The sequence below is a fragment of the Microchirus variegatus genome (genome assembly GCF_963457635.1).
Source record: "Microchirus variegatus genome assembly, chromosome: 17".
In the NCBI taxonomy this organism is placed as follows: Eukaryota; Metazoa; Chordata; class Actinopteri; order Pleuronectiformes; family Soleidae; genus Microchirus; species Microchirus variegatus.
In genome coordinates, this window is record NC_139818.1 from 8,091,652 (window position 1) to 8,235,830 (window position 144,179).

General features: G+C 40.4%; 2 protein-coding genes across 2 annotated transcripts in view; both read right to left on the bottom strand.

Moving 5' to 3' along the window:
- Positions 1–52,464: 52,464 nt before the first annotated feature.
- On the bottom strand, positions 52,465–106,060 carry LOC310939417 (supervillin-like; the record flags this gene model as incomplete). Its single annotated transcript, XM_083904164.1, has 28 exons — positions 52,465–54,032; positions 55,669–55,824; positions 56,442–56,554; positions 57,586–57,729; positions 59,160–59,315; positions 59,408–59,547; positions 59,622–59,829; positions 60,111–60,213; positions 61,060–61,214; positions 62,782–63,082; positions 63,833–63,968; positions 64,101–64,276; positions 64,430–64,575; positions 65,320–65,467; positions 65,636–65,772; positions 66,410–66,565; positions 67,959–68,131; positions 68,281–68,464; positions 68,988–69,074; positions 69,223–69,306; positions 69,995–70,142; positions 79,866–80,001; positions 80,590–81,116; positions 83,329–83,431; positions 86,591–86,688; positions 91,005–91,066; positions 96,516–96,550; positions 105,702–106,060. The coding sequence occupies 28 exons, from the start codon at positions 106,058–106,060 to the stop codon at positions 53,946–53,948; spliced, it is 4,458 nt and encodes a 1,485-aa protein (XP_083760290.1). The 3' UTR covers positions 52,465–53,945.
- Positions 106,061–142,524: 36,464 nt separating this feature from the next.
- LOC310938857 (glycylpeptide N-tetradecanoyltransferase 2-like) overlaps positions 142,525–144,179 on the bottom strand; it is a gene marked incomplete at both ends in the record, with an annotated part of 10,882 nt that continues 9,227 nt past the window's right edge. The window contains 2 exons of the mRNA XM_083903484.1: positions 142,525–142,548; positions 143,858–143,995. Coding sequence (XP_083759610.1) covers positions 142,525–142,548; positions 143,858–143,995 — 162 coding nt within the window. The remainder of the gene's footprint in view (positions 142,549–143,857; positions 143,996–144,179) is intronic.

The following is a 144,179-nucleotide window of genomic DNA, read 5'->3' on the forward strand; positions in this document are numbered from 1 at the left end:
CATTTAAAGTTAAAGGTGAAGTAAGTAGTTTATAGTGACATAGAGGAGAGGCTGAAATTCACAAAGAACTGCTCCTCTGCTCACCCCCTCCCTTCCCTGAGCGCTACGGTATCCTCAGCCGGTCAAATGTCGTCCTCGTTGTCTTTCTCCATGTCAGCAGATGAGGTTCTAGTATTTATTCAGACAACGAGAAAGAGGGCGAGAGGACGAGGACGAGGACGAGGGACAGCTCTTCATGGCCGCGGTAGAGCTGTTTATACCTCAGACTTCCTGCTCCGTCAGTGGAGGCGGGACTTCCGCTACAAGTAAAGGGACACTTGATTTGTTCTCTCGCGTTTGTCTATTCAGGCTCCAGTAGAAACATGGCGTCTCGCTGCTAACAGTGGGAATGCAACAGCGGCCCGTGACCATGTTATTTTACATGACTTTTTGAAACACTACGAAAATGAAACAACAACTATTATACAGCGACTAGACAATGCAGGAGCACATTATATGTATAAAAAAGTGGATTTTGGGTCATATAAACCCATAAATACTATGCAGTGTCCCTTTAAATCTCCAAACTTGAGAGGGATAAGACATTATGATATTTATGACAATATGAAAAAAAGCCACTAAAACTAAACAATGCTTGTGCAAACTCAATTGCACATGTGTTTTCCAATGAACTGACAGCTATAGGCACGTTGATTTTGAACGTTTTGATGCACCCTTATAACAGGGAAAAAGAAAGCAGTAGAAACCTTAGGGAGAACCACAGGTGAGTTGATCTGCTCCCTGGATGGACAGACGTGCAGTAGATGTTACCCAAAACATGGATGTGTAAAACCACTCAGACTGCAGCAGTATGTCGTAGTACAAGCTCGAGTGAGTAATTTTTCTCAACCGGAAATAAAAGTATCCTTCTTCTTTTGTCATTTTCTGTTATAGTCTTAGTTCCCCGCACTGGTGGTGGCCACAACTACATTCAGTTAAACAAAAGCAACTGAAAACAACTGTCTATGCTGGATGAAGTATAGGTGCAACAGCTGCAGACCCAGAAGTCAGGGTTAATCACAAATAATCACCCATTATCTTTGACTGTGCCACAACGAGCAAACAATAGCCTGCAGGTACCTTTTAGACCCTTAATGAAAGTCCCCCTCGAACTTAAGGTACACTGGTACAATAACTGGTACAATCAGTACAGGAATGGTAGTAGATGTTCTTTCTTTGCAGTTATTTGCTTAGTTTCAGAAAGTACTACCAATGAGGAGCAATGGATATCAGAAAATGCAGCTAAATCATTAATTGGAGATGAAACTGAAAGGAAGTGTTTACATTGCCTTTTGATCTCAGCTGATAATCGAGTTGCCACAGACAAGAATCAATCAGAAATTGACGGTGGGAACTTGTGTGTGGGTGTATCATTGTTTCCAAACCTCTCCTTTCCTGCCTGTCCAGACCAAGGCCCACTCCTATGTTTCATTTTTACCTGTTGGCACTTAAAACTGAGTTACAAGGGGTAGTGGTTAGAATGGGACACCCTTTCAAGACCATAATACATCACGTAAGCCATCGCAAAATGTTATTTGTCAGAGATTTAACACGCTATTGTAAAAGAAAAATGTGTGTAGCAAAGTTGTGGTTAGCTTTATGTCTGCAGTTTCCCTTGGAATATGATAATCCAAGAGAAAAAGTAAAATATCTCATAATCTTCCATTTGAAGTCCGTGCTTCAAGGGCTATTAGCTCTTACACTTTACCCTGGCCTTCTGTCTCAGCAAGCATTATGACACACTATGCCTACACAGGCAAAACGAAAGGGTAACGCTAAGTGGTAGGGGCAATGGGTGAAATGGGATTTAGCCCGAAACACCTCCCCAAGGTAGTAAAACTAAAACGAACCTTAACAGCATTTTCAAACTTGTTTCTCTGTTTAAGGTTCACCAAAATCACCAGAGTAGTGTGAGCAGTAAGTGAAACCGATGGGAGCACATCACTACATTTGATGTCGCTCCGATGATGTTTTCACGCTCCGACAGTTGATAACGGTGTCTTTAAAAGCCCCTGCTACAGACAGGCATTGCAAACTACAAGCAGTCGTAAATGCTGTCATGCATTAGACTGGATAATTGCACATGAACACTGCATGTGTCCCAATCAAGTAAGCATTTAATAGAAAGATTTGTCCCAGATGCATGTGTCAGTAGTTAATTAGTCTGTGCCTTCCTTGAGCTGGGCTGTCTGAGGGCTTATTGGTGCTCTTCTACACCAAGGGCCTTGGGAAAACAGCAAGGTAAACACACACACACCCACATTCTTGTACTTGCTGCATATTGAGGACCTGGAATAAGTGCTAACAAAGTGAGGACCAGCATTTCCACTTTATAAATCAACACAATTACAAATATCTACTCCATGAATGACATCTATAAAGAACTACTGGGTGCAGTACCATAAAATGTCTGCAGGTGGAGCCCCAGAGCAAAAAGTGTGTGAAACACCAGGGCTGAAAAACAGGTTTTTGTACCAAATTTGAGGAGCTGTGTTAAAAACAGAGTATAGCATGTTTACAACCTAAGGAAGTGATTTGGATGAAAACAAAGTGAGGACCGGCACAAAATGTCCTCACTTTGTAAAAATAACCTCACTCTGTTGGTTAAAAACCCTCACTGGTCCTCAGTATGCTGCAAGTACAAGAACGCACACACACACACACACACACACACACACACACACATATGGATGGACACAGACTCAAATGTGCACTCATGCAAAACACATACATGCGCACAAGACTTTTCCTCGTGGGTCTTAGCTCCCATCAACCACTGCTCATTCATGCACATGTGAAAACATGCTTTTCTCTGGGGCACCGTGCACATGCACTAACTGTCACTACAAACACACACATTTTTGTACAGCTATCTCAGTGAGGACATAATGCATCCCCCGAGCCCTGCTCCCTGACCTATTAACCTAAAGCTGACATACACCTTAAGCTGTGTTTCCATCATGGTACAGTTCGGCTTGGTACAGTATGGTACCGTTTGGAATGGTAAAGCCCTGCGTCAGGTTTCGACTGAGAAAACAGTATGTTTACTTGGTAGGCAGGGTGTGGGCTGTGCCAAACGTCACATATCTGCGAGATGTGACGTTTGACAACAATGAACGATGACATTGAATGCGACAACAGTGGAGGACATCCAGCAGCTCTTTCTTTCCTGCTCGATTTGTCGCTGTTTGTGTTAACAAGACGTCAAGTTTCGTATATAAAAATAGATTGTGGGTGTTGAAGAGAAAGACAGCTGATTCAGCTCAATCAGTTGACTGTCGTTGGTGGAGCCGGTCCAACTCCGCCCTAGCTCTGTACAGATCAATTTTCATCTGCGTCCGTTGGTCACACACACTCTTGCGGGAGTGGGAGGTGACTACACCCTTTCCAGACTCATACTCAAACTAAATTGAGATGCAATCTGGTGTTAAGCCAGGCTACCAAAATGTCCTCGCTTCGTGTTTTTGATCGGGCAAAATGGAATATAAGTATACACACGTACACTTCTACAGCCTAACAAATACATGCTGAACCTCAGCCACCTTCCCTCGTTCGCCCTCATTCAGGGAAGCTGTCGTTTTCCCCAATCTCTCTCTCACACACACACACACCTGCAGGGGGGGGTAAACAGCCCAGTGGAGGTGAAGTAGTAGGATTCTAGCTGACCTTCAGAGCTGAGCATCTTGTTAAAGTTTGGATAAAAGGGGAGGGGGAGGCGGATTGTGGTGGTGGTGAGACACTCGAGGAGACCTGTGCTTCAATCGCTTTTATCTTTGTCTTACACACTCACACACACACACACACACGTACCTACAGCTTGTTAATATTGCAGCAGGTGTACAGTGCACCATACATACTGATTAGCACAGAGCTATAACCGTTATAACATATACAGCATTATGAGTGAAGGGCCACACACGCGAGTAAACAGCGGAAGCACAGAAGCATGTAAAAAAGCATGCACATGGATCCACAGCTCGTGTTTGCTGCCTGAAAACAAATGCACATGGCCAGGAGCGGAGAAAGAAGAGGGGAGTGTCAGTGGTGTGTGTACTCCGAGGAGCTCCATAGAGGTAAAGCGACCACGCTCGAAGAGTTCTGCTTTTAGCAAATATTGGGAGTTAGTTCACCAAGATCAGCATTAGTTGGTACAAAAGAAGGATTGGGAGCAATTTCAAGGTGAAAACAAAAGAGCAGCAGTAGCTGTTAAAACGTTGTTGTGATTCATTGTTGTGTAGTGCAGGAAAATCCACAAGTTAGACTCACATTTCTGTCATGTTATCTCTAACCTGCATCCTTCATTTGGTGAATCTGTTTCCATTGCACTCATTGACGACTGAGAAATTACACACTTTTGTTATTCCCAACAGGAAATATAGTTGAAATATTTAGAGCTTCGGTGTGGAATCTCTGGGAAATTACCACAACACCGAGGTCCTGATCTGACCTAGTTTTTCTCCAGTACTTCTGTATATAGATATTTTGTATCGTTTATCTGTCTCTTCCCATAATGTTATTTGTTCTGACTGCAATGAGGAAACTTATAGCTGTGAGGTGCAGATAGAGGCAGACTGGCTCAGGCAAATAGTCAGGCAGCTGTTCAAGTAGAACATGATTGCAAGGGCAGAGCACACAGTCTCAATATTGGCTGACAATTGTATTTTTAATCACAATTTTGATTGTATCATCTTGTTACCCTAAAGTCATACTGAAAGTTGAGGTTTATTTTTAGCAGTAGAATCAACTGCTGAAACTTATAGTGGGAGCTTCTGTTTTCAGCCGTAGTGCTGCTGTATGACTTTACTTGCACGGTGTGTTTCTTCCCCCTCACTGGCACAGTTGTGATGTAAAATGCGTCACCTCGTGTGCCGTGCAGAAATGCCAACAAAGACACAAAGGTACAAAAATACATACATTACACACATACACTTGTTTTTATGAAAAAAAAAACTCCTAGTTGCTGGAAACAAGCAGATAGAAATCGCTCCTCACTGAAGCTCTCCTCAGCCGCGGTGTTTCAGACTGAAATCTCACACACTAAAAGACAGACTGTGTTGTGATTGGCCAGCCAGCGAGATCTTTCCCAACTGTCTTGTGATTGGCCAATACCTGGAAGAAACAGAATAATAAGCCCACCAGCTCTCAGAATCACAGCATTATCAAAACATGGTTTTAATAATGTTTAAAAAGGGCTTCGTCACGACTCTCCACCGCAGTCCCTTTTTTACGACTTTGACCCAGACTGACCCAGAGTCAGAAGACACTGTCGCAAGTGAGACCCCTCTACAATGGACGTTCTTCTTCTGCGGTAGAATATACACAACCGGATGTACCCGGACTAGTTCCTGGACCAGGAGCATCCGCTCTTCAGGATAAATGCTGTTTACCTAACCAGAACAGGTTTTGTCAGAGATCTCGTTGAGCCCGAGATTATAATACAACACACAGCGTTCTCAGCAGTGGCTGAACTGTTTGTTTCGATCCTTCCGGACTTCATAAACGAGGTAATGGATGCAGATACACACACCAATATCTGTCCGCTTTAAAGTTACAAACTACTGCTTTAAAATACATCAATATATCTTCAAGATTATTATGTATACAAAAGTTTGGCAAAAAAAATACTGTATGTGGATAATTTCTTCTCCAAGATCAGAAACATTAGAACCTGATGGCACATTTCAAAATGTAGGTCTCTCCTACGTGACACATAATATGTGTTATTTGCCCTCAATAAAGTTTCATTTCACATTTACTTTACCAATAATCCCACTTCTCCACCTCCCTCAATCTTAGAAACCTTTTTCGCGATATTTTCATGCTTTCAAACAACCCTTAGGAGCCATGAAATGCTCAATGCAGGCATGCTCAAATGACAAATGCTTAAGTCCAATTCAACATTAAAATGCTTTAATCCAGAAGGCAGACAAGGACTTGTGCTCTTGTGCACCATTGTTTTTGGACAGTTGACCCCAGGTATTTAAACTTGTCCACTTTCTCTACCTCTACTCCTTGTATCTTCACATATTCTTCTGTGTTCCTTCTTCCATAATGGCGACAACATATGGTATTTGTATGTACAGTAAGTGTATTGTATGTAAAATGATTTCTGAATTATAATAAAATAGAGAGGCTGAAATTTACAACAAAGTCCTGCTGCTCTGCTCACCCCCTCCCTTCCCTGAGCGCTACGGTATCCGCAGCTGGTCAAATGTCGTCCTCGTCGTCTTTCTCCGTGTCAGCAGATGAGGTTCATGAGGCGAGGGAGAGGGCGAGCTACCGCGGCCGTAGCAGACGAAGCGGAGAGAGTGGAGGCGGGACTTCCGCTACAAGTAAAGAGACGCTTTTTGTTCTCTCGCGTTTGTCCTTACAGGCTCCGGTAGAAACATGGCGTCTCGCTGCTAACAGTGGCAATGCAACCACGGCCTACAAAAATGAAACAAAGAATATTATACAGCGACTAGACAATGGAGGAGCACATAATATGTATAAAAAAGTGGATTTTGGGTCATATAAACCCATAAATACTACATATTGTCCCTTTAAAGGAGTCATATTATATACCCAGTTTCTCCAAGTTCCCTGGTGTCCTAATGAACATGCAACAAGAACATGCTTTGGTCAAAATACCATAAGGATGAAGCACCACAGCAGTTCAATCACTCGGCCAAATCTGTTCAGAACTCTCTGTTTAGTGGTATCTCTTTAGGTCCAAAAACATTTAAAAAAGCGTAAAACAAAACTAAAGGGACAGGAAATGACATCGCCACAGAGGATACTGGGAAAAGTGATGCAGGCTCTAGCAGCCGTCATATACAGTATAACATTTATCCACTGGAACGATTAATCCTCTGAAGCTGGAAGTTTGTGTAGTACTCTGTGCTGCACTGTGGATCCAGGAATATAACTTTTCACGGACTTCCGGTTTTCGGATACCGTTGCCCTCGCCAGCACTCTCACGTGTTTTACGGACAAAGCTGAGCTCTGCGAGACAACAATTCCAGGAGTTTAGCGCATTGTGACGTCCCAGTGAGTGCGGAAGTCAATATTGCATGTTTTATCTTCTGTACTTAGACTGAGGAGGACCACAAAAACATGAGTGAGTCATCTTTTTTCACACTGTGCCTCCTCATAGGGCCTCCAGAGTCCCAAATATAAGGATTTAAATGATTAAAAAGTTGATTTTGCATAATATGTCCCATTTAACAAGATAGCTTAAAACAAGAGAAGCTTCCTTTCTCAGTCTTGCTGTGGTCTACGACAGGAAACTGTCTTCCATCACATCTCCGTGATAGCAGAGTCTGGCTGTTCCTCACTTAGTTTGAAGCCTACGCAGCTCTTTCTGTTTCAGCTAATGAACGTGTTTCAACCTACACATGAACAATTATGATCATTAGCACTTGTTTGGTATAATTGGTAAATCATACACTTCAATATAATCCTACAAAATCCCTGACTGTGTGCATGTGTACATAGAGGAATGGATGCTGTTTTGAAGGCACATTTAGATTCTTCTTCTGGTAGCTCATTCTCCATTGTGTAAAATAAACTATTCAAATTTATATTTCTGAAAGTATAGTGTTTTGTCACTGCCTAACACAGCAACTGTATAGACAGTTTCTGACTACAAGACCTTTCACCAGGAGAAAACTCCAATGAGTCAGTCCAGTGAACAGTGAATTCAAGTATGGACTGGAAGTGTATTTAACTTGAAAATGAAAAAAAAGCAAAGGACAGAAAAAAAAAAGAAAATAAACAAAGTACTAAATGACTTAGTTTTCGTGTTCAAAAAGGACTGGGAAGATGAACTAGTACTTATTATTACCACACCTTCTCCTTAAGTCATTCCAAAAATCGTTAATCATATATATACGTAACATATGTGAAAGTCATGCCTTTGTGCTTTATTTTAAACTGGTTTAAGTTTGGACATTACTTTATAACTTTATAGCTCCACATTAGACCACAGACTAAGATTAAGACTAAGATCCATAGTTTCACTCCACAAATGGACACATAAAACTTTAAGTTTCATTTGAAAAAAAAAAAAAAAAAAACATTACTTTGTGTTGTTTATTATGACTCCAAATGTATTATGCTAATGCTGCGCTCATATCCATCCATTTTCAACTACTTTTTCCTCCACATGAGGGTGACATGGCCAGTTGGAAAGTTGGACAGGTGTAGTATGGACCCAAATGCAGCACAATACAGTGCAGGACAGTTAGTAAGAGAGTACACAGACATGAGACAGGGAATCAGCAGGTATGTGAAGGCACTAGTTGACAGAGGCAGAGATGCATGCAGTTTTTTGAGGGGGAACAGCAAGCAGGCAGGTAGATGGAGAGTTGAACCAAACGAAAAGTTCACCAGGCAGTGCGAGGGCAGACAGAAACCGTGGACGCTGAGGCAGGCAGGTCAAGGTCAGGCAGGGTCGGCAATCGAAAGTCAGTCTGGAACAAAACACTGGCGTGTCCTGCATGAGGGCTAAGAACAATCTGGCGAGTGAGAGGAGCTGGAGATGAGGAGCAGCTGTGATCACAGGTGAGTAGTGTTGGCTGATGAGGTGTCTTGGCAGGTAGAGTGGGGTGGAGTCAGGTGAGTGGAAAACTGCCGCATGAACTGTGACAGTTGATAATAAAGTCTATAATAAAAATAATAATAGTAATAATAATACATTCAAATAAAGTTAGTAAAAAGTTAATAAAAAAGTGATGATGATTTCATTGTCAACCTCAGAAATGATAATGCAACAGCATTTGTACTTTGCAGCCGCCTTCTCTGTTACATACAGGCTATGTATTTGTGTTGGACAGATTCATGATGTCATCATCCCTGGGCGATGACATTCTCCTTCACCCTGCCTCAAAGATGCAAAATATATCATCATTTTTCTCTTTCTATCGATCTCTTCTGCTGCATTTCTAAACCCAGGCTGCAGCATTAACATATTCAAACAGTCTAACACTGTACTAAATCTGCAGTTTGGTTCTTTTATTCCGCTTACTGACTAACCCTGGATTTCCACTGGACACGCGTTACAGCCGTTGCAAATAGCTTCCATTCTAATCAGTGAGAGCCTTTCCACTGGGCGTGCTGCGGAACGTCTCAGCAGCGGCCCAGAAGCGGCTCGCCGCGCCGCAGCGCTATCGATAGGTAGCAGTTCTATTTTTGCCGTTGCTGCTGCTGAACCGCGTAAATTTCAACAGAGCAGATCGCACCAGACAGGAAGTGCAACACAGACTCAAAGTAAAACAATTTTGGCCCCCTTTCAAAATAAAACACAATACACAGGTCATATAGCCTGTCACAACTTCACATCAACATTACGTCGTGACCGCTGCTGCCAGGTCAATTAATCAGAGCGTCTCGGAGACGAGAGACTGATTGTTGAAGTGGAGAAACATAAAGTCATTTATGACACCAGATCAACAGTTCTTCCACGTCAGAGAATAAAAAGAAGTTGTGTTGTTGTTGTTTCCTTTATAAACACAGTCTATCGCGGGATCTCGCGAACTCGCACCTGTTCGAGATTATCGCGTGATCTTCCGTGAATACCGCTGGCATATCCCAAGGCACCGCGCCCGCTGCTGTAACGCGCCCGGTGGAAATCCGGGGTAAGTGATTGATCTGCAGTCTTTTCCCAAAGTCATTTTGTATGAGTCGCATATGCCACACAATGATCATCAGCTGTTTTTTTTTTTTACTGTGACAATGACCAACAAACTCTCTCTGTCTCTCACGCTTGACAATTGCAGCAGACACAGGACAAGAACATGTCTGTACCTGAAGGTACACATTTGGAGAATGCTCCTTTCAAAAGTGCAGTATTGTCAAAAATGTACCTTTTAATGACCAAAAAGAAAATGGTCCTTAGTTATTTCCATTACCACTGCACACAAAATGTAACTATTGTGTGTTATTTTTTGTTTTTTACATTTCTATACCATAGTGATATGACAACTTTTAGGGTACTGAATTCTACTTAAACAACCCCAGTGACAAGCATTTGTACCGTTTGTTACGGCAATTAAAAAATAACGTGTGATGTTGCCGACAGCCGTACTTTTGTTTTGTAAATTAAGAGTTCAAATTAACCAATTCAACCATCTTGGCCTCAGATAATGTAGTCTTTATGGCACTGGGGGTGGTTTTAGTGGATCTCCACAGACTTTTTTTTGAATTTTTCACGCTTAACAACTGCCAACTGTCAATCAGGTGTGAAATAGGGGCAAAAAGTCTCAAACTCATTAGCTGCAAACTCATCAGTGACCAGATTATCAGGCTGAAAGTCATTTAGAAGGATCACTCACTAGGGCTGTCACATTTTCCAAAAGGTACACTTCCAGTGAACTAAACTTATTTTATGTCATGCTTTTTCATGTAAGATATTCAAACTTTGCAGTTTGAACCCCAAGTACTTCCATGTGCTGCTTTTCAAATGGTCATATAATACCACTGTCTTTCTGATGGGCCAATAGTAAATGGTCTGTATCTATAGCCTACAGCACTTCTCTACTGAAAGCTGCCTGACACTACAGTTTTGCCATTCACCCACACATTCATACAGTGTGTCTATGTGCACATCACACATCTTGCATACCCAGTCACATGCTGCTGGCACAGCTGTCAGGAGCAACATGAGGTTGTGTCTCGTCCAGATGTGTCCCTGAACGGAGCCCTGAATCGGACCCTCCACCTTCCACAAGAACAATGACTCGCTTGACCACTAGCTATGTTTACATGTGCAAAAGTTCTTCATTCTGAAAAGATTCGGTCCAATTGGAATTTGCAATTCCATGATTTACGTGAATGCAAAATTAAATGATCTTATTGCAGTGTGCGTACACATGCATCAAGTTTTTTTAACAGGAGCCGCTTTGTTTAATTTTCTGAAAGTAGAAGCAGAAGAAGAAGCTTCACTTCCGGTTCTTTAGCAAACAAATGCTGCACGTGTCTGATTCTCCCCTCACTCTCCAAAATCCACCATCTTATATTCCTCCTCTTCTGTGCATGTGATTCAAATGACGATTGGTATATAACAGTCTGCCTGTTTGGAATGAAATTTGTTTCTGAATGGGCTGAGTTTTCTCGAATTGGCATGTTGACATGACATTTTGATGCAGCCCTGGGGAGGCGTTTCGGACATGCCCAACTGGAACGAGGCCTTGGGGCAGAGCTACGATATACATTATCTCTCAACTGGGAATGCCTCAGTGTCCCAGTGTGAGAACTGGTTGCGGTGGCTGGGGAGAGGAGTGTCTGGGCCTCGCCGCTGAGACTGCTGCCCCCCCCAGACCTGGATAAGTGCTAACGACCTGACATTTTTTATTCCGATCAGGTTTTATTGGAATTACTTTTATTTTAATTATCCATATTGACATTGCTAGTGAGCCACCATCACCAGGGAAGGCAATCAGAATGGATCTCAGGCAATTTTTTTTTTTAAGTTTGAAGGGATCTTCAACTTGAACGTTAAAAGTGACAGCCCTAATGCACACCAATGATATTATAACAGCATTTATAAATAACCTATTTACATCAAAGTAAATGAGTAACAGTGAATGCTTTAGCTGGAGGTGGAAACCTTAAAATAATGTAGAATTCATATGATGGGCATAGGATGAATGAACACACACACACATGCACACAGCTAATTTTCTCTCATCCCACTATACTTGTTGACATGCAATTAAATAAGGCCGTGTTGGACAACGCACTTGGCTCCCACACGCTTCCATTTCAGAGTGGCTTTCATAACCGTGCAGCTCAACTCCATTAGCTCACTTTGACCAAAACTGTCTCCCTCTCTCTCTTCGACACTGAGAGTCACATCCCACCCGCCCACTCCAAATCCACTCCTCCCACTCTACCCTGTTTTCAGAAAGCCTCGCTCTCCCGCCACGCAACCATCTCCAGCGCCATACCATTAAATATGATTTGCCCACTCTCATTCAAAGCTGAGCTGTTATGGAACAGTTAAAAAAAATGCCCCCAAAAAAACCCCAATTGTCTTTTCTGTAACGAGTGTAAAAAGTCAATATTGATGACATTGATTGGATTCTTAATGCCGCGAGATAAATTAAAAAAAAAAAATCAAAGGGATTTGTTTAGTTGAGTGGTGATCCCGGAAAAAAGATCAGTAGTCAGTAACTGCAGGGAACTTGTCTCAGGGCCTGAAGAACAAAGGCTCTGTCTTCAGTGGTTTTCACCCTGTACTTTGGAAAAGAGAGACATTTCCATTTCCCCATGGATCATATTGTGATACATCTGCACATATTATTTCGATAAGGGGGTTAAAAGGTTTGAAATATAATCTGGAGTCAGGACATGGAGTGTAACGAGAATGTAAAAAGAGGTGGAACCAAAGGCAGTTTAAAAGAAATTACAAAAATAAAGTAAAAATGCAAAGAGTAAAACCTAAACCAAAAATCCCCAACTGACAGAACTGAAAACATGGCATGAAACTAACAAACCCAACGAACCAAAATGAACCAACACATGAGCACAGAGACTAAATACACTTGTGAGGCAGGGACAATCAACACAGGTGAAACACATTAGCAGGGTAGACAATCAACACCAAATATTATTTTTAAATAGCTATTTCCAAGAGATACTAATCACAGCTTCAATTTATGCATGTTTATTGAATAATTGTTTTTTTTGGGGGGAGGGGAGCTTTTTGCCTTTATTAGATAGGATAGAGTCATGTGAAGGGCCAACTTTGCAAAATGAGCTATAAGTGCCCCATTTAATTATTCTGAAGTAAAAGGCTGGAAAAAATGTATTCAAATGTATTTTTAAAAAATAACAAAATCCATTATCTAGGTCCTGACCCAGTCTTTAGGCAGTGACAGTTTTGGATTTCCTATGAGGACAGTTCTTAGTTATGGTCACATCTGAAGAAATATGCAGAAAACAGTAAAAGCTCGGAGAGACTAATGTTTTGTTGAGAGAGGCTGCCATGTTGGCAATTATGCAGGTTGACTTCTAATGTTTGTTGCAACAAAGTGGATTCAGTTCAAAATAAATTATTTGATCATCACTTGCAAGCGTCACAAACCCCCATCAACTTTTCATGGGTGCTTCTTGGAAAGCTTTCAGCCAAGGAGGTATAGATAGATACATATTCCATTTGTTCACTGCTGTCTTGCTTTACTAGCATAGCTGTTAGGCTTCTCTTCTGGCTTATCTCCTAAGTCGCATCAAACTCATCACTCTGTGTGCAATGAATGTTGGATTGTCACGACAGACAGGAAAATGAAACACTGCTATACTGAGGAACACACAGAGTCAGGTGGCGCTGATACATTTAATTAGCATTGTGTGAACTAATTTGACAATCATTTAAATGCAATGGGTATTAGTTAAGTTACAGCTTTAAGTTATACTATTTCTTATAAAGGAGTAGTAATATGTAGTAAGTGGGCCACAGCAAAAAGACCTGGGTTTCGCAACCGTGTCTGATACAGGGTATTTGTGTGTGAACTTTGAATGTTCTCCCCGTGTGTGTGGGTTACTCCGGTTTCCTTTCGCAGTCCAAAAACATGTAGAGGTTAAGTGGACACCATAAGTATGAATGTGAGGGTGAGTGGTTGACCAGGCTTAGCCAGCATGTCCATGTGGTGCCCGTAAGGGGTATATTCGGGCTGACAATATGGGCCCCAAGCAGGTTTTGTTCATGGTTTCTATGGTGGCTCTTCCCGTGTGTCTGATGTTACTGAAACCATATGGGACCAAACATAATTTGCCCACTACAAACCCATGCCGACTTTACTCTTTCCAGGCGACCTGGGTACTAAGAGGGTACATGGACAAGACCACAAACCCACTTGGGACCCATATTGTCAGCACAAATATAAGCCTTTTTGGGCCCACATTGATAGGCTAGGTGGGCAGGTGTGACCCAACTCTGGCCCTGTGTCAGGTGGGATTGGCTCCAACGGCCCTGCGACACACATATGGAGGATAAAGTAATAGACTCAGGCTGAATCAATGAACATGTAATAAATAACTAATTACTCTACATCATTAAATCATGTGACAAAATACAATATCAATATCAATGTGTGAATCTGAGTGGGGGACTAAGCCAATGTCCGGCCAACTCCCATCGGTGGGCCAGACGGAGGGGAGTCCATGGCAGATCCCCCAGGCATAGGTAGGGGCCAGGGGTCCAAGGTCTTACCAGGTCTGATCCTGCAATGCCCTGTCACAGGGCCCCACACCTGGGCACCCTACGAGCAGTACCAGAGCGAAGGACTGGATCCACCCCCACCCGAGGTAGGTAGAGGTAGGTAAGTAGATGCAGGTCCCACAGATGAGGCAGGACCTGTGTTTGTGACAAAATACTAATACTTGACATTTCAAATATGCTGTTCACAATCCTAGGGTTATTTTAGGGTTAGGGTTACCCTAACCCCAGATTGCTATAATTTGTGTGTGTGTGTCAGTTTATTTATGGGTATCTTTATGGGAAAGTCAGAATTAGCATTGGGTATAGACTAGGTTATGGTTTAATTGTAATGAAATTAGGGTAAAGTGCCATGGAATGCATTATGTCCATGTGTGCCACACAAAATGTGTGTGTGTGTGTGTTGGTGGGGATAGCATTGAAATGATGTCACTCAGTCCTCTTCCTGTCTCTCTCTAATTGAATAAACTCTCTTTTCCTCTCTCTACCCGTCTCTCTCTCTCTCTCTTTCCCTCGACCTCACTGTCTCACGATATCTCTCACTAACTCCATCAGATCCGGCTCCTCTTGTGCACACTGCGGGGACAGGTGTGTGTGTGTGTGTGTGTGTGTGTGTGTGTGTGTGTGTGTGTGTGTGTGTGTGTGTGTGTGTGTGTGTGTGTGTGTGTGTGTGTGTGTGATGGGACTACAGGGGGTTAAACATGCGGATAAGACAGCACGTAGAGTAAATTCATGGCCTTACCCAGTTGACAAATGACTCTGTCAGCGTTTGGAAGGGCATCGGCCTCTCCACCGACCCTGAAGGTGCCCTTCCCCACACATCCAACTGCAGCTGCAAAGGAGCCAAAGCACAGAGCAATGAACTTAATGAACAATTATGCAGTTGGTGCCTCTGGGGAGAACATTAAACACATTTTATTGTGTCCCTCAGCACAGTGCTTATGTTTTTTTTTTCTTGCTAGGTTGGCTGTAGGAGGAATCAAACCTTTATCAGTTAATGCTTATTTACTGCATATTTTTATTACATTGGTGACTGAGTCTGAAATGATGTAAACCTCAAATGTATGCAAAGTAGAGAGTTATGGGTAACATACAGTAGGTCACAGAGGTTTTCAAATGAGACCATACACACACACATGCCCTGCAGACTGACTCACTCATTCCGAGACAGTAATATACCACCGCTCTGTCACTGTCCCTCAGCATCACCTTACAGACTAAGCCAAACCTGTATATTTAACCTAACCCTGACCTCAGTCCTTTTCTTGGCTCTAACCTTAACCAATTGGTCAGAAATGAGCTTCTTCCTCATTAGGACAAGGTTTTGGTCTCCATGACGACTATTCATCACTGACAGGGTCAGTGTTTATGCCAGAAATGGTCCTTAAAAGGTGACAAATACAAGAACTCATGCATATGGACATGCAAAACATGCCCTCTTACTGAGTCAGACCAACAAAAAAAAAAATCCTCCGTTTCACACGTCCGGGTTATCAGTCATCTCCTTCATTGCAGCCATATGGCTCCGACACTCTGTCCATGCAGGGATCATACATCTGACACATGACACTCAACCACTGAACCACATGTGCCTAATAGGGCTGTAAAGTCAAAGTCGACTGGTCAACTAATTGGTCGACACGCTCTAGCTCGACCAAAATTGTGATTGGTCGACTCATTTTTTTTTTATTATTATTATTTTTTTATGGTGAATTTCATTAGGAGGAAAGTACCAAGTCTAATAGGGGTGTTTCAGAGCACCAGCGTTTCACAGGTAACAGCGTGTCTTCAGAGAACACCCCCTTGTTTTCCACTATTTTGGTTTAGTCCAGCCCAGTGGGTTGTTGTCGCTCCGTGGCTCATGAGCGACAGACAGATTAGCGTTGCCATTAATTAGATGTGAATTTTGAGCTTTTCATTTTAGGCTACAGTCAGTCCTCCTGTCACATCCATGTCAAAGACATCAGCAGTGTGGCAGCATTTTTCAAAAGTAGATGACAGTAAAAAAGTGGAATTGCTTTTCACAGCTCTACTACAAACATGGCATATCATTTCAAAACGGTAAGCTAAGGTTGCTCGGTGCGTTTTGAGTATGAACATATCAGAATTATTAGCATATTTCAATGTTTTAGTCTAATAATCGTTGAGTGGTTTTATAACTGCAGACGCACCTGCCCGCAACAGCGGCAGCGTCCCGCGGTCTATCTGTGTCTCAGCCGTGAAGCTGCGCTCCTATGTTCACTCTCGCTCTGTATTCCTCAACAGTTATTGTGCTGATATTACTAGTTGACATAGTACATTATTTTTGGATACCACGGGCTATGATATTGCGCAGATGAACGTAATGCAAAACGCTGTCGGAGCCGTCAGACTCTGTTGAACTCCAGCCACGGCTGCAGGTCTTTTCAAATTAAAATAGCCGCACCCGCAAAGCACCGCCACCCCACCCCTCCCGATTAGCCGATTTTTAGTCTAAATTTCAGAGCTTTGGTCAACCAAGAGTTTCTTTGGTTGATTACAGCCCTAGTGCCTAACAACAAATCTGCATTAAATTAATGTTATTGAAATGAATATGAAAGTGCACATTTCATTTCATTATGTTGAATTCTAATGTGGGAGCACACATACATGCACAGGTTTTGTCCATTCAGCTCGGGATAATATGTCCTGATAAAAGTCATGATAAACATGGACACAGGCACCAATCAACCATCATCTGTGCACATGTAGGCATTTTACACACTCAGCAAGCAAAGATAAAACATGTATTCATACACAAGATGAATAACCTTTTTAATATTAAACATATGCATGAGTGTGTGTGTGTGTTCTTATATGCATATCTTTGCGAGGACCAAAACACTTGCGGTCTCTCGTGTTCTGTCACCACTTAAAATAACTTGTGGCTTGGAGTGTTGAGGCTTGGTTTTTAGGGTTAGGATTCAAATTGGGTTCAGGTTAGGGTCAGGGTTAGGCATTTAGTTGGGATGGTTAAGGATAGGATAAAGGAATACATCATGTCCTTACTACAAATGTGTGCGTACATCACAGCATGGAGTGGATAGAAGGAGCCTAAGGAAAAGGGTGAAGAGGTTCAGTGAAGTGTGTGTGTGTTGCATGGATTGTGGAAGGTTGCTGGACCTGTAGTGAACCATAGGGGACGAGGTGTCCACAGGAGCCGTCAGTGAGATCAGACATCACTGTGTTTTACGCATGAGCAGGTAGCATGTTAATGCATCAGCTCTGTTTGCATTCGACCTCTTTGATAATAAAAAAAACAATACTCTTTTATTGCATGGATAAATTATATTTTCCCTTAAAGGCACATTTGATCAGCATTACATGAAAAGATCAATACCACTCAAGTAACTGTCATTTGCCTGCAGCCTCTTTGCTCAGCTCACACAGTTCCAAAGTAGCTTTACTCTGTACAAAACCCACCGAGCAACGATTACACTTCAAATTGAATCATGTCTTTATGTGTCTATTACTCCATATGCATATATTTTTACTGCAAGCGAGGACATTTCAGCATTCAGACATCCTAAAACATCAGAAATACTAGACACTAGCACTCATTTATTATGTAGGTCACTTCTTGACACGTGCTGGCAATCATGACAATTAACCTCCATCTGCTGGGAGGGAGCTCTCGATCAATTATTTGGCAGTTTAACATGCATAGAAACAGAATATATCATTCATAATTAATAACATAAATGCCGATTTCCTGTGCCTGTGGGATGTTTGAAACTGTAAGCATAATTACAAGATATTAATCAAACTCTCTGATAAACTATAAATCCTGAAAACTGATGCTTTTGAGGTCATAATCCCAATCCAATCCAAATGTATTAGTAAATCATATAAAACAATATAGATGACCAAAGCGCTGTACATCCCCAAAATACTTAAAATAGACAGGAAATGAAACAATGTAAACTTTAAAAAAAAGCAACAGAATATAAAACACACAGTGAAAAGATTAGAAATATATTAAACATATCATCGACAGCTCAAAAGCAATAACATTTGTCAGTTGCAGTTTACTCAGATTATTTTATATAACATGAATGAGGTGTGACACCATTGGTTTAAAGGTGTCGTGTGACGTTTTCATTAAAGTATTTAAAATTTAGCTTCACTTGACTTTTTCTGTTTGTTATAGAAGTGTTTTGTTCCCATATCTGTGGAGACAGAGTGATGCGTTTTACATCACAGCTGATGGAGGGAAGGTGGAAGCAAAACAGCTATGCTGGTAAACTGAACACTAAACTGAGCACACTTCAGATTAAATAATTAACTTCAGTTCTCTGAAACATGAGTGAGATCCTGAAAAGTAATTATTTCATTCAGTATTTACGATCTGAAGTAATTATCATTGCCTTTATGCTTTTTCATGTGAACTTTGCCATAAACAAAACAATGACGTTATTGAAGATAGAGAAAACTTTAATTCATATAAATCAAGGGAAAATTATCATCTGCTTCATGTGTTGCTGAGATACATTTATTCTAACTTTTCATGTCTTTGAAATTACTGTTGAATTTACATGGTCTGTAATAATGTTGTTTTTCTTACTTTAGGATAAACCTCACCTGGTTAATAACTCTCTTTTACTTTGCACATGCACAATTTTACCTCTCACATACATTTCTTTTTACCTCTCACATACTCTCTTTTACGTATTTTACCTCTATTATGTGAGAGGTTAAAAAAATTGATTTAAGAGGTAAAAAAAAAATTGTGAGAGGTAAAAAATGTGTATGTGAGAGGTAAAAAATTGTATGTGAGAGATAAAAAAAAATGGATTGTGAGAAGTAAAAAAAATTGTATTGAGAGGTAAAATTGTGTATGTGCAAAGTGAAAGAGAGTATGTGGGAGGTTAAAAAAATGTATGTGAGAGGTAAAATTGTGTATGTGCAAAGTAAAAAAGAGTATGTGGGAGGTTAAAAAAATGTATGTGAGAGGTAAAATTGTGTATGTGCAAAGTAAAAGAGAGTATGTGAGAGGTAAAATAGTGAATGAGAGGCAAAAATGTGTATGTGAGAGGTACAACTGTGCATATGAGAGGTAAAAAAGGAATTATGGCCTACACGGCCCCCCATACATTTTACTGTGCAAAACAATAACATTATAAGTGTACATATAAAATACAAGACGAGCTAAGAAATATATATATATATATCTTCCTAAAAATCTTTTTTACATTTTGAGTTGTTACTGATAATGATAAAAACACAATACATTATGTTGATAATAAATAATATATTTATTTCAAGACTAGATTTGTTGAGAGAGACATGCCTCCAGTTTGGCCAATAGGAACGCTCTCAGTAGCTGACCAATCACAACACAGAAAACAGCATGGAGCTGGCTCCAGCTGAATAAAGAAGGAGTAATCAGACATTAAATGGGAGAACAAGGAGGTTTTTGGCCTTGAAACAAGTTAAAGCGGACCTCGACCAGAAGTTCCAATTAACACAGTTTTTTAGTGTGTATCTGCGTCATTACCTTGTTTACGAAGCCCTGAAGGTTCAAAACAAACAGTTCAGCAACTAGAAGCTTTTTGACCATAAAAACAGTAAGTAGACCTCGATAACTAACATATATGTGCAACAGGACCACTCTATGTGAGCTTTAATGTTAGAAAGCAGACACATATTGTGCGATGGGAACACTCTGTGGGATCTTTAAAGAAAATGGTATGAAAACGAGCTGTGTTTAGGCGACAAAAGTTACACACTGAAGCTTTAATATTTAATGACTAGATTGGCTTTTACACTTCTATACAAGCACAGGAGCCTCATAGAGCCTCTTTGAATGACCATCAGGTGATTGCGATAATTGTTGTTTCACAAATCAAGGTTTTATGAACTTTTTTTTTTTTTGAACAGTGTCAAAGCTCAGGTTGAGAGACGTTCGCTCTAGAGTGAAGGACAAACAAGAAGGAATGTTCAAATTGGCTAAATAAATTAACTCCTTTAATCTCTTAAAAGAGCTTATAGTTGTGCAACAGTATAGGGCACAGACTGCAATAAAACAAATAAAAATACTTTGGTTGTCATGGAAGGAATCTCTCAGACTTGGGCTATGAGCAATGGTGTCCGAGAGACTGTTGTTCTTGCACCTGAATAACATTGAAACACAGATACTATTGATACAAGACGTGAAAGACTGAGGAGACATGTCCGGAGGTGGTATGTACGTCCAAATGTACGTTCAAATGTACAGAGACTGATGGCAGGCGAATTTAACAGTCTTATTGGACCGATGAGGGACATGGATGAAGAAACCCACCACAGGTATGTCCGAATGTCGGCTGGCAAATATGATGAACTTCTACGCCATGTGCTACCTCATATTAATCATCAGGGCACCCACCGCATGCCTGATGATGCCACCCAGAGACTGGCTGAGGACCAATCGCAGCCTTTGCCGTCTCCATTGTCCCTTGACAGAGTGATGGACACTTAGATGGACACGAGATGATGGAGAGGCTCTCTGACAGGCTCTCCGGTGACGTACAGTGTTGTTTTTGACAACCATCTTAGATTTAGTCTTAGTTTTAGTCTTTTGGACGAAAATGCTTATTAGTTTTAGTCACATTTTAGTCACTTCTATATGTGATAGTTTTAGTCCAGTTTTAGTCGACGAAAACTTAAAAAAGGGTTTTAGTCTAGTTTTCGTCGACGAAAACTCAAAAAGGATTTAGTCTAGTTTTAGTCGAAAAAAGAAGTATAGTCTTTTAACAAATTCATTTAGGTCAATAAGTATTGGAGATTGTTGTTGGGCAGTGTCGCACATAAGTTGTAAAAATAGCAGCAGATCTATAACAACACACTGCAACACATTGTGATCTTGCAGATTGGCTATTATAACACACAAAGAGATGACCACACCCCCACTGAATGTAAACATGGCTAAACATGCTGCTAAAGAAACACACACATAATGAATTGACGTTAGCGTAACAAAAGCTAACTTTAGCCACTACTACTAACTACTGTGTCCAGTTATTGTCATGTCCTGCTTTCTTTCTGCCGCTAAATAATCCATCTGTTTGTTGTTTGCTAACACGTTAGCATAAAGATCGCTAGCTTAAAATGCTAACGAGTCCACTTACATACGTGTCGGGTTAGAAGAAGAAGTACAGTCGCAGTTCAGTCCCTCTGTGGGATTCCTTATCCATCGTCATTCAACGGTGAACACACACAAACACACACTGCAGAAGCAGTAGCGGGGTACGTGCATATTAAGTAGCCATGTGCTTTCTCCGTGACCGTCAGGTGATTGGCCGAAAAAACGAAATGTCATGCGTTTCAAGGCAAGGCAAGGCAAGTTTATTTGTATAGCACCATTCTTACACAAGGCAATTCATAGTGCTTTACAGGCAGGAAATACATTTGAAATTAAAACACAATCAATTAAAAAATCAAGTAAAGAAATTAAAACCATTTAAAACATCAAACAATTTAAAATCAAGCAGAAATGAGTGTAATATAAAATCATTTGAAATTTAAGCACAATAAATTCAAAAATCAATTATGAAATTAAAACAATTTAAAACATTAAACAATTTAAGATCAACAATTTAAAACATTTAACAACTTAAAGTCATGCACAAAAAATGCAATTTAAAATCATTATTTTAAAATTATTAAAATCATTAAAAAGGAAAGTGGTTAAAATTGGTAATATTAGAAAGCTGCAGTAAACAATAATGTTTTTAACCCTGATTTAAATAAGCTGACAGTTTGTGCACACCTCAGGTGTTCAGGGAGCTTGTTCCACAGGTGAGGACCATAGAAGCTAAATGCAGCTTCGCCCTGCTTGGTTCTGACCCTGGGGACTCTGAGTAAACCTGTCCCTGATGACCTGAGGGATCTGGACGCCTCATAATCAATGAGCAGCTCTGACATGTATTTAGGCCCAAGACCATTTAGCGACTTGTAGACTAGTAGCAGGATTTTAAACTCGATCCTTTGACTTTGATCCTTTCAAACGTCTTACAGACCACCCACTGACATTTTTCGTCCATTCTCGTCTCGTCAACGAAAACCCACACAAGTCTCGTCATGTTTTCGTCATCAAAGAGTCATGTTTATCTCGTCACCGTCTCGTTATCGTCATGAAAAAAAGTGGCGTCAACGAAAAGATTTTGTCATCGTCATCGTTGACGAAAACAACACTGGTGACGTAGAGGGCTCTCCGTAACTGAAGAGAGCACGTTACGCAGGAGTATACATTGGGCTTAAGATATGCCCGTCAAGACATCAGGGTGGATAACATAGCTCTATAAAGACATCAAATAATAACCCATATTATATGATTGAGGGGCCCCATTAAGATATATCACATAACATAACCAGTGTTATTTGGCTTCAAGGCCCAATTGAAATAGTGGGATGAATAACATGGCAGCAAAGGTATCAGGACAGTAGCACATATGCTTGGGCTTCAGGGCTCCCTGAAGTCTTGGGCCCCTGGGCCTAGGCCTGGTAGGCCGGTTCAGTAATCCATTCTTGTGACCCTGCAGCCCAGCCATTAAAGTAACCTGTGATAAAAAACACCCAGATTAGTCGTCTTTTCAGTACCAGGTAAATGCCTGCGAGGCATTGAAGCACTGAGACGGCTCTTGAACACACAACAAATGCACCAGGGTCAGCAAGAGCAGGGTCACCCAGGAGGCTGTGAAATTATTTTGCTCATAACCATTATGTCAGGTAGGGTTCAGAGCACAGATCATATTACAAACCTTTGAGGTGCACATAGGTGTCATTAGAGGAAAGACACATGAGTAGAGTTTCACCTAATAAACTCCCCAGATAGCAAATGCTTGTAATGGACAGAGGTGAGATGTGAAGGGGAAAACACAGGAGGAACTGCAACTATCGTGTCAGCACCTTCTAGTGCTGCCAAGTTTCATATAGAAAATTGCTTATATTGTGTCACTTCTGCCAAGAAGAATCTCCCTGAGAAACACATAAATAAATAAAATTACATCTAAAAAACACTTAGTAATATTTCACAATTTTACTTCCCACATGATGGAAATAAAACCATATGGATAAACAGAAGGTTTGGGAGTGAGAGGGTGTGACTGAGAGTGAGTATTTAACATGTCACATCTCCTCTCATGTGATCATTCTCCGCTGCTGCTTTAAAGTAACCACACTTTCATTCTCAATCTCTGTCTGTTGTTGACCTGCTGAAATTAACCAAATAGGTTCCATGTCCATAAATTATAAAAGAGATGGTAGAGTTATGTATGTGTTTATGTGTATGTGCATGTGCATGAACACAGTGGAACATCAGGTTTAAGTATGCGAGGTCGTTTGAGAAATAATTCAGTCTTGCGCTCACATTTTACATCATAGGGCCAATTCCAATTCCTATCTTAACCCTCAATCTTAACCCTCAAGCTCAACCCTTAATCTTAACTGCCCCTCAAAACCAAGTGTTGAGGGTTATTTTGTCACTTAGAAATGGGACACCCCTTAAATGCAGATACGTCTTCAGACTGTGGGGGGCAGAATAATGCGAAATCTGCGCCCAGTTTGACAGTCAAGTTATTAGGTTGTCAGTTAGTTATAAGATGATACTCATACAAATACCACAACCACGGACATATTCAGCTGACAGTTACCACACACCACGGCTTATTGAAAAGTAAACAATAGCAAACGATCACTTGTCCCCACCGGCCGGCTATTGACAAAAGATCGTAAAATAAAAATAAATGTTACGCAACAATGACGTCAGTAATCCATAATATGGGCCTAAAATAAGATAATACAATGGCATTCATAATTTTTATATCTCTATCAACAAAGAAAATACTTAATTTGTAGCGTACTCGTTTCGCTGTTTTCGACGTTATGTGAAAACACGCAAAGCATTCTGGGTAGCCCTTGCTCCCAAGGGTGGTCTCGGAAAATCTCAATATTGAGGGCGATACAGCCCTTAAACTCGCCCCTCAACTTAATTTTTCTGAGAATCGGGACAGCACTTGCACTAGAGGGAGCGCGCATTTTGGAGATTGAGGGTTAAGATTGAGGGTTAAGCAAAGAATTTGAATTCACCCATTGTCTCTCACAAACACTAGTATAGTCACGCACACTTACTATTATACTCTCTCACAAACACTAATATAGTCTCTCACAAATGCTATCATAGTCTCTCACAAATGCTATCATAGTCTCTCACAAACACTACTACAGTCATGTACATTTACTATCATACTCTCTTTCATGCTATTATGGATGCAACAACATGATAGTGAATGTATGAGAGAATGATATGCAGTGTATGCGAGTATACTAGTATGTGTGAGAGAGTTTGATTGAAACGGAAGTCAACTTGAATTTACAGTTTCTAATTGGCTTATCAGGATGTCTCTCCAGCCGGATCTCAAGGACAATGTCCCGCCTCCTCTGGACCGCGGTCGATGAGGAAATGCGGCGGATCTTCAGACCTGGAGCAACAGGTGTATCAGGCCGGAGCAGATCCTCTCCTGAGGCTGCTGTAGCCTACATCTGACAGCCGTCAGCCACAACTACCAGAAGGCCGATCAATGTGCCATCACTTCAATCCTCCATTCAGAGAAAAGAGCTAAATTAAGTACAGGACAGGTTGACCCGTGTGTTTCCATCGTTTGTCAAGCTACAAAAGTGCTATATAAACGCAGACCATTTACTTAAAGCAACACTGCAGTTTCTGACATTCACACATTCACTCACACATTCATATAGAGCCACTCATCATGACTTGCACATCTTTTATACCCATTCACACGCTGTCGGCACAGCTGTTAGGAGCAACGTGGGGTTAAGTGTGTCATCCACACCAGCACTGAGCCACTGTCTACAGACATGCAGGTCTATATGTTAGCATGATAATAGTTATGATTTTGACGAGTTTTGGGATCTGGGAGACCCATGCCATATCCTTTAATGTTTAGAGTTAGCTAGTCTAAAAAGCAGCAGAAGCCTTTAGTTTAGTTCATTCCTGTCAAGTGCCTGCTTTTGTCAATCCTGTTCTTAGGCCCCTGTTTTCAAGCACAGGCCTGTAGTTAGTTTTCATTCGCGAAAAAATAATAATAAAACATTTTCTCATATAAAGCACAGACTATTTGTCAAAGTAACATTCCCAGCACACATACCAGCCACAAGGGCATCCGTGTTACACCCTCACAATGAAGACCCAAAAGCAGACTCAGACAGGATGATACAAAAGCCAATCTCTTTTCTCTGTGAAAATCCATGGTCGGCACACAGTAAAACAGTCCGTAAAGCAAAAGCGCTCTCAAAAAACTGCTGGCAGGGATGAAATACTAAGAGTGTGGGGATAACAAGAAATAGGTGTAAGCAATAAAGCCCATTTCCACCTATGGTCACAGCTCGCCTTGGCATGGCATGGCACAGGTTGGTTTTCCACTACAAAAATATTACCTACTCGACGTGGGCGGAGTCATGACACTGCCATGACTTAATTTTACATGCGACACACACAAACGAGTGACTAATGACTTGGAAAGCAGTTGTTTTCAGTATAACTCAATCATTAGAATTAGTAAATTAAAAATATTTGTTTTTGGGATTGTTAAGATTTTTTAACTGATCTACAGTTCTGCATTGTTTGGCATGGTTCTTGTGTCGGTCGTCTCTTCCTGTAACGGCATTCTGACCAATCAGTGGATGGCAGTCTGGCGACGTCACACATCGTATCGCCTCAGCTTGCTTGGAACTTTGCCAGAGCAGGTACTAAAAAAGCACTAGGTATCAGGTAATATGCTAGTGGAAACTTAATTGTTCCGTGCAGTGTCGAGTCGAGCCAGTGGAAACGCGCCATTAGTGTGGGGTTAGCAATCAAAGCACGGGAAGTAAATGATATGAAACAAGAAAACAGTCATTACCAAAATAAAGTTGTTTCAGGTTTAGTCTGAGTTTATTTTTTCATATTTTAATCTCCTGTTCATTTTAATTTCTATGTGTGTTTTGAAAATCCAGGTGTCTGTAAACAGGGAAAACAAGCAGTAACCATGGTAACAGTTGAATGTCATGGACAGGGTCACACTAAACAGGAACTGCTTCAGGCTCAAGGTTAAGTTCAAGAAGAAAAGTGCCGCCTGTTTGGTGCTTTAGTGCTATTTGCATTTTTTTTTCTAATGCTTTGCAGAAAATGATAAATAGCCCTGTTTTTTTCTGGGAGACCAGGCTGTGATAACAGGCTGCTGCATATTTACGCTCATTCAGACAGAAATCCTATATGACAGCACATGCTACGTGTGTGCACTGACACATACTGGGAAGTGAGTCACTTAATTAACTTCTTGGGTCCCAAAGGAAAAGGGTTAGCCGGTCAGTTAGCTCAGAGGCTAGTGTTTCTATCAGCACCGCAACTCACTGACACACAGCATTCATCACAATTACACAGTTGCCATCATTTTTAATAGCGCCGGACTGTCATGTGGATTGCAACAGAAGGCAGCAATTAAACTGCAGGATTTCTCTGCAGTTTTTTTTATAGCCTGTGAGACTGAAGACAGATTTTACACATGAAAGGAGAAGTGACGGCCCAATCCTTTATGAGACCTGGAGCAGAATTTGATTTGAGGGGGCCCCTCCCACCATCTCAGAGTCACCTGTTTTTGACTATTATTGATACAAATGTAACACTGTCAATTGCAGATATGTGTTATCTACACTAAACCACTTTTTTTGCCTTAGAAGCTAGTGAAAATCACAAAAGTGCCCTATTGTTAATTTGGACTTTCTTAACTTACAGAAAATTAGTTGAAAAACCGCAAAAAACAACAGCGTAATTATACAGAAATAAATAAATAAATTAGGTTGAACAATGAAAATCATTTTCAAAAACTGGGTACAAGGTCCGGATGTATCCTACAAAGATAAACCATAACCTACAGATATTTGACCGAAAAATGTTTGGCCAAGACAGTCAACAGCATACGGAACAGGTACAACCACTCAAATGTACAACATATACAAACAAAATAACATATAGCTAAAAAAAACAATTATAAAGAATAAAATCACGTAATCGCAAATTATTCAATACAATCAATAAAGTGCATTTAGGGCAAAACATCTGTAGCCAAATGTTTCTGCCTCACTTGTGCCTCGGGTCAGCTGCGGGCTAATGGCTATGCTAACAACTACAATAAGGATGTGTGTGTTTGTGTGGTGCGCACATACGATGCAAGACTCTGCATCATGAAAAGGAGCAGATGAAGTCATTTGCATGCCAATCAGAGGAGTTGATGCTGATAACTCACATGACCTGGGTTTAAATGCCAATGAAAACACATTTTCACGAGTCAAAAACCTGTTCAAACCCTGGATTAAACTGGCTTTTTTGGACTATTTTAAATTGGGAAACACATCCATCCATCCATCCATCCATCCATTGTCTACCGCTTTATCCTCCACCGGAGGATTGCAGGGGGTGCTGTGCCTATCTCAGCTGACATTGGGCAATCGACGACACAAACAAAAAATGTCTTTGACCATATCAAATGCTGGTGCTGATAAAGAGAGGGGAAATACACTCTCCCCTGCCACTATTTGTTGAAAAATTATATGAATGAAGATGAAGAAGTGGAGCAAGATGGAGGGGAGGAGGGGAGAAACAATAGAGGCCGACAGATTGAATGAGGATGAAAGTAAAGGTAAACACAGAGGGAAACAAATGGAACAAGAGCTTGGGGAAAATGAGGATGAGAAGGAAAAAAATCAAACGAGAGATACACAAGTGAGCTGGTTCACTATAAGGAGCGCCTGCAGCGACACTGAAAGCCAGCTAGCTCAGATTGACTGAAAATTAATATTCTGAGGTCAAATATAACGTGTGTGCATAAACTCCAGCTGCATGTGTGTGTGTGCAATGAGCATTACAGGCAAAGGTAAACACAAGTATGAAAGCAATTTCACAGCATCTGCGTAGCAGAATGAGTTTGTATAAAACCACAGGAGACACGTGGAGTGTTGGAATAAATGATTTCCCATACAAAATAAACTGGAAAAACTCATCAGAAACGTGTAATCGAGAGGAAAAAATATCAAGGTGCTGGAGTAAAAAAGAAAAACACAACCATACAAGTCCAAACCCTTTGTCTTGATAGGCACACACTGACACACTGTAACAAGCCCTTAGCCACAGTCTAATTACACATCCAACAGAAAGAGACTTGTAAGCACTCAACAGTGGAGACTGTTACACGCCGCCATCTGTGAAAAGATTGATGAGGTTTCCCTTCAATTGAATTGCAAAATAGTAAACAACAATGTGACAGCCCCTGTTAATCCTCAGTTCCTCTGTCTATTAGCTGGAGCTTGATGCAGCGGTTAATTAAATGCTGTAATCCAACCCAGACGCCATGGGATATAACAGGTGTGTTGCCATTGATTGTTTCTGCAAACCACAGAGTCTAGGTCAGTTTCTGACCTAGAATAATGTGACTTATTTACTGTACATGTCAAATGACGTGCACATTTAGGTCAGTGGTATGAGTATTCATGGTACCGTTTTCGGTTTGGTACAGTACGACGTAAGCCCTGGGTGAGACTTGTGTTTCGACTGAGAACAGCAACTTTAATTGGTAAGCGGGGGGTAGGCTGGGCATCAGTGTGGTACTTAGCTGTCGTACCGGTGTGACAACAAACAACAACACAACAGACAGCAATGGAGGAAATCCAGCAGCTCTCTTTGTCCTGTCTGGTTTGTGGCTCAACATGATGTCAAGCTTTTTGAATGAGAATAGACTGAAGTTTTTCTATCGCCAATCAGCTGACCGTCTTGGGTAGAGCTTGTCTCACTCCACCCTGACCATACTGTACCATTTTAATCTAGTACCCTAAGAAAAGGGTGCCAAAGGATGGCACGGTTGGGGCTGGTTATTTTAGTACTATTTTTAATGGAAACAATAAAATATGTACCATACTGTACCAAACCTTACCATTTCACTCAGTGGAAACATGGCATTAAAGGCTTTTGCACACCAGATCAAAACTGCATCCAATCAATGTGAGGTAATTTTGCTGAGCAATTATCATTTCAGACCAAGGTCGAATTGTTCATTGTTTCCCTTCTGATGAACTGACATGAAAAAAAAACCCCATTAAATTAAACAAATGTGTACAGCTGGGACTTGAGCTTCCTTCTGCAGACAGTCTGACAGATCGTTCTTAATGTCCATCCTGAAGAAGTGAAGAGGTAAAGTTTAAGCACCTGAAACAAACAAGCCCTCTCTTCTTTAGTGCCGATCGAGCACCAGCTCAGCACTAAATGTCTTCTCAACCTGCTTTTATTCGTTGATCCTTATAATTTATCTGCTTAATTGTGTCGCACTTCATGTGACTAAAGTGGGTGCTTTGCTCAAATTATTAGCTAAATCACATTGCAGTCCATTTGCAAAGGCCTAAAGTCATACAACAATCAAGGAGCATCCACCAGTGCTTATCTCTGGTTTCCAGTGACTTCAAGTACTTCTCACTGGATGGGATGACAGTCAATGTCAGAGTATCTCCCCCTGCAACCCCCTGTATGCTGAGGGATATGTAGAGAGGCTGTAAGTAACGTTTCTCCTGTTTAGGGTATGACACGGACAGGGACTTGGATTGAACAGATTGATCGGAAAAATGATAGGGCTTTTTAACAGCTTTTAGTTTAAATTATGGCTATTGTGGACCACACAGTTGGTGTAGTGTTAGCACTCTTGCCTTTGCAGAAAGAACACCCGGGTTCAAGACTCTGTCAGAACAAGGCTCTTTGTGCATGGAGTTTGCATGTTCTCCACATGTGTGCATGGGTTTTCTCCAGGTTCTCTGGTTTCCTCCCACAGTCGAAAAACAGCCAGATAGGTAAATTAGGTCAATTGGTCACTCTAAATTGACCTTAGGTGTGACAGAGAGAGTGGATGGTTGTCTCTATATGTGGCCCAGTGATGGATTGGCGATCTGTCCAGGGTGTGACCCCGCCTATTGCCCTATGTCAGCTGATAATGGCCTGGCACCCCCGCAACCCTCATGTGGAGGATAAAGTGGCAGAAAATGTATGGATGGATAGGGCTATCATCATCCTGGCAACAGCTGACTCTCGTGGTCGAGTGTTGCAGTGTTACAATTGTACCAACAAGTGATATCCAACCACACGGCACACACATCTCACAGCATCTCAGCTGCAAGTTACTATAGCAGCCTATAATGTGATTCTGTTTTCGCTCAAACGTGCGTCCGCGCATCCTCAACAGCTGCGCTGGCCCGGCCCGCCACACCCGTAGAGCTGAAGTCTCTCCACCCGCAGGTGCCAGGGAGAAGATGTCAGTCAACACTCACTGCAAACAGGATATAACCGCGGTGTGCAACAGAGTCAATGGCCCATTAGTGGGAAGTTTGAGGTTTATATTTTCGTTATGATATGATATTTTAATATACCGCCACACCGGTGTATTGGATTACAACGTTCGGAGCAATGTGCCGCGCTACGGCTGTCTTCTTTGCCAGTGGGCGCGCGCTCTGCGTATAAATGTTTCGTTATGTTTATATATTTGTTTCAATCACTGAACTAAGCCTGTCATATTTGGGACAAGAGTCAAGAGGACCATAAATCACTTGCACAAAACTTTTCATCAACACTCAGCATTTGTTTGTTGTTCATTTAAACCAGTGTGCGCAGAGAGAGAGAGGAGCAGGCGAGAGAGAGAGTGAGTGAGAGACATACGCTCTTGGTCATTAGTTAATTTACTTATTATGTTGTAAAATATGTTCAAACTTAAATGAACTACATATACAGGTAATTATGTCTCGTTGTATTAGTTTGTCCTGTTGTTGACGTCATGCTGTCATCACCCGACAGTCTGGCTGATTGAAAGCCCCCAGATGCAGCGGATGAAACGCACCCCAGATGCGCAATGTTTTTTTTCTGTGTATTCATGACAGTAAAATAGACCATAGTTAATCTACTGCAGTAATTATTTTCGCTGTGAACACCTGACATACCGTGACATATTTTTGGTAATAATACCGCCCAGCACTAACGCCCGATCTGTACTGCACTGAAAATAATAAGAAATTAGACGCCCTACTTTTAGGCAGGACGCCCTATAGACGCCCTATTTTTTCTTCCGTTTTCCCCCGGTAACCACCGAAACGATGTTGTGATGAAGCATGCAAAAACTGCGGCCAGCACCTATTAAATACTGGAAAGACTAATGCACCATACAGGTGCATTAGCCTTAAGTAGCTGCTCACCAATTTATGGATGGCTAGACTATTTACTGTGCGCTTCTCCGCGTGCAAGGGGGCTCTCCGTATCCAACGCAGCCTGGATCATTTCTCAACGCACGTAATGATGTATGCAGTGTTAAGTCAGAAGACCTGCTCTTTCACCTCGGATTAGCTTGTTACAGACAACACATTAAACCACGGGACTTCCGCTGCGTTGAAGAACGGCTCTTTATTCTGTGGGGTGATACACAGCCTCTCTTATTATTGTGTGGCTCTCACAATAAGAGGAATAACTCAAAATATGCAGAGTGACAGAGATATTCACCTGCGGCTCACTAATGTAAACACACAGAACACATTATTTATTATTATAGACGTCTCGTACCTCCTACAGCACACACACACACACAGCTCCTAACACACACACACACACACACACACACACACACACACACACACACACACACACACACACACACACACACACACACCTGCCTCTCACACATACTAACATGTCATACACACCAGGTTTAGCCTGTAACATAGTAGAGACTAGGATTAGTTTGTGTCTGACAGGGTGGTTCAGTCTGTAGAATAAGATGTGTAATAATAATAAAATATATAATAAGAATTATATTTTGGCCTGAACAATTATTGCTTCCTGAAATTGCAGTAAGCTGTATTGCGATTTAGATACATTTCTATTACAGTTTTTCTCGATTGTTTACACACATTTTTTGAAAGCATGCCTCATGCTCTCAGAACTCAAAACACACACAATGGGCAAAACCCCTCAATTCTCCTGCAAAATTAAACTTTACATTCAAAACAATGTTATTTCTTCTCAAAATGGTATTTTGTTTTCGAATGACACACAAACATAGACAAACATATGTCAAACATAATAGGAATTTATAAGAACCAGTTGAACACTGATGTGCTCAATGAAAAACACTATGATGAATGGAAAACACTTATTCTCCATTGATCATAATGTCAGGCCTTTTTTAGTGTTTAGTGTTACACTTACTACAGACACATACATAAGTGTGTAAAAAACAAAAAAACTGAATTCTTTATTTAAATCTAGCAACCAGAGGAAACAAGAAACAATGGCTCCTTCCATCAGTCTTTACAGGGCAGAGGGACACTTGTGTCACAAACGCGAAATTGTCATTTTGAAGTGAATTGATTCATATAGTGTACAAAAAACAGGCCTATTATATGGGAGCTGGAGGTGACACAGCAAGGACATACAGTGCCAAATCAGTGGCAGGACAGAGACCACGCTCCTGGCAGAACTAATTCAGTTTCCACACAGAAGGTCACTTCATATCAAGAAGTGAACAACCCCATTTAGCTGCAGTCAAACACCCCAATGAGCTTAGAAAGTATTAGACTGTACAAAGAAAGAGGAAAAACCACCATCACTGCCTGTGATTAATGCAGACAGTATAGAAAAGCTGAGCCCAATCATGAAGAAATGGCGGCTCAATTACAAAACCCATCAACTCTGGCTAAGACCTATAGAAAACACAGTGTTGAGGCCTATTAAAGATCTTTTTCAACAACAGAAAGCAAATGAGTCAGAGATCAGGCTAAATATACAGCAAACCTACAACATCATAAAATAACTGAAGCTTCTATGATTATTGAAAATATATGAACTGTGATCCTATTTTTAATGCTTTTGTACACACTGCCAAAGAGGTTCTCTTTTCATCAGAGTGTGTTTATCTGTATGTTTGTCCTCCTGTTAGAAACTTCCTGTCTACAGTTTTTGATGGGTCAATGTGAATGTTTTTGAGATGGGTAGGTGATAAGTATGTTTCCATTCAATTTTGGTAAGAATCCACTCACTGATGACATCACAAAAAGCAAGCTATCACTTTGCAGGATCAGACACTCCGAAGTACTGATGGACTGTTGTTACTCTTTACTTGCTTGAGGGGTTCTTGCCATAATATGGATTAGAACAGTAGTCAAATAGTGCTATTCACTGAATACTGTAGACCTGTGTACCAACCCTACCTCTGTGCAACACAACTGATGGCCTCAAACATAATGGGAACCTCTGGGAACTCCTTTAAGACTGTTGGAATGATTGAGAGAATGCCAAGAGTGTCTCTGCAAAGCTGGTTTCTTTAAAACTTTTTTGTTTACTAAAAAAATCCATATGTGTTCTTTTATAGTTTGGGTGTCTTCAGTATTAATCTACAAGAGGGGTCTCAATTTGACCCTGGGGGCTGCACGAGTTAAGGCCACATTATACTTCTCCGACTGCGTATGCGTTATCCGTCTGCGTCACCACGGAGACGCCTCGAGCATTTATACTTCTGCGTCGTGGTGACGGACACTCGCTGCAATTTCCCGCCCGATCAGTAGGGGTCGCTGCGCAAGGTTGTTGTGCTTCTGGCTACAGTGAGCAATGGCGTCCGAGAAAGAAAGAGAGCGAAAGACTGTTGTTGTTGAAACAGTGGCCGTTTCTCACTTTTCTGTGTCACGGAACGCAGTTTTAAGATAATTTGAGGCGAGAAATTGGCCATTTAGAGTCTAAACATGTGCTGTGTGTGTTAAGATATGACGTATTTATAGTTCGGCAGTGGCGTTATCGGCGGGGATCAGCTCCGCCTCTGTCAGGACGCCTGGAGCGCACTGAGAGCCGGCACAGAGCAGCTTAGCTCAGCCTGTCCTGAGGACCAATCGCAGCTCTTGCCGTCTCCGTTGTCCCTTGACGGAGTGACGGACACTTAAAAAATATTTTGTGCACCCGGAGACGACGCAGAGGCTCTTCGACAGTCTCTGCGTCGACGCAGAGTCTCTACGTAGCCTACGCAGAGCACTTTACGCAGAAGTATAAATTGGGCTTAAGAGTCTGGGTGAGGCTGGGCCGCATCAATTACTCAAAACAAAAAGTACTGTCCAGTCTTCTCAATCTTTATTAATGACGGTTCAGAACATGAATATTTCTTCAGAACATTGGCTGAGTCTTGACGCATTTTATGACACTTGGCCAGGCTTTTAGCTAGGATTTCTTTTAGAGGGTGTTCCCCCCTTTGCATGCATCATCACAACATCATTTCGGTGGTTACCGGGGGAGACAGGAGGAAAAAATAGGGCGTCCTGCCTAAAAGTAAGGCATCTAATTTATTTTTTATTTTCAGTACAGGACGTCCTGGGGACACTGGACACCAGGACGCCTTGCTGGCTAAAAGCCTGCGCTTGGCTCCTGTCTTCGTCATATTACCGAAATCCCTCAGTCAGTCTTATCTTATCTTCTCCCTGGCACCTGCGGGTGTAGAGACTGCAGCTCTACGGGCGTGGCGGGCCAGTGCAGCCGATAAGGTTGCATGGACGCTTGCGTTTGTTGCTCGGCGTCAGTGCGGTGTGATCTGGGTCTGCTGCTTTTATTCTCTCCCTCTTGCGCCGCTCTTCGTTATCGCCACTGCGGGCCACACATACATTAAACTTTGATATTAAGTGGGGGGGCCACAAAATATCGTCCCGCGGGCTGCAATTGGCCTGCGGGGCGCGTGTCTGAGACTACTGATCTACAATGTAGAAAATATAAACAAAGAAATTAAAGCCATTGCATGAGAAGGTGTGTCCAAACTTTTCACTGGTAATGTAAATACTGCCCGGCACAGAGGGGGCCCCCATACCCATTACACACACTTGCCAGCCCTGTACTCACTAACAGCAATTTGTATGAGGAAAAAGGGAAATTTGACAATGACTTAATTGTGAGTGACGTTGTTATTAACTAGTACCCCTTGTTGAAAAATCCATACTCATTAGTCCAACTGTACCTTCAGTAAGCTAACACACTAGCCTAACTCCAATTAACTTGCCCTCAATCAATTAACTGATTGAGGGTCCCCTCAATCAGTGGTAATAGTGAAAATATTGGCATATTAGTGCAGAGGCTCGGGCTTCAGTAATCCACTCGTATATAATATGTATGTATAATATATCAGAGCAAATAATACACAACAGGCTGCTATTTGTTTCTAGACTTCACTCGCAAAATCGCACCAAAGTGTCGGTGTTGTGTATTTTTCCACACTTCTGTCAATCAAAAAGTGGTTCTGCCTTTCAGACGGTTCTTCTAATGATCATGCAGCATCTGCACCCACCCACTGTTCCACTGACTCCCAGAGACAATTCTCCCTACATGATTTAAAGGTCCAGTGTGTGAGATATAGTGACATCCAATGGTGAGACTGCAGAGTGCAACAAACTCAAGACTCCTCTGCTCACTCCTCTCTTTCCCGAGGGAACTACGGTGGCCTTTGCATACTAGAAATGATGTTGCCCTACTACTGTGAGGTCAACTAGGAAACGAGAATACATTGAACAGCTAGTAAAGGGGCAACTGCTGATTGCAAAAACACCTCTGATTTGAATGGAAGTCTATTGTAAAACTTTTTTTTAATAAATCACTTCATCTATAACCTCAGTTAAACATTTCCCTGAATTAATGGTCTCAATCACGAGTGTCAGCTCGGGTACAACATGATGTCAATTTTGTAAATTATGTTCCGATTTAGTGGAAAATAGATGAAATGCTTTTGTCTGGCAGTTGGTATTGCCCAGTCGGAGCCTGGTTGCAGGTGACACCTCATGTTTGTGGAGGCTTCAGAACAGGTTCAGATTATTATGGAGGGTGTCACTTCTGGTTGACACTTATGTGAGATGCACTCTCTGGGTGGTTTTGTCAGTTCAGGCTGCTGCAAAAACATGTCGGTGAAAGATGGCGACAACCTTCCTAAAGCAAGGCCATTCCATAAAGAGCATATAAAAGTCTTATTCTAAGGGTAAAGAATATACTAATGGGTATAGTATATTACATTTTTGCTTATAAAACGACCTATATTGTTACACAGTGGACAACAAGCAGGACAGGAAGTAAAACTATCAGAAACGACAAAACACATACAGGAGGTCAAGAAAATATGCAGGTAGAAATACTAAAAATTAAGACAGGAATACAAATAAAAAAAACAAGATATCAATGCCACGATAAGTAGATTGTGAGGGTATGATACTCAAAATATCCTGGTGTCATTGTATTGTGTATACATATAAAATAATGCTCCAGTCTCCATTTAAGGAGAGAGGCAGAGAGATTATTATTATTTTAATTGTATTTTTTAATCGTCTAAAGCAGTGTTTTTCAACCTTTTTTGAGCCAAGGTACATTTTTTTCATTGAAAAAATCACGAGGCACACCACCAAACAAAAATATTTTAAAAATGATACTGTAGCCTATATTAACAATTTAGTCATTGTTATCAAAGTGTCTTGAATATTTATATCCATATTATTTGCAGATGATTAATTATTTGTTTTAAAAAAAAAATTTTTTTAGACCAATTAGGTGAAAATGGATAATTTCCCATAATACACCTGACGATCTCTCACGGCACACTGGTTGAAAAACACTGGTCTAAGGGGTCATGCTATAAGAATAAAAATATTATTTTATTCATAAAGATATTATTTTATTCATCAAGATATTATTTCATTCATAAAGATATTATTTTATTCATAAAGATTTTTATGGTGTTTTGTTTGTGTCTGTTGATGATCATTTTCTGAAGAAATCGAATACAGCTCCATTCATTATTTATTTTGTTGTATTCACACCTAATAAAAAGGTTTAATTGTGCGACAAGTGGTTCAAGAAAGTATATAATGTAAGGAATCACAATTTATAAACTATTGAATAAAAAGATAATAAAGAAGAAATAAAATAAAATAAAAGAGAGTCAAACACAATAAACAACACACAGACGAGTATATGAAACAAGTGCAACTGTCCTTGCTCATTTCATTAAAGGAACTGAGGACAGAGAGTCTCAAAATGTCATGAAACTCAACAATCAGCTATTTTTTCAGAGACTTTTCCTGTTACACTCTGTGCCTCAGCCTGCCAACCCCAGCAAAATGTTCTAGTCCTGTTCTTGTCTGTGATAGAACTCCATGACTCAGTTTGTTTATGCCACCATGCTGGCATGAAAAACTTTTGCAAAAATGAATGCTGCCAGTGTCCGTATTCAAAAAGATAAAACAGTGTATCACAGAACTTGGAGTTTGGGTTCTCCTGGAACCCCAGCTTCCTTCCTCAAAGCAAAAAAATGCATTAAAGCAGAAGTATGCAGGGTTTTTACCCCAATTTAACAGAAGAGTCATTGTGATAGTTCAATGGCTTGTTTCTGGGAGACTGGGGTTCTGTCTCCACTCCCTCTACTGTCTGTTTGCAGAAAACCAGCCCTGCAAGGTCAGGTCAACCGACCCTCAGAATCAGGAGGTCTCACAAAGTCCGTTGAAAACAACTGCACATGGCCAGTAGATGGGGAAGAGAGAGGGTAGATAGACAACAGATGGATGTTTACCGTGGTGTCGTAAAAATATGTATATGAAACTGTAGGGGGAGCTCTATAGAGAAAAAGGGCGAAAGAGTGACCAGACTTGTTAAGTCCCACTTTATTTGAAAGTGGATGGTTGCTCTTGTATGTCAGTCCTGTGCATTATATTTGCTTGTAACTGCAAAGTACATTAGTGGGATATAAATAGATTTTAAAACCAGCATGGACACAGCATCAGCTGAGACAAATGTCTCTCAAGGGAGCTTAGGCTACATTGCACATTCATTACAGATCAGAATTGAGGGTTTATAACCACAAGTGTCCTGCATTTGACTTTCACGTAAAGACCACTGTCTTTCACCATTCTCATGTCATATAGCCACATATCAGATACGGCGTATGGCAGTGTTTCTATGGAGTGGAATGGTTCTGTTTGGTACAATACATACAGTATGTTTTTTTGTGTGTGTGTTTCCATTAGGAATAGTTCTGAAATTGGCACCCTTCCCTTTGTACCAGAGTAATGGTGACTCTCTAAATACACCATGGACCTCAAGGCAGTTTTTGATAGCATTTTACCACTAAGAAGAAGAAAAACAGAAGATGTCAGCAAACGGCAGCCAGCCATGTTGTGTGGCGTTCGTTGTCGTCACACTGGTATGACTTCACGCTACATGGCCCATCGGGCACAGCCCACACCCCGCCTTTAACAGGTAAAGGTAACTTGGTCAAAGCACAATCCTGACACAGGGCTTTGCCATTCCAAACCATACCATACTGTGAACCGGACTATAGTGGAAACACTGCTTCAAATGAAGTGACAAAACCATTTCTGAAATCATATAATCTGGGAAAAGAAATTAGATACAGTTCAACCTGGTAATCTGAATATAGAAATCTTACCATCCTCATGCCATCAGACTAAATGTAAGATTCCCTCTGATCTCACTCCAGATAAAGAGCCTTGGCATATACTTGTCAAGCTGCTCAACCATCACAGGCCTAATAACATTCAGTCTTCATCACCTCCGGTGCTCTGCTATCTTTATATTCATTAAGACGAGCTCCAGAAAGTGGAACTGGAACAAATTCAAACCAAATAAATTGTATTCCTCTTGCTCTTTGTAGGGTAAAAAGCCTCAGGTGTGTGACGTCAAAATCGGGGTCCGGATGGCTTGACGGTCACGGCTGGCCTGAATGGGTTTCTCTCTCTGTGTCGCTCCCTCTCTTTGTAGCCAATTGATCGAAAAGCAAGGAGATGGAAAAATAGTCTGAAATGACGGATGAGAGAGGAAGGAGGATCTTTCAATCAATCTGTCATCCGCAGTTTTCCTCTCATCCACGGGAAACAGGACTGATGTCGTGGTCAATACATGATGCCTTTCATCACTGACAAGTGTGTGAGACAGAGAGAGACAGTAGATGGTGTTTTGTGTACCGGCCAGCAACTGGCCCGCCAGAATGAATATCTGGCCCGACAGATGCAGCCCAAATCGTATTTGTAAGCATAACCGGTCAGAATCTGATCTTCTTGACCATCTGTTCACATTATATATCACAGGTGGTAAGAACTGATCTGTGTGTGTTCATATTGACATTGTCTAGTCTAGACTTCCACAGTTACTGACCAACACACAAGATAAACAAATAGTCAAACAAAATGGACGACAGAAATCTGTGCCTTTCTGTCAACTATTGTCTTCCACTGTGTCGATTGTTTAACACTAGTGATGGGATCGGCAGTTCATTTGAGTGTACTGAATCACTTGAATCAGTTCATTAAAATGATGAGTTCAAAAGATTCGTTCACCGAATCGTTCAGTGCTAAGCAGGAGCCCAGTGCCCTGCTACGTGACTCAGCTCCTCCCTGAGTGCAGTACGTTCGCGCCGCGGGTCATAGAGTGAGTGACAGCGCGGACGAGATTCATGTCCACAGCCACAGTTCTCCAGCTCTCTGTGTGTCAGTTCGTTTGCGAGATTCACTACCACAGCTACAGTTCACCAACTCTCTGTGTGTCAGTTCGTTTGCGAATCATGTGTCGGCGAACAACTTCACGAGTGATTCACAGAACGCGGCAGTTCCACTCCCGGCCGCCACGATCGCTGCTGAGCTCAACTGAACTAAGAAAGGAATGAATCAGTTCATGAAGTGATCCCAGTCAGTTCGTTCACTCAAATGATTCGTATTTTCGAACGAATCACTCCTGACCGACACAACACTATTTAACGCGCCCCCAATCAACTTCCGGTCATCTTCACCGGTGTTGTTGTTGTTGTTGTTGTTGTTGTTGTTGTTTTTGTTGCTGTCACCCGAGTCGTGCTGCGAGACATCGAAATCTTATATGAGCGTCCAACACATTCACATTGAAACAGATCTGTAAAAATCAGTATCAGAACTGCATTTGAAACCACTTCCGTATGTGATTTGAATCACAATTGGAAAAATCAAATTCAAGTTGCTTTTGAAAAATGTATGCATCTCTTAAATTATTCTTTTGTACATTGGATAGTTTCAAAGTTTAGTTTGAAACTATTAAACTAAAAGATAAACTTTAGATTCAAAGTTTAGTTTCGCAGTACAATTTGGTTTTATCTGATGGAGACATGATGTTTTGACCCAATATTCAGTTGCTTGAGGGAAAATGTACTTTGTCATGGTGGTATTTGTTTTCTCTCTGTGTGGGTTTTGAGTTTGTAGTTGAGATTTGTGATTATGCATGTGTGTGTGTGTCCCTGTGTGTGTGGGTTTGAATGTGTTGTGCTGAACTTAAGCAGGCAAACTGTCACCATCTGTTGCCTGGAAATACCCACTGACATAACAATATAAATGCTCACTTCAGCAGTGGGATCAGCTCTGCTCATCCACAACATGTGTGAGATTGCAAGTGTTTGTGCTTGTTTCATCTTATTTTCCCTCTATTTAAATTCTCTGTCGGAAAACTTGCTTTCTTAGATGCTGCGTCGTGTCCTGAGACTGTAATTTGTTCCTGAAACAAGGGTAAAGCAGGGTCGGGATGACACATTCATCAGGGGAAACTAAACTTTTATTTTAATCTAAACCCATGGTTCTCAAACTGTGGTGTGCAAGCTTCCTCTGGTACTAAACTACAAACTACTACTACTACTGATAATAATGGTAAAAGAAACAGTGGTTGTGTGATGGCAGCCATCTTAGAATCAGGGTACAAGAACGCCCCATTACCTCGGAGTTCCGACTACAAAATGGAACACCCCATTATGGTGAATAAAGTGAAACGTTGGCTCATTTACTCATAGACTTACACGCTGATGAGAAGAGTTGCCACCTGCTGGCCATTTAAGAGAATTCAACTCTCAAACGTCAGCATTGGCTTCACTTTCCAGGGAATTTTGAGAATATGTAATTATTTTTAAAACACGTTACGTCTTTAACACATCAACATGGACTCAACATGGAAGAATAAAGCATATTACAGAATATGACAGAGACTTTTGCATTATAGCCCCCCTGCTGGACTGGAGTAGAAATTAATCATTTTCCTGAGTCTTAGAAAACACACAGTGAGGGAAGTGTCAATTGTATTATTAAAGCAGTCTTTTTCACCCAGGAGTTCCCCCTACAGTTTCAGAGAACATTTTTGTGCGTGTTTTACGAAAAAGTCACCACTGACGCTCCTCCCTTCCTTCCCCTCTCCTGACCATTTGCATTTGTTTTTAGTGTTGTGTCGGTCAGGAGTGATTCGTTCGAAAGTACGAATCATTTGAGTGAACGAACTGACTGGGATCACTTCATGAACTGATTCGTTCCATTTTTAGTTCAGTTGAGCTCAGCAGCGAGCGTGGTGGCCGGGAGTGGAACTGCCGGGTCCTGTGAATCACTCGCAAAGTCATTCGTTGACGCCGTCGCCAACTCGTGAATCTTCGGCAAACGACGCCAGCCAACGTGCGTTGAGCGCCGAGCGGGGAGGGAGAGGGAGTGACTGTGAACTGTGTCTGCCCGGCCGTGCTGCTGTGATTCGTACACTGTCAGTACACTGACTCACTCATGATTCGCGCGTACGAACGAACTGACACACAGAGAGCTGGTGTACTGTCGCTGAGGTACGAACTGACACACAGAGAACTGGTGAACTGTCGCTGAGGACATGAATCTCGTCCGCGCTGTCACTCACTCACTCTATGACCCGCGGCGTGAACGTACTGCACTCAGGGAGGAGGTGAGTCACGTAGCGGGGCACTGGGCTCCTGCTTAGAACTGAACGATTCGGTGAACAAATCTTTTGAACGAATCATTTTAATGAACTGATTCAAGTGATTCAGTACACTCAAATGAACTGCCGTTCCCATCACTATTTGTTTTCAACAGAGCTGGCGAACATAAGCTGTAGAGCCATGTCCATGCCGGTCGGTATCCAATTTTGCATGCTTCTTTATTTTTCCAATCTCGTCCACAGTTGTTTCCTCTTCCTCGTTTCCTCCAACAGTTTTCTCTGCTTCTTTTTAGCCGGCTCTGCCATGATGAACGTCTTGAAATAACCTTATCATTGCCTTGTTCTTATAGCTGGTACCTGGCTAATATGACTGCAAGACCACTTGATCCTGAGGCCTCGATCTTGCAAGGCTGGTTTTCCGCGAACATACAACATTTATGTCTGGGGGTAATTAGGGTATAAATTCTGCATAGGTCTGCTATAATAAAGCATAATTACATACACAGCATTCCTTCATTCTCAAAAGTATGAACGAAATGTGCTTAAAGGATCCACAGTAATATCAGAGAGTTAATCGAAATGCATTTCATCTCAGCAGCAGGAATCCAGCTCCAGAGCGCCGCTGGGAGGGAAGCCAGAGAGGAACATTGATTAGCAACATCATCACCTTTATTACACACACACACACACACACACACACACACACACACACACACACACACACACACACACACACACACACACACACACACACACACACACACACACACACACAGGTTATTGCAGGTTTGTTTGTTAGTGCAGTGTCTGCTCCTGCACAATGACTTTTTCAAGGCCTTGGATTTCCAAGGGAAAAAAATCAAACACTTTTGCTGTTTACTTTATTTTCCTCCTTTTCTTCTCTTCACAGGAACCAGGCTCTATTGCTTTGTGAGTTCTCTGCATCTGAAGGCCTCCCCCTCCTCCTCAAGCCCGTGCTCATCACTGCTTACAGAGAAAGAAAAAAAATACTTCAAAAAGAAATAGAAAAGGGGGGGAGGGAGGGGATAATTCACAGTTTCATATTGATTGGCTCTTTTTGAGGCAATTACAATGTCTCTGTGGAACATCACAGCTATTTTGATTGTTGTTGGTAAGCACAGACACACAGGGTCAGACAGCTATCCTTATAAGGACGTTAACTTTCACTCATTTGGACAGTCTAACCAAAGACTTATCGCTAACCCTAACCATAGCTAGATGCCTAACCTAACCACAATGGGTAGAGCAAGTCATCTTTCAACTCAAAGGTTGTAGGTTTGATTCCAGGCTCCACTAGCCTACATGCCAATGTGTCCTTGGGCAAGACACTTAACCCCATGTTGCTCCTATGAAAGTGTGAGTGAATGGGAGTCAATTCCGATCCGAGTCCTAAACTTAACCAGTTCTTTACAAGGGAGGCGCTGTCTCATTAGGTCCCATGAGGACAATAGGTCCTGAGAAGGCCAGTGTGTGTGCCAGAAATCCTAAAGAGAGAACAAATACAAGTGTACAAACACACACACACACACACACACACACACACACACACACACACACTAGTGCTGTATTTTGACACAAACTCACTGTGAGCTCTGAATCACTGAATAGGTTGGCAAGGACAGTTCTGACAAAGTGAAATAAACCAGTGACGTAAACACAGCACATATTTGTGTGTTGTCATGGTTATCTCCACCACAGCTTTTCAACATTTTCAGGAACAAAGTCTGTTTCTCTTTTTATTTTTTCAAAGAACCCAGAAGAAGAAATGTATATATTTATATAGATGTGTGTATATATATATATATATAATTTACAGAGGTGGAAAAAGTAACGAAATACATTTACTCAAGTTACTGTATTGAATACTTTTTTGTGTATTTTGTATTTTTTAAGTACAATTTAAAATCAGGATTTTGTATTTTACTTGAGTACGTATTGACTCAAGTATTGTACTTAGTTACTTTATAACGCCTATCCGTTACTGAGTAAAAATAAAAATTCAGCACAATAAAGACCTACAGGGGGAAAAGATACACCAGAACCAGACGAATGATGATGTGATTAGCACCAGCACTTGAGTACAATATTTTAGTACTTTTTCCACCTCTGCTAATATATGGTAATCTGCGCACTACACACATACCACTGCTTAATCCCTGAATATACCAGGGATGTATATTATTCCTTAATTCATTCATTCACCGTCTACCGCTTTATCCTCCACATGAGGCTGCTGTTGCCAATCCTGTTATTGGGCACACCCTGGACAGATCGCCTGTCCATCACAGGGCACTGGAAACTGAAGAGCCCGAAGAAAACCAGACAGGGACAACGAACCAGCAACCTCCTTGCTGTGAGGCAACAGTGCTAACCATATGCTCCGCTGGGTGGCCAGGGTTGTATGTATCACATATAATTATTTCGGCACATTTCCGCACCTATTTCACACAAAAGCACACAATGCCGGCACAGGAATGTCAAGAGCAATATGGGGCTAAGGGTGTTGCCCAAGGACACATCAGGAACATAGACTAGCGAATCCCAGGAATTGAACCCACAACTTTCCAGCTGAAAGATGACTCGCCCCATTAAAGCGCGGGGTATTGTTGAGATGAAGGACCCAGCATACAAATGATGCTACATCATTTCATCAGACAGAATAATAACAACAAAAATCTAACAGGGTTGGCAGTGGTAGGTCAACGGTCGAGCTGTCGGGTTGTCTTTCAACTGGTTGTGGGTTTGATTCCCAGCTCTGCTAGTCTACATGCTGACGTGTCCTTGTGCCCTTATCCCACGTTGCCCGTGACTTTTCTGTGCCAGCAGAATGTGAATGGATATGAAAGATGAGTGATAGAAAATGTGCGGCACATAGATGAGTTAAAGTGTGAATGGCAAAGACTGCAGCGTAAAGCAGCTTTGACTAGAAAAATGCATAGGACAACTTTTCCATCAGTCAGTATAAGCACTGGTACGAATTGACATTTCTATTTGTGCATATACATATATATGTACAGTATATATATAACCTGTAATCGCTTATGTGCTGTCACTGCATCAATGCAGAACTGTCACATGTCTGCATTGCAGGTGCGTCGTGAATGCTGTTGTATTAAAACATCAGCAGCAGGACGTCAGGCTGCACTGATGAAGCCAGGACAGGATCACACACTCATACATTCAGTGTTCTTCACGCTGCTCCTGCAGGATGGCAGCAGCAGCAGGAGGGGATGAAATATGGCTTCATCTCAGGTTCAGGCTGAGTTCAGGATCTCTTCAGGCTCATGTTCTGAGGCAAAACACACACGTGTGTGTTGTGGTCGAGCCTCAATCGTCTCACACACACACACACACACACACACACACCGGCACCCGGCCTGTTATTACCCAGACTAATCTGCCTTGTATCAGCTGCTTCGCTGTCATTTCGCTGCCGTAGCACCTGAGCCAGGAGACAGAGCCGTGCGGGTGATTAATAACACTCACTTGATAATAAATAAGCGACGCAGACGCACTGCTGCTGGTGGAGGAGGCAGCGGTGGATCCATCCTGCCACATGCTGTGGGATTAACTGGAGTTTGTTGGCATCAGTGAGATGAGAAAAGATCGAAAACACGCACACAGACTCGGGTTTCCTAGATTCAGCGGGACACTGAATTGAGCTTAGGTGTGAGAGTGGACGGCTGTGATGGACTGATGATGTGTCCAGGGTGTGACCCCACTTTATCACCCTCTGTCAGCTGAGATACACACACGGCACAGCGTCCCCTGTGACCCTCATGTGGAGGACATTATATTGAATTTCATTCATTTCCTGGAGACTTACTCCAACCTTGACCACAATTAATACTGGCCTAACCTTAACCCAGACATACATCACGTATTCACCTTAAAATGTAATCATTTACATCATTGAGATATCCCCATAATGTGAACACGCACACACACACACACGCACACACGCACACACACACACACACACACACACACACACACACACACACACACACACACACACACACACACACACACACACACACACACGCACACACACACACACAGTGCTGACAAAATGAGGACCAGCATTTCCACTTTGTAAATCAACACAATTACAAATATCTTTGGTTTGAGAGTGACAATACACTGTAAATACACTATAAAATAGACTGAAAATACACTGAAAATACACAGTAAATAAACTGTAAAATACACAGTAAATAAACTGTGGAAAAAACTGTAAATACACTGTAAAATACACAGTAAATACATTTCATGAATGACATCTATAAAGAACTACTAACTGCTGTACAATAAAATGTCTGCAGGTGGAGCCCCAGAGCAAAAAGTGTGTGAAACACCAGGGCTGGAAAACGGGTTTTTGCACCAAATTGAGGATCTCTGTTAAAAACAGAGTATAGCATGTTTACAACCTGAGGAAGTGATTTGAATGAAAACAAAGTGAGGACCGGCCAAAATGTCCTCACTTCGTAAAAATGACCTCACTTTGTTGGTTAAAAACCCTCAATGGTCCTCAGTATGCCGCAAGTACAACAACACACACACACACACACACACACACAAATTTTATATCTTAGTGAGGACATAATTCACTCCCCTAACCTTAACCATCACAACTGCATGCCATTTCCACTGGAGCCGTTGCAAATCGCTTCCATTCTAATCAGTGAGAGCCTTTCCACCAGACGCACTGCGGAGCGTCTCAGCAGCGGCCCAGAAGCGGCCTGATGCGCCGCAGTGCTATCGATAGAAATCAGTTCTATTTTTTCCGTTGCCGCTGCTGAACCTCATGAATTTCAACGAAGCAGATCGCACAAGACAGGAAGTCCGACACAGAATCAAAGTAAAACACTTCCGCCCCCCTTTCAAAATAAAACACAATACGCAGGTTATATAGCCTGTCACAACTTCACATCAATATTACGTCGTGACCGGTGCTGCCAGGTCAACAGTCAATTAATCAGAGCGTCTCGGAGAGTCATAATGTACGACGAGAGACTGATTGTTGAAGTGGAGAAACATAAAATCATTTATGACACCAGATCAACAGTTCTTCCACGTCGGAGAATGAAAAGAAGCTGTGTTGTTGTTGTTCTCTATACACACAGTCTATCGAACTCGCGTCCGTTCAAGATTATCGCGCGATCTTCTGTAAATACCGCTGGCTCCCAAGGCACCGCGCCGCTGCTGTAAGGCGTGCCCGGTGGGGATTGACGCCGGGCAGAGGACGAAGCAGAACCGCCCCGCTGACGTTCCGCGTCCAGCAGAAATCCGGGGTAACTAACCCTAAAACTAAGTCCTGAAAAAGCCCTTTAAAGTTACAGGGACCAGACAAAATGAGAACAAAAAAGACCCGATTACTGCAATACACGATATGTTGGCGTCTCACAGTCGTCTCTTAGCTGCCTTCAGCTAGTGCAAAAATGCAGCAGGACGTCTTTTATCTAACACAACCAGACAAGAGCACATTACGCCTGTCCTCTTTTCTCTCCACCGGCCTCCAGTCCATTTTAGAATTGATTTAATGTTTGTTTTTAAAGCTCTTAATGGCCTTGGCCCATCTTATTTATTTGAGATTTTAAATGTTGGTGAGCACAGCAGGGCTTTGAGGTCAAGATTTCAAATCAAAACCGCTTTTATTCAGGATGGCTTTTAATACCCGGTAGTGTGGTGACAGTTTTCATACTTTGAATAAGTTGTTCTTATTTTTGCTTTTATCTCTGTTCATGTACTTGTGTTTTTGTAAAGCACCTGTTTGTTATAAAGTGCTGTAGAAATGAAGTACATTGCGTTACAAGGTCAAAATGCTGATACACAATGAAACACACATGCTTAGTTGTCAGCCAAACAGATGCCGTTTAAAAATCATAGTGTTTTCATGCAGCCCTCCACTTAAAATAAAGTCAGAATTATTATTATTTCTGTCAGTTTTTTAATTTACAGACTAATTTTGCATCATCATGTTTTTGTGTCATTGTAGTATTGTATCATTCCATATTAAAGCAAACACTTTTATTTAGAAGTTCTACAAAATAGCATCATTCTATATCATATTGCTGTACATTATGTTGTTTGTGTTAATTGTCTTTGTTTAAGTTGGTCTTTTGTTTCCTACTTCATGAAGTCTTCTAGTTTCTCCAGAGGTTAATCAGGAAGCAGTCACCAGGGGGCGACTATGCTGGTTTGCACAAAAAGAAGAATGTTGTTTAAATGCAAGTGTACATCACCTCTCATGTGATTTATGACATCGTTAACATTTTCCTGAGGAGATCACAGATTTGTCTAATGGTGATTTCAGGTCTTATATAATGTCCATATCATAAATGATGTTCTAATATCAAGGAAAAATCGTCATTTACTTATATATACCGTCCATGTTTAAACAGTCAGTACAGGAGTGGAACTGGAACTCTAAAATCAGTTTCCTTTTTTTGTTTCTCTTCAATGCACTATTTTAAAGGCGCCATATGTAAGAATGTGGCCAAAAACGGTTACTACACTCAAATTCAAAAATCCCGAGGTCTTTTAGGTTTCGTTTTTCTCCGCCATTGTAGCACAGTCGTAACTGGCAACCCGTGGTTGCTCGGCAGCTGAGACTCTACTGACTGCAATGGTTGGTAGATGGCGGTAGGTGGCGCCACATGCCAAAATATGATTTCAAAACATAAACATGATTTGCGGTCTGCAAAAGATTTTTTTAATGGCATTATTTTGGCTGTACTTTTGTTGTTGGTGAGTTCAGTTTGTTATACGAACATTATTCCTGAGTCTCTGTGACATATTAGGAGGATTTTACGGCCACCTTTAACATGCAGTAAACTGCCAGATATTCAAAGCTTTTCTGGAAAAATTGTAAAAAAATAAAATGACTTATTCATTCGTATTCTTTTTGAGGCTTAGGTGTTAAAGGGTTAATATTTGAAACTTACACATTACAGCTTTATAATGGAGCAGGATGAAAATAGGCTACAATAATTTAGTCATATATTTGTTTTCTGATATATTCCTGATATTCTAGAATAACTCTGGTTTTTGTAAAGGAGAACATAAGCCTTAGGACGGAATGACGTCTTATTTTTGAATATTACTGAAATTGCTTTTATACCAAAATTATGAATAAATAAAATATATCAGTGATATGATCCTCAACCATCCACTGTGCCTTACAAGTTTGCGTAAAAACTTTCTCCTTCAGAGGAATGCACAGATCCAGAGCTCAGAGGGTTGAACCAACACTGCCCTCTAGCGGTGGCATGACTGTAACGTGGTTTCCACAGGTGCAGCAGTGAACTGAGGAACGTGAGCCACAGTCATGACCAAAAAAATTCTAAAAACAACATTTATTTAGCACAATTTCCAAGTGAATAGATAATAATAATAACACAATACCATGAATACCATATATGAATATCTTGGAACATTTGGAACATACATTTATCATAATTGACACATAGTTTTATCTGTCATCTGAGATGTGTGAAATTCCTCCTTTGTTAACAAAGTTCATGGTGTTCCCACCTTACTCTCCTTTCCTCAATCCTATTGAGGATTTTTTTTCTCTGCTTGGCGATAGAAAGTGTATGAGCATCAAAAATCAGAGGTCCCTGCTCCATGTGATGATCTTACAGGAGATCAGTGCAGGGGATGGTTGCGACATGCACGACGTTTCTTCCCTCATTGCATCACAAGGGAGAATATACTCTGTGATGTGAATGAGAATCTGTGGCCAGACAGACAGGAGTGTGTGGATGGGCAGGAGGGGGAGGGTGAGAACAGAAATGTCCTCAAGAAATGTTAGTTTTGAATCTCCAGCTTTATTTACAGCACTGTAGGCTACATATGCATTTCCTTGTTTTTTGTTTATGTGTTTATATTAGTTACTACACCAACCGTGTGGCCTTGTCTTCTCGACATAAGTACCTTCATTAATTAACCAAGCAACAGCTTCAGACACAAGTCATGTCTGTATCTTCTCCGATGGGGAATGATCTCCATCTCTGGTTGTAACTTCTTTTGAGTTCCCACACTCGGGTTGACATCAAATTCAAGACTTTCCAAGACCAACTCTCTCATATACAAAGACAGAATGTGCTCACACAGTTTAAGATGGGAGCGCAAACCTTTAAGAGCCAGTTCGCCCATGACCACATGTCCACATGTCCACATTTATTGATTTGCAGCTCTCTCTGCATCTGGACAAGTGATTGTCCTCGGGATCTTGGTCAAAGTCAGTCTTTGTCATTTGTCTTTGGTGAAAAGTTTGGGGAAAAACTGCAGTGTGTGGTGCATCTTCTGGCTCTGCTTCTGTGGTACATCGTGGAAAAAGCTCTGAAAGTAAACGCAGTTGTGATTAGTTCCACCTGTGCTTTGATTACCCAGAATGCCCGCTGTGTGAGAAAGGCCTATGAAGGTGTTTTCAAAGCATTTACTCTGTAATGTTTCACAGACTGTACAGGACCTGAGCGTGCGCTGACATCACAGTGGTTACCTGCACACGATCTGCTCCAGATGCTTTCGCTGGCACCTCGTCTGCAGCTGGAAGAGCACGAGCAGCTGTCCCATACAAAAACACAGGCTGGGAAACACATTAGCGAGTTCTCAGGAGTGAAGATACAAGCAACTGGAGAAGTTAGCACATATTTCCTCTGAGGTCAGACGGTTTATGGAAAAAGGTAGAGAAATCACAACACACGGAAGGCAAGGAATGACACATATGCTAGTCATGACTCAGGAATCAAGTCCAGTTGTCTAAACCTACTCTCCTGAGGAAAACAATTTTTTAAAAAACATTTCAGACCAGAGCTTCAAAAGTGAATCTATCAACCAAACCAGTGTTTTCGCATCTTGAAGTGGAGGCTTACGGAGCCTTAGAGGTGAACATGTTGTTGTGACAAAATGGTGGATCTTTGCCTTCCAAAGTAAAACAGATGATCAAAAACTAACTGTTTTTTTTCTACTTGAGCTGTCTTCTATGAACATCACTGTCATCTATAAACTGCAAATGTACCAAATCCCAAACATAACCGTGTGAGTGAGTCTTTAACCCTTTAATACCAAACTCTTTTGCTTATTTTAACCAAAGAAGGGACAGCAAAATTTTCTGTGACTAAGTTTTCCCAGTTTTGCCAAGATCTGGCAGTTATTTACAATCTACTGCATGTTAAAATAGTGTATTAAGAATGTAAAAAAACAGATTTTGCATGTTAAATGACAATTTTGAATAGTATAAAACATACTTACTGTGTTTGTCTCAATGTGTAAAAACAGGTCAAAAACAATGCATAGACACTTTTCCATTGCTCTCCACTCTTGCGACAAAAATTTCTGATTCTCCGGCAGTGTGAGTGAAATTTAACTTGCAACTTCTCAACTTTCAGAAACGGTTGGAATTTTTCGAATAGCACAAACTGCCGTCCTGCAAGTCCTGCAACGCAAAGCGCACTTGCACAAACGTACGGCAGTATTCAAATGTGACACGAGTTGAAGGGTTAACGTGGCAACACACTTGATTCATCTCCTGTCCATGGTACAACACCTATTTGGAAAGTCTATCTTTAAATTTATAGTGACTCTATAGGCACCGCAATGTACTATGGTGATGATATTAACTAATATGCTGAATAAATTATAGACCGTCCCCAGTGTTCCTACACCTCTTTCCAAGGTCAAAGTTAAGCACTTTTCAAGGTCTATTTGCACATTTTTTCAAGCACCTGTCCAGTTGTGGTAAATTAAACATTTACCATGTATTCAAAATTATTTTTTTTAAACGTATACTAAAACAACCAAAATCATGTTTATATAAGTCACAGTCGCCCATGCAAGGACCAGTGTTTATTTAGAAAGGTATTATATTCCTCCATCTAATAAGCAAAATATTATTATTAATAATAATAATAATAATAATAATAATAATAATAATAATAATTATTATTATTATTATTATTATGAAGTCCGACAGCTATTGTGAGAGAAATACAGTCACCATAACATTTATTATCAAGTACTTTATTCAAAATCTGATCATTTGTCAAACCTTTGTCAAATGTGACTATTTAGCGGTTTCTTTGCTCGTTTTGCAGACAAAACATGAGAGGACATTGCCATTTTGTATTTTTAGCACTTTTTTATTTTATTTTATGGACCAATGAAACTAATTTCTTAAGCGACAGATTAATGACAAATGAGAAGAATTAGTTGAAGACACACATTTTTACCCTTAGTAAAAATAAAAGGATGTGATTTCCTCCAGTCATGCGTCAGAATGTCTGATGTGAGATAAAGACATTTTGTGTACGGAACACCAACGTTAGGAGATGAAAACCCACACTTGATTGTGTTAAATATTTTATTTAAAAATGCAATTTTGAGTGTGTGTCTATTTTCCCTGCCACCATCCATGTGCCATGAAATAAAAAGCTAACCTGATCACCGTCTCCATGATAAATGATGCATACTGACAATAACTAATAACATGAGATCGTTAAGGAAAAGAAAATGCAAAGAACTCTCTTATTTGCAACAGTAGCTGTATATGACACATCTGTAAATATAACACCGTTGTTATAAGGAGCACAGATTCCTCTATGAAAGGCAGCAACGTTTCTTACACACGCACACACACACACGTAATACTTTTTGGTTGTACATTCACACACACACACACAGACGCTCGCATGCACAGAGACAACAGTAGCAACGATACAAAACGATTACATTTGGTCCCAAACAACCAGATATCAAAGGCAGTTTCACATGAGAACCAGGAAATATCTAGTACCAAACTTGCATCATCATCAACAACAACAACAAAAAGATTATTGGTCAATTTCAGTAATGCTGAATGTTCACGCTTCTGTTCTTAATCATTTCTGCCTCGATTAAAGGGACAGCTCGTGTGTGGTTTTACGAGGTACAGTCAGCAGAGATGCAAAGAAACACAGAATTTAGCCGCGAAGCAAAGGATTCTAACTGAAAAAAAACATCACATGCTCAAGTCTATGATATCTTAAACATCTGCTAATTTAAATCACCATTAGACAACATTTTCTTACTGGAAGTTTATGTCGCGTTATACAACCAATCACCTCCCTGCACCAAAAAAGACACACAAAGCTGTTAAATGGTGTAATTAATTTGCAAAATGACTATTGTACATTTAAACAGGTGCATATTTTATTAGGTGAGCCTCTTGCCAAGTGGCTAAAATCTGCTTCAGCAGTGACTGTGTCAGTACCTCCATTTAATACAGAAATCTGGGAGTTTTTAACTTTCTATATGATGAATACAGAAACAAAAAAGATTTTAAACAACCAGTAAAGACTGTTATAAATGATTTTATAACAGTCTTAGTGTGACACCGTGATTATTTCATCTCATCGATTTACCGCAGCTACACAGGAATGGGTTGTTTTTTTAATGAAATGTAAAAATGGATAGATTTCAAATCACAGGTAATTGCCATAGCAAACATATTGTCACGTGAAAAGCCCACCAGTCTGGAGTAAACACACAAAAAACACATTCATTTATAGTATAATACATATTTATAATATGGGGTAACTTTTTTTTTGGACCATACAAGGAAAACGTCTTACCATCGAAGCAGATTAACAATTGCACATAATTGTTGAGTAAAAGTATTTAATTGACATGGATAATATATATATTAAAAAAAAAATGGAATTGTTTCTTTAAAAATAGGTCAACATTTGAACAAAACTGTACATTTGCTTGTCTTTTACCTTTACAAAACGAGGACATTATTCATTTACTTTTCCTTGGAATAAAAAGCTGCAGAGAACACAAAGGACAGCCAGGTTTGTTTGTTTGTTTGTTTGTTGTTGTTTTTTTGCAGATTTAAAAAAGACCCTTGCTTTTCTTCAGATTCTTCTGCTTCCAGTTTGGCAGAGCGTTGAACTCAACTCGACTCATCTCCAGAAGTGTCTGTGGAGAACAAAAATAAATAACATAAAAAGGTCAAGGAAACGGGTTTGTATTTCATATTGAAAGCACAGAATGTCTGTGAAGGATTTAAGAGGCCGATCGCACAATCAACGATCGCATCACCACATATGTGGCCATTTCAAAAATACAACAGAAAGCCTTGGACATAAAACATGAGAAGCAGCTGTGGACGATCAGATGAAAATGGAAGCAATTTTGATTTAAGCAGACGTCCATCTCTTGCCTTTGTCATGGAAATTAGAAGTGGTTTTAAAAGCAGTCTTTAATTTCTTCTGCTCGAGGTCTCACAATGAAAAAACAACGACAAAATGAACTATACTTACAATGTTGGGAAGTTAGTGTGGGATCATGGAAACTGTTGTCTTGTTTGTAACAAATAGTAACAAATAAATACTTAATAAAATAGATAAGTGGATATTTATCCATCTATTGTTAACTGTTTATCAGAGATTGGGCCACAGGGGGTTAGCAGCTCTAGCAGAGAGCCCCCGACTTCCTTTCCCTTTGCCACATCATCCAACTCTCTGTCTGGGGGATTCCCAAGTGCTCCCAGACCAGTGAGGACATATAATCTCTCCACCTCGTCTTTGATTTCCCTCAAGGTCTCTGTCCAGTTGGACCAAACCACCTGAACTGACACTTTTCCACGCGAAAAGTCAAGTGGCTCTCCCAGATGACTGAGCTTCTCAACCGAGCTCTAGTGGCACTTTCCCATATACAGTTCCAGCTCAAATCAACTCTACTCGGTTTGTGTATGAGGACGTTGTCTTCCATTACTTCACAGTACTCAACGCGCATGGGGTCGCCATGATGCATCCCGTAATAAAACGTCATCACGGCAGTGTCCTCTGCGTCGACACAGAACCTGTCGAAGAGCCTCTGCGTCGTCTCCGGGTGCACGGAATATTTTTTAAGTGTCCGTCACTCCGTCAAGGGACAACGGAGACGGCAAGAGCTGCGATTGGACCACAGAAGGCGGAGCTAAACACCGCCGACTTCGTCGCTGCCAAACTATAAATACGTCATATCTTAACACACACAGCACATGTTTAGACTCTAAATGGCCAATTTCTCGCCTCAAATTATCTTAAAACTGCGTTCCGGGACACAATTTAGTATATCAGCTCAGCTCACTTAAGAGCCTCGCCAGAGCAGGTACCAAAATAAGCAAAATTAAGCAAAAAAAAAAAAAATGCATAGCCCACATCTCGTCTACCATGTAAAGGTAGTGTTCTCAGTCGAAATGCAAGGCTGACCCAGGACACCAATCCAAACCGTACCATACCACAATAGAAACACGGCATGGTTAAGAATTAATGGTCTCAGTTTTCTTCTTGAATGAAATTTACAGTAAATATTATGTCCCTTAAGGAAAAGAGAGAAAGTAATTGAGTTGACACCAGAGTGACTGACAGCTGGTTTCATCCAATAGGAGCATGTGTACTCAACAAAGCAGATACATGATGGTGTGTTTCCACTGGCGCTTCTCAACTCGCCATGGCAGGGTTATTTTGCTTTTCCATTAGTGATAGTAAGTGATAAGTGGTACTTTTTTTTTTTTGTTTTCGGCAAACATTGAAGCAGCCATGAATGCATCTTCCTCTCAGCGTCTTACCTTGAAGTCCTCGTCGGACAAGTAATCCTCCAGGCGCAGAGGATCCACTCCTTCTGGCAGTGGTTTGCGGGTGAGCTCCTCGGTGGAGTACTGCTGCTTACTGAGCTTAGACAGCACATCCTTCACCAACATCACTTTGTTCTTGGAGCTCTCCGCCTGCAGACGCACACAGATTACAGATCACAGGAATCACAGGTTTTTCTCCACGCACACAACACAATAACATCATCAGCAGACACAACCAACCCTAACATTCCATCTTAAGGCATATCTGAATTGAAACACTAACATTTTGTTGCAGAGCAGCTGAACATTCTAATTTTTGGAGCTACAGACCTTTTTAATCTAGTTTTGTAAAAAGAAAAGCAACAGTAACGTCTTCCACGTGGGAACATTTCAAATCAGGAGGCAGAAGGACATTTCTCATCACCCCACAGTCATTCCTGCCCAAACATGCGACACTGTATGTATTTACATTTCATAGTATTAATGTAAAGCCAAACGGTTTACACACTCTTTTCCTGTGCTCCAGCTCACCGTACCGTGGAAGCTAAACAAATGGTCCTTTATATATAACCTGAAACGATACTTGTTGAAAAACAGATTGAAATTTGTAACAGGAACATTCTGTACCACATTAACTTTAATGAGGCTGATGGGAAAAGAAAAGGCTGCTGGTTTCAATTATAGACAGAAACCTAAGCCTCTGTTGCTGAGACCGAATCTTTTCATTTTTTTTGGTAAAAGATCAGTAAAACAGCCGAGTCTCCCACCTTTGAAGTGATGGTGGTATCCTTCTCCCAGTATGGAAAGATATTGGTGAACGTGAGGGGTTCAAAGCCTGCTATGACCAGATAAGCCAAAGGGGGGCGCCGGGGGTTCTTTTCTGTTAATTGCACAAAGAACAGCATTGAAGAAGACATCAAAACTGAAAGTGCAAATCATTGAAATTGAGCTCAAGCTTCAGCTGACCATGTTATATAAAAACAATAACAAATATTTAAAGCTGCAGTGCGTAACTTTTGGTGACTGTTATTATTCTGCCTCTGTTTGGCCTTAGTGGACAGAAAGGATGGAAAATGATTTGAATGCCGTGTCCTTTGTGTCTGAAAACAGGCTCTGTCAAGCAATATGATCAGACCTGACTGACCGTGTGTATACAGCAGCAGATGGGGAAGCACTAACACATCAACTAGCTAAATAATGTTTTTTGAGCAGTATACTTAGCGTCTAAAATGGTCCGTGGGTACTTCTTTGTGTTTCCGGTCATACTTGGACGACACAAATCTAAACTCTGGTATACTTAGAAACACAGAACGTTGTGTGGACGTGCTTCATCAGCACTATGTGACCTCATTTCATGATGGTTTAACGACCAATTTTTAGCAATTGTAGTGGAAAGAACGTGTTTCACAATAAAAGCACAATACAGCCTCAAGAAAGTCACTTTGTCTTTTAATTAGTTAGTTTATTTCAGTGTGTGCCTGTTCTTGGTGAAATGTTGGTTTAAACGGTCACTGTTACTATTACATAACAAAAGTCCAGTTAATTTTGATTATATTTATTTTTTTTATTTTTTAGTCCAGTTAATTTTTATTTTAACAACATCAAACGTAAATACATAATAATAAGAATGACAATGGTGAGAGATTGAAATAATAATAATAGGTGTGTGCTGCGTAAATAGGGCAGAAGCGGCTCATTTTGTGATATATCTGTCGCATTTCTCTTGCACTTCTAATCCAAAGACTGACAAAGTTTTCACTGCACACACCGGTGCTCTTATTAAGTCATCTACCAAGTTTGAAACCTGTCAACTAAACTGTTGGGCACTTAAATGCAAATAATAAACAGACAGACGCTCCTTGCATGGAGAAAGAAAATCAATTAAAAAACTCCCCGCCTGTGCCCTCTGACCTTTGCAGTACTGCAGCACAGTGTCCATGGCACATTTCCTCTCATTGTCCCAGCGCATCTTTGCAGAGCCAGTGCACTGTGTGTCGTCAGGCTGCCAGCCCTGCCACAGGTAGACCTCCATACGGTTATCCAGCATGAACAGAGCTGCGGGGACATTAAACAGGAGATTTACTGTACAAGAGCATCCAGTAAACAGACAGACATATAGCCCACTGTGGATAGATGGTTGCCAAGTGATGCCAATAAATCATCCGAGTGTGACAGAGTGTTTAGAAACACCAGCACCTATTTCATCATTCCCAAACATTTATTTTTGCTTAAATGACATAAAAAACAAACCATTGTTTTTTTCAAGATTTATCTCGTATGACAATGTTGAAGATGACTCAGAGGAATGAAAATGTTACAAATACAGGATAGTGGGGTTGGTTAGTAATAATAATACATTTTATTTGTCATGCACTTTTCATCATAGATGTGAAGTGCTACAGTTTAAAATCAAAAATAAGGATGAGGAGTTTTAATTAAAAAGATAAAGAAAAGAACAGAGAAAAGAAAAGTAAAAAAAAAATCTTCTGGAATTATTGATCCATTACGTCTTCTCCTTCTTCCTTAATATGTTCTCCTAAGTATCCATAAATCAGAGCCGTGCAGGCACAGAGGTGATTACAGTCGATGCATCAACATGAAACCATGCGCTCCAAACCACAAGGTGTTGTGTAAAGAATACTAATCTTTGGATAAACAGGAGGTCAATGTCAACATCTGCTTTCGATACATTAAACGTATCGAAACAGCAGAAATAAAGCTTATTAAGCACTGCTGTGTTGATCGTATTTGTCACAGAGAAGATGAGGACGCAATTTAGAGTGGAATTTTAGTTAAAGCTGCTTCAGAAAAACCAGTGACATGTTTGTTTTTAAAACATTTGACCCCTTTTATTTCCACATTTCATTTTTGGTTTAGTTATGATGCACCTCACATATCTAATAGGTCATGTAAAATGGTAAACGAGACATGGGAAGTCTCTATGTGTCAAAGGGTTTGTTAACATAGCTACTTCTGACTTCTCTCCTGTGTGACTAGGGTAATTCTCCATCATTATGTGATTAGTCTCTCTGACTTATAAAGACAAGTCTGCTGAAACGTCACCCTGGCTATGTTTACATGGACAAAAGTCATCAGAAAAAAGGCCTGATGGGAATAAAAATTTAAATCAGTGTTCATATCAACAGTCAAGAAAACGTGACCTACTGAACTGATGAATAGTTTGAAGAACAAAGTTTATTTCCATTCCCAAAGAAGAATAATGAACAGACACAGAAGATGAGAAAAAAGAGACGGATAGTGGACAGCGAGAGGACGATCAGACACGTGCAACAATTGTTTATTACAAAAGTGAAGCTTCTTCTTCTGGAGAATTAGACAATGCATGTCAAAATAGTCCATTCTGATGCTTGACGCATGTTTACGCACACTACAATTGAATAATTTACTGTGTCCATGTAAACGATTGTTTATAGTTAATTCCAATCAGAATTGTAAACATAGCTTTTGTAAAAGGTGTGGGCTACCTGGCTGTTGTGTGGCGTAGAGGTTCTCCTGGAGGAAAGGCATAGCCATGACACCCTCTGCCACCCGCGCAGGATACAGCTTCTCCTCCCCTTCAAAAATCCCGGAGCTGGCACTGAGGCGGAACAGCCGGGGTGTATAGTTGTATTTCCCTGGATCTGGAGACAACATGTCATTAGTGAGCTCTCTTTTTGATAATGTGGGAGGTCGTTTGACTGACTCCAATAAGCGTGCGAATGTGAGTGCGCACCTTGTAGCATACAGTCGTAGGCCTTCTTATCCTGCGCACCCAGAGCCTTCACCAACTCTGGAGGTTCAGCTCCTTCTTCCACCTCCTTAACATTCATACTGCTGCTGCTGCTGCTGCTGAGACCTAACTCTGAGGGACACCTGAGCACAAACACACAGTCGTTAGCTTTAGCCCTGTCCATCATACACATGCACACAGAAGACGCCCGTCTTACCTCTGGGTCAGTTTGTCCACAGCTCTTTTAGCCACTTGCCTGGCACCGACGTGTGCTTTACAGCCATGCCACAAGTATAGCTGAGCTTTCTGAGGATTTAGCAGCACCAGGCTGGCACGCGAGCGCAGACTGGCACGCTGGCACTCCACCTCCACCAGCAAGGCCTCCGCCTGTGCCTCACCACGGACACAGAACAACCTCCAGCCTCCTGGACAGAAGTGATTAGATACTCAATATTATCTCTTACTTTATGATGTGGTTATTTACTATTAAATATAATCTTCTCAATGATGCACCATTCATATACAGAGTGCAAGTGCTTAACAGGATAAACTAAATATTACAGGTATCAAAACAGCCTGAAATTATTCCAGTTTTTACTATTACCATATGAATAATTGATTTTTCTGTCCATTAATAGTATCAGTGATGCTCTGAACCACAGAGTTTCTACTGAAAACTGAGATGTTTCTTGTTTTTTGTCGTTACCTTTGTTGTTGGCACCATCCTCTCTGTTGCCCCTGTGAATGACCAAACCTCCCTGGAATAGCTGGAGGAAACATGGAGGCTCTTTCCCCTGACTCACCAACACCTGGACACGCACACAAAAACATCCATAATTATCAAATCCAAAAAGTCACACTAACCTGTACTGGGTTTTGCCAAATCAATGAGATTACAACTATACAACACAAAATTGCATATAATTCAGAGGGGAATTTCAACCCTCCTTACCTATTAACATCAAGCAGTAGCACAGAGCTCTGACTTGCTTTGTATTGCAAAGAAAGCACTAATGAACTGCATGAAACTACAAAATACTATTCTCATCAAAGATCCGGCCCCATAATACAGGAAGTTGTTGTCAGAATTCAAACTGTTAATTTTTGCTGTGATTTCTCTGCCACTTCTCCATGACTATGGACTCTCTGGCTCTTCTGCTTCTCCAATTCTCGGTCAGGCTCCAGGGACACTATTGGTGTAGTTTCTGGCTTTTTCAGCCATTTGTGAATGCCCATAGTGAATGAAAATATAGCTGGTAGCTTACACTTGAAACGACATAACATAAGACGTGTGATGGGTTCAAGGACAACTGGAAACTTGGAATTTGAATTTGCACAACTGTTCATTTTGGTTTTAACAAGTTTTGGGTTGTTTCGAACACATCATAGACAAGAATAAAAAAAAAAAGAAAATACTACATTTTGACGCCCCCTCGTGCCCCCTCTTGACGTCTAACCCTTGAATAATTGAAAAAAACCAAAAACATCCCCCACTTCTGTTTTTTTGACAAATCGCACCCTGGGTACACCAACCAATTATTGCATGTGATAAGAGTTAAAGTTTTTTAATAACTTTATTTCAACAAATCCATCAAGTATTTCAGAAGCACATTACAAAACCAAGCTTTAAGTGTTTAAAGAATGGTGAAACTCACTTGTGACCCCCTGTGGCTGCCCAGCTCCACTGTCATGAGGGCTGAGGTTCCTTTCTCACTGATGCTGGAGTGACGGCCCTGCCAGAAAAAACAAGCTGTCCTCTCTCTTCCAGACGTTGCAGCACTCAGCTCCCCAGGTTTCTGACGCTTGCCCACTGACAAAACACATCCACAGTCCGTGACCACATGACTTTTTGCTTCCACTTCATTATAATAAAAAAAAAAAAGTGTTTTTCTGATAAAACAGGTCATATAAATCCACTATTAAAGGTATGGATTATGTGAGAAAAGTAATGTATGACGTCATAAAATAAATATATAGAGAGTCAATAGAGAATCAGGAAATGTTAAATTGAAAAACTGGTTTTACTGATAACAATGGTATTAACAACATTATTCACAATAAAATGTATTATATACAGTATATGGCCCACAGCACACCCAATAATGCAGCTCATAGCAGTTTGTCACTACAGCTACGAGTCAGTAATGCTTTATGTTCCTGAACTTAACAAAACTCAATACCCCTCTTAAAAAAAAAGTGGAGATACAATAGAAAAGTGGAGATAATATTCTCCTGGTCATGTTCTATCTTAATATATATAAGGGACGAGCAGGTATTATGCTCAGTATTGGTATATCGAATGCTTCACAATTGCGGGCTGTTTATTTCTTCTTTATGGGAGAAAAACATTTGTTACACTCGTTTAAATGTATGGAAATAGCCAGCACAATAATGTGTTGTTAACTGCTACATAGTGTAAAAGGTCTACAATGTCTGTATTAGAAACAAGTTTGTGATGTGCTTGGAGCCTTCCACTCTCCACCTGCAGATGACAGATGAAAACTGATCATATATAATGTTACCGAAATTAACAGACATCGGGAAAGTTTTGTAATGCGTAACACCAGATATACTGTAAGTGCAGCTCCTAACAACCAACACTCCAACATAAAGGTGGGTCAAATTATCAATTTGGTGATATATCGTCATTCTTACTTGTGTAGCACTGTTATCGATATTTTAATTAACAAATTAAGGAGCTCTAAAGTTAACAGTCCCTGCCAGTTTCACTCACTGGGCATAACTTTTTTCTCTATGTTGTGAAAAAATAGAGAAATCCTGCAGTTTTAAAGGTGCATTATGTAATAAATCTAAAGCAACTGGCCGTAAAATATGTCACAGAGACTCAGGAATAATATTCACATAACATACTGAACTCACCAACAACAGTACAGCCAAAATATTCACATTAAAAAAAGTGTTTTGCAGACTGCAAATCATGTTTATGTTTTGAAATCATGTTTTGGCATGTGGCGCCACCTACCGCCGTCTACCAATCACTGCAGTCAGTAGAGTCTCAGCTGCCGAACAACCATGGGTTGCCAGTTACGTCTGAGCTACAATGGTGGAGAAAACGAAACCTAAAAGACCTGTGTAGTTACCGTTTTTGTCCACATTCTTACATATGGTGCCTTTAACTTTTCACAGACATTTTGTTTTCTTCAGTTAGACAGATATTGTGATGCATCACTATACAATTGCCTTGCAATTAATTGATTATTACAGAATCGTTGTATCATGATATTATTGGTATTGTGGACCATGTATCGCATATCATATTGTTCCATTCATTTTCTCATACATTTTTCTCGTATTTAATTAAAACCTCCCGTTTCACGACTGTAGCTATTAATTCTCGCTGCAAATGTCCAACTCACCGAGTGTGGTGACTGAATACTTCCAGCGGATGATGTAAGCGTCGCCCTCGTGCAGTTGGCCCAGGCTCTCCGTTGGGAGCTCCTCCTCAATGTGCTCCTTGATGTGCCACACGTCTACAGCCACGGTAGCTAACTCCGCCTGTCGACCGTCCTCTGTCCTCACCAGGCCGTAGCCCCGCTGGACATTGACTCCCTCTAGAACGGTCTTCACGGGATCAGGCTCATTGTCCAGCAGGGCTCTGGCATCACACGGCTGTAGTTCCAGTTCGAGTGGGGAGCGGACAGTAGAATGGACTGGACTCTGAGCAGGTGAGAACGTTTTTTACTCTGTTACTTCACTCACTACAATCATTATTTTGTGTATTTTGTGCAGTCAAATGTTTGGCAACAGATAACTTGAGAAAGCACTCAATCAATTTAATCAATTTGCCTTGTTGTTGGGTTGTTTTATTTCATTCATTTAAAGTCTACCTTTAGGGAACTTAAAGACTAAGGGGCTTTGTCAGTTAAGGCCCAGACTGCTTGTAACCAATCCTCCTTTTGAAACCAATTGTAATAATCTATTGTCCTTTTACTAGGGTAAGTTTTGCATTTTATTGATCAAGAATTATATTAATTTCAGGTCATTTTTAACTTTTTATTCAGCCTTTTTTATATATTTTTTTTTTCTTATTTCTTCTTCATATTTTTCTTATTATGGATAATAGGAATTCATAAAAAAATATATATATTTAATTTTATTTTAAAAAAATGCAGTTGAGTTACTGGAGAGTAGGGTCGCTGAGGATATATTAGTTTGGGTCACACTGAATAGGTAATCATTAATGTATTATATGAATGATTACCTTTTAGAGAGCTTCAAGTCATTATATCATAATGTCCAGGCCATTTTTACATCTTAACAACAGCACAGTTATCTGCTATCACCAGTTGTAGGGGTGAATATACACAGTTGGATATGTTTTACATGTACAGCTAAACCCCTCTAAATTATTGCTAATTTTTAATTTTTTTACAAATACAAACATGCCAAAGTGAGTGTAATCTCGACCTTGATTTCCTCATCCTGAGCAGCTTCCTCCTTTTTCTTCTCAGCCCAGTCCAGGAACTTCTCCCTGAACAGTGCCGTCTCATTGTGCTCTGACAGCCGGCCAAACAGAGCCCAGCTAGGACGACCCTCCCCCTGCCTGGATCACACACAAATAAACACAGCTACACATGTTAAATATTTAAAAAAATAGCATAGCTGTACTGGCACCATAAAACCACTAGGGGCTACAATAACACAACCAATAATCTCTCAATGGTGTCATACTCACTGAGGCACCTCCTCATTCGTGCATGAGGCATCTAAAGGGTTGACTCTGCAGTTGCTGTAGTCGTAACTGCCAGCGTAGAGCTGTTTGCCCAGTTTCACCGCCACTTTTCTGTCTCCTAAGGGCACATCTTTCCCATGCCACACGTACACTTCACCACCAAAGTCAAACACTAAGACCTGGCCAAAGAGCAAGTGAGAAGAGACAATGTGTGTAAGTTTGTGAGTGGACAATGCCCTTCTGGATGATTTATTAACATCTCTTTCATAATTTGTCAGACTTTCTATGCAAGCCTTGACCCTTTTTGGGGTCATTACTCTCAGTAGTTGTACCTCCTTAGAGTTGAGCAAGGTGACACTCGGGATGGATGCCCAGGCATCTTCATGAGGCACCAGTTTGTCTCCCTGCAATCTGTACACCCCAATAGAGTCCAGCACCCCACTCTCATACAGTTCATCCTCCTCTGGCTCCCCTGCCCCTATAACACACACATACACAGCATGAAGACCAGGGTAAGCATATGTGTCTCACAGCAGGAGGGCAGAGCGGCTGGACAGATAATCCAAGTGATAAACCAAGCTTTAGGTCAGAGTGAGGGGAAAAAGCAACAACACAGCTGATGTGATCTTAAGAAAAATAAGAGAAACACAATTTGTATGAGACAAAATTGTATACAGATCCATTACAAAACAAGTGCTGTAGATTTGTTTGACTCAAACATTGAACAATTAAAGTTATGTTGGCTTTACACCGCAATCAATGGATAGAAAGCAAATGATGAATTTATGACCAACAGCATGTTATTTCCAAAGGCTTTCATTAGAGACTGGACATTTTCCTCATTAATCATCTCTCCCACCTGCAACCCACTCGCTTTTAATGTGAAATATTAATTTTCAGGGCACACTTTGTGGGTTTACTGCATATCTGCAAGTATGGTTCCCAAAGACTGGGTCGGGACTTACAGATGGGTTGCGTGATGATTTATTTTGGGTCGCTAAACAAACTTTTTTCCAACCTTTTACTTAAGATTTGTTTTAATTCTTTAACCAAACAAAATGAGAGCAAATTATTTAAATTCACATGATTGTGTGTATTATCTGTATTTAGTGTGTTCACATTTGACTTGAAGATGATTGGGGTATCAGGTTTTGGTCTAGTACAGATCTTTTTCAGGTGAAGGTTTTTCCTTCAGTATACTGTGCTTCATTAATGTGTGCACCTCTGTATTTAGTCTTTCCTCCCAGCAGGGTCCAGAACTCTTTGGCCCATCTGCTGTCAGTGTTGATGCCCTCCTCCAGCACCGTCACCTGGGGGGCCTTACAGCCAAGGTCCCTCTTGGCCTGGACAAATGACGCCATCTCTGATGCCTTTATCACACAAAATATGAAGCACAGGTTTCAACAGAGTTTTCTTGTGCAATATATTTTTTAGTTCCAACTTCATCAAGCCATAGCAGTGCCTGTCTGAACATGATAATGTCAATTCTGAGGCATTTTTTTTTTTTTGCAATATCAAGAATATGTGAGGTTCACCACCTTAGCTTTCTCAATAACGTTGGCAAACTCTCCGCTCCACATGAAGCAGTGCTTTGGTGTTATGAGAAGGAAGCAGTCGCCACTGTTTAGAGAGTGAGCTGTGGGTTCAACCAGGCGCACCTGAACATGCCTCCGACCTACACACAGAGACAGAGAAGTACTTATCTTTAATTTAACTTAATCTTTGATGACAACATGTTTGCATATTTGAGGTGATGTTGCATGAGGTAATAAAGGTTTGTATCAGAAAACAAAAGACTCTCACTTCCTGCACAGAAATCCATAGAACAAAATCCTGAATTATCCCTATATGATTCTACCAAACAAATTTGAATAAAATCTACTTCCATATGCATATTTACAGCACAGATTTTTCATTCAATATTAAACAATTAAACAAAATTTGACACTGTCACCAATAGGTGGCTGGCTCGACGACACGTATGGAAAATAATAAATAAATGAGAATCGCAGTCAGTAACAGTAACTCGACACCATTCTACAGCCAGCTTGATTAGTTTCATATCATCTACAGGTAGGCTATTTTGCATTAGTAACTTCTTTTGATTTATATATATTCATATATTGAATTTTAGAAAGTAAGATAATAGTCTGGAAACAACGCTAACAATTGTACATAATTTTTCCCCAGTTCCATACTTTTCCATGCTGCGTAGGAACCCTGACAGTATGAGGATCACCATACATCACAGCATCATATCAAACATGCTGTATTTACAGAAAACAAACAGCACATTCTTGTGCATTTCTGACCTTTGACGCGGATGAGCATGAGCTTGTTGAAAGGCAGCGTGCTGTTGTTGGTCACAACATCGGTGGACTTGACGCTGCGCAGGCTGACCTTGCGGAAGTTCTCCTTGCTGGCGAGGCCTGCCAAGGCCACATCGGCCAGGTTGGAGTGTTTTGCCACTGAGGCGACAAACAAACAAGACAAGCGATGACCCAGTTTATCATAGATTAACTCATTGGCTGCCAGCGCAGAGCTGCCAAGCATTATAGCATTTTAACTGATTTCCAAGTCTGAATAGGGTCAACATACAGCATTAGCATAATGTATAGGGAGAGAAAAAATCTGCCAACTTCCTCTTTCATGTGAACTCCACTACACATCAAATACTGCATGTTGTCACCTTAGTTTCCTCTTAGTTTATTGAGGTCAGCCACAGTCAGAGGAACTGAATGTACACATCGAGTAGACAAGCAGATGACAGCTGCTTACCAGACACAACAAGTTTTTTTGTTTGTGTCCTGTGTTGAAAAGAGATCATGGGAAGCTGTAGCTACAGGTACGATCCCTTGCTAAATGTCAATGATGTGACTTGTGTTGTAAAGCATTTAGAGTGGTCATTAAGACTATATGAATACATAACACATGAATCCATTCAACATCAATTTGAATATGAATCAGTGTATCTGGTAGTTAACAAATAGCAAAGCACAATAATTGCAAAACAATTGAAATCACAAAAGGACAAATATCCAGTTTGACAGACACTGCAATTATATGACAAAGATTAAATGTGTGACATTGGGTGCTGTTCAATGTAGCTGCTTTTGTGTGCACAAATATTTGTTTTCATGCACCAGACATGTGCACAAACAACAGCGTTTCATTGCGTTGCATCCATTCAAACTTGCCTGTGTTTTGGGCACATCTGAGTCACACCAAGATAAAATATCACAACATTATGTAACGCAGCATGCACTTTCAACCATTTCTTTTGATAGTTTGGCCAAAGAAGTAGGTCAAACTGCTCTTTATTAAGTTTAAAAATAAGTTGTCATAACTCGTCATCCAGAAGAAGCTGCTCCTGAATCAGGAAAGGAGATGATAAACCTGTTTAAGATTGTTTTCTATTCCCCCAAACAGGTTGTCTTTATTTTGACTATTTCTCAGCAGCTCCCAGGTTTTGGTTGCTTACTTACTGAACAGAAGCTGAACACCACAAGTGCCTCTTCTAATAAACACCCGACTATTTCAATTTGTTAAATGCATATTTAGATGCTTATACTAAAGTATTGCAGTGCTGTAGAGATCCCACAGCCCTAAAATCCTGCTATTCAGATAAGAAAGCATGTTTGATTGTTTTCAGCATTGAAAAATCATCAACATTTTTATATACAAATTGTTCCAGTGAAACAATTAAGAGATAACAATTATCATTACTAGCACTTAGGATTCATAATGTGAGCACAGCCAACTTCTTTTTATCATTTGCCTGGGACTAAAATAATGAAAGTGAACTGTAGCTACGTTAAGAGTCACAACAGTGCCAGAATAAGTGAGTGCAAGTGCTCTTACTCCTCTCCACTTGGATTCTCTTGGTTTCCACTTTGGCTACATTCAATCTCTGTTCGGTGTAAACCTGCCGCAGGTCGTTGCGAGCAGCCAGAGCGCGAAGGGGGTTCCTGGAGCCCTGGTTTCTCCGGGCTGGCCGCACTGCACGCTTGTGTTGTGCTACGGTTGAGGTGAGCCTTCAAACGGTGATAGACAAAAACATGCAACTCAGAACCTGATGTTTTTTATATATTTTAAGTAAAAAAAAAAGTTTTAAAGATTTTAAAAATACATTTGATAATGAGGTCAGAGTGTGGACAAAATGACCATTGGTGAATTTACTAACTTTGGTGTATCGGCCTGAATCTGACTGAAAGACTCCTTAGTAACGACCACACTGGACTCCCGCAGTGCCGAGGGCGAGACTGATCTGTAGAAGTTGCCAAACGTCTCTTCATCATCCAAGGTCATCACCTCTTTCTCCGTCTCTGCAGTGACTTCGATGGTGGACGTTTTGTTTTTGCTCACACCTGACACGCCCACCACAACGGAATGAAACAGGAAGCATTAGAACCTTTGTTAATACTAATTAAGTGTATAAAATTGTTTGCTACAAGGCAGTAAAAGAGATGTGAAGAGTGAAAGCAAACAAAAGTGAAATAACAATCCTTCACAGCATGAATAGGAGACATGAGCCTGACGAGAGCCAACAGGATGGGCGAGGTTAGGACAAATATTTTGAAATTGCTATTGGCTTCAGGTCAAATTCAGTCACGTAGCCTGAATACACGTTTACCACCAAATCTGATATATTTTAATTCTGCATCTATGTGCATGCAAGCAGTCCTATACGCTGCACGTATATACACAAGAAAGACAAGCAGTAACCATGGTAACAGCTACATGTCAAAGACAGGGTAACACAAACTCAAAGCAGCTCTGATAAACTGCATCAGACTTGAGAAACATCACTCTATCTGCCAGCACATGTTTTGAACTAAAAGTAGAAATAAATAGAACATTATGTGGAAAACAATAACAGGAGGATTGTACCTTTATTGTGGAGTTTATCCAAGAAGGACTCGAGCTTGTCCAGCCTTTTATCTCCTTCCACCTTGACGTCAGTTCTGCAGGAGATTTCTGTGCGGCAGAAATTAATGCAAGTCTCACAAAGTGTGGCTTAGCTTTACAGAATTTTTTTTTCCATTAACCTGGTTTTAATTTAAATTTGATATGAATATTCTCAATTTAATTTGACTAAAAAACAGGGGGAAAAAAGAGACCACACCTTCATGCGGCTTCACAGGTGTGGCATTAGACTTCTTGAGGGATTGAAGAGGTGACTCCTCCTTTCCTGTGTCTGACACGAGACCTGTTAAAAACACAGCAGGATAGTTAGGGCTAATATAACAGATGAATCGATGAAGAAAATAATCGTTAGTTACAGCTGTTTCAGTAATAATAACATTTTAAAACCAAGGTTTACAAAATGCGAGGGACAAACTAAAAAAACAAAAAACAGGAAAACCAGGAAAGAAACAAGGCAAAGTAACACAGCTCGATGACGATTGATTATTAAACGAATTGGCAAATGTGTGGACAATAGTTTTCTTTGTTTTCAGAGGATCTGAAAGCTTCTGATATGTGAATATATGCTGGTTTCTTTATTTCACAATGACAGTAAAAAAAATTATTTGGGAAATAACTTTTTTTTTCAAATTTTTGAAAATGTTATTCCCTGAATAACTAATCAAATAATGAAGAAAATAATCAGCCCTAGTTGGACAATTTGGTTACAGGTTAATCATAAAAGTCCTCTTCTTGATTAATCAATGAGATTGTTTTTTGAAAGTAAATACACTTCTACATTTTAAGAATAAAATATGACATAGTAAATTGTCTTGTTTATCCAACCAACAAACCGTATTCATCAACAAAAACTAATTTTAACACAATACATTTCTTTTTTTTTTGACATAGAAGAATAACTGAAAGTAAAAACAAAAATACTGCAGCTGATGTAGGACTTTCAGGAGTAGCAGCGATCAGATTTAACCCACCTCTCTTAGCCATGCGTCCAGCTACGGTGAACTGGACTGAGTCATTGGCTGCTCCTTTGCCTCTGCTCTTCCACTGCTCCTCCTTCTCCTTCAAAGTCTTCATCCTGTCCATCAGCGACATCTTTGGCTCCATATTGACACTGGATTTCTGTTGGAAATAGTAGTCAAATGTAGATTAGTCACACGACAGTAGCACTGTGATACAATCATTAGAGAGCAGAAAGGTTGCATGGGGACAAGACAGAGGCACTAGAAGTTATCGGAGAATCATCAAAGAGGCCATTATTTATTCATTATTTATGGATTGAAGTGACATTTCCACTGACAACTGTTTCCAGAAAAGCTTTTATTTATTAATTTTTTTATTTAAAACAAAAAAGCATTATGAAGTCCTATCAATGCATCCCTGTGTATCTACCCAGGCCATCCATCAACTAGCATTTAGTAGCGCCATCCTTGTGTGTTTTACTGCTACTGTCATTTCTGCACCTGAGCTCTTCCATCAAAAATTAATTAGCAGAGGTTTACTGCCCCTCTGCTCCCACTGGACTTCAGGGGCTGTGTTACAGTAATTAATGATATTCCACTTCTAAATATGTGAAGCATTTTACAGCCCTGTCTGGGTTTTTACTGCCTGCCTCCCCTCATTCCTCCTCTGATAATGAGCATGGCACTGCGTGATATGTACCACGAGTGGTGACTTTCTTTATTTCTTTCTGCGGAGGGTAACACACAGCTTAGTCATGCAAACAAAGATCTTTCAGCATTTCTGCGCTACAGTTGCACAAGATAAACTCGCACACAGGAAATGAATCATGTTCAGATAAACAGCATATTGCATACAGACCAAGTAAAGCGTGTCCTTGATGAAGCCAACCTTAGAAGTAGAAGTATACTGAACAACCACTAGGAGGTGATTCTGCTGGTTACAAAATGTATATGATCCTATTTCAACATGATTTACAATGTCAGGAAATGTCAACATGATCTTGGTCAAATTGCAATTTTGGAGGCTTCTAAATGGAACCAATAGAAAGAGGGAATAAACTCATTTCTATTTAAACCCCAAATTAAACTCAAGTTCTGCATGCACTTACTCTGTATGTATATTAAAAAAAAGAAGAAAATTATAATTAGCAAATTGCACAGCACAATTGCAGAGTTTATACCTAACTCTGTCCTTTTCGAAAAATTCATGATGTCGTCCTAATGTGTTATTCCTGCTCTAGGGTGAGCCATACACTATGTGAGTGAATACTTATTTCAATGTCAAATACAGAAATGTTTTATCTTATTATAGATTTTTTATTTTTTTGCAGTTTGTTAAAGGTCACATAGAGTGGTCCTGTTGCACATAATGTTATTTATGGAGGTCTAGTTACATACATTAACTTGTTTTTATGGTCAAAAACCTATAGATAGAAATCTCTCCTTACTGACGCTCTCCTCAGGAGCAGTGTTTCAGACTTAAATCTCACACCCAGAAGACATAGTGTGTTGTGATTGGGCAGCCAGCGTAGAGCCTTCCCAACTGTCTTGTGATTGGCCTATACCCGGAAGTGACATAATTAGCACACCAGCTCTTAGAAGCGCAGCTCCCTCTTCTGGAACGGTGGATGCACTGCTACTCATTATCAAAACATTGTTTTAACAATGTTTAAAAATAGTTTTGTCACAACTCCCCGCCGCAGTCCCTTTTATAACTTTGACCTGGAGTCTGACCCAGAGTCAGAAGACACTGTCGCTCGTGAAACACCTCCACAACGGACATTATTCTTCTTCTGTGGTACAATGTATGCAACCGGATGTGCCCGGACTAGTGCCCGGACCAGGAGGATCTGCTGTTCAGGAGAAAAGCTGGTTACATAACCAGAAGGGTTTTTTTCAGAGATCTCGCTGAGCATGAGATTACAATACATCAAAGCGTTCTCAGCAGTGGCTGAACTGTTTGTTTCGAAACCTTCAGGGCTTCATAACCGAGGTAATGTCGCAGATACACAACAAAAAAACAGCGTTAATTGGAACCAATTTTAATTGTTCTATGCCAATTGAAAATGTAAAACAAGCAGTTCTCAAGTCTCTCGTATCTATAGCGTTTGTTAATACGCAATGTAAATAAAGTGAATTATTATTATTATTATTACTGTTAAATACTGTATTGGGAACAATTTATACAAGTAGAGCTACTGAATTTCTCATACTTGCTCTGCGTCAGCTCTGTTACATACATCATTTATTCATCAGGGCAACAGCAGGGAAGTCTGCACACAACATTAAAGTCAATGATAAACAAATGTTTGGGATTCCCAAAGGCAAAAAACTTGTCACTGTCGGAGGACTTTTTTGTGTGTAGATGAAAGATGTGCTGACTGACCGTCGAACTGGAACTTATAACATCATATTTATTCTAACAGTATGTTGTGAACAACCAGCAAAAGCAGACACATATGTCAGAGTCCTTTAAGAGTCGACATTTGGTTTGCGTGTCTGACTGATGTCGGTGTGGCATTAGATCAGGAAAATTCTCCCCCGAATCCCCTGATTAAATGCATCTCAATATAAAAATATAGCCTGCATGCGTACGATAACCTAAAATCACGATAATCATTAAGTCTTTCTTGGTCAACTTAGTGGTTTTAAGCATTTTTGGTTTTAATAATTTAATCATTTTCATTTGTTTATTAACTGTTTTCAAAGGTGGGCTTATGTGAGACACATAAGTTAGAAGTTACACGCAGTAGGCAGCACTGTCGGTTTAGAGAGGAAGGTTGGAGAACCATTATGTGATTTATGCACCATTTTGCTGTGAATGAGAAGAGGAAATTAAATAAATATGCTTTTAAGTGTCTCCAGGGGCCTTTGTCATCGACGGTTGTTTATACAGACTCTGACATGCGAGACCAAATCAACCAGAATTCACAGAATTTGCCACAATGTGACGTAGATTATCAAGCTTTCAGTTACTGTGTTTTTTGTTTTATAAATAATTGTTGCATTCTCATAAAACAAACTGATTTGAAATTGTACTTTAGTATCGGTTTGAGAATGGAATGTTTTTTCTCTACAACAGCAGGTAAAAACTAATGTTAAGTGAAATTGTAACTTCAATGTTTATGATTGAAACACCAAAATTCAGTATCTCTTCTTAATGAAAAGTGAATTTCTTATGAACAGAATAGTTAAAGGGACTGCTTGTAAGAAATGTATTGTGTTACTTCATAAAAAGAACATAATACATGGATTATGGGAAATTTCAATTTCAATTTACAGCCTGCAAATTCTGTTGGTTTATGTTTGTGTTGTGGAAAAGGGTTATGTAGCTTCTCGTAGATGGCACTCTACAAGGCACTGGGTAGAGCGTTGTTATCGACTGGTATTGATGACAATGTTTTTCCAACATTGTAACTGGAATTATAGTTGTGTACCTTACATATAGCCCTTTTAAAGCTGCCTTCTTTGGAGAGCACCCTCCTCTCCCTCCTCTCCAGGGTGGGGTGCGTGGGGCTCTCTTTGGGGTTCTGGTTCCTGATTAGATAAAGTGCTGAGGGATAGTGGAAAAAATGTTGCATCCAGATTTACGCACAGAACCCAGAGGAAAGAGATGTGTTACACGCGTCATATAGAATACATTTGATTTATTGCTAACCTGTCCTGGGTTTACATCTCACACAGTGGAGGCTTGAAGAACAGGACATAACTTATCTATACTGTGATGTTTGAGAAAACCATGCACTTAACTTGACTGCCTTCAAAGCCGTAGCTGTAACTCTAACTCTTAACTCCAGCTTACTGGCCCGATTCCAACAGTTTGAGTCACTCACGGTTTCTCCACTTCTCCCGAGAGATATTATATAGCAGTTATTTTAAAGTTTCAAAAATTGCGTAATGCTGCTTTAAACACTCAACGAGCCATGTATTGAATGAACAGGAACAAACACCAGTTCCTTTCAAACAATCTTACACACACACACACACACACACACCAATTCCACTCCCCCTTTTTTCCCCCCTCATGTCTTTCCTCCACTACAAACAATGGCGAAGGTTCAAGTGGTAACAGATTTTTTTTGGACTATAATGTCAAACATGTTGCGCGATGTGGTCAAATATTAGCGTGACATGAGAGCAAAGTTCAAAGACATACGTTTAATCACACCAGCATGCACACAGAGACAACACACTGGGGCTACACATCAAAGTGAGCTCTTGCTGATTTCATAACATTAGAGAATGTGACACGCAGATGTTTCTGCACATACCACGTCCTGAAAGTAGCCTCAGAATGTGAGCTTTTTAAGGTCATTAAGATACATTGCATCTTTAAACTATTAACACTCTACTAAAAACACCACTTAAAGTTACTTGTGGACCTGTTATTACAATACTTGTGCAGTCAGGCTACAATACAATCAATTAAAGCTGTATCTGTCATCAGACCTGAAGCATTCTCACAGACTAAGGCAGCCCCTCCAGCAAGCAGCACATCTCTGGAGTCAATCAGAGAAGGGAAATACCTCGGCCTGACGGGACCCCAGAGACGGAGGAGGAGAGGAAAGGGTCTGGGCCTCAAACCCTCACAGGAAGCCATTTTTCTCAGCCCTGCTGTACTGTATGGCACGGGCAGCATCCCAGCCAAACCGCTGACACAGATATCACCCAAGTGAGGGCCAGTAAACCACATTCATGTAGTAACAGCAAGTGTGTTGACAGCTCAGATATCTCAGAGGGTGAGAGATTGTCCTTAGCGCAGGTAGAGGAGAATACGGGTGAAATACCAAAAGTGAAGTCGACAGGATCACTGGAAAGTAGCTGAGCTTATCGATTGCAGGCTGTTAAAAATATTAATATTTGGATCTCTGTCGTGAGCTTCTCTCACCACATAAGCACAGACATATGAGATAAAGCAACTTTGTTATTTATAATACTTTTTTTTTTTTTTTTTTTAAAGGTCACTGTCAGTACAATGAAGAATACTCCTTACTGAAATTAAGAGAGTATGCCTCGTGTGTCTCTGCTGCTGCTGCTGTTGTGAGGCTGCAGGTACAGCTGGTAGAGAGAGTGAGAGAAAGGACAGTTTTTTTTTGCGAAAACCAGTGCTGTGTTTGTGCTCAACATGGCTTTAAATTGAGAACGAAGTGGTGAAAATTTTGTTGAAAAAGTGGCTCGACACCAAAACACTCACGTTTCTATTCCGTATAATCAGCGAGTGTTGTGGTTGGACACTGGCCGATTATGTCACCACTGTGAGACTGGAGCGTGTGTATGTGAATGCGTGTGCCGTAGCACTCAGGGTAGAGAGGACAGATCAAGATGAGGCAACGCAAAGCTGGGTAGTATGAAATAAATATCTGTACGAGTCATCGTCTTGGTGTTATATTTTAAAAACAGGTCCAAGAGTGAATGAAAACGCTGGGGTGGTGTTTTCATGTGCAACACCTGTTGCTTGTGGAAAACTCTACACGTTATTGTGTTTATTGTCCAACTTTCGTTTAGACTTGGCCATTTATTTAGATTTTTTTTCTCTTTGTGGTATAGGTGTTGCGTGTGTTGGAGTAAACATTTACATCCGCCAATGAGAGTACCAGCTCTCTCTGAACTGCTCTGTGATAGACCAAAGTCTCCAGTCACTGGCCAGACTGCAAAGCCTGTAAATCGAGCCAAAGTCATATTCTCTCTCTCAGCTCACTTGATTCAAATTATGCTGTAAGGCCATTATGGAATTATTGATCCATAATGAATGCCTAAATCTTACCAGCAGCTGTACCTTTAAGTCATTCAGTCCATGCAGAGTGCTGGTTATGGTGTGCATGTAAAAACACTCACCTGAGGGGACAGGGAAAGGCTGAGAGGTGTCAAAGTCAAAAAAGGGGAAGGGTAGAGTCTGCAGGTGAGGACAGAGGAAACTGGAAAAGAAGGGTCAAAGGTGGAGGAGGAATAGCAGGAAGAGAAGAGGAAATGAAATGTATCAGAGAAGGAAAAAGCATAGCAGGGCAACTTTAGACTGCAGCAGCTGGAGAGGCCAAGGATTTTTGTGTGCGGGGAGGACACGGGTCATTTAAAGCCTGACATAAAGTTTGGGAGAGTGGGAGTCAAAAGGAAAAGGGAAACAGACTGTTTACAACAGTGCGTGAGGAGAAATCAAAACATCATAAACTGAGAGCGATACACATGTGAAAACATCCCCATGTAACGTAAAATAAACTCTCCTAATGGTTTAGTTGGAATGGAGTGAAAATATCTCAGCTCATCGGTGGATTTAACAGTAAAATCTGCCCTTCAGCACACAAACTTTTCATGGATGCTTATTTAGAGTCTTCAACAAACGCATTCACAATGTTCTGGGGAGAATAAACTCATCTTTAACTGATTATCTCAACTGCTTTTTTGTTTTGTTTTTTCTGGAAATCAACATTCAGTCAATATGACCAGCTGAGTGTGAAGCTTTCTGCGGGGGAGCTGAAGTGTAATTGTTTTGACTTGGGCCGAGAAGTCAAGGCTGGTCATCAATGAGTCATCGCTGGAAAGCAACGCTGAGACGTTTAGCAAATCTCTGTGGGATTTTAAGGAAAACTGCAGATTCTCAGCTATTATTTTAATGTTTGTACACATTCTGTGAAAGACACTTTCAATGTAACTTAATTTGGAACATAAACTTGAACTTATATACATATAAGCAGCATTTATTAAAAAGAGGTACTATTAATCATTTATGGGCAAAAAGCACCAATTAATCAATGTAACTTTTTATAAGCATTCATTACATAGACATTTAAACTTAATTTACAACAAGGCCTCACTTTACAACACAACCATGATGTAGTGAACAGCTCAAACAGGAAACACCTGGAGCTGGTTGGAGATGTCCATGGTGTGGATCATGCATGTTACATTCCCTGGTCACCCACATATCAACCAAAGAGCAACAACATGTGCTGCGCCTTGGCAGAGTGTGAGATAACATCGACATGAAAACCAAAGGTCTTTTCAGAAATGTAACCAAAGTTACACTCAAACAGATGTCCCGCAGATAATACAGACGAGGCATGAATGTCAATTATTTGGGGGTTTATTTAGTTTATTAATCTTTTTAAGTGAGTTTGTATGAGATTGTGACCCACAGTCAGCACTGATGGCAGCCTATCCCCCTGTACCCACAACCAGTTTGAGACACAGATCCTGACTTTCACTGAAAACATGGCAGCCAGTGCAGACACACATTATCCATTGTGATTATCCACATCACAAACTTTATGGCCAATTAGGTCTACAATCTTAAGACAGGGCATTTGCTGTCTGTCTTTTCTGCTTTAACTCAAGATTAGACAGTTTGTGTTACTCTGTAAGCTGCTTACTACCTGTTCCATAGAGAAAATCAACAAAGGGGTAGTTCCTCTACTGCTGCCTCGCCAAGCAAGTTTAATGTGTCATTTTGTGAATTTGGTGTTTGAAATCCTTTGTTTGGATTTAACTCGGTGACATAAACTTAGCAAAGAATACTGTAATAGACTGGCAGCTCCCGTGTTTCAATTATGGTGTGTTTCCACCGGCTCGCCTCGGCAAGGTTAAGTTGCGTTTCCACTAGCATAGTACCTATTTTTTTTAGTACCTGATTACCTAACTGATTCTAATGACTCAGTTACACTGAAAACAACTGCTTTACACTAGTGACTAGTGTGTGTGTGTGTTGCGTGTAAAGCTAAGTCATAGCAGTTTCGTGATGTGCATGATGACTCCATCCACGTTGCGTAGGCACTATTTTTGTAGTGGAAAACCAACCGAAACTGTGCCGTGCTATGGCGAGGTGACTCGAGCTGGGACCATAGTGGAAAAGTGCCATCAGATACAAATTCCTATTTTCTTTGGTGAAGGAATGTGTGGAGTTTACAAACTAGTTAAAAAAAGCTGCCTAACAATAAGATAAACCAGACTGACTTAAGCTGGCCTAAATTAAACTAAGTGAGTTTTTCTTTTTGTGTCCTGTCCATGTTTCAAGCTGGTTCTCAGTGGAGTGTGCAGCCAGGATCCTGCTCAGCACTAACGATGTGTCAATACCACATAAAAACAACAAAACTATCACTTTAAGATAAACAACGTGATATCTGTGTCTGCTGTCATTCAGTTTCACACAGCGAGGTCCAACCAATTCACAGGCAATAACCTTGGATTGCATTAAGGGAAGAAAACCGCAGACTTTCTGGAATCCTGTTTGACTGTTGATCATGTGTTGAGGATGCACATTGTTGTGCGAGTAATGAATGGCATGCGATTTTATAGACTGTTGATTTATCATAATGATGACAGCCTGTACTTATAAAGTGGTTTTCCTAGATCAAGAATGGATTTGTTCTTAAAGCTCATCTTTGGATAAAAGATGAACCCAAAACCAGAAACTTGTTTACTGCTCCAGAAAGAGGGGAGTAGTAAACTTGGCATCAAGTCCAGAGACGCTTCATACAAATAAACATGATGTCAGCTTTTTTGGTTGATCTCCACATGGCACATGTGAAGCTTTCCTATGCTGCATTCATCATTTCTTACCTTCAGGGTCATATCAGGAGAATATGCATCTATTAAAACCTCCACATTGTCTGATCTGTGAAAACATGTGTAGGGATACCTAAAACCAATTTGTCATTGTCAGTATCTGAATAAGTATCTGCATAAAAGCTGGAATTGTTCTGCGTATTCTCATGGTGAGGAAGATGCATGTGGCAGGCGATTACTTTGACATTGCACTGTGTTGTTTACTTATGTCATCATGAACAAAAAGTTTACACTCACTTTGCAAAGTTTAGAGTAAAAGCAGTAGCTAGTATATTGTTAAGTAAAGTGAGTAAAGGTGTGATATGCAACTTAATTGAGTCTAAGAAAAAAAATAGAATAGTCTATGAATAGCCTGCTACTCATCAAAGAACTGCAGCACTTGTTGCAGCTTCTTGGCCAATAGATAGTCTGGAGATAAAACTAGATTTTTTGATCTGCATACACACCATTTATGGTTAAATTTAAATGGTTCATTTTTACTCCCCGATAGTGAAAACACACAATCTGGTCACAGGAGCAGTGTGCATGGGAAAGTTGTGTACCTTGTTCAGGGGCACATCGGCCCTCGACTTGTCACAGGATTAGAACCAGCTACCCTCCAGGTACAAGCCCAATTCCCTTCCTTTTGTCCATAGCTACAAACTCTTACTATCACTTTTGAGAACTTCCAACTTTTGCTCAAAAGGAACAATAACAATGTTATTTGCACCAAAATAAAGAGTATTATCCATAAAAGTATCAATACGTTTCAGTACCAGTATTGTTATGATTCTAATGATGCCCATCCCTGAATCGTCTGGATGAACTCTTTTAAACTCTAAGCAGAGGAGGAAAGAAAGACTGTAAAAACCAGTAAAAAAAAAGAGCTGGTAATAGCTTGGAAGGTTTGCAGGTGTTTGGTCATGGTGTAGGGTTTTATTTTTAAAAGGGAAAGAGGGTGTGTCTCCTTTTCTCTCTGTGAGGCTAGCTTAGCCCTGGATATCTGGCTTCTAGCGTCACCACTTCCAAATCTGCTGTAACCCCAAGGCCCTCCTAACCTCACACACTCTTGGCAGCAAGCTAAGTGAAAACGAGCTGATTCAGCAAGGGAAGAAATATGTCTACTGTCAAATGCTTCTTTCCCCGTGAACAAAGCTGAAGGGAAAAGTCAACATATGGCAGAGTTTGCTCATTAAAGCCAATGTCACTGCACCCAACCCCGAAAAACACACCATTAGTTCATGTTGACATGACAAATAAAAGGTTATGATGTTTAAGAAGTCTTGCAGATCTGGTATTCATCAACTCAACCCCATTACAAACAAAAGGAGGCTGCATAAAACCTTACCTTTTTCATCCAGGCATTTTCAGAATCTTGGAGCTGACCGAGGCGATCAGTCAGTGAAGTCTGGATCGTTTCAGATGATTTGGACTTTTTCAGTCGCTCTTTCTTTTCTTCTTCCTTATTAGAGAACTCTGTCAGTCTAAAAAGGACGTAAAAAAACATTTTTTTTTTATGGCTGTTTACCTCATCTATACAAGGAAGGGCACAAGGAAATTATGTAACATTTGTATGCTGCATCTTTCACGTGAAAACAGACTCTGTCATGCAGCACTATCGGACCTGACCGAGGGAGCCTTTGTGCGTATAAAGCTGCAGAGCAGGGGCGGACATGGACAAGAAGCATTTTTCACATCAACGTGCTTAACAACCGTTTTTTTGTTGAGTAGTAGAATTCACTTCCAACGTGTTTTGATGGTGCTTCTTTGTCTTCAATCAAACTCCAAATTGTCTGCAGCCATCTCACTTCACTAGCTCAATATTGCTGTTGTTGCTCTGAGTTTCCGAGTTGGAAAACTTTATAGGAAATTCTGAGTTCTGATTACAAATGGAATGCACCATCACCGATATGTATGTATAGTTTTAAGTTGTTCACTACGGGTATTTTTAAGTGTAACCTGCTGAGATAATTGTTAAGGTTACACCTTAATACAATAAGGCTACACCTTAAAACAATAAGGTTACACCTATTTTACATTTAAGCATGCTGTGTTTGTGTTCATCCATTGACCTGTGTTTGAGTGAAGATCCCTGACTTCCATCCAAACTGCTCTCCAGATCCTCAACATCCTCTGACACTGTGGAGCTCTTCTCCAGGCTCTCGTCAGGTGAAGGACTTAGCATCTCCTCAAAGCTCCCTCTACTGCTGCTGCTGCTGCTGCTGCTGCCGTCCCTCTGCCGTCTGCCCATGCTGAAGCTCCCGCCGTCTGCGACATCGTCAGCTAATGACTCATCCTCCCCATCATTTTCCTCGTAGAGGTCATCGTACATATCCTCCTCCTCCTCTTCATCTGCCTCCTGTGTCTCTTCCTCACTTTCTGCGTGGCTGAGGGTGATGCTGCTTTGTCGGGCTGGCAGGCACTCAGGCGTCGAGCCCTCGCTGTGGTCTGACTCCACACTGGTGGAACGACTTTTCTTTAGGATTCCCTTAATGCCTCGAGGCCCCGAGTCTTGGCGCTGCAGAGAAGCAGGCTGGTAGGAAGGAGAGGGAGGAGGAGAGATGTCTCTGGACTTGATGTCAGAAAGGAGACTGGAAGGCTGGTGTAGAGAGGGTGAAACAGAGAGATTTTTGTTTTACTACCAGCCATTATATTTATAATATCTGGAAAAGACTATTAAACTCTGCAAAACTACTTGGAAGGTCATTCTACTGTGCTTTATAATAGCTCATAACCATCTCTGACCAAGATTTTCCACTCATTTCCCAATAAATGGTAAAAACCTCCACTTTAAGTCCCAGCAACAACCATGTATACAAATAGTTTGACAACATATTAACATGATAATATACTGACATATGATTACTCATACATCAACATCAGATACTGATATTTCAATGAGCAAAAACAAGAGCGCTTTAAACAGATTTCCAGCCAACTTGTGTCACCAGAGTCACTACTTTATCACTTCTTATCACAGGAATGAGTAAAGCATGAATAGAATTTCAAGCTGCTGTCAGCAATATCAGCTTTTGGCCAACTTCCTGTGTGTTGCCGTCATTAGCATCCGCTTCCTTCTCCCACTCACTTCATGAACACAGTTCTGTCAGGTTGGATAAAGTGTTGTGGGACACTGCTGGCTGCAGGTAGCAAAAATACTGGAGCAACAACTTTAGTATACTGAATTTCCTAGAACTCCTTATCTAACTTCTCTGTATCCTTAAAGGTACAGGTCATCTGATGTTATTAGTCAGTGGGTTGGAGCATATCACTACTGATATGATTAATTACTGCATGAAATAACCACCAACTAGTTATAATAGTTTTTTGTTTTGCTTTTACAATTAGAGATAATACATGTAGTTGAATACAAAAATACCCATTAGTTGGAGCCCAAGTTACATTAATCGGATATGATCGAATGTTAAAAAAAAATAATCGTTAAAAAATGGCACTTTTTAGGCTTGATTTAGCACTTCCAAATTATTGTAATCTTGTTTCTTCATTTCCCGGCGATTTCAGCTTGTTTGGGACCTACAAATTGTTTTCTGCGGTTTGTACTTCTAATGTACTGCCCTTTTTTGATAAGAAAAATAATGTTTGGGGATTGGTGACTCAGCATTCCAATTATTGCAGTTAGCAACTAAAAAAGGGTAATTGAGAGCAGGGAAGCAAGCGTTGGTAGAACTCAGTATTCCCAATATTATTGTATTGATATATAATATATATAGAGATATATTCATATTAATAATTAATTAGTGCATGCATTTCTATGGTATCATGACTATATGGTTACCACGCAATTCCCAAAGATACACAAATGTGATTTCAGTGACCTGTTGTTGTTGTCGTTGTTTACGGTGAGTCAGATGAGCAGGGAGAGAGCAGAGAGAGTTAAAAGAGACACAGAAGTATGGGGAAGCAAGTGATAACAGAAAGATTGAGAGGGAGGAACAATGGTGATTAAACAAAAAAAAAAAACACAGCATTAAATGACGAACAGAGATTGAAAGTGAAACAAAAAGGAAAGGAACTGTGTCAAAGAAATACTTTGGCATTTATCTACTGTCAACAAATCTGCAAGACGAGGGGGAAAATAATAACGAAGAACATATGTCCAGTAATGTAATGGAGACCCACAAAAGCTTTTGTAGTTCAAGCTGCCATAAATTAACTGTTCTTATACATGTTTCAAATTACAGTAAACAAGCAGATATCCATGTAGACCCGTTTTTAAGTTTGGTATCACTTCGATGACACAACAGCAGCTGGAGAAACAGCAGACATCCTACAGACAGGTTAAAGGTTATGAGGGAGTACTGATTAAGGAGGAGATGGGGAAAAGAAGGATAGACAGAGGCCAGCTGGGTGTTAAAGTGCAATGCTAACCACATGTTGTGCTTTTAATGAAAAACACTCGGTGCATAACTTGTGGGAGCAGCATGTCAGGTACTTGTCCATATATTCTATTACTTGTGAGGATCGGTTAAAGATCTGAGTGACGTAATACAGTTTTGTACAGATGAGTCAGTGTGTGGGTGTGTGTTTGTTTTGCAACTGCACACAAGTGATATGATTTACAATCAACAAATCAACATCAAAAACACAGACGTGAAGACAACGTGAGCCGAGAAGAGCCCGAGCCAGATCTGAGGTGAGTAAGAGCTGTGGAACTGGCCGGCATGAATGCATTGGTGGGATTTTTCAGCAGTGAGCATCATTGGTCAAAATATGAGCTTTCCAAACTCAGTTCACAGTGAGTTATGAAAAGCAGGTGACATTTTTAAGATACCTTTACAAGGAAAACTCACCTTTTTTTCCTCTGCAGCAACAGTTGCAACAGCAGCACTCCCTGAAAGCTCTTCTGTGGTCACCGTCTCTTCCATTGCCTCCACTTTACCATATTTGTGAAGCCTGAAACACAAAACGCATACCTTTTATTAAGTTAAACGTTGATAAAAACAACTTCTGCAAGTACTTATATGTAATGTAAGTTAAGTAGCAGCAAACCACCATTATGTAAATGTTACAGAATCATTTAAATAGGCCCCTTTTCACATTTTGACAAGTTTGTCTGATCACTTAAACAATGGCCCTTTGTTCAGTTCATGTAAGTCAGAACAATGTGACAGATGGTCAGCATGCATGCTGACACTGAGGATGCTAAATGAAACTCAGTCATTAATCATTTGATTGCTTTCATCTGTGATTTTTCTACTGTCCAAATGTCAGCCATGAGAAAGGCCCATTTTAAACATGTAAACAAGAACACTGGCAGTGAAAATTAACCACTTCTTCACAGTTGCCCCCGGTACCAGGAGCAGCGTCAGACGCATCGACAAAAGCGTCATAAGACCATGTCTAACTTTAACAAACACAGACATGCTGCATACCCACAGAAAGATCAGAAACTCAGCTAAAAGCTCATATAAACCATTCTTATGTTCACGAAACACAGTTAAAACACCGACGGATCAAAACAGCAGGAGGGGAAAAAAAATGTTACCGCGCACACATTGAAAAGTGGCACCAGAGCTAGCGTGATTATGTAAACAAAGAAAACACATGTCGACTGGACAGCAGAGAGCCGACAGATTCCAGCGGTACCATTTTTATCACTCTACAACAATGATTCACGGATCCAGCCCCAAAATAAGCAAAACAACAACAGGCTTTCAAAAAATACAAGCAGAAATGTTGTCTTACCTTTGCTGCTTATCAAAACAAGTTATTTCCACCGTAACGAAACCACTTCTAATGAAGAACTACACTTTCCAGCATGCTTTGGGGACAAGTACGGTCTGATTGATCATTACAGAGCGACATTAGATCGTTCTGATTAGAGAAGGGCAAATGTCCGCACAAATGCGCCATATGCATTTATGTCCATTTGATTGCGAATCAAATTTTCATTCGCGAGTCAAAAGGACATAAATCGCCCTTGTTATACTTTTTTTTTTTTTTTCAAAACAAGTTCCTTTTTAGACCTGTAGTGACAAATAGATACAATTAAATGGGTTTTTAATAATTTGGTACCTAATAAATTTCAAATGGCACAGATGGTGCCAAACTGTGCCAAAAGAGAGAACGCCTAGACATCTCGTTACCAAAACCTCTGTAACTTCACTCTGCTTCACTTCAGCAGCATCAGACTTTGCACAGCTCATGTCCACATGTTGTTACATGACCTCCATGTTTTTTTAAGCTCCTACTGCATATTTTAAAGGTGATATTTGCTTTAAAATGCAATATTTTTTTAGGCGAGAGAAATAAATCCTTTAGATATGCTGTGTTCCTTGTACATTTACTCTGACACAGTGGAATCTACAGTAAAACTTACACCTCTGGTGGAATCTCACAAGTGTTATCTGTATTCGATAGATAATGATAATCCACATAGAGCTGACACAGGAAGTGTGACACTGTTTTGTTTTTACAGAGGGTTTAACCTTTGATAATACCATAAAATACCGCCCTGTAATCAAGACTCTTCAAGTATGAAACTGCTGTGCATCCGTCAACTATTTTACAGCTCACGAATTGATGAAAGAAAATGAAAGGATTTGTGGAACAAAAACAACAGAGTACTTTTACTTTCTGAACTGGACTAGAAGTGCGTGCAGTTCATGTTAAAAATAGATAAGAGCACTAATCTTCAGGACAAAAAGCAATGCGGCTCACTCATTGACTGAGACACACCTGAAAAGCATGTCTCAAGTCTCCCTCAGTGAAAAGTGAGATATTTTGTAATGAAGGTTCTCTACTAGTGCATCCATTGTGGCATGATTATTTTCAGAGGATGTAATGGTCTGAATTTCCAGGACCTCAAGTGGGATCTAATTACTTACATAGTATGTTTGTATGTATTTGTAGCACAACTCCATCTCACTTGAGACTGCATTATTCCATACTTACATTCCATAGTATTTATACCATTACTTACAATATTTTCAGCATGACATATTGCTTTGTGAAACTACTATAAAATCATTTGTTATCCACTCACTGCCATAAAAAATCTGGAAACTATTAGATTTGATTATTTGACTCCTATTAACTCTTATATGATCTGATCACTAGATTTCTGTCTGATTGCAGCATATTAATCAACAGTAACTGGAGAAATGTTTTGCAAATCTACACCTCAATCATAAACTTTTGAATGTCACATTAAACATTTTAATAAGTCATGATGGATTGTATCCATCCATCTGTTTACATTCTGGTGATTCCCAGAGCAATATGGCACCAATTGACGTATCATTTAAACGGGCTGGAGCTGCCACTGTGGCGTCAAGGGTGTACGTTTTTCACCCAGTGTCAACCATGACCCTCAAATATTAGCAGTAGAGAATCACATTTGGTTCATTGCAGAACAGTGGAGCTGTTCTGAAAAGTCAGCTACACGGTTCAGCTGTGCCTGTGATGAGCCAAATATACAGATATCACATCTGAACTGGGCGGAAACTGAGAACAGTTCAAACTCCACGTTGACGGACAAGCACGCACACACTAGCCATAACTACTTAATACCTAACCTTGACCTAACCACAATTTAATACTTAACCCTAAACGTCCACAGAAATAAGATTATGCCTCATTGAGACCAGGTTTTGTCTCCATGAGGACTAAAACTTCAGGCCAGAAACGGTTCTTAAGAGGTAACAAACAAGCGTGCACAAACACAGAGTTTGGCTTTTGTGGTTACAGTGCTAAGTACAGAACGGCTATCATTGATGTGGCTATTAACTTCAAATCTGGTTTCCATCACCATGGCTACGACACAGCACTGAGTGTTTGTGCATATGTTTGTGTGTTTGTGTGTGTGTACGTGTACATGTGTCATTCCAGGCGAGCTCTGCAGGTCTATCTGGTTTATCTGTGCAGCTTTTCACATCAATGGACAAACCTTTTCAAATCCTCTCTAATTACCTCTCTGCTCTTCTCAGTCTGTTTATGTGTTAACTTGTTAAAGGGCTCTATATCTGATATATCACACTGTTCAGTCTACAAAACCTTTAAAAAAAAACTGCTTTGTCAACAGTTTCGATTTTTTTTTTTTAACCTGCTCACCTGTTGGAGACTTCGTCCTCGTCGCTGCTCATTGGCCGACACTTTACTTTGTCCTCCATGTGTAGGCGACTGCTTCCATCCTCTGACCCCTCCAGCTCCTACACTCGAGCGAGAAGAGAGAGACGGTTATGAGCTGCTTTTCCAACAAAACACTGCTGAAGTACTACACCGCCTGTAAAAAATAATCTTGATAAAAGAAGTGAGTGAATGAATGAAGAAGACTCCACCCCCTAACTTGAACAAAGCCATTGGGCTCATAAATGCTGCAGCTAAGCTGTTAGGTGGTCATTGTTGTGCTGGGTTAGCGTCTGTAGAGCGGAGTTTCACTGGACTGTTTGAGGAATCAACACACCTTGAGTACATACAGGGTAAGATAAAACAGTGCTCTCAGTGCAGTATTTTCAGTATTATGTTCAAACATAATACAGTTAAAAACGTGTATTTAAAAAAAAGATTTAGGGATACAGGTTTTTGACTTTCCCATGTGTTCACTGTAATGTACACAAGGAATGGAAGAAGATATATAGAAACAAGAAAACAGTAATTTAACAGGAAGCGAGAGATGAATAGTTGCTATTCATACCTTTTGGAGAAGGGGCAGGATTAAATACTTCTTTTCACCCCTTAACAGATACTATGTGAATTTAATCATTGCATTGTTTTCTTTCTCAGCTTGTCTTTGATTATCCACTTTTGTTGTTGCTTATTTCATTTATATAATATATTTTATTTTATGTTCAAAATAAAATAATCCTAAAAAACTCAAAATTGCTACACTGTGTCCATTGTCTGCCTCACATTCTAATCTTATCTATGACAGTAAAGCAAATTTATTTGGTTTGAGGGCAAGTCAAACTATCAAGTTGACTTATATAGCACATTCAAAACTAAAAGTGAACTAAAGTGCTTTACAGAAGCCAAAGGTTTAGACAAAAACAACAGGACAGATTATAAGACAAAATACAAGTATAACACATTTAAAACAGTGGCAGGACAGGATTAAAATCAAACTCTATACAGACAAGACTTCAGATTGAATCTAAAATATAAATAGCATTAGATGTAGGATGAGGGACTGTTCCAAAGCTTCAAAACATGGGGTTATGTATTGGAAATATACTGGAGAGTGCTTTAAAAACAAACCGTAGGACTTTAAAGAGAGATTTTAAGATTTATATAACACTGACATTTGATGGACCAAACAACTCCTCGATTAATTTAGAAAATAACTGACACATTTATCAACAATGAATAGCTGTAAGCACCAGATATCTACCTATATACCAACATCCAGATACTAACTTCCTGTTTGCCAAAATAGAGAATGTTTGTGACCTATTTAACACAATGTGACACAATCCAGTACATGTTTGAGATGATGAAAGTATGTTACCTGCTTAATTACATGGAAGAGAAACAGATAGGACGAGATGGACAGAATTACAAAGAAGGAATCACTTTAGGTGTACTCATGGACACAAGACATGTTAAAGCCTGCGTACAGTGCGAACCACGCAGGTGTGTGAGAGCGTCGTCAATAAACACTTCAGCACTAGCCTGGGTTAACCGAGTGAGGATAAGTAGATCTGCAGCTGTGAGGAAAGCCGCGGGAATCCAATGCTTTTGTGTAACAAAATTACACACCCAAGCTGACAGAATTAGGGGCCTCTTACTTTCTGATACGCAAAGTGACCACAACTTCCACGCAGCAATTTGAATGCACAGCCTTCCACAAAACAAGGTATTACATTCTCAGGAAATTCAAAACAAATGAATCAGCTGTATATTTCTCCAGAGGTCTCCATGTGCACATTTTATAGCCTCTGTGCTGTTGGAAAAGCACACGTGCTATAAACTCACTCCTACTCGGTGTCTCCTGTCTGAGACTCTGATTCACTGGATTTCAACAAAGGACTGTGGAGGAGAGAGTGAAAGCGAGATAAGCAAAAACTGAGCATCTGTTGTTGCTGATGACTTATAGTGAGAGACCACACAAACAAAAGACTGCTAGTGAGACAAAAGAAAGGATGGAGAGAAAAGAGAAGAGAAAAAAAACAAAACATTTGTGATAGTGAGATAGCTTCTCTGTAGGAGCCTGTTTTTCCCAGCAGGTTTTTTGGTCGAGGCAACTTGCTGCCATCTGGGTTCACTTGGCCAACCTTGGCACGGCTCATGGTCTGTGTGGGCCAAGTCAGAACAACTATTTACATCCAGTACCATGAAACATAGCCACTTCTGTAATCTAAGCAGCCTGGGAAAGCCAAATAACTAGGCTCACTTTTATGCACACTTGTGTCCTTCTCCCATAGGATTGGGGACATTATCAACTTTTTTTTTTTTTTGTCTTTGAAAGCAACCTTTAGCCCTTGAAACTATTCTTTCCCACTGTTGCTCTAAGCCCTCCACAGACTGTGTGTGCTGAAGTCATGACTTTGGCCAAGCATGAATCCAGGTGCAGGACAGCACAGTGTTCTCTCTGAGGAACAGCTCAATTTGTTATTAAAGAGAGGGGGAGGAAGCATACACCATCTGCTCTGGAAAAAGCTTTAAGTAAATCAGTGAGGGAAGTGAAAGGAATTAACCATAGATGACTTATAGAATGTAGATATGGCTTCTCTGACATCACTCAATGCTGAGAAGTGATGAATATGAACTGAAACATTGGTGGGTTGCGTAGACCTATAGTGGAAAGTGCAAGTGCTTGATACACATGTGAAACAGACTAATATGTCTTTAAGTTGAAGTCTGTAACTCATTCCCACTCTTCCGTACCAAAGTAAGCAAAGCAAGAAAATCAGCATTTTTAGCTTGCATGGGCAAGGCAGCTGCTTGTCCACAGCTGCTTTGATTTTTTAAGTTTATGTCACTTAAGGAATTTTGACCAAAGGATTTCAAACACTACTGTCACAAATAATACATTTAAAATTACTGATGAAGGCAGAAGTGGATCAACAACTCCTGTGCAAACTTAAAATTCGAGGTGAAAAATGCTTTCTAAAGCATGACAAAGAAGCAAAACATATCCATATGATATAAAACGGGTTGACATTTAATGGTGAACCTTTGGTAAAAATGGCTCTGCCTTATTTTTTTGGCCGTGATTCTGTCTCAGGCAGAGTGTCAGTATCTCAAATAACAACATTTAAAAATCTGAACTATCCCTTTCAATAATAGACACTCGAGGTTTACACAATTAAAGATAAGTAATGAATCAAGGATCAGAGTGGTCCTATCACACATATGTGAATTATGGAGGACAACTTACATACATTAACTTGTTTTTATGGTCAAATCCTCCTAGTTGCTGCAAACAAGCTGATTGAAATATCTCCTCTGAAGCTCTCGTCAGCCGCGCTGTTTCAGACTGAAATCTCACTCAAAGAAGACAGAACTGTGTTGTGATTGGCCAGGTACCTGGAAGTGACCTGCACTGCTACTCATTATCGAATAAATATCAAAAAATCTAAAGTCACGACTTTGACCTGGAGTTGGACCCAGAGTCAGAAGACACTGTCCACAAAGGACGTTCTTCTTCTTCTGCGGTTCAATGTACGCAACTGGATGCACCCAAACTAGTGCTCGGAGCAGGAGGATCTGCTGTTCAGGAGACGGGATCCTTAGGTAACTATTCCAGGCTTTTTCAGACTGCTTGCAGAGCCCGAGAATACAATAAAACCCAGCGTTTGTTTATGAGACTTTAGGGACTCATAAACGAGGTAATGGCGCAGATATACACCACAAACAGTGTTAATTGGAACTTCCAGGTCTATGGGAGCTGTATTAAATACACACACAGGTTTGCACAAGTGTTCTTCTTGAACACAGCATTGTCAGGTCAGTTATTGCTAATCATAACCTTAATCTAGTCACAATTAAAATTTTAGCCCAAAACATAAGCAGATCCTGAGACATGAGGTTCTGCCTGATTAGGACTAGGGATAGCACAATGCCACTTTGTCCAATAACAATAAAGATATCACAAACTAGAGTATCTGCCAATATCGATATCAGTCATGTTAGACTTTTTAATCTATTAAATTGTTCACATCACATTTGTGCTAGCCATTTCAAAGACATAATTCTCTGACTGTGTTACAAATACTCTTCTCCCATAAAGAAAAAACAAACGGATAATAAATATAACTCTGATGCTGTTGCTAGTGAAGCATGAGATATATAGGATTTCTGGATTGCAGGAGATTGTACATTCGTATCTTGTCGGATAGCCAATCCAGTAATTCTGACCAGTATCAGACTGATACCAATACTGAGTATTGTACTGGCTCATCCCTAATTAGGACCAGCAGTTGGTTTCCATGAGGACTACTTGTCCTGACAAGGTCAGTGTTTATGCCAGAAATGGTGCTAAAGAGGTGTAACACAAAAAAACAAACACACGGCTTAAATACTGTACCTTAAAGAGGGACTTTTTGGATGGAGACGACCTCTTGGATGAGCCCACCGGTATCTCAGCAACTAAAAAGAGGACACAAATTTAAACAAGGTTAACTATGATTTTGATGAACAGTGTGTCTGGTATCCATGACGTAACCCACCGTTGATGATCTGGCTTTTGGCTGCCCACAAACCAGAGGATTTTCACATCATAACAGGTTTCAAAAAAGCGTAGGAGATCACAGTCCCGACAGAAGATGTGATGTATTCTACCATGACAGTGAACATACACACAAGTACAAGGATGATCCATCTGAGACAAAGGGCCACACATACTTGTATTTTAATTTAATTATTTCCAGGGTTGGTTCCAATAACTTGGGATTTCAGAAATGTCCTGTAATTATAGATGACTTCAGAATACAAAAAAAATAGGGGTGGAATGTTGGAATTCATTCACTCGCACAATCGCTGTCCCATTAATACATTTCCACATTTAGATCAGTCGCTCCTGATCCATTATAACAATTTTAAATCAGAGCAGACCAATTCAGTCATTGGCAAAGATTAAAGATGTTTCCAGACACAGAATTAGGTAAGGACTGTGTCCAGACGTCTAGAAACGGTGTAGTCACCTGCAGATGTACATTAAAATGCTTCTGCACATGACTGGATAGACCTACACCCAATCAGGCCAATGATCCAGATGACGTATGCGAATCTAGTAGTGACGTAACTGTGGAGCAAAGTGCTTAAAATGGAAGCAACAGCCGAATTACTCTTCGGTGGCGGGCCGCCATGTTGGACAGATAGGAAAGCTGGTAGATGTCGCTTCTCTGCTATCGTCACGTTAAGCCCACCTGTAGCGTGCCAAAGACTGTTTGTGATTGGCTCCCTCTTTAGGAGATTCCAACAGTGTCCTTGCCAGACACGTCTGCAAAGTGAAATCAAATTGCTGGCGGACTCAGTTGGGTTCATCCAGGCTATGTTCAATCATGACAAACTTGCTGTGATTTATCTGAAGCATCTCCTGCAATGGGACAACTTGGATATTATCCTGAAATTTGTCTAGGGAGCTGGCAAGAAAAGTTCAGGCAAATGTCTGGAGCAACTTGTATGGGCACTGGTGTTATCATCTACACACAGAGCCCCCTCCAGACGACTTACTCATGTCTGGCAGCAGCTCGAATCTGTGGACGCCTCAAACAACAGGATCATTTGGACAAATTATTTGTTCAAAAAGGCCCAATGATTGTCGACAGGGGGAGAACTGACTATATGCACAGTCTCTTTCTGGTTTTCAACAAGCCAGCCCGACTAGCCAGTATCTATAGGAGTTACCAAGAGTATTAAGCGATGAATTCCTGAATTTAAAAAAGGCTGTGCAGAAAACTCAAACTCACAGTCCGCAGGCCACATGTGGCCCGCCAGTTGATGTCCTGAGGCACCTACACTTGAAATTATTAAATTCAACATTTCATTTTATATAAGTGTGTCTTTGTGTGTTTTAATTACAATTAGGGCTTAGGGCTAACAACTTAAACAAAAGAGACGTAAACTTTGTAAATTTGAATCACTGATGATACCCTAAAAGGTTTCCCATTTATGACGACAACTGAAGTAAAGGAGCTGTCTTATATTTTAGTGGAAGTTGTATGTGACGCTCCATGCCCAGAGTCAAGTGATTGTGGCTACAGGCTAGCAATACTTTTTGTAAACAAAATACAATGACATACAAAGGCATGACTGCGCACAGATCGGCAATGGGCTGAACAAACACACACTACTGACTGTCTTTTCAGGTCAAGTGGATGTTATCCTCATTGGGGAAAACAGCTTGAAAAATGAAGGCAGGAAATCTGACTGGATAGAAATTGGCTAAACTAATGTCTCTAATGTGTTTGGGGATTAGAAGAGGAAAGGAAGTGATATGTTCACTGGCCACAGGTGAAGTCTGAGAAGCCACTAATGAGAGTGACGGTGACAAATTTAAAACGGAGAACCACAGCATGGATTTGTGTTCGTTTCACAGAGGAAGAAAATCACTGTGAGCCGTCTAATCAGAACCAGCTTTTTGAATTGTGCAATCCTCTAATCTTAACAAAAGGAAACAATTTCATTTAATTGTGATCCAAAACCAGCACAAATATCTTAAGTCAGCAGAGTAGATCCCATTCTCCCACTCCAGATCCGTTTTTATTGCCTTGACAAAGTTATATTTCCAGCCAAAGAAAACATAAGAAGAAACAAATCCAAATAATCGCCTGCCTCTCACAAATTCCCCTTATCCAATGGAAAAAAAAATACTCAACTGAGGCCTAATACTTTGTTATGATTTATGTTTACAAGCTCCCCTGTTGTCCAGATCTAAGCATGATTTGGTTTAGATGATGAAACGTTGAGCATTGTAGACTGCTGATCCCACTCAGACTGTATTCTTTTGGTTTTGGCTCCAAGCCTTTTACATCATTCATTCATTCATGTGAGTGAGGGATGGAAAAGCTCCACTTAACTTTACTGACTCTCCCATAAGTGTTTTCATCCATCTCACAAGACGACTATGCTTTGACCTCAATGTGGTCAAACTCTATTCAAGGTCCTTGAGGTCCCAAGGAAATGACACTTTTGCCATATCTCAGAAAATAATATTGTTAGAGACATTAAACTACTAAATGATGCATAATGTCCATGTTTATATTCAACTTCAATTGATAATATAGAGCAAAAATTCATAATTTTTATGTTATTGAAGAAAAACTGATTTTTCAGGCCAGATTTAAGGATGGCGCAGGCACTTCACTCCAGAGGCTTAGTGGACCCAGTAGATACTATTCAATCAAGCTAATATTCCACAGATTTTCTTTTATTTGGTATTGTCACATTTTAAAATTGGGTAAAAGTTGAATTTCTAACATTGGGGCAAACGATGCACCCTAACGTACATACTCAAAGTGATTATTTTCACTCTTCTTATCACAATATAAGTGATGGTAGTATGCTATAAACAAACAAAAGCATGTTACAAGTGTTACAAGTATCAAGTTCACAAGCGGCCGTAGCAGCAAGAAGACCCAGGTTTGTGACCCAGTTGGAACAAGGGCCTTTCTGCATGGAGTTTGCATGTTCTCCCTGTGTGTGTGGGGGTTTTCTCCAGGTTCTCTGGTTTCCTACCACAGTCCAAAAACATGCAGATTTGGGGATTAGGTAAATTGGACAGAAACTGACTGTAGGTGTGAGTGTCAGAGTGAATGGTTGTCTGTCTCTATGCGTGTCCCTGTGGCGTAATGGCGACCTGTCCAGGGAGTACCCCACCTATCACCCTATGCCAGCAAAACAAATTAAAAAAATTATAAAAAATAAATAGAATAATTAAATTGTAGTGTGTACAATATGTTTGGTAGAGAATGTGATGAAGTGTAATAAATGTGTGTATTGCTGGCTTGTGGAGTAGCTGGAGGGTCAGGGAAAGCCCTGAGGGGACCATGAGAGGCGTTCTGGCTCAGACCTCTGTCTCCTCCACCAGCTGGTACAGGAAGCGGCATCAGTCCCATTAATGCACCACCAGTGCTCTCATACTATCATGCTCCTGCACACGCACACACAGACAGTGAAGTACTTTGTTCCTCTTGCTGTGCCACTCATCAGTTTTTACTCTTCTCTACCAACCACAGAAATACAGAAGTCATTGACTCAGTGTCGTCATGAAGTGCTTTCTATTGTGATTCATGTTTTTGTCTCAATCAGGGCTTTGACTTAATTCTCACAACACTCATATAAACTCAAAGAGTAAAGACATGGGAAAATGTACAATTTGTGAAGAAAAAAAAAAGTGCAATAAGGTTGGCTTATAATTGGCATAATATTTTTTTTCTTTTGTGCTTTGGGAGGGGGGACCTGCCACTTGTTGAGCACAGTAACTGCAGTGGGATACATGCCTTCACGTGAGAGTCTCCAAACACCACAAAAATCTCAAATAACACCAGCAAAAGTTGCTAGATTTGTCGCTAGTCGCTTTTGACAATAAAAATTGCGAGGATGAGTTGGAAAGTTGGCCAGTTGGCAACGCTGCTACCGCAACAGCAGATGCTTTGTCTTTCCTCACTGTCTCTTTCCCTTCTTGTTACAGACTGGAGGACGTGGAGTCACGTGACAACACACGCTGTACACAGCCGAGCGTCTTAAAAGGGACATGAACGCACCGGTAGCCTGCCTGCCTATCTACACACACAGCCAAAAAGGACTTTTATTATCTTTCTTTTTTTTAAATTATCGAATAGATCATCATGGACAAAATTATGTTGATTGTCGTCGATACATTTTCGATATATCGCCCAGCCCTAGTGCACACGCAGAGTCACAGAGCTGTGTAAAAGGTTTGTTTTCTTCTCTTTATGTCACGATTCAACACTTTTTTTTTTTTTTTTTAAACAGCAATCATGCTTGTTCACAGATGAGCCCCATCTGATGAGAATTCTTTTGTAGACTAAATGCGTACTCAGATACTGATTAAGTATGAAAATAATCACCCCTATCTTTATTTACCTGGATAACAGAGCAGCACAGCACATTTGTTTTTAAATGGTCAGTATCAGTAAAATTAGTAATAGTAGAAAGAAAGATGATAATAATAATTTATTATTATTTTGTTTGCTAAACCAGTGCTGTGTTTCTGTACAGGTCTGTGACCAAACAGATCGTCTGTTGCGTTTGTTTAACATGTGGTTTGATACCGGAGCATTTATGTTTATATTCTACTTTACAGCGATGTTGGTCTCAAAACCAGGGCTTGTTTTAAAGTATGACTAAACATATGAAACTAAGGTAATTTGTAATAAATGCCACTATGAGTCTGCCTCAATTAAAGCTTCTAAGTATTAACAAAGTAGTCGACAGCCGGCGCATGTGGAAAGCACTACAGCTAGATTAAAAGACAGGGGAGAGGTGATCGGGACGATAAACATTATTTCGGTTAAAAAATCCCCACATTAGCTTCGATATTTGAGATTGCAATCGAGACATCCCGATTGCAAAGCTTGTCCTGTGACTCAAATTTTAAGCACAAAACAGACACAATACATATGAAAATCAAGCCATCCAAAGAGTAAATGGGCAGACAGCCAGGTTGATTAAATGACAGACAGTCAGACTCCAAGGCTCAGGTGGCTCCACCGAGTCATAAAAGCTTCCAGAGACCCATTTCTAAACTAAGCCATTTTCCTCCCTTTGTAGCAGCCAACTCCAAATTAACTCATAAACAAGCTTCCAGTGTAAATACATGTGTTCAGTCAAATATTTGCACATGGAGCACATACCTGTGTCATGCACACTCTTTGGACAAGAACTCTAAAGACGTGTGTCAAACATCATTTCTCTCTTTTTGTTGTGTAGAAAAGCATTGGCAGAGCCAGCAAAATTCAGACATTGATGCGTGATCAGTAATGTTCAGTGTTCATTGCTGCTATAAAGCAGAGTATAAGCAGACTGTGGAATAATGGATGAGACTGGAGTGAAAGTGGAGGGTTCATCTTACCCTGTGGCTTCTCGCTGTCATCAGGTTCCAGCAGCCTGCAAGAGGAAACAAATGAGGTCAGTCTCCTACACAGTGGTGATGACAGGATTGTGTGGCTCTTACAACTCGTGCTCACAAAGTATTGAGACAAAAACTTGCACATGCAGTTTAACTTCCATTGATAAAACAAAAAAAAGGCTATATAAAGCACCTAACAGGGCTACAGAGACAATTACTCTTCATTTACTAACGCTACTCTTCCAGTGACACAACAATGACTGGAGGTTCATGTCTGAGTCATGGGCGTTAAATATGGATGGGGACAGCAGCTGCTCATGGGGCAGCAGCAGCGATGATGTAACAGGATAGTGGGGGGAGACGACTGCTTTAAACACAATAGAGAATCCAGGTGGACATCTGGAAGGGGTCAAAGGTCGCAGGCAAATGGGGAGTGAGTGCCCCACGCCAGCCTGCAAGATCGAAATCTGGCCCCATCCGGGCATTAAAAATGGCTTGTAATGCCTTATAAATTTTCAGATTCTTAGTTTATTTCAGTTGGACCCCATTGTACTACTATTAAAAAAAACAATCTGACCACGAGGAGTGACAATTTTGAGTCCATACGATACCAGTGTGAGTTTCTACCAATACGGATCAGTCCAATACAGTCTTATACACCTTTAAAGAACACAGATTGTAATATTACATTTGTGCTGCTAGCTAGCACCTAGCTATAACCAGCCATATCAACAAAATACTGCTCCAACTGTGGCTGACATTTGACCCCACGTCAGATCTTGGCCAATATGAGACCAATATCAATGCTGAGCAGCACATTGGCTCATCACAAAAGAAAGACCAGCAGCGTAAATCCAACTTGACACAATACATAAATATTTCAAGCACTACATTAATTAAGGACTGGGCAATATGACAAAAAACTGTACCACTATTAAAAAACTTAAATAAATCAATGATCATACGAGGGTAACAATTAATGACTATTTTCCAGGGTCTCTGCAGGTTTCCACAAGTCAAATTTAAGACTTTTTAAGACTTTTAAGACCACAATGAATACAATTTAAGACCCATTTCAATACTGGCAAAAACGGTACAAAAGACATGAAGGAAAATTGGAGCCACAAATCATTGAACTTGCAATTCAGATTATTGCAAGTTCTACTAGAAGAACTTGAAGACCTTTCATGAGATTTTAGGAGAATTTAAGACATTTTAAGGCCATAAATTCAAATAATTGGATTTAAGACTTCTTAAGACCCCGTGGACACCCTGTTTTCATAATTGATTCATCTGCCTGTTATTTTCTCAATTAATCGAGTACTTTGGTCCATAACGTGTCAGGATCCATGTTTCCCAAACCTGGAAATTATGATGTTCTCAAATGTCTTGTTTTGTCGACAAATAAAATAGATATTGAGCTTTAATGATTACTTTGTTACATGGAGCAAAGTAAAAAGAAAACATTCCCATTTAAGAAGCTGAATGACAATTAATTAAGTAATCGATAAATAATCAATTAATCGTTGCAGCTCTACTAATTTTGACCACAAACCAAAATAAATCAGCTGGGGAATCAGAAAATATTCCATTTTAGGTTCAGTGAGCTTCTTAAAAAAAAAAAATTACAAAAATGATCAAACTGATTAATCTTCTATCAGTCTTTGATTAATTTAACCGTTGCATCCCTAGAGCGCAACATCTTTCTACTCAAATGACAACCTCATTTGTCAGGCATCTATTACCATAAGGTGGCAGCAGCAACAAGCATTCAGTTCGTAGACTTCATTGCTTGCATAAGTGATGAAATGCCGCTCCTCTAAGCTCAACACACTGTAGAACCCTAACAAGTGATGACATTTACGAGGGTCTTTGAATGCATCTCATTACTTTTACAGAGTTATTGTTCAAATAAACACATTTCACAAATCTCAGGTAAAACATTTAAAATACAATATTGCCCAAGTCTACATAAAATTTTACAGCAAACATAGTTATTCAGCTTCTCAACATTCTATCTTATAAACACTTCTAATTAAATAGATTTAACCAGGAAAAGCACAGGCTTTGTGTCGAAGATGAAGATAAAAACAAAACAAAATGAAGGGAATGAATCCGACTCTTTGTCCGCTAACCTTTTGCTAGGTCAAGTCCAAAAAAAGACATTTCCCCAACAGGATATTATAATGAGACAGATTAGGTTTGGGTTTAGACACCACAGACTTTCTGGTTCTTTTGAGTAGCAATGTGATGATGTGGGAGATGAAAATATATGTCAAACAAAGGTATTTCTGGTCGGTGCGCACGCGTGTATGAGAATAAAGGCGGAGGTGGGGATCAGGAATGAGGAGCGGAGGATTGATTTAAGTTTTGTGAAAACTACATTAGGTTGCACTGGTGCACTTAACATATAGCATGCAGAAAACCTGCTAAGCCCGGTGGTGGGGTTATTGTAAGACATTTATTAACAATACTTAAACTTCATATATAGAGTCTTACAAAAAGACACACTCTTGAAATTAAAATAAATAATATCAGTTTTTTTCCACTTAAGTTATATACTAATTAAGTAATTGGATAGTGAATCTTAAAACAAGTCATGCAATGGTCACATTTAAAAGTAAAATAAATCAACATAAAAAAGTGGTAGTGCCCCCTCATCTGCCTCATCGGGTGCAGACAGACGGCCCTTTTATTTCTGCACACCGCACCTGCGCTGTTCTCTTCTCCCTCTCCGGCACCGTTCGCCGCTACTGTGCTCCAAGCGGGCTCTCCGTATCCAACGCAGCCTGGATTATTTCTCTACGTGTTTTATCCCCAGATCTCCAAATAATGATCTTTATGACGAGGATCTAGTACAGTCGCGATGTGCAGAGGATCCGAGTAGATCTTAGTAAAACATGTTGACAGACTCTTAAGAGCGCACTTTCCATTGTTTTCACTTTGTGGTCTCAATCTTTGTGTAGAAGACGCTTTAGCACTGGAATTAAGGGAAGAATAATCAATGCATCAGATGAGCCGATCTCTTTAGTTAACTGGTCAAAGAGAGAATGTTCTCTGGTGTGAAGTGAATGTCGCAGAGTTCATAATCTGTGCAGTATGCAGCCAAGTTTTCGCTTTTGCGCAGAGAATATTTAATAGATAGGATAATGGGGGTGGGGGGGGGTTCAGGCTTACATGGGGGAAACCCTGGTATGTCTACACCTTGGACTTGCACATAATGTCTATCTGCAAAGCCTGTCCTCTCTATCCCTCTATGACGTCTTGGTCAAAACCAGCCAAAGTCAGATTAGGGGCATTTTGCCTGGATCATGTCTTCATCTCCAATTGGCTCTAATCCAGATACCGCTCCATGTGTGTGCAGCAGTCACAAGAACAGGAAGAGAAATAGGCCTTTAGCAGTGGTGTACTCCACATTCGAGGTGTCAACAGGGTCTCTGCAGGTTTCAACAAGTCAAATTTAAGACCTTTTAAGACTTTTTTAAGACCATAATGAATACAATTTAAGACCCATTTCAAATCCATACTGGCAAAAAAGTACAAAAGACATGAAGGAAAATTGGAGCCACAAATTATTGAACTTGCAATTCGGCTTAGCTGTGGGCTTTCATTAAGTTTTCTCCGCTGCTATGCTAAGCTGTAACACACCGCGGCGCACGCACAGCACACTAGCTCGTGGTGCTCGATAAATTCTCACCGGGCAGCACAGGTGACCTACTTTAGTTCCGTTCTGTAGTTATGTTACCGCATCCTCAAAAATAGAAACATTTCAAAGCGAGACTGAAGTTTATGCATGTTTTAAATTAATAAAGTTAATAGATTTTTAAGACCTTTCAAAATTGTATTTAAGACCTTTTATGAGATTTTAGGAGAATTTAAGACATTTTAAGGCTTTAAATTCAAATTATTGGATTTAAGACTTTTTAAGACTTTTTAAGACTTTTTAAGACCCCGCAGATACCCTGTGTCAAACTGTGACCCCTGTGTGGCTGAAGCACGGCTGTCAATGTGGTGTTAGATTATAGACAATATACTAAATATATCTGCCAGGATTATTGCTGTAACTAGATGAATTCTGTATCATAGATGTTTTCAATGTGAAGTGCACAATTCAAACCTTTACTTAGAAAATCAGTTTTTTCCCCACTTATTTTCTGTAGACCAGCCCTGTCTTGACCAAACTAGACTCCCATTGACCCCCAGGCCAATATACGGGGATAAACCCTTTTCCCACGAGGCAAATGACATATCCTATATGAATGTATATCAGAAAACAACTCTTTTTGCAGTGATACACCTGCAACTGTGTACCCCTGTGACTTCACTTCAACTATATGCACTGAAGCGTGCAATGTCACCCATTTAAAGCTGCTGTAAACCTTGGAAAAATCTTGGTGAGTGATCCCAAACATCCTACAACTGCAGGGCTCAGTGACATTTATCAGCCACACCCACGCATTGACTGAGGGGGGGGGGGGGGGGGGGGGGGTTGGAGGCTGCACACGTGGCTCATACACTCCAATAAAAATAAACCAGATAAGAGTGTAGTGCAGATAGAGGATGAAAAGAAAAAGAAAACAGTGAAGCAGTGTGTGTGGGGTGGGGGGGGCGGGGGTCAAACACTATATAATCAAGACTGGCTGGTTATAAGCATACTTTTTACATTATGTGTCTTCTATTACACTACTTCATGCATTACTAACACAGTGAGACAGAGAAACAAAGGGAGATACGAGTAAGAATTGTTATACCTGGCTGTCTCTAATTTGTTCACTTCACTGCTGGAAACAGCAAAATTTGGCTCTATATCGTTTTTCATTACCAGTACATCCTCAGCCTGGGCGGGGGGAGTCATCATAGCACAGCTACAGAAGGGGTTGTGATTTAGCTCACGATCTCTGGCTTTTGGCAGTGTTGAACAGTTTTTTTTACGGCTCTATAAACTGTTCAACAGTACAGAACATAATAGAGATAGACCGATGTTTTTTTTTTCAGGGCCGATAATCGGTCTATCCCTAGAACATAACATACTGTATATGCTCGAGACAATGCCAAACGTATATATTACAGAGAATACTGAGCTGAAGCTCAACTTAAAAATAATAGATCGCAGATGAAATTGCAAAATACCCATCAGAAAAACATCACGATCAAATATTTTCCTAAAAATGTTCAGCCCTTGTGCAAATATAAAATAATGACATTTTCCTACAGACCTGCTACACATGCTGCATTGTTTTGTACTAAGGTTAAGACATCATTGTCAGGAATCCTTAAGTCGCTGCATTTCCTTGAAATGCGATTGAGCCAAGAAAAACATTCAAGACAACAGACATGCAAGTGGGACAGTGCATATGTCAAAGACACTGTGTTTTGGAATGTCACCCTTCAACTATGTGAGGAGGATTCCTGTCCGTGTCAGATAAAAACGTGTTGACAGTTTTCATTATAGCTGGAACAGCTGAGTTCCAGTTCCCTTCATGGCGCACTATTTCTGGAAGAGACACACGTACACACAGAGACACATGCAGCCTACACGTTCAAAACTATGTTGAACTTAACTCATAAAACACATGCAAATTGACTAAGATTTAAAGATATTAATAATATACTAGGGACATAACTGTTTGATTGCCATTAAAAAATGTAAGAAACAATAACAAATTGTTTTTTATTTTATCTACACATCTCTTTTTCTGCACCACACACACTTTGTAGTTACAATTTACACCAGTAGGGGGCGAACACCACCCAAAACACAAATGTTAATTAGCAGTAACAGTAAAAATGCCTGGAAGGTAAGATAGTTGAAAAGGCCTGTACATGGAAACATTATTGAGCTTCATTGCTGAGCACTCACAAAAATATATTTTGTGCTCTCCATACGTTAGTGTGCCACAGTTCCATCCAATCCCAGACTGACTCAGCAAATTGGCAATATTAAAAGCCTGATTTTAGTGAGACTATGACAATAAATTGGTTTTCTTAATGTCATGTAAACATGTTAGTCCTACTAAAATCAAGCTAATCTAAGTCGGACTAATACTATACCTGGATATTGTGATTCATAGTCCAATTACTCCTGCATACGCTAAGTCGGATTGGAGTCAGACTTGGCATTTTGCGCATGCAACAAAATTTCCTGACCGATCTTTGACCCGGAAGCTTAAAGGCGCCATATGTAAGAATGTGGCCAAAAATGGTTACTACATTCAAATTCAAAATACCGAGGTCTTTTAGGTTTTGTTTTCTCCGCCATTGTAGCTCAGACGTAACTGGCAACCCATGGTTGCTCGGCAGCTGAGACTCTACTGACTGCAATGATTGGTAGATGGCGGTAGGTGGTGCCACATGCCAAAACATGACTTCAAAACATAAACATGACATGAACAAGATGTTTTTGAATGTGAAGATTTTGGCTGTACTGTTGTTGTTAGTGAGTTGTTGTTAGTGAGTCTCTGTGACATTATTAGGAGGATTTTATGGCCAGTTGCTTTAGATGTATTACATAATTCACCTTTAATTAAAGCGGACCTAGAGTGGTCCTGTTGCACATACATTATATGTTTGTCATATATTATATGTATATCATACCCTGTATGTTTTTTTGTGTTATTCCAGTAAGTTTTGATTTTTTTTATCATTTAATATTACTTTTTGATAGCTCAGAGACGTTGGAGCAATAACCAGTTGTTTTTACAATTTAGTCTGCACTGTGAATTTGAAATGTTCCATTTTTGAATAAAGATATGGCAATTACAAATGTTTCTTTTTTTTATCCGATTCATTGATTAATCGAAAAAATAATCGACCGATTAATCGATTATTAAAATAATTGTTAGTTGCAGCCCTACATGTAAATGTAGTGACTGACTGACTTTGTATTATATAATCGGATCACAAGACAGACAGGAGCTGTACCATTTTGACAACAAATTAGTATTTGTTAAATTTTTGAATGAATTATGTAACATAGGTGGCTAACCAACAGCCCTCTTCTTGAATTAGGACTCATTGCATAAAAATTTAGAAAATATGTCTTAATTCGCTAACAATGAACCGAATATCATTTATTAACTTATTCAACTAATGTTTAACATTAACTAATTAATATACAAATCATCAAATACAAGTAAATGTCTTGTAGTGACTTGACTGATAACAGCTTCTATACATTTCTTCTTATGCAATACAGTACCCACTAATGTATGTGCACACAACACTGCACAGCTGGACTTTGACACACGCAGAGAATTTCGAAACAAAGCTGACAGATTAGTAGCCAACATGACAGACGAGCCAGACAAACACGTCAATGTGTCAAAACCCATCTTTGTGCCCTCTGTAATTAAATGTGTGTGTGTTACTAAGATCCCCCTGTATTTTTTACACTTTTTGCCTACAAAGCATAATTAAATCCCTCCTCATTCACAAAGTATATTAGTATATTGTCATACTAAACTATCAAAAACATTATGTTACATTGACCCTGCCCAAGCTAATCCTTAGTCACGATATTGAAAAATAAAAAAACCTGCATTAAACTCTTAAAAGGTTAATAAAACGCGCACAATTTAAACCTTTTGATAAAAACACAAACAAACATGATATATACTCAATGTGGACATGTTTAAGTTAAAACAAGAATCAAAAGGTCCTGTAATGACCTTTGAAAGATGCAGGCTCCCCCTTGTGGCACTTCAAGAATAAATCACTAGGACTGTATGATGACGAGCAAGATAGAATTTTCAAGTCACTCGCATTAAATTTTACAACATACTGATCTGTTGTAGCTTGTCATGCTCCATGTACTTCCTTTGTTTTCAAAAATCTACTGCAACACAAGACACGTCTTTCTCAATCTTATGAAGTAATTGGTCCATAGTTATCTATGAGATCTTGCCTCATTAGTTGCAGGGCAAGAAAACTTGGCAGATTGCTACTGCCCTACCCCCACAGGCCCCAAACAATGAATTTATCTCAAAACTCCATCCAGCTCAATTCTTCACCCATTTTTTTCTCTCCCCCTCGTCATTCCCCCAGGATGTTTTTTTCGCAGAGACAAGTCTGGCTTAGCACGCACACAGCGGAATCCCCAGCTTGATTACAGCTCAAACATCCAAAACCACGACTTGACACGTTTTACTCTGTCCATGTGCAATTCTGAGCAGAGTAGTTTTTTGACACTCCATGAGAGAATGCCACAGGTCCTAAAAGTTATCTTGACTAGAGCTGTTTGTTAATCCGTATGACTGTAAAGTGAACCAAAACAAGCACAGTTCATGTCATCACTGCAAAGCATGCAATGGCTAAATAAATGTGGCACGACATGGCCAATTTTGGAAATGTTAGCAGCTATGTTTACTTCAAACAGAAAATAGCACTATGTGTTCTACAAATGTTCAAACGTGTTGCCTCCTCTTTACTCATTAGGAGCCAGCAAGCCATTTTACAGTGATCTCGCAGCCGGCTAAACAACTCATGGTCTCTAAATCAATAAATATTATCCCAGACAGAAGCAGACTGTACTTACTTCAACTACAATTTGAGGGAATGTGAACATTCTGCTTGAAGATACAGTAAATTCATATGTAAATGGTATGATGAGCTAGTCAGGACTAGTCCATCGAGTCTGCACTATAATCAGAGTTGAAATTCAAGATTATATAAATAATAAATGATGATTCTGCTGCAGTCCATTTTTGAGATGCGAGTCTGGACCACTTATGTGTATCTAGCTACATTGACAGAAACAACTCTGCTATCAATACTAATGCGGTCAATACAACACTAATGTTTCTAGTCATTGAAAATGCTGCTGGATCTTAGTGTTTGCCTGTCAAGATTTAAATGTTAAAAAAAGACCGTTGTGATCACCAACTACATGGATCTTTTCAGTTGCAACCCATCACATTTCTTTGACAGCTAACAATGAACCATACATTGTTGTTTCTCATTAGTCGTACTTGCTTAAAATAAGCAAACATCTGCAGAGGAGTGAATCAGATTCCCGGTCACACCAGCCCATTGTATAGGAGGGTCACGTGATCCATGTCCTCAAATCATGTAGATTACTGCTGGTAAGCATCAGAAACACTTTTAATACCTTTTTTTTTTTTTTTTTTTTTAAATTCAGCAAAAAGATTTTCAGCAAAAGTTGCTGAGTCTTAAGAAAATGAATAAACTCACCTGAAATGGGATGATGTCTTAAAGGAGGAGATGGTCTCCAATTTAGAGGATGAAACTGCATCTGTTTTGAGGTGAGTGGACATCTCTTTATTCTGTGTGGGCTCATCCTCAGTGTGGTCAACTTTATTCCTGAGGCCTCTCCTGCTATATGTTGGCTCCGAGTCATTATCTTTGGTGGCTGAAGACACTGTTTCCGAAGGGTCCCCAATTTTCCTGTCCCTCCGGACATACTTGGAGGTGTATTCCTCTGTGTTGCCGTAGCGCTCTGCAAGCTCCCTTCTCCTTTCTGCTTTGTAGCGGGCAATTCGCTCAGCTTTGGTCTCTGGTGCTGAGCTCTGCAAGGTGTCTACTCCATCCATTATGTGGGTAAAATCCGTTTAGTTGGTAAGACTGAAATTGGCTTCTTCACCTGGTATTATTTTCATCTGTGGAAATCTCTCACTCCATCGAAGACGTCCCAGTGCTGTGAGTAAGAAAGGAAGACATCATTAGCAACTAATGATTATGGAGTAGAATTTCAGAATACTAGCTCTCTAAAACTGTGTTAAACCACATGTGTATACTGGAGCTTTCCGATGAAAGTGGTTTTGCTGCAGAGCTCCGAGCCAAGCCTTTTCCCTGTTCCAACAAACACCACCCCCCCTGTGAGAATGATGTCAGTCTGCTCTGCTCAAAGACAGCCGACCACCGCAGTGAGACTCTCGTATAACCTCTATTCCACTAGCTCACACAGAGCTGGTTGGAAAGAGGGAGGAGGAAGTGAGAGAAAGTCAGAAAGGCACATCAAATCAGTCTTCCTTAGTTGAGGCTTAATGCCTGGTCTAGTCACCTCTCTAACATTATGATCATAAAAAAAAAGTTCTTTACATAGTTTGCTACAAGGTGTGACTGGAACAAAACATTCTACCCATACTGCTTTCTTGTTTGGTTTGATGGACACAGTAGCCATTAGTCACATCCATTGTTCTCTCAACATAAACTTTAAAATGTTTCTATTCATTTCATCAAATATGGAGCTGACAGACGTACACCATTCAGGATGATGAGATGTAAAAGAGCCATAGTGGTGAATAAGTGTTTTCAACAGATAATTGTGAAACTGACACATAACTTGAACATGTTGCACAACTTTGACTACGTTGAGAAATAAATTATTGTTGTATGAAATACTGACACAGTCATAGCTGACCAGGCCTGAACTGCACATATCCCCATTGAGCAACCAGTAAGGTTGATCTCAGTGAAATGGCTGCCAGTGGGGACACTGGAAACTGAGGTTTGTGTAGCTTTGAAAACCACCCACTCTTGTGCACCATAATCCAGTGTTTCATTATTGCAAGGACAACGTTTGTCACTTGTGTAAATCCAAACTAAGGATTTTAAATATTGAAGACACAAAGTACTGATGGAGGCAGCAGTGGATCACCAACTTCTTTTTGCTTTCTCTTGAATTTCCTGCAGGATTGATGACATATCTGTTGATATCGGATTTTCATTATGAACATACAAAGGGATAGAAAAGTTTTTTTTTTGGTTGTATGTACCGACTTCCTTAGGCATGCTCCACTCCTCAGCTGTGTTGTTGATCTACTGCTGCATCCATCAATAAGTGTTGATTTGGCACAGTATGGTATGATTATTATTTTTTTTTTACTTTCCATTAAGTAAAGTTCCAAAACAACCAGCCCCTACAATTGTATTGTTGGCACCCTTCCCTTGGGGCATCAGAAAATGATCAAATTCTACAGTAAGGTAACAACAGTAAGCTGATTGGGCAATAAAACATCACACCCTGTTTTAATCTGGCTGTTTTTCCCCTTCAACACCCGCAGCCTATTCTCATAAAAAGCTTGATGTATTCTTGAGACAAACAGCCACAAACTAAGCAGGAAAAAAAGAGCTGCTGGATGGCCTCCATTGTTGTCTGTTGGGTCGCATTCAATGCCGTTGTTCCCTTCCAGTACATCGTCTCGCTACGTAACTTGCTGATGTGGCCATTGGGAACAGCCCACAACCCATACTGAACTGTACTGGTCTAGCTTTTATTAGCAGCCATGTTTTCACCACTTAGCAGAGTTCTCGGAAAAAAGGAGCTTGGAGGGAGAGCCCACCGTAAGCTTTGCGTCAGTACCTCATTGTTACAGTACATGCACAAAAACCTGAGGTACCCTCCAAACATTTTACATTTACGATAAAATGTGCCTGAGAAACTCTGAGACTTGTGTGCCCCTGATGCAGCCTTCTGGTATCCTGTGCCTATGAACAACATAATCTGTCTTTCCCACGTCTACCTCAGTAAAACCTTCCATTTCAAAAAAAACATTTTAATGTTCAATAGCAAGCAACTTAAATATAGAATGTGAAATTTAGAGGCCGAGTTGAGCTCATGTTGTTCCCGCCGAGTATTCACAGAGCAGAAAACCACATGAGGGTCAGTTAAACCCTAAAAACTGCATCCATATAAATGCATCACCATCTGACAGCAGCAGTGAAACTTGTGAGTGTGCGCAGGTTGTGAACGCTTCACACTAAAATGTTCCTTTTTTCCGTAAATGTTTTTTCTCAGCACGTTCGCTTATGGTACTTTGGGCCATCTGTCTAAGGAAAGCCAAAAGGACATGACTATGATGACTATAAAGGGAGGTATATTTATGCAAGAGGGGGTAGGGGTTTAAGGTAGCCCCATTTACCATTAAATGACAGAGCAGGAGTAGAGTTAGCACTCTGGCCCTCACATTTATAGTCAGGAATGAGGAGGAATACAAAAAAAAAAGGATAGGGTGCCGTTTCTGGACAGCATTAATTATGAGGGAGACGAGAACAAAGAGGGAAAGTGAAGAACGGGTCAAGGTTAGAGGGGAAAAGAGAGGTGAGACTGCCCTGGACGTGAGAGCCCTTTCTGTAATGATGACAAGCTTTAACAAATCTCAAGTGAGGCCCTCCAACCACCTGCTGGGCTGCAGAAACCACCACTGAATTCAAGCTCAACCTCTACTTAAAACATAAAATAAAAAATTAGTGTATATGTCAGGGGACGTGTGTGTGTTTCAGTCTTTCCCTTGACTTTGCCCACCCTCCTTCACCTAAGAGTTTTAGCTATACAATGCAGGGCCACAGTGACTCCCTTCAGGGAATTTAAATCTAGTTTAACCATATATTCTAACTCTGCCAGACAACTAAAATATGTCTGCACTGTGTTCTTAGCATGCAGATGTCCATCACACTCAGTATGCCCAAAACTATGTATATATAAAAAGAAACCATCTAAACTAGATATCGTCGATAACCTAGAAGAGAATTTTGTCAGAAATGCAATGTACTACCAAGTATCTTTGTTTCTAACTGCAGAAAAAATTCAGTTTTCACAGAAGGATTAGGTGATTTTGACCAGCATCATACCAATACTGAGTCAGAACAGTTGATCCACCAAGTCAGAATTCTGTTTCCTTTCCTAAATCAAATTCTAGGAGAGGAAACCATTAAGAGATCATGAGACTAAAGCTTGAAATATGAAATCCTGCACCCTCAAGCCCTTGGGCGTTACACATTCCAATAAGAAAATTGATGTTAAAAGGAGTTGTACTGGTTTAGCATTTTAAAATAAGGGTTGTTTTGCTTGTAAAGTCCATTAAATAGGAGAATGTAGATATAAAAAAAATGATGGCAGTGGAGGTCATGTGGTTTCATTACTTCTCTTTGGCACACAGCCATTCTCCTCTGCAAGAACTAATGCTAATTCAGATTCAAACTGGATGTCACTTCAATGCCTGGGCATTACCTTATGAAGGCAAAAAGATGCCGAGTTTGGATGTTGATTTCAAGACTGTGCGCAAGCTTACATAACTCACCTAGGTCATTACCTATAAAAAGAAAGCTAAACAGTTTGTCAAAGATCCATGGAGACCCAGCACATCGAGGCTGCTTTGTTTGGAAGCTGCCTCTGTTATTTTAAGCAACAAGGGGAACGAAAGGAACATATGTGAGTCATACTTTTAAAAAAGAAAGCATCACCAATATCAACAAACATGCACTCACCCAAGACTGTTTGTTGTACCGAGCAATTAACACATCCAAAGGTGTCATTTCCTATTTATGGTCATTTCTTTCAAAACACGCAAAATTAGTGCTGTTGTTAGTGTGATATTGTTTTATACAACATACAACAGTGTGTAACTGACTGGCACAGCAATATAATTAATTGTCACTGAAAAGCCCAAACAGATACTTACTGTGATGAACCCTTGCACTAGAACACTGCTGTTACCTCCCTTTATTCGATATTGCTTTCTAGTGAAGCAAATACTGTATAGTTTGACTCTGCAGTGATAGTAACAGTATGGTATTGCAATAATGCAACACATTAAAGAATAGTTTTTCCCCTTCAAAGTGATACAATGGAACTGAACAAAACTGCCTTACTTGCATGAAATTTCTTTTACTATATTTATGGGTTTCTGATCTCTCTCCAATCAGTATTTATGTCTTCATTGTGATGTATTTAAACCACAATGGCAACACGCTCTCCTGCGAGTATCAGCCGGAGTTGTTCTCATGCTCCGGGTCCAAGTACGGAAAAGAACAAGTGCATTTTTAAGGGTCTCTGAGAGTCAACCAATTAATTAATTATTAGGGTGATGTCCATTATTTTTTTTTAAAAAGTGTCCCGATGTATCCATCTACCTCTAGAAACATGTATGACCTAACGGACAAGTCCTGAAGCACTACATGATGATGAAGGTGGTTTTCGGAGTGGAAAGCCTAGATTTTTTGTTTGCATTAGAATGAACTGCATTAGTGCATCCGTATGTCGAGGGGCAGAATGCGAGAAAAACAAAAGTGAGTTCTGCTTTGTAATGTCATATCATTCCTGCTGCTCTGGGGCATGTAAACAAACAGTTTAGTCCATGAGTCCATGGTTTCTAATTACTGTGCAAGGGTTCTGTGACCTTGTGTTTTGTTACAGAGGAAGATCTGTCACTTCCTGACCATGCACCATATCCTTCATACAACTCCATTAATCAGGAAGTGTTACTTGACCCTCTTTTGAGACAGGATGGGTAATGGCAGTGGGAAAACCACATCAGACTTCCTGCAAGTGTTCCGTAATGATTACATTTTTAAATTAACAGTGAGTGATTATATAATAAACATTTTGGTTTTAGGTCAACTGAATATACCACAAGATTCACAAGATTTGACAGCTGGCACAGTTCTAAACGTACTTGAGATGCAAGTGGAGGAGAGTTTCTGTCCAAAATGTTAACAGATTTGGTCTTGTGTTTCCCCACATGCCCATCACATTACATTATGAATGCCACCACTAAAACAACCCTTCCGTTTTAATTTCTATTAAAAGGAATAAAGTTACACAAAAAGTGTTGATGTACACGTTGCAGTGTTTACATTGGTGTTACGCCTGCTAAAATACTGCTACTACACTTATTTTTAGATTTATTTTAATCAACTGCATCATGCAGACACATTTGATTAAGATACTAGACATCCCTCTCTTACTTTTTGTTACTTATTCGCCATTTAAACCAACTCTAGATATGATAATACAATACAAAATGATCACTAGACCCAGGATGTACATTAAAACATCAAAGCTACCAAAATCCAGTCTTCAAAGTAATTCAAATAAAAGGTTTTTAACAACAGCAGATTAAGCTGGTTGATTCTAGATAAAATGAAAATTACAAAGTCCGAGGATAGAAATCAGATAATTATCCAATTGTTCTTCCAATAAAGGACGAAACGACAATAAAATGTTGTGTAGAAAAATCTTAAAGCTCACATAGAGTGGTCCTGTTGCACATATATGTTAGTTATGGAGGTCTACTTACATACATTAACTTGTTTTTATAGTCAAAAACCTCCTAGTTGCTGTAAAAGAGCCGATAGAAATCCTTCTTTTCTGACGCTGTGCTAAGCCGCGATATTTCAGACATAAATCTCACAGTGTGTTATGATTGGCCAGCCAGCGTAGAGCCTTCCCAACTGTCTTGTGATTGGCTAATACCCGGAAGTGACATATCCAGCACACCCGCTCTCAGAGGCGCAGCTCCCCCCTCTAGAACTTTTTTCCGAGATCTCGCTGAGCCCGAGATTACAATAAAACACAGCGTTCTCAGCAATGGCTGAACTGTTTGTTTCGAAACTTCAGGGCTTCGTAAACAAGGTAATGACGCATACACACTAAAAAACAGCGTTAATTGGAACTTCCGGTCTAGGTCCACTTTAAAATGTGAACCACGATTGTTAACTAAACACATTTCACTCACCTCTTTTGCTTCTGTAAACTCTCCTTGCACAACCTCTCTCACATCATTCACTTGTGTTTTTTCACTCACCATCACTGGGTTATATTTTCCTTACTGAGAGTTTCTGTGACAAGACTCCAGCTGCAGCTTTGCAGGCCCCTTAAAACACATCATTATCACGTGCAGCGGTCCTTTGTTAAGTGTCAAAACCAAACCTACGTCCAGTCCAAACTCCTGCAATGTTTGGACATTCACTTTTGCCCTTCACTGCCTCAGCTGTATAGTTGATGGATCCTCAAGACATAAAACATGTAAAGAGACCCTGAACTATGCAGCACTGTGACTGGTTTTCATATTTGTGGGGGGGGTTTTTTAGACAGGCACTAGAAGACTTTAGGATCCGTGGTTCTCTGGCTTACAGAGAATAAAAGCTTACAGTTTGCCTTTTTACCGTAATCCTGCAAATTAATCTTCACTGGACGCCAAAAATCACAAAACATCTCTCATTCTTTTAGACGAAAAAATAGTGGGTGATTTTTGGAGAAGTCACACTGATGAAGAGCTCAGGATCACCTTCATCAATCAGTGAACAGTTTATACTAACTTTGAATAGAGTTGTGAGAGAGTGTTGCAAGGCTGTGACTATGAGATTTATTTTTACAACTGTTTACTCTGTTCATGATTAATTGTTCCATAAAATGTCAAAAAAAATGTTAGTTGATATTTCCAAAGCTTCAAAATGATGGTGTTCTCAAATGCCTTGTTTTGTCCACAAACCAAAATGATTCAGGTGAAGTGATTTTTTGTTGTACGGAACAGGGATGCACGATATTGGCTATTGCGGATATCCCATATGCGGATATATCAGGAGTGCCTGGGCCTGATAATCAAAAACATTTTTCCCTGGACCTAATTGCAGGTGACATTTAGTCTCTTCTGTAGTGAAATTAACTTATTATTTTACAAACTTATGTCGCACCAGATGTTGATATGCATTTTCTTCATTGTGCAAATTAAGAACAGTTGTAGAGGGTGCAAGCATAGAAGACTAGCCTACTGTTTTACTGGCATAGCAGGATCTTGGCGTGTTTGCCGATATCCAGTAAATTATATATTATTTTTATGTTGCCTTGCGAATGCCATTTTGCTTCTCTCAGAGCCGACAAGCTGTCAAAGTTCAGCTGCTCAATCCTGCCCCTTACATGCATGTACTACTGCATCTAAAGACGCACTCGAATCTGACAGCATTTTGCTTAACGTTCATCTGCGCAATATCATAGCCCATGATTTCCGAAAATATACCATGTCAACTAGTGATATCAGCACAAGAACTGTTGAGGAATATTTAGATTATTTGGCTCTGTGCAAGTACTCGCACGGAGCAAGACTGCACATAGGAGCTCAGCTTCGCAGCTGAGACACAAATAGACTCTAAACTTAAAGCTTTTATTCTCATTCAAGATGACATGCTGTAGCCCTGAATGTTCTCATATCCATTGGGTTTCCTGTGTGAAACCTGTCAATGGAGCCTTGACGATGTCCAAGGACAACCAAAATCAAAATCACCAACTACAATGGTTAGGTGAGCTTCCAGGACCTTCAGTGAACATGCAGGTCCATGCAGGTCTCAGCAGTGCTTGTGCCTCTCTGTTCACACAATTTAAAAGCCTGTTATACAGTATATTCATGGTGGTTTTGGCTGAGGGGCATATAACACATTTTTCTTTGGTGAGACAAAATCTGCACAACACATTGATAACTGACTGACTCAATGTGCAGCCCTAGCATTAGGCACGGAGTCAGGAAAATCAAAGCAAAGAAAATACATTGTTGTAGCAACAAGAGGTACGATTATTAGGCAATGTTGATCTATAATTAGTAGGTTAGGCAGCATTTATGAGTTAATTGGCATTAGTCAATGCCTGACCTTAAGAAGGTGGGCAGGAATTCTTTGTTTGTTTTGGGTTTTTTGCACGGATCGTGTGTAGAATCTCACACACTGTCCAAGCTGCTCACTCGCAGCTGAAAAATGAGTTAAATGCAGCATCTGAAAGAAAATCCAAGTAAATCCTATATGGCTGAAGAAGCCTCTTCCTCCCTGACCCTCTTTTTGGAGTCCCTGCTCGAAAATGACATGCCCAAACTAAATGGAGTAAATCTCTGCAGTTACAAGCTCTATGTGGATTATCTTGGTATGAAAATAAAGATAACACTTATGAGATTCCACCAGAGGTTTCACTGTAGATGCCACTGTGTCAGAGTAAAATGCACATGGAACACATTTTAAATCCAATATCACCTTTAAAATATGCTGTAGGAGCTTAAAAGCGCATGGAGGTCATGTAACAACATATGGACATGAGCAGTGCAAAGTCAAAGAGGTTTTAGTCAAGAGATGTCTCGGCGTTCTCTCGTTTGGCACCATCTGTGCCATTTGAGATTTCTTAGACCAAATTATTAAAACCCATTGATGTTTATTTACATGTCACTATTGGTCTAAAAAGAACTTGTTTTGGGAAAAAAAAAAAGAAATACGAAAACTCTGCAGCGTCTTAAGTTACGCAGCACCATAGCTCTGGCTTACCTTGGTCAATGTGGGTGATTGACAGCTCGTTTTAAACCTCTAATCCGGTAGAATCAGACCCCAGTCTCCAAATTCGTATGAATCACTTCATTAGCGAGTTAAAAGGACTGTAATGATCAATGAGACCGGGATTTGTCCCCAAAGCATGCTGGGAAGTGTAGTCCTTCATTAGAAGTGGTTTTGTTCCAGTGGGAATAACTTGTTTTGATAAACGGCAAAGGTAAGACAACATTTCTGCTTGCATATCTTCAAAGTCAGTTGTTGTTTTGCTCTTATTTTGGGGCTGGATCCGTGAATCTTGGTCGTAGAGTGATAAAAATCTGTGGATTCTCTGATGTCCAGCGTTTTTTTTTGTTTACATAATCACGCTGACACTCCGGTGCCGCTTTTCAATGTTTGCGCTGTAACGTTTTTTCGCTCCTGCTGGTTTGATCCATTGGTGTTCTAACTGTGTTTCGTGTAGGGATGCACCGATTGCAGCGCGGATGTTGTGTAATCAAATACACCGGTATGGCCGAATATTAAAAGTTAATATCATAACGAAACAAAAACGGTATTCGGTGTGAACCGGTATGCCGCCGAGCCCTACACTCTACTACATGTGCGTGTAGACGCGTGCACGCGTGTTGCTGATGCTGCGCGATGCGGGTGCATTTGATCGGCTTATTAAAATCGGAATATTACTGTCTGATCGGCCGATCGCCGATTGCGGCCGATCACGTGAAAATCGGCCGGTTCCGGTCACTGGCCGATTAATTAGTGCATCCCTAGTTTCGTGAACATAAGAATGGTTTATATGAGCTTTTAGCTGAGTCTGACCGTTCTGTGGGTATGCAGCATGTCTGTGTTTGTTAGTTAGATATGGTTTTATGACGCTTTTGACGCTGCCCCCGGTCATCCACAATGTTTTAAAAAAAATAATATTTAATGTCCACAGATATTTGTCTTACTCAGCCCACTGATATTTACACAAGAGCAGCAGAATTAGACTGCTCTTCAGTATATGACAAAGGAAATGCTTAGTAGAGCCACATGAGGGTTTAACAAGACGAGACAAAGATATGACGGAAAGTTGCCTCAGCTGGCCAAAGGCTGACCTGCAGCCCACAAGAGGACCACTCAGGAATGCTGGATACACCCTGACTCACAAACAGTGGATTTTTGCATCAGTTGAAGAAACGCATAAGTTTCGAGAAAGGAAGATTCAAGATTGTATCCTAATCACAACATTAGCCTTAGAGCAAGCAAAGTGAATGCTAGGGCTGAGCAATTACTCTTTCCTGAATGAAAAATGCAATATTAAACAACACAGTTAGCAAATTGCTAAAGCTGCGATTAAAAGCATGTGTCAAAGAAAAATTCTGTTCGGCCCATGACCTAATACGTTAGTAAAGGAAATAAACAAATTAAATGTGAACTCTGAAAACACAGAACTGGAACCAGAGGGGAATTATAAGGGGCCCCTCATTTGTATTTTTGTCCCCTTTCTTTTATACATCTAGTAAAAGGAGTCTCAGTTGAAAAACAAAAGCCTTAGCCAAGGCTTTACAATTCCAAACTGTACCAATCTACAGGGATGCCCTATCCACAGTCAATACAAAGACTTCATGCACTTAATTTTGACAGATGTTTTTGTTTCGAGTTAGACGGATATTGTGATGTACGTATGTAGCTAAAGGAGTGTCTTGCAATATATTGATTACTACAAAATTGTTGTATCATGTATTGCGAGGTACCACCCCTAACGGAAACACCAGTCTGCCTTCAGTTTAACCACAAACCAACAGCCTTCTACAAAGATTTTTCAGCATCAATTTAGCTGCAGGTTTATTAAAAGTCCCGCACATCTTCATTATATTCATCATCTTACCTTCAAACAGAACAGTGCTTTACAACAGGAACTGACATTTTGACAACTATGCTTAGAACTCACACCTCAGCAAAGCTGTTGAAAATGGCACTACACAGGGTAGCATTTCAGCTGCCACAACTCTGACATCGCTAAAGTAGTGTCTTGCAATATATTGATTACTACAAAATTGTTGTTTCATAAGTGTCCAGCCATGGCAAAACCGGTCACAAGTCTACTTTGGGACATTTGGAGTTATTTACAGATTTTGAAAGTGTGAATTCTACGCTTTCCAACAATGTGAAACACATCTGATCATTTTTGACTGCTTTAGGGAGAATTTTAGCCTCAAAGATTTACACCTTCTGAGAGCCATCACATTTACATAGCACAACCCCCTCCTGGTGTAAGCTGTCAGTGAAACCACACCCTGCTCTGTATAAGCACAGATACTATTGTTGTGAGCTACACTGCTACACAGAACAATACATACACAAAACATGAAAAAACTGGACATAATATCCTCTTAAAACTTGAAATAAAATAACCTAAAAAAAATTATTGGGGGGGGGTGGCTTTTCTGTTATCGTTTGTGTAGTCATACAGTGGTACGCAAAAGTTTGGTCACCCCTGTAAATCTTCATGATTTTCCTTTATAAATCATTGGTTTTTTGAATAAGACATTTCAGTTAAATATATCATATAGGAGACGAACACAGTGATAATTGAGATGTGAAATAAAGTTAATATGATTTACAGAAAGTCTGCAAGAAGTCTGGAGTCTGGAGGAAGGTATTTTGGACCATTCTTCTTTACAAAACATCTCCAGTAGGGATGCACCGATTAATGGGCCAGTGACCGGAAACCGGTCGATTTTCAAGTGATCGGCCGCAATCGGTGACCGGCCGGTCAGACAGAAATATTCGGATTTTAATAAGCCGATCAAATGCACCCACATCGCGCAGCATCAGCAACACGTGCACGTAGCAGAGTGTAGAGCTGGGCGTTATACCAGTTTACACCGAATACCGTATCGTTTTCCGTTATGATATGAATTTTTAATATACGGCCATACGAGTGAGGTCATTTACTTATTTGTGTGTAGGTACTATGTTGTCAAATATGTTTAAACTTAAATAAACTACACAAACAGGTAGTGATGCGTTTTTGTATTTTTAGTTGGATATTGGATGTGAACTGATTGTATTTCTATGTTAAAATGTTCTATTAAAGAAAATATGCAAAAATATATATCTTTCTGTATGCTGTAAAGTGGTTTAAAAAATTTAAATCGGAATCGGCTAAAATCGGTATCGGCAGGTCAAACTTCTTGAAAAATGGGAATCGGCCCCAAAAATGGGAATCGGTGCATCCCTAATCTCCAGTTCAGTTTGATGGTTTGCCCCGGCACAACTTCAATTTTGTCACTGATTCCTGGACATTGTTCTCCAGAATCTGCGGATATTGCAGACGTTCTGTAAATCATATAAACTTTATTTCACTTCTCAAATATCATTGTGTTTGTCTCCGATATGATATATTTAACTGAAATTTCTTATCCAAACAACCAATGATTTATAAATGAAAATCATGAACATTTACAGGGGTGCCCGAACTTTTGCATACCACTGTATTTCCATCATCTGTTTTTGTTGTTTCATGAAAACAAAATATACTATATATACTTAAAAGAGAATGATCAAAGATAGACACATATTTCTAATATCAAATCAGACACTAATGAAATACATCGAAGTGGCTCTGTGGTGTAGTGTGGATGGATCAGTCTGTTACTGAATGAGCTGATAATGTCCTAACTCACAAGTCAAATCATTCACAGTCAATACTTCACACACAAAGCTGTGTCATTCACACATGATGCAAGCACATCAGCACATGTTTGTGCTAGAGCTAGTGAATACAATAACAAGAAAAAACGTCCCTGTATGTGACTGAACACCAACGTTACTTGAAAACTCACCATAAGGAGATGGAGCTGCTGGCGTCACATCATCATCTCAGACAACTACTGTGTGTGTCCTGCTCTCTTTCAGCCGCTGAATAATCATCCGTTTGTTGTTTTTGTGACAATGAAGTCTGCTAACAAGTTAGCATAAGCATTAAAATGCTAACAGTCCACACACCAGCAGTCTTTATGCTTTCTCTGTCTTTGTGAAGACATTCGGCCACAATTCAGATATTGTCCTGTTCTCCTTGTCTTCCTTTGGTCAACAAAGCTTTGATGATGACTGCTTTGATGACAATAACGCTTTAATTTCGCACTGCACACACACACACACACACTGCACACATAACTGCTGGAAAGTTCAACACACTCTCTCCCCCCCTCCCCTCCCTCTCTCTGTACGTGCATATTAATTAGCCATGTGTATTCTCCGTGACCTTCAGCTGATTGGCTGAAAAAGCAACAAAAGCTCTGGAATGTGAGATCGCCACACCCAAACTAGGAGTGATTCACAGCGATAAAACAACCTTAATTCAAACACAAAGTTTATGGTTTTAAGACCCACAATACTGTGATTCGAAGCATGTAGTAGCTTCATCAAAACTTCAACTTGTGTAATTTTGAAGAAAAATGGAAATCCCTAATTTTGAAAAAAAAACAAAAAACTTTTTCCTGTTTTTTCTCGTTTTGCGCTGGGCCGACTTGTTCCCGCTTGGTCCGTGGTGGGTCACATATTATTGGTATCATGGACCATGTATTGCGTTTCATATTGTGCGGTACCCTGTGATTCCCACCCCTAATGGAAACACCAGCATAACATTTAATAAGAATACCAGTCTGCCTTCAGTTTAACCACAAATACAACAGCCTTCTACAAATCATATGTACTTCAGATGCATGATTTTTCAGTATCATTCAGGTGCAGCTTTAATAAAAGTCCCTCACATCTTCATTATCTCCATCATATCTTACCTTCAAACAAAGCAGTGCTTTACAACAGAAACTACTGACAACTAAGCTTAGAACTCACACCTCAGTAAAGCTGTTGAAAAGGACACTACACAGGGAAGCATTTCAGCTGCCACAACTCTGACAACACTTTGCCACTGGAAACCTTCAGGAATCCACATAAAGTAACCACACGCATCAGAGGGACTTCAACATTAACTTTCCTTTAGTGCACAAAAAAAGAAAGAAAGAGGAGGCCGTTAAAGATGCAGCCAACTCCTGACACATTTTTTTCCTGAGGGAAGAAGGTGGAAACTTTCCTCTGCAGAGAAAACCAGGTGCTAGTGTAAAAACAGACCAGTGGTCATTCAACTGGTCCAGAGTCTGAGAGACTGTTCAGGAACCATAAAAGGGACACAACAAAAGATGGAAATAATATGTGCAGGGGAAAGGGACAGTTCTACTGCACAGGATATCTGAGCCACTTCCTTGCTTTGAGGATTAGTCATGTGATGCATCTCCCTCACAATGTCTGGGAAGGTTCTCAGACATCCTGGTCATATGCACTACTTATACCCCCATTCCTTCTAATAAATTAAACTGGCTTAAACTGTTTTTTGACAAGTGAGATTGAGTTTAATCAGCATTAACTCCTGGGTCAAATGACTCTGCAATGCACACAGGGTTCTTAATCGGCTTCAGCTCCGATTAGCATTAGTGGGAACTTCATCTTCTTAACTTACTTGTGAATTCCTTCATCATTTCTGGCACAACTGTGCACATTTTTTCCCAGTTGTTGCAGTATGCGAATGGCAATGAATGTTCCAAGTTGAAAAACTTAGAACATTCACTGTTTTGAATGTAATAATTTTATTCAATTTAAAATGGGAAAATCCCAGCTCTCTTTTGTGCTTTTGTCCTTTGTCGCCGTCTTCCTCTCGTGTTTGGACGTCCTGGAAAAGATTGTTTCCGTTTCCCTGTACATATGGCCTCAGTTTTTAATTTTATAATGCATCTTACTTGTTACCAACAGTGATGTAGTCCTCACTGCCCCTGAGTTATGAAGCACTGAAAACAGATATTTGGAAATGCTGATGGCTTGGTTTTAGTTTCAAAACTTCAGGCAGAAAAGCCATTTGCGACTGATTTCACTACTGTTTTAGCTCATTTGCTTCTACTTTTCAAAATGATAGTTTCTGAAACTCTGCCAACAATTGCATAAGAGAAAATCTGTTACTTCTGTAGACTAAATGTATCTGTAATTTTCACATGAGCCATGCATTCTCGGTGTAACCTAATGGTCATGTAGCATACGGTTTCAAATGTGTTGGACACAGGTTATTACTGCGGTGAAACAATTGTCTATTATATTGAAATTAAGTAGTATGGATGTAGCGATAGCATCTTTAGGAAAGTCACATAATGAATAAGTCATACTTTTATTCTTTTAATCAACAAACTGACATCAATAGATGCACGGTTTACATTTATGTACAACTGGGTCATATGACTGCTATTGAGAACTAACAAGTACAGGTCACCAGTCACTAATCCAATTACTCTATCGCAGACATAGTGGATGTCGAAGCACTGGCTTCTACCCAATCAATTCAACCAAACAAAACATGAGAAAACAGCTGGGAGGGTGAAATGAGTCCAGGGTGTGTCACAGTTTTTGAGCCACTCTCCCAGAGCAATCAACCACATACTGAGTGACCAATGTGTTTCTCATTAAAAAGCAATCGTTTGCCGTTTAAGGCGGTTTTACTACAGTCTCTGTAACCACTGGGAGCATGAAGTTCTAATCACAATCGTAGAGGTGCACAACACTCGAGCTTGTACAAACAGGCCTGTGTTGACTGAGAGCTTCAAATGACGATTCTGACAGAAGGTGTATGTTTGTCTAACATGGCAGAGGGCCTCCTTTCACATGACTCAACTCTGCTGTAGCTCTGAGTTGAGGAAGATGGAGGAAGGAAATAAATTGGGAGAAAGGAAATGACAGAGAAAGAAAAAGCAGAGGAAAGAGGAACATGATTGAGGAAAAGAGTTCAGAGGCGAGGAAGGGTGGGTGCAACAAGAGAAAAGAGAGAGCTTCAGAGGTCAGAGCAGGCAGAAAGAGGAAAAGAGATGGAGAGGAGGCTTGAGAGAATTGGCTCATGTGAGGGGGTGGATGTCATGGCTTTTTGGGGCATGTGTCTCCAGTCCATGCTGCAAAGGGGCCCCTGTTTGGTGTTATGGGAGTGGAGGGAGGACAAGATCTGCTGTGGAGGAGGAGGGGGGGGGGGGGCAAAAAAAAAAAAAAGCAGACTAATCCATCTTCATCTCTCCCTCCCTACACCCTCCTTTTTTCTCACACAGACACAAAGTCCCTCAAATCCCTTTTACCAGAAGTCCCGCTGACTGTAGTCAGTCACCCGAAAAGGCCGTTGACAACACCCCCCGTGCTCATGCCTGCAGTCTGCTTCTCCTTAGTAACAGACACTGTAAAAACTGTACTGACCTGCCATCATTAACCAGACAAAGACAGAAAGCTGCTTCTCCTCCATGGAAAACCTTTACAGATAAACAATACAATAAAGTTGGCCGATAATTGGCATCATTATTTTCAGGGATGTTTGGCATCGTCCATCAGTCCAACCCTACCATGCCATGAGGACTTTGAGCTATTTAACACACATAGCTTAGCTAAAAAGATAGTGAAGCCGTGTTTCCATCGGAGGCAATGGTTCGGTAAGCTACACATACAGTACGTTTAGGAATAGTACCAAATGAACCGGTCGGAAATTTTCAATTCCTTATCTCAGGGTACCAGAGTAAAATGGTACAATATGCTCATGCTCCCTTGCAATCGATGTAAATATCACATGGAAGTCAAGGCAGCCACAAACCGAGCAGGAAAAAAAGAGCTGCTGGATGTCCTCCATTGTTGTCTGTTGTGCCGTATTCGATGTCATCACGCTAAGCAGCCATCGGGCACAGCCCACACCCTGCCTACCAAGTGAAGGTACAATTTTCAGTCAAAATGCAATCCTGGCAGGGCTTTACCATTCCACACCATACTGTACCACACCAAACTTCCAGTCAAGAACAGTGGGATAAAGCTTAAGCAGCTTAACCTTTTATAAAGGGCCAGTGAGCCTCCATGTCTCAGCCAGGATTTCTGCGCAGGTAGTGTGCATAGCACAGTAGTCAGCACCGACTACATACAGGTGCATCTCAAGGTTCCAGCAGGTTCCAAATCCTGCTGGAAAATGAAATCAGCAGAAGGAAGAATGAATTGCTCTAAAATGTCTTGGTCAACAAGTGCACCGACATTGGTTTTCAAAAAACACACACTGTGAACAGCCAGCTTCTGTGGCGATCAATTTTTGTGGCTTATCCTCCTTTTGAAGGGTGTCAATGATTGTCTTCTGGATATGACAACTGTCATATCAGCAGTCTTCACCATGATTGTGTAGCCTTGTGAATCAAACTGAGACCATTTTGAAGGCACAGGAAATATTTGCGGGTGTTTTGAGTTGATTAGCTGATTGGCATAGACACTATAAAGTTACAATAGTGAACTTTTTCACCATATTCTAAGTTTTTGAGATACTGAATTTTGGGTTCTTCTTGGCCAAAATCATCACAATTGAAACAACCAAAGACTTAAACGACTTCACTCTGTGCGTATTGAATGTATACGATACACAAGTTTCACTATTTGAGTTGAATTACTGGAATAAATGAACTTTTCCACGATATTATATATATTTTATATATAAATTATACTAATTTATTGAAATACACCTGTATCAGTATTCAGTACCACAGAAGGTGTATAAAGTGGCCACGAGGGACAACTCTGCTGGTTGTTGAATCGCTTGATCAGCAAAGACATTCCTGATGATCTCAATTAGGGCTGGGCGATATGGCTGAAAAGTATATCACAACATAAATACTTCATATTGATCATTATTGATCATTTTTCATGACCTATTAAATAAGAACAATTGAAAAATATTAAACTTTAACAATTTTATTCTAAACTCATTAACTTTCCTCTTATTTTAATCACTTTTTTTTAATGTCAAGCACAGTCATGAGATTTTTAAAACGATACTTCTCAACTATGCTGATTGGAAGCATGTCCCTGGCTCTATGATAAGTCACTACCTCAGTTAGGTCTTTATAACGTTTAGATTTTTTTATCATACGGCACTGTTGCAGAGTACCTCAACAGGGTGGGCTGCGTATCGCCACATGTAGCGGCAGATGATGTCGATTGCCATTCTGTACAGCGCGTGTAATCCAGGGGGTGTGAGCACCAAAGATGGCAAAATAAGTTTGTTAATAATAAGTAATTACGCTCTTGGTGGGTACGTTCATCTGGTGTAATTTGTAGGCGACATTGGCGTGACTGTGGTCGGACTTAATGTCACCAAAAAGCTGCCAGACCGGCGAGGTATTGTTTACTAACGATCTCTTCGCTTTTAGCACTGATTCTTGCTGCTGCTCACATGAGGACTGCACAACCAAACTTGACTGTTCAGTGATTGGCAGTTTGACTGCCACTCCAGAGTCTCTGACCACTCTACAGGCTGCAAGCATGGAACCATGGATGTATAATATGAACTGGATAGAACTGGATAATATGAACTGGATTGCCTTGAAGACAATTTTGTCATGGTGGTCGCACTAGGTACTGCAACAAAAAAAGCCCATGACCACAATAGCAAAAGAGATGCCTGTAAAAGTGTCCACAGGACACATCGAGACATGGACACGGGCTTTTATAGATCTTTATATTCTACATTTTTATTTCATGGAGTTTCATATTCGGAAAAAACTCCTAAAGGCCATAAAAAGACCAGACATCTTATTTCCCAGAGTGACGTCACAGCTGGGTACGAACACAGCAAAGCGCGGTCATGTGGCGTCTCGGGAACAGCGCTGCCGTCAGGAAACCGTACGATATGGAAACTTTATGAGAAATGTGAATAAATGAAGACAATGAGGAGGTTTTGTTTACATGTTTTTAAATATTATGACAAAGCAGGTTTTAGTTATTTATTCGTCGCATTTATTTCCGCACGTATTATCAATGTATTAATGTGCTGCTGTGTGGATTCATTGAGGAGAGGAGACTGACATGCTGCACTTTATCACTGTGTTCAGTCCTGGACATTGTGACAGACAAAAACTTTTTTGGCATACACTGAGCAGCAGGGTGAGCAGCTTCATAGGAATGAACAGAGCAAAAGGGGTGGTGTTCTATCCAGTTCATATTATACATCCATGCATGGAACCAACTTGGTTATGAGGGAGGGACCGAGTTAGTTCATGCAATCAAACCTGCTTCATCTATTTCTCTCTGTTTGTTTTTTTAACACATCGAACATCCTATCAAATTTTTTTTTTCTATGGATATCGTGTCTATCATTTATTGTATTATCGCCAAGCCCTAATCTCAATTCAGGTCTCTTTCAATATAGCATGTCAAATTTGAAAATCATGTTATCATTTAGAGGAAAACGTATGATAAAGCATACGAGCGGACTAGTGTGATTGACAACTGGTTGCAGGTCACACTTGCAAAATGTCACCATGGTACCAGCCAAATCGCAGTTCACATGTGACATTGCAAGTGACGACTAACTATGTGATCATTACCTCATACAACCACAGTACAAAAAAAGATAAACTATGCCTTTAAGAGACAGTACACCCCCCCCGCCCCCCCATTTTACAGGATAGCTCTTTGTCCTAGACATCCGGCTCTGTTTGCTACATTCAAAAGGAGTCATTACATGTGACGTATGGGAAAGTAAACAAGCTTAATTCCACAGAAACATACATACACACAGTCGTAAAAAAAAAATGACACACAACCGAAGCATTGTGACAACATGCCCAAAGGAATACACACTTACTGTCTCTGCTAACAAGGCTGCAATCATGGAGGCAATAGCGTTGAGTTGAGATATTTTTTATAGCTTGGGGAGACTGTGCCTGTCCCAGCATGCACATGCATGCACACAGACACTGAACTGGATACTTTTTGTGGATCAGAAACAAACACCCACACAGGTTTTTTTTGTTTTTTTGTTTAAATGGGACAGATATAATGTGACGCAGGTAAAGCACCTATGCAAAACTCACATCAATGCCTCCTCCCTACATGTTTTGTATCATTCAAAAATGAGCACTGCCGCACTCTGGTAAGACCTCAGGAGCATTTCATTTGCAAACTTTTGAAGGAAAAACACGACTGACAAATATGCAAATTGATCCTGACACTCAGCCATTGTTGGAACCAGTTGAACAAGGCAAGTCCTTTGAAAAGAATTTATATTTTGTTGAATTTATACCACTTGAATTAAGCTTTATCAAATGTGTGAAAATATATATTTTTTTCAATTGTGAAGGTTAAGTCGAATGCTGCGACTGACGACTTATACTGAAGAACATTCCTGAAGTGACATTATTTATGTAAGTAAAGCTTCAATGACGTGTTCACACAGTGTAGTGGATTTAAAAAAATTGACCATTACTATAGGACACAAAAGTATTGCGAGGATGAGGACTTAAAATGTTTCCTGTATGCCATTTTAATGTGCATAGTATTTAAATAAACAATAAAGTGTCATTTCAAATTGCAGTTTTGATTTTGAAAATGATTAATAAGATCTTATGATTTGGTCCAAGTTATTTACATTTGCCAACATAGCAGAACTAAACAATACACCATTTAAAAACAAAACAAAAAGTAATTGTCATTAATAAATAATAGTTAAAAAAGAAGTTTAGAAAGAAAGAAAAACGGACTGTAGGACAGGATGTCATCCGTCTATGTCACGTTCACACTGGATGCATGTGCAATGCATGATGGCAGCGATGGTGATCTGTAGTGCTACTGCTATATTTTACCTATAATATATACCTACAATTGATATTATATATTTTAATTTCAATAGTGTGTCAATTTTTTTACAAAAACGCAGTGGGCTGCCGGAAGCCTGCCAGCCCGAAACTCATCTATTACTCCAAAATACAGAGCCGAAAAGCTTCCAAATGACTTCCATGTCAGGTGATATGCTTTTTTTTTGCAAATTCTGCTAACATACTGTTGACTGGAAATGGAAAAATATGGGTGACGAAAACAAAGAAAAACACCCTGCTGCTGCTAATGCTAGCCAGGCCAACCCGCACTTACAGACAAGCATTGCTGCTAGGGATGCACCGATTGCCATTTTTGGGGCCGATTCCGATTTCCGATTTTTCAAGAAGTTTGACCTGCCGATACCGATTTTAGCCGATTCCGATTAAAATTTTTTAAACCACTTTACAGCATACAGAAAGATATATATTTTCTTTAATAGAACATTTTAACATAGAAATGCAATCAGTTCACATCCAATATCCAACTAAAAAAACAAAAACAAATCACTACCTGTATGTGTAGTTTATTTAAGTTTAAACATATTTCACAACATATTACCTACACACAAATAAGTAAATTAACTAATGACCAAGAGCGCAGATCTCTCTCTCTCTCGCACTCTCTCTCTCTCTCTCTCTCTCTCCCGCCCCGTGCCAACAATGCCTCGCACTCTCTGCACACACTGGTTCAAATGACAAACAAACAAATGCTGAGTGCTGATCAAAAGTATTGTGCAAGTGATTTAAGGTCCCGACTCTTGTCCCAAATATGACAGGCTTCATTCAGTGATTGAAACAAATATATAAACATTAATGAAACATTTACATGCAGAGCGCGCGCTTACTCGCAAAGCAGACGATAGCGGCGTGGCTGCGCGGATGTTTGAAAGAAAAAACGGTATTCAGTGTGAACCGGTATACCGCCCAGCCCTACACTCTACTACATGTGCGTGTAGCCGCGTGCACTTGTGTTGCTGTTGCTGCGCGATGCGGGTGCATTTGATCGGCTTATTAAAATCGGATTATTTCTGTCTGATCGGCCGGTCGGCGATTGCGGCCGATCACGTGAAAATCGTCCGGTTCCGGTCACTGGCCGATTACTCGGTGCATCCCTAATTGCTGCTTCAAACAAGTCAGGGGATTCAAGAAGAAAGTTGCATTTCATTAATGGACATTTTATTCACCGACACAAAAAGCACACACACTCTATGGTGGTAAAGTAAGTGTAAAAGGTAAACAATTTAAATGGAAAAAAACAGAATTTGGAAAAAAGTAAAACGGATTTCATAGGGCTCTAATAAACATCGCAACGTTCACTCACTGTGTGCCCACAAGTTTGTATGAATATGCTTGATTGGGGGGACGAGAATGGGATGATGTGTGATTGTCGGGCACTGATTAGATTAGATTGGCTCTGATCCAATACTTGATTAGGATCAGGACATCCCAAATTGTCCAGCTCTCTAGACTGTGATAAACACACTTAACGGTCTCTTCTTCAAACCTACAAAGTATCTATAAAACTGTCTCCTCCTAAAAGAATGAGTTTTCTGATTGTCAACAACTTAACATGGTATTTATCCTCAGAAATACCATGAGTGAGACAGAGACAAGACTGAACAGAGACAGGGGGGGGGGATGACATAAGGAGTTGAGTGGGTGTCAGTGGAGTGGAATGTCTCATCAACAGAACCCTGCTTGTGGGGTTTCTCCCTCTCAGCTCTTCAGTATCCACTATGCAGAGCAGACACCATCTGGCCAGCTGGAATGCTACCAAGGAGGGGGTGGAGGGGTTAAGGGGGTCGACTTTCTGGTCGGGGGGTTATGGCTGAGTGATGAAGAATTAACAGTCAATGGTACTGACCACTAAGCCAGACTGACATATATTCAAGAACAAGGGTTAGATGTCAGTAAGAGGCAACCAGTCATATCAACCTTAAGAATATGTACTCTTATTTTGAAACGATTCGATTTGGCCAGCAGCGTGTTGGCATTTTGCAAACAGGAGTTCAGAGGCGTATCCTGCAACCAGGTTCCTTGTATGTGCCGTCATTAATTGTTTATTTTCTTTCCACAAAAATAACATCATGTTCCACTGAAGAAGACCTGAAACTCGTGATCAAGACCATGAACATGCTTATTGAACTGAAAATCGGGTGAGAATGAACATACAACCGTTTCCTCAAACTCTGACATGTCGATGGCAGTACCATCACAACTAAAAGTTGAATGACAGGAACTACTGTTATAGGTACGGTATGAGGACACAATGAAAATCAAGTATTATTTGGATGTGCTCCTTTAAATTGTCCCATTAGGATAAATTCCAAGCAACCCTTAAACTCCCACTTCAATTTACATTAACAGAAGTGTTATTTATACATTCCCTACATATGGTTTACAAAAGACATACTAGTGTGTGTGCATGTTTAATGCTGATGTTTCCTGGCAACATGTGTCACCCACTAAGTCAATATAAAACTCCGGTTGATATAAAAGCACTTATTTTAAACATAGACATAACGAAAACCCTCCCTCCGTGTTTTATTTCCAGGCTTTGTTCTTCGTTGATGATGGTGTCAGATGTAATTCAGCTCCGGCAGGGAGCGAACGCAAAGTGAAAAGTAGTATGAAGGAGAGTGGCCTTGTGCTGCTTCTTTGCATGGAAACTATTATGCGTGCACAAAGTGAATGACAGTGAAGTATAACCATATGTCTCTGTGTGTGCCATGCAAATATTGCACTGGCTAAAAATGTCACCATTGTGGGCCTTGGCTGTGTAATGGCCAAATGCAGTTAGCATCCTGGTGTCAAAGTTGGAAGCGGTCCACCCTCACTGCAAGCTAAGTTTATAAATATGTCTTAGTGGAGATTAGCGTGCGGGTAACCCGTTGCACTCCTCCCTGTGGAGTTCCTATTGCTCACATTGTCACATCCCCTCTGCGACTTATAAATATTTGTGTGAAAGAACTTCTTGGCTGTGCGGATGCTTCTAAACCATACTGAGAGCTGGGGAGAGAGACTGACTCAGACACAGAGAGAGAGTGGACAGATGGAGCTGTGAGGGGGAATCTATTACTTTTTTTTTTTCCAGCAAGTTTTGCAGTTCAGCTCAACTGTTAAGTAACATAAGCAGGTACTAAGACTGAGGCCATGAGGGTGGGCTGTAAAGTTGATAGGACGACTAAGGACTGATGCCAGAGCAGAAACTTGGTGTGCATTAAATCCAACCTTTTGTGTTACTAACTGCATTGTTTCCTTCCAGATAAAACCCACATTTGATGGTTAATTGAGGACTCTGAATGTTATTACTAGAGCCATTTTTTTAAAAATCGAAACAATGGTGTTAATAAAGATCTGCAGAAAAAGGGGTTAGCCCCCAATGACATTCATGCTGACATTGTTGCTACATTACAGGATGATGCTCCAATTCAAGAGGGGTAGGGAGAGCCTTACAGAGGAACTCCACTCAGGTTTTGAAAATCTTCAAAAAGTTGGCAGGGAGTTATCAGTGAATGGGGAGAGGAAGGAGGGGCTAAGTGGCTGCCCACTGCTCCTAATTCTAGGAAGGTTGCTAGTAGAAGATGGGTTAAAAGCAGAGGAAGAATTCACCTGCAGGAATTAATTAAATACAATCATTTTAAGTAAGAGCAGGAATTGCTGTTATGAGCAATGTCGCGTCTGATAAGAACCAAATATAGCAGTCCCAATATTCCAGATCGTCAACCGTTTATCGATCATATTGCCAGTCTCTTGCCAATACGTAGTCCATTTGTTAACAACACAGTTTCCAAATGCCTTCGTTTTTTTTCCTAGATACTAAAATGAAGCTCCAGATTTTTCAAATCTGGGGGGGCTATAAAGCACCAGGGTAGCATGGACGACAGGCGAAAATTAAAATGGAGTAGTGCAGATGTAGCCCAAGTCCTGCCGTAATACTTCAAAAATGTCATCTTTATTGCTCTGACCATTAACTGATTCCGATAAATTACCTTGTTCATCCACTATTTTTGACAGTGCATTTAAGAATGGGGTCAGTCCCGTGGTTTTGGCTTTTTAAATGTGAATATAGTCTTGCTTTTTTTGATACTCTGAGGGTAAAATGCATTCCTCTGAAAACAAGACTTGATAAAATCATCATTTTGAGGTTACTGAAATCCCAAAAGTTTTGTTCATTTAAAGTTCATTAAATAGCCCTGCATGTAAGGAAAAGGGGAAGAGCAAGCAATAGAAAAGCGCACATTTACCTTAATCTCACTAGGTGCAGAAATGCATCCCAAATAGACGTTAAAGTTAAAATTAAAGTGGTTAGGAGCTAGATTTGGAGTACATTGATGTAATACAAATAGCATAAGTCTCTGTACAGTGGGGCCCTCTCTCTCAGAGCCTTGTTAAAAACCTCAAAAAACAATTTGAAGCCAAGTTGCAATCCTAATTTAAAGGAGATTTTTTTTCTACATCCATTTAACTACTTTTCAGCTAAGAAACACCCTGTGGGTGGTACTTTGATTTACTCAGTGCACAGCACACGTATTTCAAAAGTTCTGACAGTGTGCTGGCAAAACAGCAACGCAAGACACAAACCAAAAAGCCTAATAAAAGACTTTCAATCTCTCTGAAACTGTAAGGCGAGGGAAAGCCCCTTATGGCTGCAATAAATTAGGAATAAAACGCACAGCAGCCAAGCAACACTAATGACCAGATTACCAGTACTTTATATAAAGCTGCTGTCAGGAAAATACTTAAGTTACAATCTTTGTTAAACCTGGGACATGCTGTCCCGAGATTCGGCCAATGGCAAAGAAAAACAACCAACCACGACGCCGTCTTGATTGAAATGTGTCTGGGGAAAAATATTGCACTCCCACACACGGCATCGACTACAGCCTTCCAGGAACCAGCATGTATGTTCTGCGCCTGTATGAGTGGAAATTATTTCCCTTACCAGCAGGTGGCAGCAGTGTTTATTCATGTTAGTTGTGCAAAGTAAAAAACTATGAGCTCTTGGTGTGTATTAGCGCTCACTTTTTACAATCAAGTATGAACATATAACACAAATGCACGATAAGCGATTCCTTTGAGATTTTTGGATATCAACCCTGCCTGCACACACATGAAGTTGAGACGAATTTTTATTACTCCTGATATTCGATTAACTCTTTTTTCTGCCATCGACAGACTCGGATGGAACTAACAGCTAAGCTAACTGGCGAATGAGCAATGTGTTTCCCAACTTTGCATCAATGGTGCAGAACCCGTAATACTACCACATGCTGATTTTAAGATGTGTTGCTTGTGTTGTCCATTGTCACAGCATAACATTTTCTAATTCCAAGAGGGCATTTGAAGTGAATCTAAGGCCCAGCTGTGACCACAGCACATTCCACTGGACCACATGGTACTTCTTGACACAATCCAATGCCCTTCTTGACGGAATGATTCCAACTCAACTCCGACACATAAAATATCTGACAAAAATATGCAGATCACCAATCCACTGTGGTGACCCTTAGAGAGGACAAAGCCAAAAGCCCCATCTAAGCTCCAACATCATGACCTACAAAGGTCTGAATTCTATAAAAATTCAGACCTTTGCTCTCCTTCCAACCTTTTCTTTGTTATGTTGGTGGAGTTGAAACTACAACCCGATTAACAAGTTGATGCTCTGGTGCAGATAAAGACAAGTCCCTGCAGCAGTAGCCCTTGTCCACACACAGCACACTTCACCATGTAAAAAAAAAAAAAAAAAAAGAAAAAAAACCTCTCACCAGTGTTGAGTAACAAGATCCCCGCAGGGGCCACACAGCACCACCCATAGACTGAATGGCACGAGGCGTTCAGGTGAATGACAGCACTTTACTTGACCGCAGGACGCTCAGTTCTGCTCAACAACAATAGAGGGTCTGTGTGTTTGTTTAGGATCTTTACACGGTCCAAAGAAAATGTGGCTTAAGAGCAGCAAAATTATGCAGGTGGGAGTAAAGGAGGCGTGACGAGAGCCACTCCCTACTCAGCACAAGCTGGATACTGATCAGCAAAAGCAACTCTGCTTTGTCAATGAACAGTGTCTAGTCCCCAGTGTCTAGTCTTTTGCACCAGAATTAAGAAGAAGTAAACCTCCCAAAAAGGCAATGAAGAGCATTTCCACGACCAGTAAAGGAGTTAGCCTCTTTTTTTTCATTCCAGTGAGTCGTATTCAAAGTCAGAAACTTGACGTAAACAACCAACTTGCAACACACAGCAGTAGAAAATGTCATGGGAGCCAGTGACCTTGCCCTGTCCTTTCAAACTCTGCAACAGCTGAACCATTTCAGATCTCTGACTGAATTAACAAAAAAAAGGTGCAGACTCCACGACTCAGCTGTCAAAATAAAATAACGGATGACGAAATTACTGCATTCACCCATGTGTCATGTTAACAGTACTGCCAATCAGAGCAACAGATATTTAAAACTCACTATCTATCTATGGAGAGTTGACCCACAGACTGTTCCCACTGAAAACAAAAGCAGATGTTAACGGGCGTAAAGGGGTTTTCTGACCAGTGGAAACAAGGCTTTAGAATGCAATACGAACATGTGCTGTCCTGACACTTACACAATGACTAGGTCTTATCAAGACATGCATCTTTTTTTCTTCCCTCTGTTGCTCAACACCAGCTGGCTGAGGAAGGTCTTAGTCTGTTGTGGCACTGCAAGAGGAAAATTCCAGTACAACAAACACCATCAAATATCATTGCCCTCGGTTAAGAAGCAGTATTCAGTATTCTAAAATGAAAAAAAAAAAAGACTACTTACTTTTTTTTTTTTTTTTACAGGGCACAGTTAAAAAGATACCATGTGTCTAGAGAACTTCAGGCGACATTGTGTTTGAATAATGGGACAATATTCTGAACACCAACATCAGGATCCTGATGCTGGTGGAAGCTGGTGAGTCACATCCAGTGAAAAACACAGGACAATTACTGCGGAGTGAAATGTACAGTGCATAGAAAAAACGCAGCACATTTAAAAAAAAAAAGGCAAATCAAGCCATGCAGTCTCCTGCAGCTCAGTGTACACAGTATCAAGGCTATGTGCGTGTGTGCATTTGCATAGTCATGGTGGTGTGACACAGATAAACACGACTTTGATTCCAAAGTATTACGTGCCAAATTAAATAAACTAGTCTGCAGTGGCACTGCTGTCATCTTTTACCACAGCACAGTACTTTGTTTTATTTGTGGGAGAATGTGAGGTTTCACAAACCTACTGATCTTTTTGGCAATGTTTGTTCCATAAATGTGAAATGTGTGCAAAATACCATGAAGTGTGCTTTGTTATTGACCGGTATTGCTAACAATGGTTAGTGCGAGACACGTTTGTGTTTCCGACGGCTCATCTGGAAGGCAGGGAATTGGGGGAGATGTCGTTCCCAAGCTCAGATGCAAAAGGGACACAGCATAAAAATATCGATAATTGGTGACAAAAAAGTGATAATCACTTTATCGAAATATTATCAGGACTCAAATATCATGATAATATTGTATCGTGTAGTCTCTGGTGATTCCCAGTTATGCGCTTTGTGTTTTGTTTACACAGGTGGTTTTTGCTCAACTCAGTCCTGGATGTTCACTGCTCTTGAGTCACTGTTTACCGACAGCTCTGTCTTTCAAAGTGACTCGCAGTTAGAGGTCAGACTTTCAGTTGGTCTCTGCTGACCAAACTGACAAAGTAAAGCAGCGGAGGGAAGATTAAAAGCAGCTGACTTTGGGGGCTGATTTAGCACACGAGATCGAGCCTGCAAATGTGATGTTTCAGTCACTTTTATCTTGACCAAAAAGCTGCCATTCACATACTATACATTCACTTACAAAAATATTGCGATAATAGTATAAATTAAATCATACATTTTTAAATGTAAAAGGAAGGCCTTTCTGTCCATATTCTACCTTTGTTTCCTATCTGAACATTTACAGATACAAATTAAGCACTTTAATGTCAATTAAATTTAAAAATAAGCTGAGGTTGTCGAACAAAAGTGACCATCATTAAATCTTCAGAGGTTTACTCAATTTCTACCATTTATTTTTCACTTACTCACATTGCAGTAGGGTGGGACAGGGACAAGAAACATTTATGCCTTATAATGGCTTTAAAAATATAATTTTTGAGCAATAAAATTAATTTCTTTAAGTTTTGGTAGGATGCATCTTTGTGTTTGCATCCATTCTTGCTAGGGATTCAGTGTTGTTATCCGTCCAATACTGGTCAAAATTGGATTGGACATCGGAAAAAGATGCATTTCGGAGTTCAGAACTGGGAGTGACGTCACCACCAAGTGTGTGTACGATTGAATTACTGTGAATCAAATACGATTTAAAGTCAAAATGGAAGTCTTCGTATAGTGGCAGCCATCTTGGAATCCCATGTCAGGGATAACAAAGTTGCTCAGTTTCCCAGTTGGAAATCTACCTTCAGGGGCACTCCTATGTAAGAAACACACCCTATGACCTTGGAAATTCCAACTACCATAAATGCAACAGTACGGCCATCGTCATCATCATCAGCCAGTCAAGCAGATAGACTGTATTACACTGATATGCTCATGGTTAGAATATCGGTACAGTATCAGACACACAAAGCGGTATCACGCCATCCCAAATTTTTACTAACGCAGTGTGGATGTTGCCTCGAACCGAACTCAACTTCAAACAAAATCACTTCCTGTGTGCAGCACGGAAATGTTGCCAAGTCTTGCAGAGCTGAATGGACAAAATTTTAGCCGATTAGCTCAGTTAACAAAAGGTTGCGTATTACAGTTTCAAATCATGACGTTCTACAATGTGTGCACAGATACAGTCTCCCTCTTGTGGCACCTCAGAATAAACCACTAGGAACGGTTTCTATAACACGATAATGGAAATCCATTACATTCAACTTGTTTTGACAGCTTTTCTTAAACATACACACATGTATATATACACACACACATATATACATACACACATACACACATACATATATACATATATATACATACACACACATACACACATGTATACATATATACTATACACACACACACACACACATATATATATATACTGTCCCATCTATAAGGGATGTAGTAAGTATTTGCATTAATATGAAGCTGGAGTTTTAAGCAGCACAATCATCTTAGGACCTCGTAAAGTTTTGGGCCGGTCCTGGTTGAATCAAAAGCAATGATTTCCTCCAGTGTGAGTGTCTATGCTGTATATACTGTCACAGTGAGAACTACAGATGAAGGAAGGAAACCAACATTGACTCATGTAATGACAGCAGCAGCAGTGACTGTGCGTGTGTGAACGGCGTTTCGACACACACACACACACACACAAACACAACATCCTTGTTTGTGACATATCGTGTTGAAAACCAGCATTTCCTTAAACGCCTGTCACATACTGTACCTAACGTGTGCCGCAGGAAGCTTCGGTTTGTGCTAACAGCAGCCTTAAGAAAAACAAACACGAGCGTATTATGATTAGCCTCTCAAAACAAACAGTGACACAACGTACCTGAAAAGCGTATATGGAGGTCTACTGGTGGGAAACTGGTCGGAGTCTTCTGTGACAACAGCTGTGCAAACAAATACAAAAAAAAACCAGCTTAACCCGCACTCTGGCTGTTTTGGAAAGTTCCTCTCAATGCTGATGTAAACCTGAGCACGTAGTAGGTCAGTGAACGTCCCGCGGGCGAGAAAGTGAAGTTATCGACGAGACTGAAAAGGGGGAGGTTGAAAAAGAAAAAAAAAGGTGAAAACGAAAACCAACGAGTCTAGTTTTATTCAGAAAACAGCGTCGTTTTCTTTACGCATCCTCTAGTTGAAGCTGAGCGAAGACACGATTCCGTTCAGCACAGGAGAGCAGAAGTTGTAGCAGCGACGGTGACAGAAGCTGCTGCCGCGGCTCTGCGGACGCTTCAAACTTAAAACGCTCCTTCGCCTCTGATTGGTCCAAACCTGCAGCGTTGCGTTCACGTGCTTCCAGTGAAACGCCTCTTTCCTGTCCAAAAGTGGAGTAATTGATTTATTTTATTGCTTGTGTTAAGTGTCGAGTGACATGTTGCATTTAGCCAAACATAGTTGATTTCTCATAATAATAATAATAATCATGATATTATTATGATTATAAAAAGAATCATAATAATATCGAGACAGTATTATTTCATATTCAAAGCTCAATCTACCCAAAACACAGAGAAGAGGAGACGACCAAAAATATACATATTAAAAATATTTTGTTTGTCAAGGAACAATATCACAGAGTCAGATTTTTTTTTTTTTTACTTTGCTGTGTTGAGTGAGGAGTGCTAATAAAGAGAGTGTTCAGACAAAGTAGTATTTTGTGACATCAACCCTAAAATCCCCTGCGACCTTCATGTGGAGGATAAAGAGGAGTGAGTGAACCTTTAATTATCATATAACTTAACTTTCATTATTTGACTGAGGGCCCCATCACTACAGGGTCCTATACAGACATCACATAATAACCAGAGTTATTTGGCCGAGGGCCCCCCTTCACATGTAAGGTGTGTGAATAACATGAATTGATTGATTATTGAGGGGCCCCATCTGGCTACAGGCCTCCATTAAACTAACAGGATGAATAACTAAGTAATAGAAATTCCGCAGAGGCTTGGACCTCAGGGCCCCCTGACCTTGTACGAAAACCGTCTTTGTGTCTGTCACTAACGAGTCATTTTCTTTCAGATCCAGTATAAATGCAGGGCACGGGATGTATGCATCTAATGAGCCTCTTCAGTCAATGCTGTACAGTAAAAAAAAAAGGCAAATGACAGTGTTGCAGCGCCTCTTCCTGGTGATACCTGGAAAGTGCATGTACCTCAGGGTTTCATATCTGTACTTACAATAACCTTAGACATGAAAGGAGTCATTCATGATGAAAATAATGACATAATCAGTGAAAAGAAACACCAACATTTAATAAAATGTTAACTAACTAATTAATAAAAAATATTTATGTAATTGGATGACGATGGATTGCACCCGGATGGTCAACAGGTTTATTGCATTTGCAATTATGGCTGTACAGCCTCACCCTAGAGTTGCAGTCTCTCCTGCAGTGTGCACAGACAAATGGAGAGAGGCCTGGAGCAGGAGTAGTCACTGTTTCTTGAAGTTTCCTCTCTCGTTTCTTTGGCTGCAGTAAGGCGATGTGTCTCTCCTCAGCATGGCCGGTTCATGGAGTGACCTGCTGCGATCCTTCTATCTGCTGGGGGTTGATGTCTCCTTCATATCACGTTTGCAGACCTCCATGTAGTGTAGGCGCAGGCGACCAGTAGGCCTGGAATCTGTTGACAGCCCGTGATATAAAATGGCTCTGGGGAGTCGACTGGGGTCCATCCTGTGGCCATCTGAGGTGGCGCTGACTCAGCATAGCCGGTACGCTGGTGGAATGAGCACGTTCCAGGACTTCCGTGATGGATTATGTGTCCTGCCACGTAATGGCCAGGATGTGGCTTAGTCATTGCAGGTGGAAGCTGTTTTTCAGCTGTCTTTCTTGTCTGGTGTAAAGGGGTCCAGGTCTCACTGCCGTACAGCAAGGTGCTCATGATGCAAGATTGGTAGACCTGGATTTTTGTGGGGCACAGTTAAGTTTGTTTAGTTGTGTCATCTGCGAATAGCATTACCCTCAAGAGAAATTTTGTTACTTTGGTCTTAGTCTGCAAACAAGAAAGGATAAATAGTTTGTCGTCAGCTCTGGTGTATAGGTAAACGCCTTCAGGAGTGAAGATGGATCTTGCTGCCGTGAAGCCAGACTGCGACTCGGGGTAGACACACTCTGCAAGGAGCTTGAGTCTGGTAAGGGTTACAAAGACCTTCCCCACAACACTGAGCAGAGAGATGCTGCAATCTTAGCATCACATATCATGGAGGACAGCACCTTCATTTCAACAGAGACCCGGTAGTAAGGAGGGCTTCACAAGCTTGTGTGTGTGTTATCCTGTCAGCATCTGGAGTGAGGTTGTCAATGGCTTTGCTAAGCTCCTCCAGTGTGTGTTATTGTAATACCATACTGTGTTGCATAAGCAACCAGTTTGAGGGATTGTTTTTGTCAATAACTGAAACGAATTATCTCATTTTCCAGCTTCTTAAATGTGAATATTGTGTCTGGTTTCTTTGCTCCAGATGACAAATATATCACTAAAACTGAATAATTTGAGTTGACGAACATTGATCAACATTTGTCAGCATTGTCTGAAGTTTTGCAGAACAAACAACTAATATAACATATCTATAATTTAATAAAAAATTGCTAGGGTCAGTCCTACTACATTATTAGATTTTTGTGACCCCTTATTTAAAGCGTGCTTAGTTCAAGCATCTGACACCACACAATGTAAACACAAAGACACTGTAATGATCAGCACTCATTGTTCTTCTTCTGTCTTTCCAGAAGAGGGCAGTGTTGTCTAAACTCTAGTATACCTCTTCAGGTGACAGTTGTAAAACAGGACAGATTATATTCTAAGCTTTTATCAGACTTTGTGGTTCAATAATAAAAGCGATGTGAGTGTGAGAAAGTGCTGCTTTTTTAAATTTGGACATTTTCTTGTTTCCATGCAGATTATGGTTCTGTTTAACTTTGTACTTTGTGTTGTTGATGTTCAATTATGGCAAATTTAGTCTCTATACTCCCAAGTCTTTCACTGTAATCTGCTCACTCTCCCGCACCAAAGTCCATAGAGAAAACCAATGTTTTTAGCTCATGGGAACACTGCTGCTGATCCACTTCTGCTTCATTTGGCAAGTTTGTCACAACACAATTTACAAAGTGATACAAACTTAATTTTCCTGTTGAAAAAGGCTGTCTATGTCATGATCCTACCTTGACCTTTGCTTTTGTTCTAATACTTAGATTTATATATAGTTATTAACTTGTCTAGTTTTTAGATGTCCTGTTTTATTTTGACACTTCCAGGTTCACGACCCAGTCAGAAGGAGTTAAAGCATACTGACATACATTAAGTTGTTTTTATGGTCAAAAACCTCCTAGTTGATGTAAACGAGCCGCAAGCAGAAATCTGTTCTTATTGAAGTTCTTGTCAGCCGCGCTATTTTAGACAGAAATCTCGCCCGAGAAGACAGAGTGTGTTGTGATTGGCCAGCCAGCGTAGAGCCTTCCCAACTGTCTTGTGATTGGCCAATACCCGGAAGTGACACATTCAGCACACCCGCTCTCAAAAGCGCAGCTCCCCCCTCTGGAACGGTGGATGCACTGCTACTCATTATCAAAACATTGTTTTAACAATGTTTAAAAATAGCTTTGTCACGACTCCCCGCCGCAGTCCCTTTTATGACTTTGACCCGGAGTCAGACCCAGAGTCAGAAGACACTGTTGCTCGTGAAACACCTCCACAACGGACATTATTCTTCTTCTGCGCTTCAAAGTACGCAACCGAATGTGCCCGGACTAGTGCCCGGAGCGGGACGATCTGCTGTTCAGGAGAACTGCTGTTTACGTAACCGGATCAGGTTTTTTTCAGAGAGCTCGCTGAGCCTGAGATTACAATAAAACACAGTGTTCTCAGCAATGGCTGAACTGTTTGTTTTGAACCTTCAGGGCTTCGTTAACAAGGTAATGACGCAGATACACACTAAAATAATAACACCAATAACATCAATAACACCACTCGGTCTGCCTATTACCACCTACGCAGCATCAACCGTCTCCGCCCATCCATTACTCCCAACTCTACTGCTATCCTGGTCCACTCCCTGGTAACATCCCGCCTGGACTATTGTAACTCCCTTCTTATTGGTCTTCCCCACAAGTCCATTTATAAACTCCAATTGGCTCAGAACTCTGCTGCCCGGATCATCACCAGGATCCCTTCTATCAATCACATCACTCCTGTTCTGCAACAGCTTCACTGGCTTCCAGTTAAATTCCGCATCGATTTCAAAATTCTGCTTCTCACCTTCAAGGCCATCCACAAACTCTCTCCCCCATACCTCTCTGACCTCCTTCAGACCAACACCCCTTCTCGGACACTAAGATCTGGCTCATCTATCAGCCTCATTGTGCCTCCTGCCCGTCTGACCACCATCGGGGCCAGAGCGTTCAGCCGATCTGCCCCCCGCCTCTGGAACTCCCTCCCCCCCGGCATCAGGAACATTGTTTCATTTGCCATCTTCAAATCCCACCTGAAAACCCACCTTTTTAAACAGGCCTACTCCCTCTGACTCTTTAACCCTCTACCCGTTGCTCTTACCTTTTTTTATTTTTTTTATTTTGTTTTTGTACGGCGACCTTGAGTGTCTTGAAAGGCGCCTTAAATATAATGCATTATTATTATTATTATTATTATTATTATTATTAATAATAAAAAATAGCGTCAATTGGAACTTCCGGTCTAGGTCCGCTTTAACATGTTCTCCCCATGTGCATATGGGTTTGCTTCGGGTTCTCCGGTTTCCTCCCACTGTCCAAAAACATGCAATATGGGGATTAAGTAAATTGGACACTCTAAATTGGCTGTAGGTGAGAGTGAATGGCTGTGTGTCTCTCTCTGTGTCCCTATGATGGACTGGCAACCTGTCCAGGGTGTACCACCACCCAATGCGACCCTCATGTGGTGGATCAAGCGGTAGAAGAAGAGTGAGTGGTTTGTTTGGACTCTCACCTACTGTCTTGGTTCGTGTCACTTCACCACTCCCTGGTCATTCTCTGCTCTCCTGTCTTTTTGATGGCCCCTATTATCTTCACCTGTGTCTAGTTCTCAACTTACCCCTTTTGCCTTTTGTTTTCTGTCAGATTGTCTGGGTTTTTTTTAGCTTCCTGCTGCATTCTCAAGTCTGTTCTCCCTGTGGTTTTGTATCGGTGTATCTTTTTTTTTTTTTTTTTTACTAACCTTTTGCTTTGCTTTGCTTTGTTCTTGAATAATGTTTTGCTTGGATTTTACCTGCTCTTACTCCTGAGTTGTCCTGCACTTACTTTACAATGATGGCAGTCTAACAACACAGCTAACCATAGATGTTAATAGTGGTTAAAATCAGTTTGACCTTGTGTCCCACAATCTCCATTGTGTTGACAAGGAACATTTTTAGTTTTTGGCTTGTAACATCCCGCTGTTTGTTTACATGTGGTCATTTATTTTCTTTCACTATTTTTAATAGTGTGATGTTGAGAAATATGATTCTGCTTTCCATGCACCATTGGCATGCATTTGAAAATAGATTTATCAATTTGAAAAGTTATTTTCCACAGGAATCCATACCTGTTGACTTGGCATGTATTTGACAGCACATTGGTGTAAAACATATGCTGGGTGTAAAACCCAGCATATGGGTTTTTGTTTTGTTTTTGTATGTGTGCAAAGATATTTTTGAGAATTTACGAGGTCTTAATCAGGCTGGTTCCTGGAGCATGGGGTGCAGACAAGTCAGCGATCACTGTATAACTACACCCGATCACTAGAGGGTAAAACAAGCCTCAATTTGGGCATTAAAAAAAAAGCCCAAAATAATGACATTTTATTTTAGACATTAAAGACATCAAAGCTTACTGAAGAATAAAGCTAAAACAATGGTTTGCGTGAATTCTCACTACTGGTGTGTTTTAATTAAGCGTTAACCACAGATAACATCATGGATTGGTGTGTGTGTGTGTGTGTGCAAATCTAAGAAATTGTAATAAATTCAGCCTTTTTCCCCTCGTTTTAAGGAACATTACAGTCTTGGAGTGGTTACATTTACAAGCTAGTTTTAATAATTACATCCAAGCAAACATTTCTTATACCCCACTGGTAGATTCTGCATCTTAAAAGATTTTTTAAGAGGAACATTTAAATGAATTTGAGAATATTTGGCTTATTTCTTGTCGGGCTGGTTTTGCAGTGAACGCATGTGTGTAGTCAGTTTTGTCTCTTCATCTATTCAGTGTCATGTCACTGGTGGTTATGTAGATCATCTGCTGAGACACACAGTCATAAACTCATGTAAGAAGATACAGGGTAGCTATTTTCTGAACCGCATCTGAATCCGTGCACTCAATTTTCCATCATGTCAGAAATGATATTTTCCCACGGCAGAGGTGTCAAACCCAGTGAATAACTGACAGCCAGGTGATGAATGTATTCATGGATGGAATTTCAGTTTGATTTAATTTCTCTCACAGACATTTTGCAGCTTGTCAGTTTGCATTTGAAACATTCGCCGATGCAGTTTGATGTCAACTGCCCTGTCAGTCACTCTGCTCGCTCTCATCCTCGGCACGCTCGTCGTCTCTCGGTGACATCAGGTCAGCTAGGCAGCACCATGCCAACCTGGAAAACATGCACACGACAGCAGGACTCATTGAGGATCTTTGTGACTGCATTTTTTGATATAGTGTATGTAATTTATATCCGCCACCTTTATTGTATTCTGGCCTCCATATATTCAAATGAAATGATCAGATCCTGATATGCGTCTGTCTTTTTACAGTCTAGTCTAGCCTTACATATGAGTTTCTACAGTTACAGGCCACACCTCAGAAAGGATTCTAAACCCATGGTTGTGGCTGGTGGTCCATCCATCAATTTTCTACCACTCCATCCTCCACATGAGGGTGGTGGTGCCAATCCCCAGCTGACATAGGGCGACAGGTGGGGTACACCTTGGTGAGTTCGCCAGTCCATCGCAGGGCCACATATAGAGACAAACTCTCACACCTACGCTCAATTTACAGTGTCCAATTTACCTAATCCCTACATTGCATGTTTTTGGACTGTGGGGGGAAGCTGGAGAACCTGGAAAATAACCCCACACACACGGGGAGAACATGTTAACTCCATGCAGACAGAGGAGGGGCTTGAACCCGGGTCTTCTTGCTGCAAAGGCAAGAGCACTAACCACTACTCCTCTGGTGGTACCTGGAGTAAAATCTGAATTTTGACAAGAGTGCACAGAAAATAAGATAATAATAAATAACAAACATAATAATAAAACAAATAACAACAAAAAATTTGATAATAATTTGTGTCACCTTATCTCTCGGTCCATCTTATATATGCTTAAAAACCCAATTTAGGCTGCCATCAAAACAAGGCCCAAAACCATTTTCAAGTTAATTTCTCGTTTATTTTAGCTAAAGCTTTGTATAATTTTAAAGCTTTATGAAACTATAAATAACATTGTGATACAAATATGTGCATCTACTGCATCTCTCTGGTTATATTATATATATATATTACAAACATTGGTGACGGAAAATGGGGTACCATATCTCGTTCATCATGTTCAAATCTCCTTGATAATTCTAATGAAAATTCAGTTAAACTTTAGAAATCCACAGACATGGAATCTACTATACAATACAAAATTCTCAACAACATGCAAAACACTTAAGTTGCATACAAAAACAAAACAAAAAACGAATTAGTGGGTTTGACAGAGGAAGAAAAGTAGATATAAACTAACTTTTTGGATAAAACGAAACGCGTATAGGGAAAGGTCCAATAGATTTATTTCAATATAGTTATGCAAGATTTGAAGGACCTTGGTAGTTATATTGTAAAATGACCGACGGCATACGCCACTGTGGTGTTTGAATGCAAAGCATGACTGTGCGCCGATCGGTGAAGGAATCCGTACCTTGTCGGCGCTCGTGTCAGGACACATCCAGTTGTACAGGTAGTAATGAAGGCTCTTGTCAGTGACGTTGAACTTCAGCTTCTCCAAGAAACTCTTGTTATCCATCACATCGAGGGCAGAGAGGATGTCAAAGCCTTTCTGTCAGTGTGAAGGAAAAAAAAAAACGGCATTCATTATGCCATCACACACACACACGCACGCACACACACAACTATCATTTTCACACAGGAGAAAAATGTTTATGTCAATGACCTTCACTGTGTTAGACATATAGAGGTCAGGGAATTTATAGAATAATAATGTTTGTGGATTTTGAGGGAAA